At 38.7% G+C, this 144,179-nt stretch overlaps 2 protein-coding genes across 2 annotated transcripts; one reads left to right on the plus strand and one right to left on the minus strand.

The window, feature by feature from the left end:
* Nucleotides 1-4,431: 4,431 nt before the first annotated feature.
* On the plus strand, nucleotides 4,432-27,947 carry MSH6 (mutS homolog 6). Its single transcript, XM_080813520.1, has 10 exons — nucleotides 4,432-4,768; nucleotides 15,703-15,902; nucleotides 18,921-19,090; nucleotides 20,517-23,064; nucleotides 24,785-25,050; nucleotides 26,073-26,190; nucleotides 26,535-26,624; nucleotides 27,198-27,352; nucleotides 27,458-27,657; nucleotides 27,777-27,947. The coding sequence occupies exons 1-10, from the start codon at nucleotides 4,515-4,517 to the stop codon at nucleotides 27,856-27,858; spliced, it is 4,083 nt and encodes a 1,360-aa protein (XP_080669646.1). The 5' UTR covers nucleotides 4,432-4,514; the 3' UTR covers nucleotides 27,859-27,947.
* FBXO11 (F-box protein 11) lies at nucleotides 27,915-114,283 on the minus strand. Its single transcript, XM_080813521.1, has 23 exons — nucleotides 114,048-114,283; nucleotides 55,335-55,462; nucleotides 55,119-55,200; nucleotides 54,568-54,712; nucleotides 53,126-53,255; nucleotides 52,345-52,428; nucleotides 52,134-52,266; nucleotides 49,506-49,612; nucleotides 49,304-49,415; nucleotides 49,110-49,216; nucleotides 48,889-49,026; nucleotides 38,236-38,453; nucleotides 37,203-37,288; nucleotides 35,926-36,020; nucleotides 34,789-34,911; nucleotides 34,612-34,697; nucleotides 33,773-33,849; nucleotides 33,539-33,682; nucleotides 31,160-31,270; nucleotides 30,422-30,529; nucleotides 30,001-30,109; nucleotides 29,317-29,415; nucleotides 27,915-29,230 (listed from the first exon to the last, which is right to left on the minus strand). The coding sequence occupies exons 1-23, from the start codon at nucleotides 114,265-114,267 to the stop codon at nucleotides 29,101-29,103; spliced, it is 2,772 nt and encodes a 923-aa protein (XP_080669647.1). The 5' UTR covers nucleotides 114,268-114,283; the 3' UTR covers nucleotides 27,915-29,100.
* Between the last annotated feature and the right edge of the window lie 29,896 nt (nucleotides 114,284-144,179).

Consider the following 144,179-nt stretch of genomic DNA (forward strand, 5'->3'; position numbering starts at 1 on the left):
CGGGTCCCTGCTCAGTGGGGAGTCTGCTTCTCCCTCTGCCCCTCCTCCACCTTGTGATCAAGAGAACACTGGCTTGCTCTCTCAAATAAATAAATAAAATCTAAAAAAAAAAAAAAAAGCAGCAGCTTCCGAGAAATGAAGCTGTCATAAATTCGTACTCCTGGGGAGTTTCAAGACCATGAAAAAGAACACTTGTACCTGCATAAACAATTACCACAAACTTTTTTGTATCCTGTTTGTTTTTGTAAAAACCCATTTCTTTCCTTTTTTTTTTCGAAAAAAAAATTTTTTTAAAGATTTTATTTATTTGACAGAGAGTGAGAGGGAGAGTACAAGCAGGAGGAGAAGCTGCAGAGAGAGAGGGAGAAGCAGGCTCCCCAATGCGGGACTGGATTCCATGACCCCAGGATCATGACCTGAGCTGAAGGCCGTCACCTAACCAATTGAGACACTCAGGCGCCCTTGAAGTTTAATTTTTTTTAAGGAGTCTACACCAACATGGGGCTTGAATTTACAACCATGAGATCATGAATCGCAAGCTCTACGGACTGAGCCAGCGGGGCACCGCCCCTCCCCCATTTGTCTTTCCTAAAGAAACCATTTGTTCTTCTTCCTCTCTTTTCCTCCCCTGAGTTAGACATATAAACCCAAAACGCTAACCGCTTCTCTGTTACTTATCACTGAGCACTCCCCCGTGTATTCAGACTGTGCGCAAAATATAAACGTCAGTTTCTTTTCTCTTGCTCATCTGCCTTTTGTCAGTTAAATTCACAGATTCCCAAGTAGTGAACCTGAGAGGGTAGAGAAAATGTTGTTTTTCCTCCCCAGTAATATTGCCACAAGCAATCTAACATGATTGAATGCTCAAACTGTGAACTACCTGAAGTTAGTAGTTTTGCATGGTGTCCGACAGATGTTGCTGAGTTTCCCTTGAAAATTTAAAATGCCCCTTTGCCCCTGTGAATTTGCTCTTGTCGGGGCACCTCGGTGGTTCAGTGGGTTAAGCCTCTGCCTTCGGCTCCAGTTCTCGGGGATGCCTTGCTGCCCGGTTTGGGAACCATGGTCCTAGCCTAAATCCCTACCAAAAAGGATGTAACCTAATCTACAAGTCCGCTGGGACCCGGCTTGTTTTCCCCATTAGTCTCCACCTCCTCCGGACGTGCCTATCCCATTCACATCCCTTATGCCAACACCAGTAACAGAGCACACAGTAAGGACTCGGCTGGAGGAGGTGCGAGGTGCGTGAGCTTGTGGAGCACAGGTGCAGAGCACACATGATTAACTCTTGAGGGACATCTCACCCTGCCCCCCTCATGAGTTATCCCACAGTAAATATATCCACAACTTTGGATATAAATACCACTAATTTCTCATGCTCTTCTGGCTCTTTTTCTCTTAGACTTTATGCAGACCACGCCCTCCCTATTTCCACACTTTCTTCTGTTGAGAACAATAGAGTTGAATTAGGTTACTGTTCATTAGACTGCACTGTATTATCAACACAGCAGTCTGCATCCCATCAGGACCCTGGTCTGCTCAAAATCTGCAATGGCTCCCCAGTTCAGAGTCAAAGCCAAAAGTTCCGGACTTGCCTTTCTGCCCTGACTTCACAGGGCAGCTGCTCCTCCCAGCATAATCTCTAGCCAATCCAGCCACAAACTCAGGGTGTTTTCTCTTCACTTAGGAGCTGTTCCCTTGGCCTGGAAGGTTCTTCTTGTCAGGCACGTGGAAATAGTTAGGACCACCCAAATGAGAACAAGCAAACACTATCTATTCAGTTTGCTATAGCAAGGGAGTCAATCACCACCATTTACATTTGGCAAAGATTCAAAGGCTGTAGGGGATGTTTTTTGGCTCCCTGGACTGGTTGCTGCAGATATGGTTGACTTCCTGAGCTGGGTGCTGCAGACTGAAAAACCAAACCACAACCTCTGCAGGAACCCATGACCTCTGCGGCAGTTGGCTCAACCGTCAGGACTTGGTGAATGACCAGTCAGCTTCTTTATTTTTTTGGTCACCTCTTCCAACTCAGGACTAATCAGAGCAAACTAAATATGCTTCCCAAATCAATCACGAAGGATGCTCTACTTCTAGTTAGCCCAACTCTAGCTTCGCCATGCCAACTACTTCCAATCAGTGCACACCTGAAGCCTTCCCCTTTGTTCACTATGAAGCTTTCCTACTCCTTAGCCTGGCCTAGAATTGCTGCCCAATGATGGTAGCTGACTCCCTTGCTGTAGCAAGCTCTGGGTAAGTAGCTCATTTCTGTTTGTTCTTATTTGGGTGTTCTTCATTTATATTTAGAAACAGTATGTACCTTCTGGAGATGGCTGGGTGATCTCACCTACCAAAAAATTGTGTCTGATGATTCTAAGATGTGTGACTTCTTACTTTTTAAACTCTTAATTTAGTTTGTGGGAGACCTCTAACTGTAGCCTCCAGAATTCAGCCCGAAGTTAGTATCGTGCTCAATAATAATGAAGAAACAAGTTCAGAGAAGTAAAATCGCTCAGTTACCTGGCTGGTAGGTTGGGATGGAGCCCAACTCTTGATCTAAGATCACTGGCACTTAACTTCTATCTCATAATTGGCTCATTCGCTCTGAGCCTCTTTTTCCTTTTGGTAAGGCAATAATAATGATAAGTTGAACCAAATGAAGTAAGATTTTCATACTTCAAAAGGGTTCAGTATTAGGGCGCCTGGGTGGCTCAGTGGTTAAGCCTCTGCCTTCGGCTCAGGTCATGATCTCAGGGTCCTGGGATAGAGCCCCACATCAGGCTCTCTGCTCAGCAGGGAACCTGCTTTCCCCTCTCTCTCTGCCTGCCTCTCTGCCTACTTGTGATTTCTCTGTCAAATAAATAAATAAAATCATTTTAAAAAGGGTTCAATATTGGCAATTTCATACAGTTCAACCTAATCCAAGGTTGTGAGGATTAAGTGAAATAACATGATGTTAAATTGAAGGCAGTGTAACATTTCTGTTAATAACACAAGACTGCAGAAACAGCTTCCCAGGATTAAAATCCCTACTCCATCACTTTCTAGCTGTTTGATTTGGGCACATTACTTGACCCAAGTGTACCTTAGTTTTTACAGCCATAGAGATATAACACAGGTCAACAATCCCTTACCTGCAACTCTGAAAAGCAAAAAGCTCTGAAAACCAAAAGTTTTGTGACAAACTCACTTGGTAGCAAATTTTGACCTGAGTTTACATGAGGCTATTGATAGTCCCTATTTATCCCACTTACTGCGAATAAACAGGTTTTGGTACAGAAATATTGATTGCAGGGTGTTGCCCCAGAATTTCTGGGAGTGTCGCATATTGTACCCATAAAGGGAAGAGAGCGCCTCTCAAAATATATTTGAAACAATGCTTTTTTTTTTTTTTTCTTGCCTAGCAAAGGAGAACTTGTGGCAGATCACTGCCTCCCTGAACAAAGCAAAGAGCTGATCTTAAATAGGCTTTTACCAAAGCACAGCTGTTGGTGATTGGGTCTGGTTTCCAGGATTCTAGATTCCAGTTGCCTATTCACAGTTTGGGATCAAGGCCAAAGAACTGCCAGTCTTCCTATTTTTTTTTTTTTTTTTGAACATGGAGAATAGGGATTTTAGTCACACCCTGTTCTCCTTCCAAATCTGAAAAACCCTGCATCCTGAGACACACCTGGTCGGCAAGGTTCAGATAAGGAACTGTGAACCTTAAGTACTTCCCTCACAGTTCTTGAGCAGATTTAATTAATCTGTAAAATAAATGGAAAGCTCTGTGAGCAGATTTAATTAATCTATGTAAAATAATTGGAAAGCTCTGTGTAGCTGGCAGGTTTTATTATAAACAGGTAAAGTGCTTGACACTTAGCATCCGTTTAGCAAGTGTGTCAAGTGCCTGCTAAGGGCAACGCTCTGAGAATACAAGGTGAACAGGGGACTTAATCCACTGCAGAATAAGCCTGAATCTCCCCCTCCACACCCGCCCCCCCCCCCGGAAGTGCTCTAAACCACAGGATTTTTCATGCAGGCGCGGGAAGGCGTTTCTCCGCAGGGGCTTCTTTGCAACCCCTGCAGCCGGGTCACTCTAGCACGCGGCGCGTTATCTCCGTACCGCGCGGCCCTTGCTCGCAGTCCCTGCCCCCTTCCCTTCCAGGGGCGTCCAGAGGCCGAGGCTCCGCGGCCGGCTTCCGGCCCGGGCGTTCCCGTTCTGCCCAGCCCGGGTGAGCCCCACGGAGCGCGCGCGCCAGGCCCCCCAGCGCCGCCTGCGGCCAGAGCCCCGCGCAGCCGGGCGCCCTGTCCCCTCCCCACGTCGCCCCAGGCCCGGGAGGGGGCGGGGCCGGGCGCGCACCGCCCGCGACGCAGTCCGCGCACGCCCGGGCGCCTGCCGATTGGCCGCCGGGGCCAGTGTTCCTCCAGCGCAGCGCACCTCCCCCTAGATTTCCCGCCAGCAGTCGCCGCGCGTTTTATTCCGTGCGTCTAGCCGCTCGGTCCGGCAGAGCGGTTGGTCCTCGCCGACCGTCGCTATGTCGCGACAGAGCACGCTGTACAGCTTCTTCCCCAAGTCGCCAGCGCTGAATAATGCTAATAAGTCCTCGGTCAGGGCTTCAGGTGAAGGCGGCGGCGCCGCCGCTGCCACCGGGGCCTCCCGTTCTCCTGGCGGGGATGCGGCCTGGAGCGAGGCCGGGCCTGGGCCCTTGGCAGGGTCCGCGTCGCCGCCGGAGGCGAGGAACGTCAATGGAGGGCTGCGAAGACCTGCCGCCTCTGCGGTCCCCGCCAGGTAGCGGGGGGCGGGGGGGAATCGGGTGGGGGCACAGCGGCTAGGCGAAGGGGGCCTGGGGAAGGGAGGCTCGCTTTGGAGGGCTTTGTGGGGGTTCGCAGCTAGGCCTTAAGCTCGGAGGACGTGGGGCTGCATACTTGGCTTTAAAAGGGTGCAGGGCCCGAGTTTGTAGCCTTGGCGTTAGGGGGCGTAGATTGTAAACAGGGTAGGAGGAAATGGGCTGCGGGAAGAAAGCGGGGGAAGAGATGCACAGATTCTGGAGGAAGAGGAGGGGTACCACCAGGTGGGAGGCCGGATTAGAGAGGGAGTGCAAACTGCTCGGGGTAGCGAGGAGAGAGGGGAGATGGGAGCGTTGGGGGTGGGGCAGGAAGAGAAAGGAGCTGTGCACGCTCGGTGCGGGGTGCGCACCCAGGGCGGGGGGGAAGGGGTGGTGCCTGTCTGCAGCGGGGGAGGGCTGGCGGGAAAGAGGAATGCCTTCGGGGAGGATGAACACTTGTACCCTCGAGGCTGTGGGGGCGCGGCGTGCAGTGAGAGGGGTTCGAGGAGGAGGTTCCTTGTTTAGAGCTGGGTTAGGGAATTGAGGGTCAGCAGAGGTTCGGGAAACACTTGAATGTTTGGCTGGGAGCCTCGGGCGCCTCGACCCTGGGAGCGGTGGGCCCTAGGCCAGCCTGTGTGGGCTGTGCAGGAGGTGGGAGTGGGGGTGGGCCGCAAGCTGAGTGCACCGGGGGTGTGTCACGCCGCGGACCGAGGAGTCTGATTGGTCCGCGTGAGGGTTGCAGAGGCGGGGCGGGGCAGGTGGGGGGAGCAGAAAGTGCTGGGGTCCGCCGGGTCATTCCATAGATAGGCCGAGCGTGCACCAAAACAAATGAAGAATTTAGAGGCTGTATTAATTTTGATACACGTGGAAGTATTGTGCGGAGTTGAAAAAGATGCTGTTTTATGATATAGTGTCTCTTTTGTTGACAATTGCAAGGGAGGATGGGGCCCCGCTATCTTTTCCGAGTCGAGAGTGAGATCTAAAGGCTGTGATCTGGCCCTGGGCAGGGATGGACGGACGCGATTGCGGGGAGGACTGCCGGGAGGTGTTCTCTCTCTCGGAGCCCTTCGGTGCTGTTCCACGGCTTGGCCGGCCTTTTGTCGGAGCAGCGGGCGACATTTTGAAAAGCTCGCATTTTCTGTATCCCAGGTATTGTATTAGACACAAAGGATAATGGTAGCCCTTTGAAAGGATGAAGAAACAGGTTTAGGAAAAGTGAACTCCCTTAAAGATCAGAGAGTTGGTTAGTGGTTCTGAGTAGGCTCTTTCGAATGTGTTTTATGTGTTCTACAGATTTTCCAAAGACCTAAGTGTCATTACGGTACTACTTTAAGTGACCCTTTCAGGCAGTGAATTTAACTATATAATTGTGTGAAGAGTAGTAGGATATGCCTCTGGCTTACAGATTATTTTGAGCTTTTTTTCTCTTTTTTTTGAGATTTTATTTATTTGACGGAGCACAAGCAGGGGAATCAGGAGGCAGAGGGAGAGGGAGAAGCAGGCTCCTTGTTGAGCAGGGAGCCCGACATGGGGCTCCAGACCCTGGGATCATGACCCCAGCGAAAGGCAGCCGAGTAACCAACCGACTGAGCCACCCAGGCACTCCTGCGCTCATTCTTTTTGAGAAACTGTAGATAGGAGAAGTAACTGAATGTTACTCTCTGTAAGGGAGATTTTAGTTTATAAAGGAAACCTCCATTTGTAAGGTTGTCTCTTGTTCTGATCCAGGAAAAGAAGGACGACTAAATCAGGAGAAACTAAGGGAGAGGGCTCTGACTTAAATCTACCTAACAGCCATAATTCTTGTTTGCTGTTCTTTCCTTGGTAGCTCCCATACCTGTCCACTCCCCCTCCCCCCGCATTTTTCTTTTGTCTTCAGCTGCAGATGGTATTTAAGATGGTGACTTGGGCTCTTTCTGTGAGTTAATCAGTTTTCCTTAGTCTCTCCTATGTATACGGGGGTATACATAAACTTTTTTTGGTTTTCTCTCATTAACCTTTTACTCCTAAGGGGGTCTCAGCCAAGAACTCAGAAGGCTGGAAAGAAAATATTTTTCCTCCCCTACATTTGCATCCTCCATAATAGTTTTTCATCATTCCTCATGGGACATGCAAGATGTGTTATAATGTTTATTTGAACGTGAACTGATTATTCCTGCATCCATGCTGCAAATGTACATCATGTACCTACTGTGCCAGGCACAGAATTAGGCATTATGGATCTTGGATCCACCCTTGTATTCAAGGACAAGCAAAAAGGCAATTCTTGGAGCAGAAGCAGAGTGTATAGGTTCTGTGTGCTTTGGTCAGGGGAAGGGGGGATATATATGTCAGGGTAGGTTTTTGGCTCTTCAGGATAAGACCCAAGAGGCAGGCAGGAATCAGCCAGACTACAGAGGGAGTAAGGGGGTGTTAGGAAGCTGGTTCAGGAAGAAGGTCCTGCAGATTGTGATAGAAGGAAGAGAAGAGATGGGACACTTGAAGAGGGTATGTCAGGATCCAGTGGAACAAACTGATGGGCCACCAAGACATTTGGACTTTTTTAAGCGTCACTTGAAAGCTTTAAAAAGAAGTTGAGCATCTTTTAATGTTGGACATGTACATTTCCTCTTGTACTTAAGTGTTCCAAGTCTTTTGCCTGTTTTTTTCCCGTAGTTCTTTGCCAGTGGTGTGTGATTCAAAGTCTTTTTCTACCTTGGGTCATCCTTTTTGCCAGCTTATGGCATCTTTTGAACAGAAATTAGTAATTGTAATGTCAAGTTTGTCAGTCTTTTTCTTTATGGCTTCAATAGATTTTATTTAAGAAATCCATAGGGGAGATTGAGGATTTAGAAAGCTCAGTGTCTGGGTGCCTGGCTGACTCAGTCTGTAGATGCTGTGACTTGATCTCGTGGTGGTGAGTTCAAACCCCACGTTGGGTGTAGAGATTACATTAAAAATAATAAATCTTAAAAAAAAAAATCTCTGGGGCACCTGGGTGGCTCAGTGGGTTGAAGCCTCTGCCTTCGGCTCAGGTCCTGATCCCGGGGTCCTGGGATCGAGCCCCGCATCGGGCTCTCTGCTCAGCGGGGACCCTGCTTCTCCCCTTCTCTCTGCCTGCCTCTCTGCCTACTTGTGGTCTCTGTCAAATAAATAAATAAAAAATCTTAAAAAAAAAAATCTCACTCTGACTTAAGTGTTTGGTGGGGAGACCTACTGGTAGTGGAGAGAGCATGAGGGTAGTGGCAGTGGGGGTAGGATTTAGAAGAGGAGTAGAGAGACCAAAGTGCTAGAGCAGACAGCTGTTGGTGATGATGTAGATAATGGGACATAAGAGCAAGGAGGGAGGCCAGATGACATCAGTTTCGAAGTAAATGGCTATAAGAGGAGTAGAAGGAGGGGCATGTGGGTGGCCCAGTTGGTTAAGCATCCCGCTTTTGATTTGGCTCAGGTCATGATCTTTGGGTGCTGGGGTTGAGCCTCACATGGGGCTCCACTTTCAGTGTGGAGTCTGAGGAGTCTGTTACTCCCTCCGACCCCGCCCACCAAGTGCACATGCTTGTGCTCTCAAAATAAACAGATCTTTAAAAAAGGAAAAAAAAAAGTAGCAGGATGTATGTGTACCTTTAGCCTGTTTCTCATACTTTATTTTTTCTGTAGGTTTCTTTTTTCCTTTTTTCCTGTAGTTTAAGATAATAATTGAGACAACTATAAGGCTTCTGACCACTTATGTCTGGCTTTTTATTATTATTACTACAAATCTTGGCTAGTTTATTTTTTTACAATCTTATTTCAGTGATAATTGTCTATCCTTGAAGTGTATGCTCTGTTCCCATTCACAAACAAGGAATGGTCAGACGTGGCAAATCTTTTTTCAGCACCTTTATTTAAAGGTAACTATCTGCACTGGTTGTAGGTGCTTTCCTAAGAATTTTCATACAGTCCAGCTTATTTATTTATTTATTTATAAAAAAGATTTTATTTGTTTGACAGAGATCACAATTAGGCAGAGAGGCAGGCAAAGAGAGAGGAAGGAAAGCAGGCTCCCTGATGAGCAGAGTCTGACGCGGGGCTCGATCCCAGGACCCCAAGATCATGACCTGAGCCGAAGGCAGAGGCTTTAACCCACTGAGCCACCCAGGCACCCCAGTTCAGCGTATTTATAGCAGTATGTTTTTCCAATTAATATCACACCTAATATAATAATAGTTATTTTAAAAGAAGAGAATTAAAAAAATTCAGGCTCTTTAAAAAGCATTCTGTGGACTCAGTGTCACAGACGTAACTTGTTTTAATTGACATAATTAAAGCAGGTATTAAAGATGTTCAAACTTGGGGTGCCTGGATGGCTCAGTACCCAGCTGCCTTAGACTCAGGTCATGATCCCAGGGTCCTGGGATGGAGCCCTATATAGCGGCTCCCTGCTCCCCCTTCCCATTTGTGCTTTCTTGTGTGTGCTCTCTCTCTCTCAAATAAATACATAAAATCTTTTTTAAAAAAAAGATTCTCAACTTGTCATAATTTGGTCTGTGGGAACCTCTTTTTAGCTGCTTTTTTAAAAAATTATTACTATTATTATTTTTAAGACTTTATTTATTTGACGGAGAGAAAGACAGTGAGAAAGGGGACACAAGCAGGGGGAGTGGGAGAGGGAGAAGCAAACTCCCCAGCTGAGCAGGGAGCCCATGCAGGACCAGATCCCAGGACCCTGGGATCATGACCTGAGCCAAAGGCAGACGCTTAACAACTGAGCCAACCCCGGTGCCCTTAAAAATTATTTTTTAAAAGATTTTTGTTTACTTATTTATTTGGCAGAGAGAGAGAGAGAGAGAGACATCGAGAGAGGGAACACAAGCAGGGGAGTGGAAGAGGGAGAAAAAGGCTCCCACCTGAGCAGGGAGCCCCATGTGGGGCTCCATCCCAAGACGCTGGGATTATGATGTGAGCCGAAGGCAGATGCTTAACAACTGAGCAATACCCAGGCGCCCCTTTTGAGCTGCTTTTATGGCTTAACATTGCCTTAGGGCTTTTGAAAACCTTCATTCTGATGATTTTTACATGCTCTAAGGCATGAAATTAAGCTGCTCCACAAAGAACCTGGTTTCTGGGTGCCTGAGTGGCTCAGCAGGTTAAGCATCTGCATTTGGTCCAGGTCATGATCTCGGGGTCCTGCGATTGAGTCCCGCACTGGGCTCCCTGGTCAGCAAGGAGTCTGCTTCTCCCTCTGCCCCTCACCCCTCTTGTGCTCTGGCTTGCTCTCTCAAATAAATAAAATCTTTAAGAAAAAAAAAAAAAGATCTAAAGAACCTGTTTTCTTTTAACTTCTTTGAGGTTTCTTTTCCAATGCTATTTAGAAAATAGTATTAGATGCCAGTTTGGATGGTAGTTTCATATGGTCACCCTAGACCCTAGTGCATAAATGATGAGCCATAGTTAATCCAAGCTGAAGGAAAAGGTGTATGGGCAGAAGTGTATTGGTAGGTGGGTAGGTATTGTGGGGGCCTTGGAATTAATTGTTCTGATTACTACTTTTTTCTCAGTACTGCATTTAGTTGTTTGAGCGTAGGGGAAGTCTCCTCTAATGGTTCACCTTGAGAGTTAGTTGCAAACACCAATAACTGATTTCTAAAGTTGGTTTGAGAGTGTTTTTATGTTATGACTCAATGTTTATATGCACAGGTTTTTGTTAGACAAGCCCAGTTTTTTTTTTTAATTGCTTACAGAAGCAAATTCTAGTAGTGCTTTTGTATCCACTGATTTTTTTTTTAAGTAGATAGCCTAAAAAGTTGATTATGAATTTGGGGGTACAACCAGTAACTGACATCAAGATAATGGACTAAGGCAAAAGCAAAATAATGTGACTTTAAAGCAAAATTTTAAAAAATCTGTTCAGTGTATGTTTGGCTTTACTGAGTCATTTCTTATTTTTAGTTGTATGAAGGCTTTATTATTGTTATTATTTTTAAAGTAAGGTCTACGGCCTACATGGGGCTTGAACTTGTGACTCTGAGATCAAGAGTCATATGCTGTACCCATTGAGCCAGCCTGGTGCCCTAGTTGTACGTCAGCTTTTTTTTTTTTTTTTTTTTTTCTTTAAATAATGTATTCTTTGTTTCAGGGGTACAGGTCTGCAATTCATCAGTCTTACACAATTCATAGCACTCACCATTAGCACATACCCTCCCCAATGTCCATCACCCTGTATGGTGGCTTTTACATTTGTTTTTCTGAGCTATCATCCCCCCCCCTTTTTTTCATTTATTATTTTTTAAATTAACATATAATGTATTATTAGCCCCAGGGGTACAGGTCTGGGAATCGCCAGGTTTACACATTCACAGCACTGCCCCCCCATTTTAAAACTGCCTTTGGAATCCCAAGAATATCAAGAATTTAAGATACATTAACATTTTGGGGAGTCCTGGGGGGCTCAGTCAGAAGAGTGGGTGCTACTGATCTCAGGGTTGTGAGTTTGAGCTTTCTGTTGGCTGTAGAGATTACCTAAACTTAACCTCAATAAACTTAAGAAGAATTATAAGATATATTAACATTTTAAAAACACTCGTAAAGTCGTAATTGGATCTTCTTTATAAGTACATTGTAAGATAATTCCAGTATTTTGGCATTTTAGCTTGGGCTTTAGGAAGCAGTGTATTTTACATCGTAATAAAATCTTTAGATGTGAGGTGACTTTTCGGCCTACATATTTTCAAATTGGATTTGCATAGGGCTAATGATCCTTGTTAATACAGTTACATGAAAAGAGAAAGATGTTAAGATTGTCAGAAAATATAGCCAAATATTAAAATACAGTGAAGTTAATATATTGGGTAAGGCCTTAAGTAGAGCCAGTGGAATAGCTGGATGTGATTGTATAGGATTATTAGGCTCTTATAAGGACCAGTGTATGACAGATTATAGCACATTCCAGCTGTGAACCTTAGGCTTGCATTGTATTTCCATGCTTTATTTAAAAAAAAAAAAAAAGGTGGTTTTTTTTTTTGTTTGTTTGTTTTTTAGAGAGCGTGAGAAAGTGAGCATGAGCAGGAAGAGAATCTCAAGCAGATTCCGTGCTAAATGCAGAGCCCAACTCTGGCCTCAGTCTCATGACCCTTGAGATCATGACCTGAGCTAAAATTGAGAGATGTTTAACCAACTGTACCACCTAGGTATCCCCTGTATATTTTAAAATACAGTATTTAGTGTTGGTAGGAAAACTTGAGTATTTGCATGGATTATATTTCCTTTTATGTTGGCATTCTTTGGAAACTATGCAACTACTAGAAATCAGAATTTTAAAATTACCTATAGAGAGTTGAAGTCTTCCCACAAAATTAAAAACTTTTTTAGCATCAACTTAAGAGAGATTTTATTTTACTTTTAAAGATTTTATTTATTTGAGAGAGAGTAGGAGCAGAGGGAGAGGGAGAAGCAGGCTCCCCACTGAGCAAGGAGCCCAATGTGGGATTCGATCCCAGGACCCTGAGATCATGACCTGAGCTGAAGGCAGACAGTGTCACCCAGGGGTACTTACACGGTATATTTTATTACCTGGTTAATGCTCATTTTGGTTGGAAGCCACAGTTTCCTGGACCAGAATTTTCAAAGTGTCAACTTTTAAAAAGCTTCAGAGGAACAGTGCTTATTACTAAATTTTTTAGTCTTTGCATTTTATAGTGTACTGCCATTGCTAACATCGGAAAAGTTAGGTTATGTGTAAGATTTTATAAGTATATGATTACATTTAGGGTAAAGTGATGTTGAAAAACAATTTGAATGGTTAACTTTACAGATAAGGAATTTACTTCGAAACTGATAATGATTGTAACTAGCTTTTACACATTTTTTCTCTAATGGATATATACATCTGCGTTGCAAAATAAATTTAAAGATACTAAATTTTTAATATCTTTGGTTCCTTGGAAAAGAATCTTCTAATCATTTATGAGACCTTTGAACACCACTGTATAGTTTGTTTTACAATTTGTACTACATTTGTACAAGTGGGAGTTTTAAGGTAACCATAGTCTTAGCTCAAGTTATTTCCTTTGGGAATAAAACTAGAATGAACTTCCTCATGTTAAAACAGTAATATTTTATCAAAAAATAAGATGTAAAGCTAAAAAAAATTCTCCCCATGTCTTCTAGGTCTCAGTCAGAAACTTGAGTTACTTTTAGCTAAGGACAGAAGGGGACTTTCAGGAGTCAGGCTTGGCCATCTCATTTTTGCTCAAGAATTTTAATCTAGGTAGGCGTTTGGGTGGCTCATTTGGTTAAGTGTCTGCCTTCAGCATCTGCCTCATTCAGCTCAGGTCGTGATCCCAGTGTCCTGGGATCAAGCCCTGCAGCTGGCTCCTTGCTCAGTGGAGAGTCTGCTTCACCCTCTGCCCTTCCCCGTTCATGTTTTCGCTTTCTCTCTCGCAAATAAATCTTAAAAAAATTTTTTGATCTAGTCATGTAGTTTCTCTGGGAGCCCCCAAAACAGCTGAGATTCCTGCAAGTGCTCTGTTGCCTCATACCAGGCAAAACAGAATTCCATCAGATTTGAGGCATCCTGTTCCTTGAACTTCAAATGTACCACTAAGATGTACATGCTTGTCAGTCTGGTATGCAGTAACTCCAGTCTTGAGAATTTGTAACTTTTGTAAGACATGTATGTTATAAAATAGCTGGTGCCCAGTTCAGCAATTAGTCCTTACCCTCCATAACTCCGTTCACAAAGGCAAGAAAAACCGTCCTCTTGAATTTTACAAACCAAGAGCTCTTTGTAAACCTCACTCATACTGGTTGGGCTCAGCACTTATCCACCTATATTTACTAAATTCAGTATATAGGGAAGAGACTGCCTCAGACTAGCCACACGGGGCTTAGGCTTTGCTATGTACACACCAAAATGTTACCTGAATCTCAGCCTTTTTAAGGGATTTAGTTGCCTTTAAGAAGGGCAGCCAGGGGACACCTGGGTGGCTCAGTCAGTTAAGCACCTGCCGTGGGCTCAGCTCATGATCCCAGGGATCAAGCCCCGAGTTGGGTTCCCTGCTCAGAGGGCAGTGTCCTTCTGCCCTGCTCAGTGCGCATTCTCTCTTTCTCATAAATAAAATCTTTAATAAAAAATAAAGGGCAGCCTGGCTTGACAGATAGGTATCCCTGCTGATCCCCTTTAGAAAAATTTGCTTCGATAATGCATTTTGAAGCCTAATGTCTCAAAACTATACAGCCAGAAATATGCTTCGTGAGGGGGACATGTTCATTGAAATAACACGTACTCACTCTGACCAGTCTTCTAAAAATGACGCTCAGGATTTGGACTCAGAACCGATCAAGTGTCTTTAGGGAGACAAGTTATTTCCCTCCTTTAGCAGCAGAAAGAGTACAGTTTTAGGGTAGTCGCAGGTACTTCAGAACAAAAAAAGCTTATAGTTTTCTGGTAACTCGGTATAGGCTTTTTGTGGTTAAGTGGCTACCTGGCCAAAGTTAAGAGAAAGACTGCTTGACAGTAGGGGGGCTTGTAGACCATTCTGCACAGCTCTGAGGTCTTTGTCTCCTGTTCGTGGGCTCATGGTAGAAACTGGAATTGATAAGAGCTTCCTATGTAAAGATGAACTACGTGGTGAGCTTGATGGCAATATTTAAGGATTTGTGCTTGTGCTGGTTGCTGTAGATTTCTGTTAAGACTGCACATGCTGCAAAGGCCCTTGAGAAAAGCCCCAGCTAGCCATGCTGTTGTTTTTGTCTCTTTTCTAACTGTCTAGCTTAGGGGGCTTCCATATTCACATTTTTGAAGAAAGGAATACTTTATGCTTAGGTCTGAATAAGGTCACCCCAGTGTACTAATGCAAGCTATTCTAAAATGTTCTTGTTTGTAGTCTATTTACTTCTGCAGTTATTCAGTGAAAACCTTTAAGCAAGTTCAGAAAATCTTGGTATATAGCACTTGAGCAGAATTTATTAGCTGTTGTGGAATCTCCATCACTGAGGGACTCTGCTGTAGTTTAATTTTTACTTTTTTGTTAAGTTTTATTTATTTAAGAGAGCATGTATGCATGAGTAGGGAGGGGCCGAGGGAAGAGGGCAGGCTCAGGCAGGCTCCACACCCAGTGCAGCCTCCAATGAGGGCCTCAATCGACTGAGCCACCGAGGTGCCCCTATCAAGTTTTAATTTTAATTCTGGTTAGCTAACATGCGGTGTTTCATTAGTTTCAGGTGTACATCTGCTGTAGTTTTTCAGCTAGATTCTTCTTCCTCTTCCTCTACCCTCTCCTTTCCCTTTCTCAAGAAACCTTCAGGACCAAATTATTTTTTGGCATTATTTTTTGGCAAGTCAGGCACTACCAATCCAACTTGACTTTTTTCATAAGATTTTTAGGGCTGGGGGTTGGTAGTGTGCTAGGTAGCTTGTGGAGTGTTAACTGGAAACAGGTTTCAAAGAGTCAAATGAGGTAATATTTATTGTAATTACCAAATCACATATCAATGTTTTATATTTTATTAATGCCCTGGGTCAGGTCCTCTTCCTGATACGTACCATATTGTGGTATACAGGTGTGATACATTATAATTTGGAGAGCATGTACAGTGAGTCTGTGCCTTTTTCTTTGCATCAGTATTCTGTCATAATTTGGCCATTGTTTATAAACTTTATTCTGAGAAGTAGTTTCTAATCTTAATACCAGAATTCATTATATTTGTATTTGTCTTAATATTTTAAATAAGCATTGTGATATTTGCTTATGTTTTTAAAAATGACTTGAACATCTGATTTTAAAAAATTCTAGAATTTGGGTGCTTGAATATTAATGCCAAAAGACTTCCAAGGAGTGTTAACAATGCCTTCCTTGGAATTGCTTATTTGTAGGTAATTGCCTGTAATGCAACTTAACCAAATATTAACCAAGTTATGTATTTCCTTTGGCAACAGTTCTTGTGACTTCTCACCAGGTGATTTGGTTTGGGCCAAGATGGAGGGTTACCCCTGGTGGCCCTGCCTGGTATACAACCACCCTTTTGATGGAACATTCATCCGTGAGAAAGGAAAGTCAGTCCGAGTTCATGTACAGTTTTTTGATGACAGCCCAACAAGGGGCTGGGTTAGCAGGAGGCTATTAAAGCCATATACAGGTAAGAGAGTCAACTCCTCAGTGTGTGTGAGAGTGAGTGTGTAAGAGAGCAAGCACACAGCACATGAGCACAAGTGTCTACGACTGCCGTACAGTGAAATTAAGTGTATTTTATGCCAATAAATTTCAAGAGTGGTAGGCTGAATGCTTCCATCATGGGAAAAAGATACAACTGGTCTTCAGCTGGTTGGTTGTGGAGTCGACTTTTTATTTCTTTATTTTCAGTTGACTTATGGCAGTATCATGCCCTTAAGGGGAAAATGTTTTCATGATTAGATCTCATTTGGACCATACTACCAAGTTCAGGCATGAAAAGGGTAAGTTAACAGTGCCCCCCATCTTCAGAGATCTAAGAGAAAGGCAATGCAGTCAGGATATATAGCAAATAGATTAGTGACATTGTCTAAGGCAGATGGAGATGCATATTTACCTGGCCTTTAAAACCCTCACTTATGAGCATATCTGTGTTGAGTTTCACATCATATTTCTGGACCCATAACGTTCTTTTTCCAGGCCCACCTTTTTAAAGTCCTAGACTGCAGCAGTCCCGCCTGTGTAGTGTCACTTGGGGCAGGTACACCCTGTCAGTTTGTTGAGTTATACCGTGTGTGCACATTGTGTTCACAGGGTTCAGTGCTTGTTTACACTTGCGCATGAATGAGTCCTTACTCATTATCCTCAGGTTCTCCAGGCTAGGGTGCTGCTGGACTCAGTGTTTAGGAATCACAATACGGGTCAATTTCCTAGGAATCTCCGGGAATTCTGACTTTTGGTCATAGCGCTCATCCTGCAGGGCCAGGAGGGCACACTGAAGAAAGTTAAGTCTGCGTGGAAATCTGACCTGCAGGATGGAAAGAGAATCTGGACATTTGGTTCTGTCTTCAGCACTAATTTGCTGTATAATCTTGGCCAACTAAGTAACTCAGATACTGTTTACTTATAAAGTGAGAGAGCTGAACCAGGTAACAGGGTCTTTTTCTAGGACTAATTTTGAGATTGTTGTTATTTTTTTAATGAGAGCATGCTAGTGAGTGTGGGTGGGGGAGGGGGAGAATCTCAAGCGCAGGGCTCCGTCTCCCCTGTGAGATCTTAACCTTAGCTGAAATCAAGAGTTAGATGCTTAACTGATTGAGCCACCCAGGCATCTCTAATTTTGAGATTCTAAACAAAGTTTTGGCAACATGACTTTAATTTAAAAATATCCCCCCAATTTTACATTTATATTGTCATTATTTTGTAAATCAACCCTGTTGTATATTGCCTTTGCCATTTAAATTTCCAAATCGTTGCAACAGCATGGATGAGGAAAAAGTAGGTTTTTAATTCTTTTTTTGGTGGTGGGGGGGGGTCTTAAAATTGTAAATGCAGTTTGCATTGGGTTTTTTGGGGAACCATGAGGTCATTAGATATGTGGGGGTGAGTGCAGCTGCAAACAGGCACTTGAAGTTAGGAGGCCACCCTCCAGTGGATTTTGAATGTTACAGTTTGTAGTATTGGTGCAGCTCTTTAGAAAAATGGGAAATTGCACCTTTATTTTAGCCAGTCCATTAAATTGCTAATGTAATGGCACTTTAGGATATCCTGTTAGTTTTAGCATACAGTAGAAAAAAGGAAATAATGTAATGTTTGGATCTGTTAAATTTAGACAAGTTCAGGTTTGTTTTCTAATTTGGTCAGAAGAAAACAAAGACCTTGCTAGTTAGGCCTCTTAGGAAAAAACTAAACAATTTTGTGCCATTAGACTTGTGATTATCTGCATCTAATCTTTGGTCAGAGGACAGGAGTGTCATTTAAAATTATAGCTCTTGGAGCACCTGGATGGCTCAGTCAGTTGAGCGACTCTTGGTTTTGGCTCAGGTCATGATCTTGGGGTCCTGAGATGGAGCCCCACATCCCACTCAGTGGGGAGTCTCTTTGAGATTCTTTCTCTCCTCACCCTCTGCCTCTCCCCTGACTCGTAGGCGTGCTCTCTCTCAAATAAGTAAATTTTTTTTTATAGTGAATTGGACCCTTCACTCAGGTTCCGATTCTTTTTTTTTTTTTTTTAAAGATTTTATTTATTTGACAGATATCAAAAGTAGGCAGAGAGGCAGGCAGAGAGAGAGGGGGAAGCAAGCTCCCCGCTGAGCAGGGATCCCGATGTGGGGCTCCATCCCAGTACCCCGGGATCATGACCTGAGCCGAAGGCAGAGGCTTAACCCACTGAACCACCCAGGCGCCCCTCAAATAAATAAAATCTTAAAAAAAGAAAATTTAAGGGGTGCCTGGGTGGCTCAGTCGTTAGGCATCTGCCTTTGGCTGTGGTCCTGGGATGGAGCCCCACATTGGGCTCTCTGCTCAGCAGGGAGCCTCCTTCTCCCTCGCACTCCCCCTGCTTGTGTTTGTTCTCTCCCTGTCTCTCTCTCTGTCAAATAAATAGTGTCTTGGGGGAAAAAAAAAATAAAGGAATAAAGGAAGAGTTTTACCTGAAAACAAAACAATTTGATTTAACCTAAACAACAACAACAAAAAATTCAGTTTGAACTAGGTTACCTTTCCAGAATGTTAGTATCCTTACCAGTAGGGTTTTGTTTTTAATATACCCTATTTAATTACCTTGGGGATAAACTTAGAATCATAGCTTCATTTAACTGACAGTGTAGTTTTTGCCTTCGAAGTAATTTTTTTGTACAAAGGGTCTCAAACCCCTTGAACATCTCATGCTTCATCTGAAGAGGTGTGCTTTATATTTAGGGCCACAGTCAGGAGAGATGCAGTAGCCCTGGGTGACCCAACAGTTAAGGCAACTTCAAGGAGGTCAGATGGGTAATTTAAGTTTCACTAGTAGTTTTCCCCTGGTAATTTCTTCTTTGTAGACTTTATTGATCTATTATCAATCAAAAGTAATGGAACATTAAAAACTATTCTTGATTCTTGTCCATTAACAACAGATGTTTTACATTGAGCCTATTCCCTAGCTAATGGTTCTTATTTATAAATAAGATTTGCTTAATAAGAAATATAAATCTAAATTTTTTAGGTTCAAAATCGAAGGAAGTGCAAAAAGGAGGTCATTTTTACAGTTCAAAGCCTGAAATACTCAGAGCAATGCAACGTGCAGATGAAGCCTTGAATAAAGACAAGATTGAGAGGCTTGAATTAGCAGTGTGTGATGAGCCCTCAGAACCAGAGGAAGAAGAAGAGATGGAGGTGGGCTACTGTTAAACAAGTCAGTTGCTAATTCTTTTGGGAAAGTGATGGAAAAGGGGGGGTATTAAAGTGATATTCTCTTGTTTTATTTATATGATTTGCATATACACACACACACACACACACACTTTAATACTCATACATATTTTCTTTTGTCTTTTTTTTGGTGAGAGAGTGTGAGCATGAGGAGGGGCATGGGGAATGGGGGAGAGAATCTTAAGCAGGCTCCATGCACAGCGGGGAGCCCGATGAGGGGTTTGATTTCACAAGTGAGATCATCACCTGAGCCAAAATCAGGAGTCTGGATGCTTAACCGACTGTGCACCCATGTACCCCAAATACTCATACACATAATTCTATACTTCTGTAGGACTGTAGGTTACTTTAGATTAGAATCTCAGCAGCCATTTTACTTGAGTTCTCAAGCTTCAAGCCTGGTGGAAGATAAGAGGTAGTACCGTTTTGGTAACAAGTTAACAAGACAGTAAGAACATGGTGATAAAATTGGTTAAGGTCTCTGGCAGTAAGCCTCTATATGAGGGTGTGGAAGCCCTGGAAATGGATTCCCTAATGCTCTCAATACTTTTTTTTTTATATTTTGGATAGGTAAGAGAGGTTAAATATCCTTGAAATACAACCTGGGTTTCAAACTTTAATAGTCACTATTTGAGTGAATTAGATGATTCTTCTCTAATTTAACAAATTAATGAACTGTGTGCTTAAGAGATTCATTTATGACTGAGCCTGATTTTATATTGTTATAGATAGGGAATAACAAACTAACGAGTATTTTAAGAGAAACGAAAGAAAGTGTTTTTAATCTTACTTTTGAGGCCAGGGGTCTTAACATTAATGAAAGGTTTAGAACTGGATGGTAATACGGAGATCACTGAACCTCATATAACTTCACATGTGTGGGAGATCCATGATAACTGAATTTTGCCTTGGCCAAGAAGCTACAGCTGGTTTGTGGAAGAGTAAGGACTAGAAACCCATACAGATTGCACTGCTTTCTTAAACTAAAGAATTTATAAAATGGCAAAGTTCATAATACGTCGTCCCTCTGGAAGAGATGACCCTGGAAGAAAGGTAATGGGGATTTAAAGTTATTTCCACAGCTCATTGTTAATGAGGGTATCACCTGTAGGTATTTGGGATGTATGGTCATGCTAATGGCTTCATCACTACTGTACAGGATAAAACTCAGGAGAGAATGACTTAACCCTATAGTATGATGCTACTGAAATTGATAGTTGTGTGTGTGTGTGTGTGTGTTTAATTCTTGGAGAAAGAAAGCAGTTTCTCATTTCTGGAGCTGGGTTCTTCTCTTGATCAGGATACTGCAGCATATTGAGAGATACTCCACAGCAGTACTGTAATTTTCCAGATTTTTTTTTATTTAAATAACTCTTTCTTTGCCTCTCAGGTTGGTGCAACTTACTCATCAGATAAGAGTGAAGAAGAGGATCATGAAATTGAAAGTGAAGAGGAAGTACGGCCCAAGGTCCAAGGATCTAGGCGAAGCAGCCGCCAAATAAAGAAAAGAAGGGTCATATCAGACTCTGAGAGTGACATTGGTGGTTCTGACGTGGAATTCAAGCCAGATGCGAAGGAGGAAGGAAGTAGTGATGAAATAAGCAGTGGAGTTGGGGACAGTGACAGTGAAGGTCTGGATAGTCCTGTCAAAGTTGCTTCAAAGCGGAAGAAAATGGTGACTGGAAATGGCTCTCTCAAAAGGAAAAGTTCAAGGAAGGAAATGCCCTTAGCCACCAAACGATCAACTGGCATTTCATCAGAAACCAAGAGTGTTTTGAATGCTTTCTCTGCCCCTCAAAATTCTGAATCTCAAGCCCACGTTAGTGGAGGATGTGATGATAACAGTCGCCCCACTATCTGGTATCATGAAACCCTAGAGTGGCTTAAGGAGGACAAGAGAAGAGATCTACAGAGAAGGCGACCTGATCACCCTGATTTTGATGGATCCACACTCTATGTTCCTGAGGATTTCCTTAATTCCTGTACTCCTGGGATGAGGAAGTGGTGGCAGATTAAGTCTCAGAACTTTGATCTTGTTATATTTTATAAGGTGGGCAAGTTTTATGAACTATACCACATGGATGCTCTTATCGGAGTCAACGAACTAGGTCTGGTGTTCATGAAAGGCAACTGGGCTCATTCTGGTTTCCCTGAAATTGCCTTTGGCCGATATTCTGATTCTCTGGTTCAAAAGGGCTATAAAGTAGCACGAGTGGAACAGACAGAGACCCCGGAGATGATGGAGGCACGATGCCGTAAGATGGCACATATATCTAAGTATGACAGAGTGGTGAGGAGGGAGATCTGTAGAGTAATTACTAAGGGTACACAGACCTACAGTGTATTAGAAGGTGATCCCTCTGAGAACTACAGTAAGTATCTTCTTAGCCTCAAAGAAAAAGAGGAGGATTCTTCTGGCCACACTCGGGTATATGGAATATGCTTTGTTGATACCTCACTGGGAAAGTTTTTCATAGGTCAGTTTTCAGATGATCGCCATTGTTCCAGATTTAGGACTCTAGTGGCACACTATCCTCCAGTACAAGTCTTGTTTGAGAAGGGAAATCTCTCAACAGAAACTAAGATGATTCTAAAGGGTTCATTATCCTCCTCACTTCAGGAAGGTCTGATACCAGGCTCACAATTTTGGGACGCAGCCAAAACATTGAGAACGCTCCTTGAAGAAGGATATTTTAAGGAAAAGTTAAATGAGGACAGTGGGGTAATGTTACCCCAGGTGCTTAAAGGTATGACCTCAGAGTCTGATTCTCTTGGGTTGACACCAGGAGAGAAGAGTGAATTGGCCCTCTCTGCTCTAGGTGGTTGTGTCTTCTACCTCAAAAAATGCCTTATTGATCAAGAGCTTTTATCAATGGCAAATTTTGAAGAATACATTCCCTTGGATTCTGACATGGTCAGTGCTACAAGACGTGGTGCTGTTTTTGCTAAAGGCAATCAGCGAATGGTGCTAGATGCTGTGACATTAAGCAACTTGGAGATTTTCATGAATGGAACAAATGGTTCTACTGAAGGGACCCTACTAGAAAAGATTGATAGTTGCCATACTCCCTTTGGTAAGCGGCTTCTAAAGCAGTGGCTTTGTGCCCCACTCTGTAGCCCTTATGCTATCAACGATCGTCTAGATGCTATAGAAGACCTCATGGCTGTGCCTGACAAAATCTCTGATGTGGTAGACCTTCTGAAGAAGCTTCCAGACCTTGAAAGGCTGCTGAGTAAAATTCATAATGTTGGGTCTCCCCTGAAGAGCCAAAACCACCCAGACAGCAGGGCTATCATGTATGAAGAAACTACATACAGCAAAAAAAAGATTATTGATTTTCTTTCTGCTCTAGAAGGATTCAAAGTAATATGTAAAATTATAGAGATTATGGAAGAAGTCATTGACAACTTTAAGTCTAAACTCCTTAAGCAGGTCATTACTCTACAGACAAAAACTCCTCAGGGCCGTTTCCCAGATTTGACTATAGAACTGAACCGATGGGATACAGCCTTTGACCATGAGAAGGCTAGAAAGACTGGACTAATTACTCCCAAAGCAGGATTTGACTCTGATTATGACCAAGCTCTTGCTGACATAAGAGAAAATGAACAGAGCCTCTTGGAATACTTGGAGAAACAGCGCAGTCGAATTGGCTGTAGGACCATTGTCTACTGGGGGATTGGTAGGAACCGTTACCAGTTGGAAATTCCAGAGAATTTCATCACTCGTAATTTGCCAGAAGAGTATGAATTGAAATCTACCAAGAAGGGCTGTAAGCGATACTGGACCAAAACTATTGAGAAGAAGTTGGCTAATCTGATAAATGCTGAAGAACGGAGAGACATATCATTGAAGGACTGCATGCGGCGACTGTTCTATAACTTTGATAAAAATTATAAGGACTGGCAGTCTGCTGTTGAGTGCATCGCAGTATTGGGTAAGACTTTGAACAAGCTTATTCCTAAGGGTTTGGTTAGTCATGTCTTATGTCCCAGTTATGCATTAAGATTTAAATCCATTGGACATTTGCCATTGAGGTATATTTCCAAATACAAGATAGCAAGGTAATTATTTTGATGTGTATATACTTGTGCCCTCACTAGACAAAATGGCTTAGTTTGCCTGTAGCAATTCAAGTTCACTTTTTGGTCTTATTCAGTCTTGAATAATTTAAAGATTGATAGGTTTTTAGTTTTTTGTTTTTTAAAAAGCAGGGGATTTTGTTTTGTTTTTAATTCAGGGCTTGAACTCAGGGCCCTGAGATCAGGACCTAAGCAGAGGTAAGAAAGAGTACTATGTTCTGGATGCTCCACTGACTGAGCCACCCTGGCACTCCAGATTTTAGTATTCTTAGTATCATGATCCTGATTTTTTTTTTTAAAGACTTTATTTATTTATTTGACAGCACAGGGAGAGGGAGAAGCAGGCTCCCTGCCAAGTGGGGAACCAGATGTGGGGCTCAGGATCATGACCTGAGCTGAAGGTGGAAGCTTAACTACTGAGCCACTCAGGTGCCCCTGGTTTTTTTTGTTTTGTTTTTAATTTTTTTTTAAGCTTCTCATTTTTGTTAGAATAAGTTAAAATTGTATCTTGGCCCATCACCACTTCTTGTATTTTCAGTTCATCTCTTTACATGCATATATTTCAAGATTTTAATCTTTTTTCTCTTAGCCCAGATCATCACACTTACTTTCTTACAGCTGATTTCTAAGAGCCCTGATTTATATATTTATAAATTTGGCAACCTTTTCAGTTTCATAAATACTTTTTTCCCCTTAAATTTCCAACATACTTGGAGCCTTTGGTGTTTCACAGTTTAGGGTTTTTTCCCCCCGTGTTTTAAAAATACAGTAACTAGGGGCGCCTGGGTGGCTCAGTGGGTTAAGCCTTTGCCTTTGGCTCAGGTCATGGTCTCAGGGTCCTGGGATCGAGCCCCACATTGGGCTCTCTGCTCAGCAGGGAGCCTGCTTCCTTTTCTCTCTGCCTACTTGTGATCTCTCTCTCTCTCTGTTAAATAAATAAAATCTTAAAAAAAAATGCAGTAACTACCCAAATTTGTAAAAGAACTGATTTGATCTGAATACAACTGTTCAAAATTGAGTAGTATCCTTTGGTTTGTGCCACATTCATTTCTTAAGCCAATACAACTTTGAGCAGTTTGGTGGGTAATTTAAAGTGTCCCTCAGGACAGGTGTTCAAAATTGGTGAATTTTCCTCTAAAGATGCTTTTGTATCAGTGTGCCTGTTGTGTTAATATTCCACTTCTAAGAAGTGTTAGCTCCAGGATTAGGTCAAATAAAGGCGGTCAGTCTAGCATTTCCCCAGTATCTCTTAGCTGGGTAAGCTGTTAGGGGGTCTTGTTTTGAGGGGAGAGATTTTGGGATGAAAATGAGTTCTCATTTCACTACAAGTGCTCCCATGAAGACACATAGAAACATTTAGGCTGGTGGCTCATTTTCTGTTACTGAACGCATTAAAGCATTTTATGCGTTCTAGAGTGTCTGTTGTTAGAAAAAAACATGTATAAAAAGCAACTAGAACATACCATCCTCTGTTGGAAAAGTGTTTTTGAAAGACTTTTTATATTAGTTAGATCTTTGTGCTGCTTAAGCAGCTTCAAAAATGATGAAGCCTCACTTTTACCCTCTCTTTAACAGATGTCTTACTGTGCCTGGCTAACTATAGTCGAGGGGGTGATGGCCTTATGTGTCGTCCAGTAATTCTGTTGCCAGAAGAAGGCACTCCTCCCTTCTTAGAACTTAGAGGATCACGTCATCCCTGCATCACGAAGACTTTCTTTGGAGATGACTTTATACCTAATGACATTCTAATAGGCTGTGAGGAAGAGGAGGAAAATGGCAAAGCTTACTGTGTGCTTGTTACTGGACCTAACATGGGGGGCAAGTCTACGCTCATGAGACAGGTAAACTGAACCTTTAGGTCTTGTTATACAAAGTCATTTGTATACTTCGGGGATATATTACATATTTAGGCCACCCTTTTCCAAATAGCACATAAATTATATAGAATTCAGTCACCAGCATACTAGGAAGCAAAGGGAAAATGCTCTGTATTGTAAAATTGAGAATTGTGTTTACCTTTATCAAGTATCTGCTCATGTTAATGGGGAGCATACATTAAAAATCTGAGAGATTTCAGCTTATGACTTCTTCACAAACTGACTTGATTGGATTCCTTTCCTCTGAAGGTAGATGTATCCATAATGAATGAAAATGTTGGAGGTGTGTTACTCAGACTCATTTGTGGGAATCCTTATAAAAGAACCATGACAGACTTGTTCAAGTAGGAGAGCAAAAAGAATTCATGACCTCTAATAACCTTTGGAAACTGCTTTCAGGAAAGACAATAAATATATCTGTCTTTTTATACCAGGGGCTGGCCAGCCACTAAACTAAAAATGATTTACATTTTTTAAAGGGTTAGAAAGGAAAAAAATGTGACAGAGACGGCCCTTGACTAAAAATATTTGCCAACCCCCCTGCTCTCCTGTATTTATACTTAGGTTCGCCAAATTTGCTAACTAGCAAGAGGCAGTATATAGTCCAGTGGTCTTCAATCCCATTTTCATTTTTTAGTATCACTTGGGAGGGCTTGACAAAAAAAGTACAGATAGGGTTCCATTGTCCCAGATTGATACGTTTGGTCTGGAATTGGTTCTAGGCATCAGTAATTTTAAAGAGCTCCCAAGTGATTCTACTGTGTAGTCAGCCAATGGTGAGAATCACTAATGCAGTGGATTAAAATCTCACAGGCTTTGCGGTTTTAAGGTCAGTTAGGTTCTAAGCCCCTGGTTTTCTAGGCTTCACTTTACCTGCTTTGGATTGTGAACAGTTTTTAAGAGTGCCTGACTCCTACATAAATGATCTGTATCTATGTTTTTCTTTAATACCAATTAGTAAAGACCTTTTCCTCCTTCCTTCATAGGCTGGCCTATTAGCTGTAATGGCCCAGATGGGTTGTTACATACCTGCTGAAGTATGTAGGCTCACACCAATTGATAGAGTATTTACTAGACTTGGTGCCTCTGACAGAATAATGTCAGGTGAGTTTTCTTTTTTCACCCAAGGCTTTATTTATTGGCCTGTTCATTTCTACATTTTGTACGATAAATACGTCTGCCTTGAAATGTGTACCAGCCATTAAATTTGATGTTTGATATTTCTTGTTATGCAAAGTGGAGTACTTTCAGGCATTTGAAAATACTCTTTCTTCAAGCAAGAATTGCATTATCTCTTAACGAGATGTAACCTTTAGTAGTGGGTAGCTCATGATACGAACCAAAAAGATGAACACACTAGTTCAACATTCTAGTTCTATTTAGTAGTATGTTTTGTGTGTGTGTGTGTGTGTGTGTGTGTGTGTTGTGTTTTTTGTTTTTCTTTTTAGGTGAAAGTACGTTCTTTGTTGAATTGAGTGAAACTGCCAGCATACTTACACATGCAACAGCACATTCTCTGGTCCTTGTGGATGAATTGGGTAAGACATTCCAATTTCCATTTGAAGGCTATTTTTAAAATTAAAAAAAATTTTTTTAAACTCTAATTTTTCTTGAAGATGATTGGTTCTTTTTAAAAAGTCTGAAACCATTCACCTCTAGTGCCACAGACCTACCTCTAGTGCCATTCAGACCCATACGGGAAGATAACAGATAATGTTAAAAACAGTCTTTGATTACAAGGCTCTAAATTTTGTCTTAACATTTAATGAGAAACTAATAGGACATTTCTGAAGATCAGTGGTCCCTGAAGAGTACTTTTTAAAAAAAGAAATGCAGGGGTGTCTGGCTGGCTCAGTCAGTAGAATGTGTGACTCTTCACCTCAGTTTTAAGTTGGAGCCCCATGTAGGGTTGTAGAGATGAATTAAAAATTAAATCTTTAAAAACAGAATGTACCCTACTCCCAGGGCTGGTATGTGGATGTTTAGCTAAACAGGGTCTATTATTTGGATGCACTAATTGATGTTACTATTTTATCCTCCCCCCCCCCCGCTTTTTCATTCCTTTGTGGTATAAGGCAGATATATAATTTATGCATATTTTACCTTCATAGGGAGAGGTACTGCAACATTTGATGGAACAGCAATAGCAAATGCAGTTGTTAAAGAACTTGCTGAGAACATAAAGTGTCGTACATTGTTTTCTACCCACTACCATTCATTAGTAGAAGATTATTCTCAAAATGTTGCAGTGCGCCTGGGCCACATGGTATGTATAAACTGTTTTCAGAAGTTTAGATTTTTGAGGGAATCAAGGCAGGTATGCCCACTGCTAGCACGTGAACACAGCATAATAAAATATTTTCCTTTTTAGGCATGCATGGTAGAAAATGAATGTGAGGATCCCAGCCAGGAGACTATTACCTTCCTCTATAAATTCATTAAGGGAGCTTGTCCTAAAAGCTACGGTTTTAATGCAGCAAGGCTTGCTAATCTTCCAGAGGAGGTTATTCAAAAGGGACATAGAAAAGCAAGAGAATTTGAGAAGATGACTCAATCACTGCGATTATTTCGGTAATTATACTTGCATATAACTTTGCTATGGAACTGACTTTCACCATCCCCCTTTACGGTTTATTCATGCACTACGGAAAACATGAACTGATACCCCCCCTTTTTTTTTTAATTTTAAGGGAAGTTTGCCTGGCTAGTGAAAGGTCGACTCTAGATGCTGAAGCTATCCCTAAATTGCTGACTTTGATTAAGGAATTATAGACTACATTGGAAGCTCTGAGTTGGCTTTTGACAAAGGTGGTAAATTCAGACAACATTATGATCTAATAAACTTTATTTTTTAAAAATGACCATTTTTCCATTTTCTTTCTAGGAAATTAAACCCTTTTAATTCTTATCTACCTTCTACATAATGGTTATTGAATACTCCACAATATATTAAGTCTAGATGTTATGGTACATGCATACACTTTCAGGCTGTTTATACCCACTGTCACCAATACACATAAATGGGGGGGGGGGCTATGAAACTGTATAGGGCTGTATATATACTTGTCTCAGCTTAATGCAGGAAATTGTTTTTAATTTCCAGCGGTTTGTCTAAACTGTTCAAAAAAAAACTATGAACAGAGTTCAAATACAGGACTGTTTTGAAGAGACTTTCTAAAGTGTACTTTAAAACATAGTAGTTTTTACCTTTCACAAAACTGAGTTACAAGAATACTTTTTGTTTTACAGTGCATCCCTTCCTAGGAAGTCTCATTAAAACACTCACTTTTTCTAGGGGTGATTTTGAATGCTGCACAGGGAAGGGAAGGAAATAATAGTCTTAACTTTTCTTAAAGGATACCAGAAACATTGCTGGATATAATTTAAGATTAGTGTTTTCTCTTTCATAGAAAGAACGTACATACTGGGACATGAGTACAGTTACAGCAAGTCTAGGTGTGCTAACAAAACAGGGCACATTCAAGTACAAGAAGATTTGCTTGAAATTAAAAACTACATGAGATTAAAGCATTAAAATCATATTTCTCAATCTGAATACATGTTAAAAAAATCAAAAGAAACGCAGAAGTGCTAGCTCACATTTTTACCATATTACAAAAGCAATTGGTACCCATGTCCATAAAGGCAGCAACAAAGCTGCTTGTCTATTGAAGAGTACTACTGCAAATTGGACTGCATTCAATGCTAGTTGTAAAAACACCAGCTTTTTTTCAGAAGTTGGTATCTGTACAAAATTGCAGCTTATTTCTTCACTTCTGTCCCTTCAAAAGTCTTTACACAGTAATGCTAAAACACCCAGCTTTGAGATCCTGAGTCAATATATTGCCACTTTCTTTTTGGTAGCTTGAGCTTCATAGTGTCAACTGACCTCGTGTATCCATTTTTAATACAGTCTCTTCCTGTAGCATGGGCAAATATTTTAAATCTTCTTCCGAAAAAAATGTTTTAAGTTATGATGTTAGAATGGCAGGACTTTTTCTTTAGGGAAGGAATTCAGTTGTGCTGCAATGTATTAGATTCTATAGGTGGAGCAGAGTCATATAGTGTATCTGTATCATGTGTAGGCTCACCAGCTAATGTACAAGGATTAGACAGTGTTCCAGCACCACAGTCACAGAAAAACCTAAAGCAAAATGAAAACCCAAAAATTAGGAAAGTGAGGGGGGAGGGGAATAAGTGGGTAACAGAGCAAGCAAGTGTGCTACATACCTATCATGTCTAATAAATTCTACATCATGTCCCTGATGGCACTTCTTAATGCAGTTCACACATATGGCATTTCGATCTGTGGTGTTACAAGTATGACATCTAAAAAGCAAAAGCTTATGTTATTTTTCTTGAAATGTTACTTCCTCAAAATACTGCATTTTACCCTATGACCTATGGCTTACAAGAAAAGAGGACCAAACCAAAATTTTTGTAGCTCCAGACCAAGTTAATTTCTGCAAAAGAACTTCAACAAGTCCATCTCCTGGTGAGTGTCTTCCGAGAAAAACAACTGATTTGCAAATTGTAGAAACTTTCATTTAAAAAATACTTAATCTGGGGGCAGGGCATCAAGAACCACTCAGTGACTGGGGTACATGGGACACTTAATTAGAGCTTTACTTTGAAACTCCCAAGCAAAAGCATTGTGTTCCACCTTTCCAGTGATAGCAACAGTTGCTGTTGCTCTTCCATATTTGTGGTCTCAAGCAGACTGATCACAGAGAACTTACTATGGACAAATACAAAATTCTCAATTATATTCTCTTTCCTTGGTAATTTTCCAAATACCCAATTTTCTCTACCTTTAGCTTACTTTTAAGAGAAAAATGTAAACATATTATGTCTTGTCAGTTTAGAAAATCACTGTCTCCCCTTTTTCAAGACACAAGTAATTTAGAAATATACCTGTAGAAATCATGCATGGGATAGCTGGTATAACTTGATATTTTATATAAACATTGGCCTCTACTAACAGCCTTTTCTATGGCGTCTTGATTGTTCATTATTTTGTTATCTGTAATAAAAGAAAAAAGTAAGTAAAATTCTAGAGGACAAAGACTTAAGATAAAAAGAGAGATAATAGGATTATTCCAATAGTCACTTTTTAAAGACCTTCAGAGGAGGCTAACGAATTAAGTAAAAAAAGTCAGCTTAAAATAGAAAAATGGATTTTCCTGGTGTAAGATACTGTTTAGAACAAGTAAAAGCTTTCAAAATAGTTCTGAGTTGTAGTTAACTTGGCAGAGGGACAGCAATGGCTTCTGATACCATTATCTTTTAATGGCATATTTTGTGTATTTATAGGCAGAGCAGACTCCCAACATACCTTTCATTGTCACATTAACACCAGATGCTAAAAATAAGCCTCCAAACCGGTTGTTAAAAATCTGATTGCCTTCTAGTGTTGCAGTTGCATGATTTGTAATTTCAATACCTGAAGTAAAATTTACAAACAGTAGATGCATCATCACATTATAGTTTCTTAACATCTAAAGAATAAGATGCAAATGTCTGAGTCACTGAGAACAACATTTCTTTTCCACTGTTATCAGTCCACTATCCTTGCTAAAGAAAGGAATACTACTTACTACAGATGGTTCATAACTTACTACTTATTTTCATGGCAAGCAGATGATGATAATGCCTGCCCAGAAATATGTTTAGGTAGCCACTAGTTGTACATATGAAGAAAAAAAAAGTGTCATCTTCCCTGGCAAAAAGTTGAAATACATGCACAATACTTGGAAAGTTTGAGAGGCCAGAGGGCTTGAATTTATTTGTATTCCAAATGGTAGTACAAGCCTGCATTCTATCCCAATTAAGGTTTCTTAATTATTACTGAACGCAAGAGAGAGATTTCTTAAAAGTCTGGCTTAGAACATTACAATCCAGAACTTGGATTACGTGCTCTTATAAGCCATTGTTAACTGCAAAGCATTCAGCCACTTTTGCAACACACTTAGCACACCCCTTCAGTTATCAAGCAAAAGAGAATTAATATACTAAAGATCAAACATTTTAATGTACAGAAAACAAGCTACAGGTAACAAAAGAAAATACAAACCTGCAGCAAAGCCATCAAATATTCTGTTTTTCCTTAAGACTGGATGACTATTAGTGCTGATGAGAACACCTGCTTGAGCATTCCTGAAAATATCATTTTCTTCAAGGAGACCTATAATAAAATATTTCCTCAGATTAAGGCTAATGCACATAACAAATTTTCATAGTTTTGGTGGTATTCAGGTTTTCTTTTAGTTTCTTACTGTGTTTATAAAACTCAAAGGACTAATTTTTCAGCTGAAAAGTTTATTAGTAATTCAGAGGGGTTTAAGGTAGGATTTAATCAAGAACTGCTTAAAATGGCAGGTAACCATTCTAACAGATAAATGGAAATTCCATGGTACCAGGAACCATGTCTAGTTCACTCACAAATTCCTGGTGGCTAGCTAGCACCTATTTCTCACAAATACTGAAATAAAATTAGGTCCTTTTAAGTATTTTTAGAAACATTACAACCTCAATGCTTTCATGCAAACCCTGACTATTTCTGGTCATTATTCTTATAATCATTACTTGATAATTTCCTATATAGTCTCTCTTGTGCCTTTTTTCCCAGTTTCCTACAACTGTCATGTTCCTTCTCTGCTTAAAAACTATTTTCAGAATAAAGTTTAAAATTAAGTTGCCATTTAAACCTTTCAAGATATTCCCCTAACCTATTCCATTGTCTTACTACGTTACCTATGCTCTGAATATGATATGCATTGTTATCTCTAATGCCTTTGGTTTGTATTATTTCTTCATCCTGGAATGTCCTGCCTTCTTTCTTCCTAATGTCACTTCCTCTGGAAGATTTCAGTTTCCCTCCATCAAATTTATTCTCTCTTCTGAGAGTATAACATGACTTAAAACTGAGCTGAGGAATCAGACTTTTCAGGTCTTCAAATACAGATTCTACCACCTCCCTGTCTCAGTTTCCTTATCTAAACTGGCCATAATGGCACCTACATACAGGGTTTTAAGGAGGATTAAAATAATTAGTACATGTAAACATACACTGCATTAAGGAATTAGCTAATATTACTCCTATAAACCCTACTTATGTATAGTGAATTATTAGTTGTATATGAGCATCTCTCTGCTCTGAAAACATGAAGCTTTTGTTTCTGTAGACATTCAACCCACCTGTGATAGTTCAGTTTTGACCTCTAAACTGCTATTCCCCTGGAAAAGACTACTCCAACTTCCTACCTCTAATCTTTGCTTTTGCTAAGATCCAGTCTGAATTCCGTATACAAAGTTAGAATCTGGGCACTGCCCCTTCTCTAGCCTCAACTTTCAGTACCTCTTAGCGCCTTACTGATCAGAACCACGTGGTTTCCTTTAGATTTTTGGTTACAATGTGCCGTTAGACTCTAAACTTTCTGGGATGTAGTACTGTTTTATTCACCATTGTATCTTTAGCATCTCTATCAGTTGTTGGTACAGAGGTGTTCAATTAATAAATAAGTACAAAACAAATGGAAGTCTGAATTGTGCTTTCTACACTGGGAATGGCCTCCCCACCCGGCATTTACCAGTGAATGCTCATTTTTCAAGACAGCTTAAGAGTTATTTTAGTCTATGAACCTTTTTTCAACACCTTACAAATAAAACCATCCACTATATTGTGTTTCCTCATTATATCTTGTAAAGACTCCTATCAGATATGTCATCTTATTGGATTATTAGATTATGAGCTCTTTCAGAGTCTATGTCATTAATGGAATCACTGCTTGGCTGTAGTAGTAAATTTCATTGATTATGATGTAGTAGTAACTGGCTATTCCTTCCATATAAGATGTACAGTGCTGGGTTACTGACATTTCAGGAACGGTGATAAATTTGCATTTGACATTCTCCCCTAGTCTCTCTTTGAACAACATGCATTTGTGGATGTGGAACTTTTGCCTCAATGTAGAATGAGTTGACCTTCATGTATACAAAACCAGACACACCTTGGCTTCATTAATTCCACTCTCCAACAAACAGTTGCAAACAGGTACAAAGCAATACTTATTTACTATAGACATTTTCATATAGTTACAGGCCAATTAATTTCTAACTTAGTTCTGTAACTGGACCTTGATGTTTATTATAATCATATCACTATTCTAAATAAAAGAAAGTCCATAGGGAAAATATAAACAAATTCCACCTTAAAAATGCCTAACAACTAGCACACTCAAGATGGATACAAAAAGAAAAGAAAAATTGTATAAACACCTGTCTTCTTTACCTCCAGGCACTAATCTAATCTTCTCAAGACCTGATAAGAAAAAAGACTGAGATTCACTCATTTAAAGCTTATGTTAATTGGCAATGTCCCTGATCATTAAAGATATGGAGGAAGAATAATGAAAAATTGGGTTTTTTACTAATGCAAAATTAACAACAATACCTCGACCCCCATTAAATATACAGATGCCACCATCTCTTCCATCATGGATTTTATTTCTTCTTAGTGTAGGATTACTATCTGTCTTAATCCAGACTCCAGCCATTGCATTGTCAAATATTTCATTGTCTTCTATACAGCCTAGACCTACAAGTACAGAATTTTAGGTTATGTTATTTGGAAAGTATAGTTCTAAAGGCAATTAGCAATAAGGAAAAGATGAAAGGTTAAACATACCAGAATTATAAACAAGAATTCCACCATTTTGTCCTCCCCAGATTTTGTTGCGTCTAATTTTGGGGTTGCTTCCAGTCCTGTGGATACAATAGAAAATAATGCCATCTTACCTGCTTCTACTCCCATATCCCATGTTATGCTAGGTAACAGTGAAAAAATTTATATTAATCACAGTAAGAATAAGTATACAATGGAGTGTCTTTCCAGATGCTCTGAGAAATTTGCTTAATTCTATTTCCAAAAGAATACACTTAGCTATAGATTATATTATTACTATAGAGTCTCCTAATAAATAAACTAAACTGAGGAGGTTAGATTAAGTGACTACTATTCAGTCACTTTTAAGTGACTATTGTATACTCACCTCATATATAAAATGAAGGGTTGAATTATAAGTACTACTACAGTTTCTAAAACTGTTAAAATACAGGGAAGAGAGGTGTAAAAAACTAATACTCTTACAGAAATAGTGTAAAAAGAGAAGCTCACATTTACTGAGTGCCTACCACATGCCAGGTATAGCTCACAAGTATTTTTATATAGCTGCCTACTTTCCAAGTATGATGGAGTACACTGGCAACTATGACTGTTACAGTGGATGACAGAATAGTGGAAACGTGCTCCTATGGCAGGCATATGTGCCACTGGCTGCCATCAGCTGGTTCAAGAAAAGCTATATTCTGACAATTTAAGCCAAGCATGTGATAAGGGCATGACTATATATACAAAAGGAGGAATAAAAATTGAGCATCAAATAAACAAGGGAAGTTCTTTTACATACCCCACATACTCCCACCCAATTCCCTCCCAAAAGAAAGCCAAATGTGAAAAATGTTTACCTTATCTGAACCCCTGAATACATATGATTATAGATATCATTGTCCTCTAGCACTCCATGTCCATTGTCATAAAAATAAACACCAACCTAAAATTTAAAAAAAAAAAATTGTTTTCAAATGACAAAAAAAGTTTATAAAACAATCTATTTCCCATGTAAGAATCCAAAATAATTTTACCTGCTTTCCACTATGTATCCTGTTTCTTCTCAGTACTGGAGTGCTGCCGGTTGTCACCCAGACCCCAGCCAGAGTATTACTATAAACTTCATTCTCTTCTATTACGCCTTGTCCTTTCTCATGCTAAATAAAAATTACATTGATACAATATATATCTTTTAGAAACAAGTAGTTTATAGTATGTTCCCTTTAAAAAGTTATGATAAAAAAATTTCAATTTTTATTTTTTCACCTGGATGAGATAGTAACATTGCTTTTGTGTAGCCTCTACCTGAGTTTAAGCTCTGTAAGTTTTTATACTGTTCTTTATGTGATTTTGTACTTTTAAGCTTCTTATTTCATTCTAAGATATATAACAAACTGAAGGTCTCTCATTTAGTAAGCTAACAGCTATTTCAAATTACTGGTGAAATCATTCAAAATAAGGTCTCAGGTTACTAAAATACTTATTTTTATTTTGGGCAGAAGACTTAAGACTGAGATTTAGAACTGAAAATAAAAATTAAGAGTCATACCTGACATTACACAAGGACCTTTCTGAAATTTCCTACATTTTCTCACTTGAATCTAACAGTTCCAGATACACCATGGTAACAGAAGGTACAGGACCAATATGTGGTTTGAAAATTTTGTAAGATGCTCAATCATGTTTTAGTATAAATTCAAATGAAAAACTGACTTTTCAAAAATATTCAGAAATATTCAAGTCTAATATTATTAGTACTTTCAGTGATATTATGGATTTACTTACTACTTTTGGAAAATTTCAGACTCCCAGCATAGTCACACCAACAAACTCCAGGGTAAAAATAGAACTCAGCCAATCGATGGTTTTGAGAGGTCAGCCCATAATACCAATTATAATTAAAGACTTTAGTAAAAAAAGGTATATTCTCTATGCCTAAACTCAGTCAGTTGATTGAATTTTACAGAACACTACACATACTATTTAAGTGATTCATATACTGGCAGGGAGAACAAGAGTGTTATTTATTGTATAAATATTAAAGACAGTCATAAACTCATACCCTGTAAGCTAAATATGGGCTACTCAAGGCTAGATATAATTCTGTCCTCTTCCATCCTCTCTCTCTGGTTTTGAGGCATGACATTCTAGAACTATATTCATTGACTTACCACATAAATTCCACCATGTTGGCCATCATGAATTTTGTTATGTCGAACAATTGGACAACTATTTGTCCTGATCTGAATTCCTGCTAATGCATTGCCTATTTAAAAATAAAAGTTACAATGTCAACATATGGAGCCTCATGGAACACAGTAAGAGTTTTACATCATTACATGGTAGTCAAAATTTTTAGAATTTTAGGAAAAGCACGATTTTGTGAAATATGTCATATTCAGAAAGATATTTATGGTTTGAGAGCATTAAAAAACAAAACTAAGGGAACTAGGAGTATAAAAAGAAAAACTGTAGGCAGTATAGGCATAATAGTTTGGAGTAGACTCTGAAGCCAGGCTGCCAAGTAAGGAATCCCAGGAATTCTACCTTCCTGTGTGACTTTAAGTTATTTAACCTCATTGTATCTTTGTTTCCTGATCAGTAAGTGGGGATATTTAACAGTGTCTACTTCATAAGGTTTATGTAAATATTATCCAGGTAAGTAGCAGCAAAAGAGAAAGCCCAGGAACATATCTGTGTCTAGCACACACACATCTAATGGTCTACTGAATTTGTATCTCAAAAAGTTTTAATGAGGAGTAACTATTTTCCCATTATTTATTTATTTTTTTTAGATTTTACTTATTTATTTGAGAGCAAGAGCGTGAGTGAGAAGCAGACTCCCCACCGAGCACGAAGCTCACTGTGGGGCTTGATCCCGGGACTCAAGGATCATGACCTGAGCCAAAGGCAGAGCAACCCAGGACCCCCACCCCCACATTTACAATTAGTACCAAAGTGAAAAAAGAGTGAATCTAAGGAAACTGCATACTCCCGCAGTCTTATCTGTATTTTCATCACTGGTATCTAGTATAGTTCCTGGTACACACTGGGTACCCAGTAAATGTTAAGTGAATAATGACTAATAAGTAAATAAATATCACAAGTAATCTTTACTGAGAATTTAAAGAAATTGGATCACTTCTTCTTGGAGGGTTTCAAAGTGGTCCATTTTGCTAATGTCAGGAAGACAGGCCAAGTTCCAAAATTTTATAGAACAAAACATTCTTTTTTTTTTTTTTTTTTTAAAGATTTTATCTATTTACTTGACAGAGAGAGATCACAAGTAGGCAGAGAGGCAGGCAGAGGTGGGGGGGGAAGCAGGCTCCCTGCTGAGCAGAGAGCCCGATGCGGGACTCGATCCCAGGACCCCGAGATCATGACCCGAGCCGAAGGCAGCGGCTTAACCCACTGAGCCACCCAGGTGCCCAGAACAAAACATTCTTACCATAAATGTCATTTCCTTCAATAAGGCCTCGTCCATCACCAAAGATGTAAACTCCCCCTTGATTTCCATTAAATATTGAATTCCCCCTATAATTATGATAAATAATAAAAAATAAACCTCTATTCAGTAAAAGCTTATTTGTTTAACACAATCAACTTCAGGGCCACTCATACTCATGGTACCTTAAAAAATTATTTACCTTCTAGGGGTCACAGTTTCCTAATCTGTAAAACAAGGGACTCAGACTAGATGATTTCTAAGTTCCTTTGTTTTCTTTCTAAGACCTAACACTTAAAAGAGCCACCTAGTATTTGAGACAAAGTAATATTCCTAAAAATTCCCCTCAAAATAGCTGATACATTTAGAACTTTTTTTTAGCTGATCTAGACACATATGCTGAATATTAACAAGATGGAAATCTCATAATCTACTTTCATAAAGCCAGTGGAAAATAAAACTTGGCAATTAAAAATAATTCATTGTTACTGATTAAATTATAATAGTTCTGGTTCTATAGTCTTAGCCAATGCCTTTCAGACTGGATCTGTTTGTTTCCTTACTACAGCCAGAGGGAATGGTAGGAACTATTAAAGAAAAGTGATGGCCTGAAGTTCTGACTTTTTGTTATTTTTGATCTCTCTGTCCAAGAATCTTTGAGTTAATTACTTTCTTGAGTTATGCTATCTGCAGACTCTCAGTCAAAAAAAAGAGAAGACAAGGTCATTCAGGGTCCAAGAAAAGAACATGGCCCTATACACTCATTTATAATGCAGTTTGATAAACTTAAAATCATAATAACATTTGCAACTGTTCATAAAGGAATATTACGCATGACTTAGATCACTAAAAAATAAACAGAACACCCAAAAATAAATGCAACAGCTTTGCTCATTCAGATGCATAGACATTTACTAGGAAGATCTATTTTGCAGTGGTCAGGTATCTAAGAAAAACAGTTAAGAGTTAAAGCTTGACTTTTCATATAACATAAAAAGTAAAAAAGTAATTTCCATCCATAATTTTATATAATTACCTTATTGTTGGGTCACTATTTGAGGTAATCCATACACCTGCAAAGTTGTTTGCATAGATTTTATTCTCTATGAATTGTCCTCTTCCTTTTTCATGCACATATATTCCTCCAGTCTGCCCATGATGAATTTCACATCGAACTACTGTGGGGTTAGCATAGGCTTTTACTTCAAAGCCTGCTATTCTGTTTCTGTGTATGTTGCAACTTTCAAAGTAACCCTGAAAAATACAGAAATCAAACTGAAGGTAAGGCTACTTTCCAAAAAGAAATGACATTAAAAAAAACTTATCTTTTTACTGTATGCCTCAAAATTAAGTATCAGGAATGTTCAAGGTTAAAAATAAAACACAGATACACACTAAATTTCAAATGATAAATGAAGAATAAAAGAGATTTAAAATGTTTTGGTAAAACAGAGAACCACAATTCTTCTTAGTCTGAGTATATGCAAAGCCAGGGAAGAAAACGAGGGGAAGATTTATTTAATAAATGCAAATAAATACTATTACCCAATAAATGTACACATCCTTTAACAAAGATTTATTATTTAAAAAAAAAAAAAACTCTTAGAGATTTAAAAATGTCCCAAGAAAACAAATTCTAAAAAGGTGACCTAAGGACATAATCAGAGACTACAGAAAAAGACATAGAAAATAATGTTCACCTTAGCCCAATAACAGGGAATGGACTAACTTGTACTCATGCTCTACATGCTATCGTGTTAAATGAAAGGAACAGTATATACTTAAAGACAGTATATATTAAGTATGGTCTCAATTTTATTTCAAGAAAATACAACTTGAACAATAAAACAAAAATATGAAGGTGTGATTATCTGAGAAATATGGTAGATTGCTTTTGTATCTTTTATATTTCTATGAATTTCTTAAATTTTCTGTAATGGACAGACTTATTTTGTAATGATAATAAGTTACTGTAATACTGATATCCTAAATTCTCAGATTCAATCAAGACTAATTTTTTTTTTTTTTTTAAGATTGATTTATTTGACAGAGAGAGCGGAAGAGTGACCAAGAGGGGGCACAACCAGGGTTCAATCCCAGGACTCTGGGATCATGACCAGACCCAAAGGCAGACACACTCAGCTGACTGAACCACCCAGAAACCTCCAATCAAGACTAAATATTAAGAAAAAAAAAAAAAAAAAAAAAAGATATTCCCAAAATGGCACTTGTAAAAGCCACTTCAACTTCTGGTCTATTTCCCTTCAAAAACTGAGTATGTTCTCCTTTCTTTAAATTCCCTTTAAGTATTAAGTATTTTCTTATGGTACCTCTATGTAATACTTTGTACTGTTCCTGTTTATTTGTCATGTCCATTCCTCCCTGATCCTAAGCTTCTGTATAGAAAGTATTATATTAAGTTCTGTTGTATCTATACAAGACTTCACATATAGCAAAAGCAGGAATTCATTACTTTCTGCAAAATCTAGTGAAGGTTAAAAACAGGATATAATTGTGATACTCTAGTTTACTACATTTAACTCTTTAAGAAAACAGACCTCTGAGTAATATTCAAAAGTAGTTTCAGGTTTTGTTTTCCACAAAGAACAAATTATCTGTAACTTCTTCATATACGGATTACATTAAAAATAGCTACTCTGGGGTGCCTGGGTGGCTCAATCATCCAGGTGGTTTCAGTGGGTCATGATCTCAGGGTCCTGGGAGCTAGCCCCACAAAAGCTCCCTGTTCTGTAGGGAGCCTGCTTCTCCCTGTCCCTCTGCCTGTTGCTCCCCCCTCCTTGTGCTCTATCAAATCTTTTTGTTTGTTTTAAAAAATCGTACTTATTTATTAGGCAGAAAGAGACAAAGTAGAGAGGGAACAAGTGGGGGAGTGGGAGAGGAAGAATTAGGCTTCCCGTCGAGCAGGGAGCCTGATGTGGGGTTCCATCACAATATTTGTTTGTGGAGTAGTAAGTTTATTTAATTTTGGGGTGCAGTGAATCAGACCTATTTGGTTCTTGTTCAAGGCTGTAATCTCCAACTTAATCTTTTAAGGGTAATAAAATTATTTCAGCCTTCTCACACTACTTAATGGCTTCATTTCATAATCTGTTCAGAATGTGGCAAGGAAAGGTATGCTGCTTATTGGGTTTCCAAAATGATTTCAGTAACAGGCACTGTCACGTCTTGACTATATTGCAACTATCCTTTCCAAGTATACAACAGTGCAAGTATACTTTGCTATGTATTGACTAAAAATGATTCAAATGCAGGGATGCTCTATTTTCTCTAGATTTTGTATAGTTAAGAGAGTCAACTAGATCCACAAATTTACTAAGGCAAACAGCAGCCTCCTCTCCTCATTTTCTCTTATCCAAAGTCCCCCACTTTCAATTCTTCTGGCTGATTCTTTTTATCTACCTATTTTTTTTTTTTTAAAGATTTTATTTATTTATTTGACAGACAGAGATCACAAGTAGGCAGAGAGGCAGGCAGAGAGAGAGGAGGAAGCAGACTCCCTGCTGAGCAGAGAGCCCGATGCGGGGCTCGATCCCAGGACCCCGGGATCATGACCTGAGCCGAAAGCAGAGGCTTAAGCCACTGAGCCACCCAGGCACCCCTCTACCTCTATATTTTTAAGTAAAGATTTGTATTGTTGGGCACCTGGGTGGCTCAGTGGGTTAAGCCGCTGCCTTCAGCTCAGGTCATGATCTCGGGGTCCTGGGATCGAGTCCCGCATCGGGCTCTCTGCTCAGCAGGGAGCCTGCTTCCCCCTCTCTCTCTCTGCCTGCCTCTCTGTCTACTTGTGATCTCTTTCTGTCAAATAAATAAATAAAATCTTTAAAAAAAAAAAGATTTGTATTGTTTTATCTTGAGTTTGCAGTTTTAGGTGATGTCTATTCATTTTCTATTATGGAAGTAAGAATTTAGCTCTCTCTTTCTATCTCCTATCACACACATTCACACTGTATCCTTCCAATGTAGTGATAGCACAATTCTGGTTATATCAGTGTGCTATTCATAGCTGAGTCATAAAGTATAAGTATATATTCTTTGCTGTACAACTTTTTATTAAAGTTGGTAATTATGTTATTATTCTTCTTTGCTTAGGCCTCTACTGATAATTCTATCCTAAACTCGCTACCAGTTGTTTAAACAACTCAACATATTTATGTTCACATCAGGTTTACCAATTTATCTTCCTAAACATAAAGGTTTGTTTGTTTTAAAGATTTTACTATTTACTTGAGACAGAGAGAGAGATAAAGAAAGCGAATGTGAGAGAGAGCATGAGTGGGGAGAAGAGGGAGAAGCGGGCTTCCCACTGAGCACGGAGCCTGATGTGGGGCTCAATCCCAGGACTCTGAAATCATGACCTGAGCTGAAGGCAGATGCTTAACTGACTGAGCCACCCAGGTGCCCCATGAATATAAGGTTTTATAATTTGCTCTAATCTGTAATGGCTGGCTTGGTAATAGGCAACTAGCCATTTACCATGTTGTAATTTAAAGGTTAAAAATATTCCTTAATTCCATCAAAGTTTGGAACCTGTATCTTTTAAGATAACATTCAAGAAAAGAAAGCAATAAAACCATTTTTTTTCTTCATGCTCTTTAAAAAAGTAAACTCTACTCCCAACGTGGGGCTCAAACTCATGACCCTGAGATCAAGAGTCACACGCTCCACCGACTGAGCCAGCCAGGTGTCCCACTCTTCACGCTTTTAAAATGAGAAGCCCCTACGTCGCTAAACTGTCATTTTACCACACTCAGAACAGTCTTATAATTTTACAAGGAAACCGATTTCTTGTTATGGGTTTAAAGAGTTCAGTTAATGTAATTTTACTTGAAGATTTTTTTTTTTTTTAAAGATTTTATTTATTTATTTGTCAGAGAGAGAGAGGGAGAGAGAGAGCGAGCGAGCACAGGAAGAGGCAGAGGGAGAAGCAGGCTCCCTGCCAAGCAAGGAGCCTGATGTGGGACTTGATCCCAAGACGCTGGGATCATGACCTGAGCCGAAGGCAGCTGCTTAACCAACTGAGCCACCCAGGCGTCCCTTACTTTAAGATTTAAAAAAATATATATATTATTTATTTATTTGAGAGAGAGAGAAAGAGAGAGAGAGAGCGCGCGCATGAGTGCGCACACAAACGCGAGAGAGGGAACAAAAGCAGGGGGAGTGGGAGAAGGAGAAGCAGGCTTCCTGAGGAGTACGAAGCCCAGTGTGGGGATCGAACCTGGGATCATGACCTGAGCCGAAGGCAGATGCCTAACAACTGAGCCACCCAGGCGCCCCAAGGTAAGTTTTAATAGAATGTATTCATTTTAAGAGATGCTTTTAGTGTAAAATGTCATAGTAATTCAGAAATGTAAGCAGGATATAGACAGAATTCTACTTTGCCTTGTAAGATGCAAACCATGAAAATTCCAATGTATATTAACAAAACTCCAAAAGCAGGGATTTTTTAAAGATTTTATTTATTTGAGAGACAGTAGGGGGAAGGGACAGAGGAAAAGGGAGAGGAGCTCCCTACTGAGCAAGGAGCCCAATGCTGGGCTCAATCCCGGGACCCTAAGATTATGACCTGGGCCGAAGGAAGACACTTAGACTGAGCCACCCAGGAGCCATCTAGGCGTCCCAAGCCCCTATTTTAAATATAGAAGAAGCTCTTAGCAATTTGGTATCTTTTGATAGAGACAGAAATGATTTTTCTGGGGTCATCCAATAAAATGTTTTCCCCAAGTAACTGAAGGTTCTCATAAGCCCAGCTAATGATCTTCTCTAAGGGGATCAGATCTAGGGGCATGAACAGAACATGGAAAAGAAACATTCCCACAGTATTATTTTCAGAGAAATAACACAGCCACAAGAAGTAAATGTGAGCAAAAATGTACACTAATGTGCAATTTTTATCCTCTAAAACTTATGCTTCCTATTTAAGTGAGACTATCCAAAGCAAAGGAAAATGAAAGGAGAGAGAGACAGCGACATTTCAATGTAGATAATCTGTCATCTGTCAATCTGTCATGTGTTAAATTCATAAATTTAGAATGTCTCCAAAATTTTATAGCAATTTGCACTGCTATGGCATTCTAATTATATTTTACAAAAATAACACTCTGCAATAGATTCGATATTAAACAAAGATTTCTGGGAACCTGTGAACACTGATAGAAAAATTGTTTTTAGGAATGAGACTGGCATTGTCATTCTGTGAAAGAAAGAAAAAAAGAAAGAATCCCCATCTTTTAAAGATGCATGCTAAAATATTTACAGATGAGATGATGATGTCCAGGATTTGCTTCAAAATAATCTAGAGAGTAGAGAAGACAGTAAAGAGTGATTAAGTATAGATGAAATCAAACTGGCCATGAATTGATAGCTGTTGAAGATGGAGACTGGGTACATGGGGATTTATTCATTATACTATTCTCTTTTTTACGTATGTTAGAAAAATTCTGTAAAACAAAATACATTAAAAATTAGGGATTAGGGACGCCTGGGTGGCTCAGTTGGTTAAGCAGCTGCCTTCGGCTCGGGTCATGATCCCAGCGTCCTGGGATCGAGTCCCACATCGGGCTCCTTGCTCAGCATGGAGCCTGCTTCTCCCTCTGCCTGCCACTCTGTCTGCTTGTGCTCACTCTCGCTCCTCTCTCTCTCTCTCTCTCTGACAAATAAATAAATAAATAAATCTTAAAAAAAAAAAAAAAAAAAAATTAGGGATTAAAAACGACACTGTGGAAGAAAAAAACAAGACAAAACTATGGAGACACAGTAAGGGGCACAGATTTGAGGAAATCACATAAAACTTAAAGAACAAAGCAATACACAGCCAAGTTTCTTTCTTTTTTTTTTTTTTAAAGATTTTTTTTTTTTACTTATTTAACACAGAGAGATCACAAGTAGGCAGAGAGGCAGGCAGAGAGAGAGAGGGGAAAGCAGGCTCCCCGCTGAGCGGAGAGCCCCATGCGGGGCTTGATCCCAGGACCCCGAGATCATGACCTGAGGTGAAGGCAGAGGCTTAACCCACTAAGCCACCCAGGTGCCCCCACAGCCAAGTTTCTAAAGAACATATGGACGAGAAAACCAGCAAAACAACACAAGGTCAACAATAACAAAAACCTACATTATGGATACTGAAGTAGAAAAGCAAATCACCACCAGAAAGAAAAACAAAAAACAAAAAACAAAATAATCTCAGACAAAAACCAAAATGATCTCCTTGTCAGCCACATTTAATGCTAGAAATATAAACATGACTACAAAATGTAGAGGGGAAAAAAGTATAATCAAAATTATGTATATTGGGGCTCCTGGGTGGCTTAGTTGGTCAAAGCGACTGCCTTCAGCTCAGGTCACGATCCCGGAGTCCCGGTATCGAGTCCCACATGGGGCTCCCTGCTTGGCAGGGAGTCTGCTTCTCCTGCTGACCTTTCTCCACTCATGCTCTCTCTCTCATTCTCTCTCTCCCAAATAAATAAATAAAATCTTTTTAAAAAAATTATGTATATTGAGCCAAGTTAAAAAGTAATGGACAGCCATTCTCAAGTGGCAAGAATTCAAGCTACAATACTTGTAAACCATTCTTTTAAAAATAAGCAAATAATGAATGGCTAGATGAGAAAATTCAGCCATACAAAGAATGAATCAAAATAAAAAAATTCAGCAATGAAGGAATTATTATAAAAGGACTAAAGGTAATCAAATACAGAATAAATATTGACCAATAACTATAGGAATGTAAAAGTTATAAACCTTTACGTAAGACAAGTTAAGAACACAGGGGTGCCTAAGTGGTCCAGTTGTTAAGAGTCTGCCTTCGGCTCAGGTCATGATCCCAGGGTCCTGGGATTGAGCCCTGAATCAGGATCCCTGCTCAGCAGGAAGCCTGCTTCTCCCTCTTCCACTACCACTGCTTGTGTTCCATCTCTTGCTGTGTGTCTCTGTCAAATAAATAAATAAAATCTTAAAAAAAAAAAGTTAAGAATATAAGTGATGGGATGGAGACAGGCTGAAATATAAAGTGCTTAATTTCTCATTTTTCACAGGGGAAGTTCATACTTCAAAGTTAAACATGAAGCTAACAATGACAAATGCTAGTCATGCCCTAGTGATGTCCTAGAAGTGTCCTTTATACTTGTGCATGTAGAATTTTTACATAAACAATTCTTTAAAATAAAAGAGTACAAAATCTTTTATGATTCATTCTTATAAATTTAGAAATTTAAATTTTAAGTATGTCAACAGGAGAGAAAAAGGAACAAAAATTCAGAGAATAAATATGTATATTTAAAGAAAGTGGACAGTACAGAAACTAGTTTTAAATGTTTATTCTGATATTCTTTGAAATTCCACAGAAAACAAAGCAGAATTTTAAAAAGATTATCTTCAGTGATGTTATACTACCAATCATGGGCTGTCAACACAAAGAAGACAAGCCAAAAGAATACCTAAAATGGGAAGAACATTCTACCAAAGGATTTTAAAGGGTTGTGTCACAATACTAAAATAGATGATAGGCCCAAGACATTAGATTTGAATTTTCATCCTTCCCTTACAAATCTGTAATGGCTTTTAAATCTCTATTAATCCTTAATGGGGGTATATATATAATAGCATTGCCTAGAGTTGTTTAAAAACAACTTAAAAGATGTGTAAACCCAAATATATATCTATATATATATACTGTATCAGGAGTGTATGATGAGAAGTAAATTATTATGGTGAATTTCTAAGTGACCATCACCATAGGTCTTTTAAAAATGAGGACGCGTATTCAGATTAAAATTATCTTGGTACCTCAAATCTCTTTTGTCAATGAGACCAGAGGCATGCAAAAATATGAAACTCTGGGGGGTGCCTGGGTGGATCAGTAGGTTAAGTCTCGGCCTTTGGCTCAGATCATGATCTCAGGGTCCTGGGATTGAGTCCCACATCGCGCTCTGCTCAGTGGGGAGCCTGCTTCTTCCCCCACCACTGCCTGCCTCTCTGCCCACTTGTGATCTGTCAAATAAATAAATAAAATCTTTAAAAAATATATGATACTCTGGGGCAAAGCCTAAAGGCAACACAGGCAAAGAAATACTAGCATAGTATACTACCATTACAAAATAAGAGAGCCAATTAGGAACTATAGCTAATACAGGCCTCTAAGGGAAGGGAGATTTTCAAGATTCTTATGTTTTGACATCCTCTATACTTTTGCCTTCCAGACTATAATACCCATGCTCCCTACTTCTTGGGAAAAAAGAAGTACAATGTGCCATGAAATGTCAATTTCTTTATTTCAGCTGGAGGGGGCAAGTGGTCATCTCCACTCTGCTTTCTTTTTATTATATTTATTTATTTTCCCCCCACTCTGCTTTCTTATTGATAGGTCCAAGCTACAGCCTACTTTTTTTTATTTTTTAAAGATTTTATTTATTTGACAGAGATCACAAGTAGATGGAGAGGCAGGCAGAGAGAGAGGAGAAGCAGGCTCCCCGCTGAGCAGAGGGCCCAATGTGGAGCTCAATCCCAGGACCCTGGGATCATGACCCAAACCAAAGGGAGAGGCTTTAACCCACTGAGCCACCCAGGCGCCCCTACTTTTTTTTTTTTTTTTTAAAGATTTTATTTATTTATTGAGAGAGAGAGAGAGAGAGAGATCACAAGTAGGCAGAGAGACAGGCAGAGAGGGGAAGCAGGCTCCCTGCTGAGCAGAGAGCCCGATGTGGGACCAATCCCAGAACCCTGAGATCATGACCTGAGCTGAAGGCAGAGGCTTAACCCACTGAGCCACCCAGGCGCCCCCTACTTTATTTTTTTAAGAGTGAGAGACCACATGAGTGTGCGTAGGGGGTGGGGACTGGCAGAAGGAGAGGGAGAGAGAGAATTTTTTTTTTTTAGGATTTTATTTATTCATGAGAGACAGAGACAGAAACAGAGAGAGAGAGAAGCAGAGGAAGAGGGAGATGCAGAGTTACTGTGCAGCAGGGAGCCCGATGCAGAACTCGATCCCAGGATCCCCAGATCACAACCTGACAACTGAGCCACCCGGCACCGAAGAGAGAGAATCTTAAGCAGACTCTGTGCTAAGTGCAGAGCCTGATGTAGGCTCAATTTCATGACCCTGAGATCATGACCTGAGCAGAAACCAGGAGTTGGACGCTTAACCAAATAAAATGTAGGCATACCCCAAGCCTACGTTTTAAGTGAACTGTTCTTCTCAGGTTGCAATTACCCCAGAAATATGATGGCACTAGATGGCCTGAAACTATTTAGGTTTAATCAGAACCTCACAGAAGAGTACTCCCTCCTGGTCTAGTTCAGTTTTAAAAAAGGATTCTACATTAAGGTTTTAGGCACAAACAACAAAAACTAAAAAGTTTCCTTCATTAACTGACAATCTGTATATGTGAATCCAACCCCTGTTGCCTGATTCATACAACAGCAATAAAACTTCACCACAAGGAGGTTTCAGAAAAGTTAAAAAAAAAAAAAAAAAAAAAGGAATTAAAAAACAAAAACAAAAACAAAACAAAAGAAAACAAAAACCCAAAAAAACCCCAAACTTCAGCACAATCCTGTTTGGCCACCATACCATCACCTCCTCACCCATCTCTAACTCCTTAACAAAAAATGTTGCCAAAGTTGTGATAGGACTTGAAAATTGCCTCAATGAAAATTAGCTATTAAATGAAAAGAATACCTGAATAGACACTAAAGTACATTATTTTGAAATAGTGGCCTAAAAGAGCTAAAAAAGTTGCATCTCTGAAACTTGTGTAAAATGACACAATAGTACTTAAAATATAGTATCATCCATAAACATGCCTAATTAATCACTGTGTTAAGAGTTTCAGAACTAATATTACCATTGTATCTCTTATTAAAATTCTGCCAAAAAAAATTTAAGAGGAATAAAATGGAAGTCAAACTTATAATGAAACCATTAATTCTCAAACTGTAGCCTACAAAACAACCTGCATTCAACTCACTTATGGTGCTTATTAAAGATGCACACCCTGGTCCCCATTATATTATATTACATTATATTTACTCAATCTGGGTGACTTTTTTATACCTAAAAGATTTCATTCATTTATTTGACAGAGAAAAAAGAGAAAAGAGAAGCACAAGCAGGGGGAGCAGCAGGCACAGGGAGAGGGAGAAGTAGGCTCCCTGCTGAGCAGAGAGAGAGCCTCACATGGGGCTCCATCCCATCACCTAAGATGAAGGCAGATACTTAACTGACTGAGCCACTCAGGTACCCCTATCTGGGTGACTTTTATGCACAATGACATTTGAGAACTACTGGATTAGATCTCACTGCTGTCAAAGATTACACCAATTCCCTAAGGACTCCATCTTCTCTACATGCACATAATATTAGATTCATGAATTTATAGAATATTGCATATTCATTTTAAAATGTGCTGAAATTTCTTTTAAACCTATATTCTTCAATTCACCTAGTTTGGTGATGAGAAAATCCAGCAACTTATTTGAAATTTAACTGATAAGGAGCACTTGGCTGGCTTAAGTGGTAGAACATGTGACTCCTGATCTCTGGATTTTGAGTTGGAGCCCCCCAACAGGTATTCAGAGATTACTTAAAAATAATTATCTTTTAATAAAAAAGGACAAAAGAAAAAAGAAATTAAACTGATATTAAGTCAGTTTTTCTATTAAGAATAAATTTTCTTACCATGCCATGATCAAATGTGAACACACCAACATCACGTCCATGATGGATATGATTCCGTCTAATAATTGGGTTTCCATGATTTTTAACCCAAATCCCAGCTAAAGCATTATTGGAAATTTCATTATCCTCATATATTCCCTACAACAATGAATCAGAAGTAGGTATTAGCAGAACTTAAAAAAAACTTTTAGAAAGAAAAAACCCATAAAAGTTAAAAATACCTGTGCATGATCTGTTATATAAAGTCCAACATTTTCACAGTCACTGATGTTACAGTGTTTGATAGTGGGACATGCTCCTTGACCACTAACACATACTGCAGAGCCAACTGTAAGAAAAATTATTTATTTAAAAACCTACTGGGCAACAACACAATGAATCATTTTATAATAAAACGTAAGGGAAACACACTAACCTGTACATGTACTTCGGATAATACAGTGATCAATAATAGGGCTACAGTTTACCGTAATCTCTAAGCAGTGGTGTGCATTATGGTGTTGAGCAGATTTGTCGTCAGGATTAAACTGAAAAGTAGAAATTTTGTTTGAAATTCTGTATGAACCACTGCCTTAAATAATCTGAACATATATATTCTAACTCTTAAAATTCCTTACCCTTATTGTCATATATCCAACATAAGCATCCTCAGAACCTTCCATAAAGACGAAGGTTGAATCTCTAGTGTTTTCAATAATAACTTTATCTGCTACTTTTCCAGGTGCTGTGGGGAAGATATTTTTTTTAAAACATATTATCTTTATTTTTTTAAAATCACATTATTATTATTATTATCAGATGAAATTCAAATAAAATTAAATTTTGGGGGGAAGATTTTATTTATTTGACAGAGAGAGAGTGAGCGAGCGCGAGAGAGATGGAACACGAACAGGAGTGGGGTAGGGAGAAGCAGACTCCCGGCTGAGCAGGGAGCTGGATGTGGGGCTTGATCCCAGAACCCTGGGATCATGACCTGAGCCCAAGGGAGCCGCTTAATGACTGAGCCACCCAAGCACCCCTAAAATTCAATTTTTTAATCAGTAAAAATACTCTGTCATAAAACTAATGATACATGGGGTGCCTGGATGGCTCAGTGGGTTAAAGCCTCTGCATTCTGCTCAGGTCATGATCCCAGGGTATGGGATCAAGCCCCGCATCAGGTGCTCTGCTCAGCAGGGAGCCTGTTTCCTCCTCTCTCTCTCTCTCTGCTTCTCTGCCTACTTGTGATCTGTCAAATAAATAAAATCTTAAAAAAAAAAAAAACTAATAATACAGAAGCTTTTTTATTGTTTTTAAGGCTGGGTACTTTTTTGAGGGGGGATTATTTTCATTTTTTAAGAAAAATTTCAACAGAAGTATAGTTGACATATTAGCTTTAGGTGTAGATAGCAACTTGACAACTGTATACATTACAAAATGCTCACTATGGTTAAGTCTCTGTCACCATTCAAATTTACTTTATTATTTTTTTTTAAAGATTTATTTACTTAAGAGAGAAAGAAAGAGAGCACGTGCAAGTGGGGAGGGGGCAGAGAGAAGAAGAGAATCCTCAAGCAGACTCCCCTCTGGGCTCAGAGCCCCAAGGATCCTGAGGATCATGGCCTGAGCCAAAATCAAGAGTCAGACACCCAACCAAGTGAAGCACCCGGGCACCCTGTTATTATATTACTGATTATATTCCCCATGCTATACTTTTCATCCTGTGACATTTATCTTATAACTGCAAGTTTGCACTTCTTAATCCCCTTCACCTTTTTCGCCTATCTGCCCACCCATCTCCCTCCTGCAAACCACCTATATGTTCTGTATGAGTCTGTTTCTTTTTCATCATTGTTTGATTTTTAGATTCAACATATAAGTGAAATCACTTGCTATTTCTTTCTCTGCCTTGTTTTATTTAGCATGATATGGAGAGGGAGCTTTTAAAAAAATACTAGTACTGAGTAGAATAATGATCATTTTATGAGGTAACTATGTTTCACTGGCTTCACTACAGGCAGTCATATTTAATGTGGGTATTCTTTGACTACCATTATACTCAAATTCATGTGTAACAATATATATTTTTTAAGATTTTATTTATTTATTTGACATAGAGACAGCACAAGTAGGCAGAGCAGCAGGCAGAGAGAGAGGGGGAAGCAGGCTCCCCGCTGAGCAGAGAGCCTGATGTGGGGCTCGATCTGGGATCACGACCCGAGCCAAAGGCAGAGGCTTAACCCACTGAGCCACCCAGGCACCCCAAAAATACTTCTAATAATGTTTAAACTTCTAATAATATTTTTTATCAAACACAATGACATACTAAAAAATGGATTCTTATGGAAACAAAATCACTTCCAGCAGCACCAGAAAAAGAGCTCAGGAAGAGGAAAGGAGAAGGGGATGATGAGTGGGTAGAGAAAGAGAGAAATGTCCTAATTTAAACTTATTTTCAATACTGGCCTTGATTTGGAAATTTGATACTACAAATCACTAAGCAAGATTTTCTATAACCTCTTTCCCTTTTCTCTGTGGTGGAAATGGGGGAGGGAAGCAGAAGGGGCAGTAAATGCAAATTTTAATAGCAAGTAATAATTACTAGCTATCTTAAAACGGTCCACGTACTGTGTCCTTAAAAAAATCAATACAAATCTTGAAATGACTGATCAGTGCTCAACAACTATTTCATTACATTTATTCTTAGAAACTTGACTATAAAAATAGCTTTTGAGCCACTATGAAAAAATTTACCAAGGACATCTGTTTCATTAAAAACAGCAATAGAAACAGTAACCATATTTATTTTCAAATGAAAGATAAAACAAGTAACTTTCTTTCCTTACTGAATAACTAAGGCATTGGACAAACTATAGACATCAATATACACATCTTAAAAAAAAAAGAAAAAGAAAAAGAAACTGAGGTGTCTGGGTGCTTCAGTCAGGCGTCCAACTCTTGATTTTGGCTCAGGTCATGATCTTAGGGTTGTGAGATCGAGCCCCTACTTCAGATTCTCTCTCTCCCTCTACCCACCCCCCCAACCATCTCTCTCTCTCTCAAAACAAAAAGAAAAGATACATTTGTAATTTCTGAATCCTCACCCTTTTTTTTGAACCCTCATGTTTTCATTGCAAGAGGTAATATTCCTATTCTTTCTTAACCATAAAGCTATTATCAATGTTCACCTGGATTTTAAGTCCATTTAAAAAACCCAACATGTAAAAAATACATTAAAATTTTAATGATAATGCATTTCAGTATACCTGCACCAATCATGGTGATTGGAGATTCAATATATATCCATTCATCAGTGTATATTCCAGAATGAACAAAGATAAGTCCATCAAAATGAGCTTCTTGTACCCCACCAAGGGCATCTTCAATTGTATCATAATACTAGAAAAAAATAAAATTGTCAGTACAGAACTGAAAGATTACCATTTTAAGTCTTATAAAAATATAAATCAAACATACCAACATATTTTCTCTTCCTTTATATCTTGCAGGATTACTGTAGAAATGTTCAGCAAATCCTGGCTTTACATGTGCACCTTTATACTAAAATGTCAAAAAAAAACAAAAAACAAAACAAAAAAACCAGAAACAAACATTGACTACTAATGTAAACATATTCTAAATACTGTATATTTTTTATTAAATATTGAAAACAATTATCAATTATTCTAATTTTCTGTTGCACAGTGCAATTTAAAATCTGAAATAGTTGATGACTTAATATCCAGTAAGAAAGGACAAAATTTGTTAATCTCAGCACTACTGATATTTTGGGACAGTAATTCTTTGTTGTGGGGGCTGTTCTGTGCATCACTGTAAGATGTTTAGCAGCATCCCTGGCCTCTACCCACTAGATACCAGTAGAATCCTCTTCTCCAGTTGTGACAACCAAAAATGTCTCCAGACATTGCCAAATGTCCCCTGTGGAGCAAAATCACCCCCAGTTGAGAACTACTCATAAAGGACCATATAAAAATTAAAACAACTACTGAACACTAATAATTTAAGCAAAGGTTCAAACAGACCCATAAAAAGTGTAACTGTTCTCAGGCTACTGATGCTTACTGCCACTGCTTAAATTATTAATAAATACATTAGTAGTGAAAGAGCTGTTGAACATTTTGTTGACTGGTAAGTATTTACACTGGCTTGAAACCTATTCTTGAGTTTAAATTAATTTTTTTTAAAAGAAACTTTTATTTATGAATATAAATCAGTATTTTCTATTTATACTTCATACCAACTGCTGGAAACTCTCTTTCCAGGGATTTGGGTGTTCATATTCTTCTGGATTAATCTGGTAGAATTTGCCAGGTTCAGGATGCATCATAGGACGAGTATATTCAAAAACTTCCATGTATAATCGTTTCCTGTAGGAGGAAAGGAATGAAAGATTTCTTCATAAAAAGTACTTTAAACAACTAAAAAAATTATCTGATGCTTCAAAAACATGTAAGAATCTAAAAAGCCAAAACTTTAACTGTAAAATAGTTTTTTGCTAAAAACAATGTAAATACATATAATAATAAATAGTCCATTTCCCAAAATAAAGTGTCAATTCCTCAAAATTTATTTAGGGGGGAAAAAAGGCCACCCATACTGTGAAAGGCTCATACGGTTATTATTAAAAGGATGGCTTTCAACCGAATACTCTGAACTCTTTGTATATATATATTTTTAAAGATTTTGCTTATTTATTTGAGAGAGACAGAGCATGAGAGGGGAAAAGGTCAGAGGGAGAAGCAGACTCTCCGTGAAGCTGGGAGCCCGATGGAGAACTCGATCCCAGGACTCCAGGATCATGACCTGAGCTGAAGGCAGCTGCTTAACCAACTGAGCCACCCAGGCACCCAACTCTTCATGTATCTTCAGCTCATTTACATCCTATTATCAAAAACCATTAAATCTCAGAAATGTAGTCATTGGAACTATTATCACTTCCTGTACAAAACAGTGTTTCCTTCCAGTCTTGTTATCTATAGATAGTTTCATTTATTGGAGTTGTGATTATATAACATCTAAAATGTTGTATTCTGCTCTTTTCAAAAACTTTTTTAGAACACAGCATTTTCCCATGTTACTAACAACTCTGTAAAAATCACTGTTAAATGCCTTTATTACCACCCTTCAAGTAGAAATTACATTGTTAGTACATTCCCTTATTGCTGGGCATTTAGATTATTTCTAATTTCCCCCTACTAATAACCATGCTATTATAAAAAATTTGTACATAAGGCAAAAAAATTTCCAGAAGTGGAGTAATGTGGGTCAAATGGCATGCATATTTTAAGGTTCATGAATACAACTGTCAAGCTATTTTCCAGAAGTGATGTATCAAAATCTACTTTCACAGTAAACTATCAGATTGAATTAATTACCTGTTTTAAATTAGACATAGTTCTGTTTCTAAAAAGCTTAAATTTAAATGAAAAACATTTCCCACAACCACTCAGTTGCTAGTCAACTGATAAGTAGCACAGAAAGTACTTCATTTATTATTTTATAAATGCTGCTTGGACCAACCACCTACATTGTGATAAATAGGTAACTTGGAATTTATAAGCATTCTAATTTTATTCCAACTATAACTACCAACTCGCATTTCAACTTCCCTACCATCTTTTAGCATTTGGGTTGGCAAATAATGTATCTCAAGATAATAAGAAATAAAATTTCACTTACCACAAAATTGGATCATTAGCAAGCTCACTGAAGCGTTTACACACACAAGCTGCTCTACAAAGATCCTGTTCCAGCAAGTAAGAGAAGATTTTTAGAACCACTTCATCTGGTAGTTTCTCCTGAAGATACTGTTCAGCGGGTGCTGCTGTAAAGAGATTAGCGAACAGAATATAACAATCTATTTGTTGTGCTAGCAACAAGTTTCTCACTCTTTAAAGAACATAATTTTCATTTTATCTAATGATAGATTTTTTATGACAATCATTTTATAAACATTTTGCTTTGATAAATAACACACACATTAACCTTCTTCTGTCCTAACTTAAGTATTCTTTCTTTTAGCTGTTATGTACCATTTCAGAATCTGGTTAATTAAATAAAATGTACTTTTAAGCAATAAAGTCAAAAGAGTGAGAGGTCAGGGTTCTCATGCTTATTCTATAATATCATCTTCTCAATTCCAAATGCACCATTAAAATATATTTAATTTTTTGGTATCCAACAAAATTAAAAAGATTTAACCCAACCCTTAGTGTTCTCAAAGGAAATACCTGACAGATCTTGTGATTTTCCAGATACTCTTGCGCGTTTTGCACGATGACCAAAGTTTTCTGTAGTTGAAGTTGAGGCACCCTTCAAAAACAAAATGAAAACTAATTAAGCAAATATTTTTACCATACATAAGCATTATATAAAAAAAAATGGTGACATTTCCCTTTCTAACAATTCTCTCATTACTAAAAGAAAAGCAGTTACTTTTAATTTACCTCCATACTGCTCTTTGTAGGACACGCTGTTCTTTTTGGCAAAAGAGTTTTTCTACGAAGTTGGTATGGACTATTTTGTGCACCAGGACCTGATTCTTCAGCAACCATATCTGCAGGTACATCATCATCTGTTATAAACAAAAGCAACACGAAAAATGACACCCATTTAAAAAAAAAAACAAAACTCTTAGATGCAATATGCTTTTAAGAAACTTCATAAATGTTTTAGGGGGAGAGGAGGTAGATACCACCTTTTTTTTTTTAACCTGAGAGATGGGAAGAGATAACAAGAGATAATGACGGGGTGGGGGGGGTGGGGGGGGTGGGCAGTGGCAGGCAGAGGGAGAAAACTGGCTCCCTACTCAGCAGGGAGCCCAATGTGGGGCTTGATCCCAGAACTCTGGGATCATGACCTGAGCTGAAGGTAGATGCTTAACCAACTGAATCACCCAGGTGCCCTTAGATACAATGTTTATATGTAATCCCAGCTAACTGGGGTGCACCCATGGCTCAGTCGGTAAGCGGCTGCCTTCCACTCAGGTCATGACCCCAGGGTCCTGGGATCAAGCCCTGCAGCTTTCTATTCAGCTCCCTACTCAGTGGTGAGCCTGCTTCTCCCTTTCCTTCTTCCCCTGCTTGTACTCTCTCTCTGTCAAATAAATAATATCCCAGCCAACTGGATAAACATCTCAAAGAAATGCCGGACTTCATTTCTTACTTCACAATAAATTTCAAAGTAGGACATATATATACATTTATTTTTTAAAAAACTTATTTATTTGAGAGTGAGTGAGCAGGGGGAGGGGCAGAGGGAGAGAGAATCCTGAAGGAGACTCGGAGTACAGAGCCCAAGACAGGGCTGGATCCTAGGACCCCAAGATTACAACCTGAGCTGAAATCAAAAGCCAGCTGCTGAAACCAAAAGTCAGCTGCTGAAATCAAAAGTTAGCCGCCCAAATGACTGAGCCACCCAGGTGCCCCAGAACATATATTTAAATACAAAAAAGTCAAATCAATAAAAGAAAATGAAAATTATTTTTTATAGTGTTAAAGTGGAGAAGACGTATAACACAAATTTTGGAAGGCATTTAAAAAAAGGTGAGGAGAATGTTCACTTGATGACAGGAATGGAAGACTTCCTACCACAATGGTTACAGTCCAAGTGGGGGGTGGAAAAGGTAGTCTTGCAAAAGGTGTCAGAATCAAAGCAGGGTGAGGAGAGTGTCCACAGAGAGGGACAGCTCAGTGCAGGGTATCAGACATCAAGCAGGACGAAAAGGGTATCTATGCAGACAGTGCACAGACTCAAACTGTGGCAAAAAGTGCTGGAGCTCAAGAAGAGTAAGACAGAAGTCTGTGGGGTGTGGGTAGGTGGGAGAGCGGCCTAAAATGGAGAGTCAGAGCAAGAGTAGGGAGAGAAGGACATCACAAAGAAGAAGGGATGGTGGAACTAGAAGACTGGTTGCATACAATAGAGGGATTCATCAAATAATTAAACAGAGTAATGGAAGTCTGCATCACTTCTGGCTTATATAACCTAAATGTAAAGATATATAACCTAAATCTAGTTTGAAGAAACTTCAGACAAACTTAAATTTATTCTAATTTGTTTTAATAACCTTCAAAACTGTCAAAGTCTTGAAAGTCAAGCAAAGTCTAAGGAACTGATCCAGGATAAAGAACATAGAAAAGGTAAAGCAACTAAATGCAACATATGGTTCTGAACTAGATCCTTTTGCTAAAAGGTTGCTCTTAGGACAATCAGTGAAACTTGAATGGGGGTCATAGGATTAGAAGGCAGTAATGTGTCAATGTTAATTTTCTGATTTTAACAGCTGTAGTACAGTGATTTAGGAGAGTTTCTTTTTTTTTTTTTTTTTTTTTGGTAGGAAACACACGCTAAAGCATTAGAAGGTAGGCTGGGACAAGAAACTGGCCAATTCTGAAAGGCAATCTAAGGGAAAAAAACCTTCCTTGTACTGTACTTTTACTCGTCTTCTAAGTATAAATAGTTAAAAAAAAAATAATAGATTTGAGTAATATAAAAAAAGTTTTAAAATTCTCTTAGAAAATGAACACTGTAAACATAATTAAAGGAGCAACATAATAAGGAAAAAATATTTGCAATACATGTCACAGAAGACTAATTTCCTTATTATATCTGCATGCCTATAAATTGGTATGGAAAAGATGAATAATTCAATAGAGAATTAGGCCAAGGATAAGAAAAGAAAACTCAGAATCAAGTTTAAATGCTAATAAAAACTACAATGAGATTTTTTATGTAGCAGGCTATCAAAGATCAAAAAGTATGATCACATTCTAGTATCATCAAAGGATAATATGAGGGGAAAAAAGTTTCTAATTGCTTTAAGGACAGCAATTTGGAAGAGCCATTATTACTTAGCATTTCCATTTCTGGGAATTGATTCTGTAACTATATTCACGCATGTGGGCAAAGTACTACGTACCAGGATATTTACTATAGTACTGTTTATAATATTGCAGGGTAATAATCAAAATGTTCATTAGTAACTATTAAATAAACTCAATAGACTATTATGTGGTCTAGACAAATAGACAAAATATAAAGCAGTTCTATACAGACTAATAAGGAACTGCTGCTAATATATAGTATTAAAAACCCAAAATATACAGCACAATGTGTTTAGTGTGTGTTTTGAAGCTACATAAATATGCTTACAAATACATATATTTACTAAAATATGTAAACTCCATGATGGCAGGAAGCTAACTTGAAGAGGCTCCTACTGGCCAAAGATGGGATAATTTGAGCATCCATAAGAATAAATGAAAAAATGTATTTAAATCCATGAGTAATGACACTTTAAAAAAAATTTAAAAAACAGGAAGTAAACATTTATTCTTCCTCTCTTATATAAATTGAACCACGAGGTAATCAAGTATTAGCTGAGACGAAGTTTCTCTAGAGAAACATTTCACTAATAAATGAAGAAATAATAAAAATCTGCAATCTTAAAAGTTAATGGATTTAACCACAGAAAATCAATAGCTCCTAGTATCACAAAAAGAAAACAACCAGACATAACTGATCTCCTGATGAAAGAACACAACAGCACTCACCAAGTTTTGCCAAAATACCTAATCTGAAAATGATCAAACCTGTAAGAAACTCTAAATGGTCAAACTGTTAACAGTTTCAACAAATAAACTGCATGGGAAAAACAGTGGGGAAGAAATAAGCAAATCTAAAGCATACTGCTTAAGAACGTACACTCTGGTATTAAAATTATAAAGAAAAAGCCAAAAAAATAATAAAACTGCTTTTTTGTGGGAGAAAGAAAAGGATTATAATTGGAACGGGCAATCAAAAGGGTATTGCAGTGGCCAGCAAAGTTCTATTCCTTGACCTGTTGGTATTAAAATACCAATTTTAGTAATAATTCAATGCCTTAATAATGATTCGATAACCTCTTTGTCTGTTTTATTAGGAGTTTCTCTACCTGGCTGTATTTTACAATAACAAAGATGTTTTTTAAAAGGTGGGGTTTAAAGCAGTGTAATATTAAAAAAGAGAGTTTTTTTCCCAATAGCAGACTTTGGGCAAATTAATATTTTTAAGCCTAACTTCTCTCATCTACTAAAGACAACAGTATCTTGTAATTCACAGGGCTGCTGAAGGGATTTAAATAGAGTAACACATACAAAACACTGAGCAGTGTGCCTGGCTCATTTGAGTGTTCAATAAATGTTTTTGCTATTATTTCATTTAAATATTATTCTACTAATAGCACTTTCAAATGAAACTTGGAAAACCAAGCAAGTTTTCTATGAACTGTACTGTACCCAATGTGATATGCCTATTTGTGGTGTCATCCCTTAGTATGTGGTTAATTTCTGTTTCGTGTGTGCTTGAATGGAACATCTACGTTCTATTTTTTAAAGTTTAAATGCATCTAAAAGATCAAGTCTGTTAATTGTGTTGTTCACAAAATTTATGTGTTTACTTTTGTTGGGGATGATTGTAGTGATGATCTGATTTACTAGCTTCTGAATAAAATGTGCGAAAATCTCTCACTATATCTGTAGATAGTCTTTTATTTGTAGTATGTAAAATTTTGCTCTGTATACCTTATTACTTCCTCCTGGTGAATTATTTCATCATTATGCGATGGTTCTCTTTATCCTTAATAATGCTTTGCCTTAAAAATCTATTTGTCCCTGAGGGCTGCCTGGATGGCTCAGTCAGTTGGTTAAGTGTCCAACTCTTGGTTTCAGCTCAGGTCATGATATAGTGCTGTGAGACTGAGCCCCAAGCTGGGCTCCACACTGCATGTGGAGCCTGCCTGAGATTCTCTATCTCCCTCTGCTCCTGCTCTCTAATAAATAAAATAAAATAAAATAAAATAAATCTATTTTTGCCTGATAGTATTTTCCTAACAGCTTTTTGTTGTGTTTTATGTCAGCCTAGTATTTTTCAATCTTGTATTTTCAACTTTTTGCTTTTAGATTACATTTTAGATTTAGTTCTTAACCATTGTTGCTAGATTTTCTTTCCTTTTTTAAAAAAAAGATCTTGGGGACTCCAAGCGTCTGCCTTCGGCTCAGGTCATGATCCCAGGGTCCTAGGTCCTAGGTCCTAGTCCAGCGCAGGACTCAGTCCTGCACTGGACTACTTGCTCAATGGGGAGAGCCTGCTTCTCCCTCTGCCTGCCGTTCCCCCTCTTGTGCCCTCTCTGTCAAATAGATAAATAAATAAAATCTTTTAAAAAATAAATAAAATCTTTTAAAAAAATAAAATTATTTGACAGAGATCACAAGTAGGCAGAGAGGCAGGCAGAAGGGTAGGGGGAGGCAGGCTTCTGAAAGTTGATTTTTCTTTTTACAAGTCTTATTGTTTCTTTTTTAAATAGGCCTATTACATCATCATGCCTCATCTCCCTTTTTAAAATTCTTTTAAAATTTTACACAAGCTTACTTTATATTCTTTTTTAGATTATCACTGGTCACTTAAATTTTTGCTTAAGGTTTCAGGTTCTAGGCCATATGCCTGGGTTTTAGTGCTAGCTCTATTTTGAAAAGAACCAAGACCACATATCTCCTATCCCCATATATGCACTAAAACTCCGCCCTATATCCCTTAGGAGATATATCCCAGGACCAAAAGATCTCTGCGCTATTTTATATAGCATCACCAACTCCCACTTACTGCTTTGATTTGACTTCTCTCATTTCTGGTTTCCTTCTCTTCTTTCCTTCTTTAGAGCTTAGCTATGTATTTACAGTTTTGCTCTTGTTTTGTGTTACATTTCCATATGTTTGTAGTGTGTATGCATGTGGGGATGATTTATCTCTATCAGCCTGGTTTATAATGTTGCTGGCAGTTTCTGTAACACTCAGAAGTATATTCTCAAAACTTTTCATCCTTTACAACGCTCTCTCCACCCCACTCCCATTCCTACTTAAAATCTATAGATCTTATTATTAGAGATACCTACCTCACTCACCCACCCCAGAATCCTTTCCTTCTCACCATCAACACAACAAATATTAAAGACTGAAAAGGAAGGAATTAAGAGGTACTAATGGAAAGAAAAGGTGTTAGTTAACTCAGCTGCAACATGAAGTTCACACCAAACAAATACACGAAACTACATAACTTGAATTGTGTAATGCCACCATAACCTCAACTTCCCATTTGTAAACACTGTCCTGTACTGAAGCACTCAAAGCTCAGTTCTAGAAGAACTGTATTAAATTCTTACTTGTGCTGAGGTAAAGAATCTATGCTAAATTTCTATACAGTTCTCATAAGTTACTACTGACTGTTCTGAGAGTAAGTTACAGTGCTAGAAGGTATTTAAAAAGGGGGTTATTCTGAAAAGATCACTTGGCCACTATTATAATAAGAAGCAAAGGAGAAGGATTTAAGAAAAAATCTAGTCATTAGTGTTCTTTTCATTTTCTGAATTCCGTAGAATTGTATAATAATTTGTAATATTGTATGTCATAGCTGCCTTATCTTGTTACTTACTTTTTTGGTTTATGCTATATTTCTAACAAAAATATAAGCCCTGAGGGCAAGGCCCCTTTTTTTATTTTTTAAGATTTATTTATTTGAGAGACAGAGAGCAAAGGAGGGGCAGAGGGAGAAGGAGAGAATCTCCAAAAGACTTTCTGCTGAACAGAGTTCTGGCATAGGGCTCGACATGCGGATCAATCCCAGGACCCTGGTATCATGACCTGAGCCAAAATCAAGAGTTGAACACTTAACCAACTGAGCCACTCAGGTGCACCAAAGCCTCTTGTTTATATTCTTCCGCAGTGTCTACTTTGTTGTCCATTAAGTACTCAATAAATGTGGATTCACATCTAAGGAGAATATTTTAGCTTTATTTAATTCAAGGAATTTTTCCTAGGAACCATCACTAGTGGCAAACTATGATGACCTTACATACTACTTTACAGAAAACAAAAACCTGGACAGGAACTGCTTCATTTCGTTCTACCTCCAACTCCATAAGCTCATTTACATGCACATCCATTATTTTTTGTTTCCTCCTGTAATTATGGAGAAGCATTCCCCATGATAGATTTGGCACACATGAAGCAAGCAAACAAAACTGTTAAATAAATAAATAAGACAATGAATAAAATGAATGGTTAATGTTAACTGTCAAACTACCTCTAATCCAAGAATCAAGAAATCATAACGTATAGTCATGGGTTTGTTCCAACAACAAAGTGTAAAAGTCAGTCCTCAAAATAACATTTTGTTAATTTTTTTTAACTTTTAGTTTCACCTTTACATCTAATATTAGAATGCCAATATTTAGATGCCAAGCTGTAATCTAAGACTAATAAAAAATAATTCTCAATACTAAAAATGCTCAATTTCAACCATAACTTAAGAAAATTTAATTTTCAGTTAGGAAATACTCAGCCAGCGATATCTAAGTAGAAAGATATCTAAGTAGATTACATACATGTGATCCATGTATGTAATTTTTAAGTTATTTATTTTTTTAGTAATCTCTATATCCAATGCAGGGCTGGAACTCATGACCCAGGTATCAAGTGTCACAGGTGCTCGGGGACACCTGGGTGGCTCAGTCAGTTAAGCATGTGCCTTTGGCTTAGGTCATGATCTCAGGATCCTGGAACAAGGACATCACATCAGGCTCCTTGCTGAGCATGGAGCCTGCTTCTCCGTCTGCCCTTACTCCTGCTTGTGCTCTATCTGACAAATAAATAAACAAAATCTTTAAAAAACAAACAAACAATAAAATGCTCTTTGAAATCTATCTATCTAGTCACATGCTCTTCTAACTGAGCCAGCCAGGCACCCACACATATGTAATTTTTAATTTATTTTTTAATATTCTAGTAGCTATATTTTAAAAAATCAGAGACAAACATACACTTTTATTAAGACCTTATCAGTGCTCTAGGGCACCTTGGCTGGCTCAGTCAGTAGACCACGCGACACTTGATCTCAGGGTTGTGTGTGTGAGCCCCACTATAGGTATAGAGTTACTCAAAAATAAAATCTTAAACGACAACAACAAAAAACCCTTTTCAGTCCTCTAAAAGACAGTACCATGCAATTTAAAGGGATGCTATACACATACACACACACATTTCCATTTTGTAATTTTTTTTAGGTTTTACTGTAAACCCTATACAAATACACCAGAGTCTTCACTATTAATAGGAGCTAAGGGTTAAGTAAAGCTGTCTAGAAAATAAGCACACTTCTTTAACTAAAAAATAATCTTTGAACTCTAGGACACTAAATATGACCAAAATTTTGTAGTAGGATTCATTTCAACAAAAGAACAGACTTAATATACATTCTGAAGCTAGAAGAACACCTTAATTTTTATATACTTAACTTTCTTAAAGGCTTACAAAAAACTACTACTATGTACTACTGCACATACTACTGCTTGGCTGGGGTTCAAAGTCCTTTAGGTTATATAGTAACCTGAAGTTAGAGTTTATGGAATTTAATTTATATTAGTTTTTTTCTCCACAAATATTATACATATTCCACATTACTTACCCATAGCCACAGATGAGATTGGAAACTTAAAGCAAATCTGCGCTAGTAACTGTGTGTTTAGAAACAGCTCCCAGCCTCACGTTGTAAAGAACCACACTTGACGACTGTTTCTAACACAGTTGGGAACTACCACAGCTTTTTCCAACTACTAAAAAAGATCCACTGAATAAACAGAAATGAAGACAAATTTCATTTTAAATGTTTTTTAAATGTTTTACTTAAATTTTTTTCTTCAATATTTTAAGGTAGGGAATCCAGAAATAAAGTCATAATAAAACACTGCTTTTTAAAAGCATGACTTGCTATAATCAGGTGTTTCTAATTATATACTTAGAAACTTTAAAAAATATAATTATTCAAAATACTATTACATACTTATATTAATGTATTCAGTTATTATTTACACACATACATACACTTCTGCTAAACTTCCACTACAATATCAACCATAGGGATTATCTAAGACTGGTCAAAGAAAATATATTTATACACTGACCACTGAATAATAATCTTTAGAAGTCACTTCCTTGATATTATAAAAACTTACTGAAAACCCAAACAGGACTTCATTTTGAAAGAAAAAATTTAGACCAACTCATTCTAAACTGACTGACAGGGGTGCCTGAGTGGCTCAGTAGGTTCCTGTCCAATTCTTGATTTCGGCTCAGGTCATGATCTCAGGGTGGTAAAATCCAGCCCCGAGTGAAACCCCACTTCGGGCTCTGTGCACTCAGTGGGGAGTCTGCTTGAGATTCTCTCCCTCTGCCCCTCCCCCTGCTCGTGCTCTCTCTCAAATAAAAAATAAATCTTAAAAAAATTAAAATAAACTGCCTGATATAAAGTGTGTTCAACAAATATTTGCTGAATAAATGAAGACTAAATGAATGAATGTGCCACACATGATATGAGTTACTGCTGAAAGAGAGCAACCATTAATTCTTTGAATGTTTAGTAGAATTCACCAGTGGAGTAGTCTGATCCTGGACTTTTTTGTTGGTTGGGAGTTTTCTGATTAGTGATTCAACCTCCTTACTAGTAATTCATCTGTTCAGATTTTCTACTTCATCATGATTTAGTATTGATTCAGGCTGCATATTTCTAGGAATTTATCCATTTCTTCTAGGTTGTCCAATTTGATGGCAAGTAACTATTTTAATCTCTTCCAATCCTAACAACAACAACAAATCTCTCCTAATCCTTTTTATTTCTGTGCTATCAGTTGTAACATTTCCTATTTCTGATTTTATTTGAGCCTTACTCCTTCTTGGTGAGGCTGGCTAAAGGTCTGTCAATTTTATCTTTTTTTTTTTTTCAAGATTTTATTTATTTATTTGATAGAGACAGAGAGAACACAAGCAGGGAGGAGGGGCAAAGAGAGAAGCAGGCTCCCTGCTGAGCAGGAAGCCTGATGCGGGAGCCTTGATCCCAGGACTCTGGGATCATGACCTGAGCCAAAGACAGACACCTAACTGACTGAGCCACCCAGGCGTCCCTGTCAATTTTACCTTTTCAAAGAACCAGTTCTTAGTTTTCTTAATCTTTTCTGTTGTCTTTTTTGTCTCTATTTTATTAATTTCTGCTCTAATCTTTGTTATTTCCTCCCTTGTACTAACTTTGGACTTCATTTGTTGCTTTTTCACTTCCTTGAGGTATAAAGTTAGGTTGTTTCAGACTTCTCTTGTCTAAAGAGGCAGGCATTTATTGCCACAAACTTTTCTCCTTGAACTGCTCTTGCTGTATCCCGTAAATCTGTCATATTTCCATTTTCATTTGTTTCAAGGCATTTTTTAAAATTTCTACTTTGATCCACTGGTTGTTCAGCAGCATACTGTTTAATATCCACAAATTCATGAATTCTCCAGTCTTTTTGTAAAAACCATTTTCTAGTTTCATACTACTGTGGTTGGAAAAGATGCCTGATATGATTTCACTCCTCTATTAAGATTTGTTTTGTGGGGGCACCTGGGTGGCTCAGTGGGTTCAGCTTCTGCCTTCGGCTCAGGTCATGATCTCAGGGTCCTGGGATCGAGCCCCACATTGGGCTCCCTGCTCAGCAGGGAGCCTGCTTCCCCCTCTCTCTCTGCATGCTGCTCTACCAACTTGTGATTGATCTCTCTCTCTCTCTCTCTGTCAAATAAATAAATAAATAAATAATTTTTAAAAAAAGGAAAAAAAAAAAAGATTTGTTTTGTGACCATAGGAGACTCTTAATCTCACAAAACAAACTGAGGGTTGCTGGGGGGAGGTGGGTAAGAGAGGGTGGTTGGGTTATGGACATTGGGGAGGGTCTGGGCTACGGTGAGTGCTGTGAAGTGTGTAAACCTGGTGATTCACAGACCTGTACCCCGGGGCTAATAATACATTATATGTTAATAAAAAATAAAAAATTTAAAAAAAGAGAAAAAAAATTTGCTTTAGTAAAAATGGCAAGAAACTTTGTACAATAAACAAACACCTAATATTTATTCCAAAAAAAAAAAAAAAAAAGATTTGTTTTGTGGCCTGACATATCTACTTTGGAAAAGTAGTCTCTTACAAGGCAGCATACTCACAGGTCTTCTTCCTTTTATGATGGGTTCTTATTGTTTTGTTCTACCAAACATTCAAAGAAGAACTGAGTCTTTCTCAAGCTCTTTCAAAAACAGAAGAGGAGAAAACTTCCAAACTCATTTTACATTACCCTGATAGCAAACACTACTCTGATAGCAAAAACAGATAAGGATGCCACAAGAAAAGAAAATTATAGGCCAATATCCCTGATGAACTTAAATGTAAAAATCCTCAACAAAATATCAGGAAACTGAATTCCATAATACATTAAGGGATCATACACCCTGATCAAGTGGGATTTTTCCAGGCATGCAGGATGGCTCAACAGCTGCACGTCAGTCGATGAGATATACCACATTAACAAAATAAAGGATAAAAATTAGATGATCAACTCAACAGAAGAAAGCATGTGAAAAATTCAACATCCATGCATGATAAAAACTCTCAACAGTGTGGGTATAGAGGAAACATACCTCAACAGAGTAAAGGCCATATACGACAAGCCCACAGCTAACATACTCAAGGGTGAAAAGCTAAAAGCTCTTCCTCTAAAACCAGGAAAAAGACCAGTAGCTCACTCTTTCTACTTTTATTCAACATAGTTTTGGAAATCCTAGCCATTAGGCAGGACAAATAAAGGCATCCAAATTGGAAAGGAAGAAGTAAAGCTGTCAGTATTTACAGATGACATTATGTTATATATAGAAGACTCTAAAGCCATAAAAAAACTGTTAGAATAAATTCAGTAAAGTTGCAGGATACAAAATCAATACACAAAAAGCTGCTGCATACATGAAGAATGAACTATTACAAAATTAAAACAAGAAAAAAGAAGAAACATCTTGGGGTTGTGGGATCAAGTGCTGTCAGACTCTGTGTTCAGCGTGGAGCCTGCTTGAGACTCTCTCCCTCTTCCTCTCCCCCTTCCACTCGTGCTTTCTCTCTAAAATAAATAAATCTTAAAAAGAGAATTTTTTAAAAAGTCCAATTTACAAAAGCACCAAAAAGAATTAAATACCCAGGAATAAATTTAATGAAGGAGGTAAGAGACCTGCATATTGAAAACTGTAGGACATTAGTTTAAAAAAAAGGGGTGCCTGGGTGGCTCAGTGGGTTAAGCTTCTGCCTTCGGCTCAGGTCATGATCCCAGGATCCTGGGATCGAGCCCCACATTGGGCTCTCTGTTCGGCGGGGAGCCTGCTTCTTCTTCCCTCTCTCTCTCTCTCTCTGCCGGACTCTCTGCCTACTTGTGATCTTGGTCTGTCAAATAAATAAAATAAAATTATAAAAAAAAAAAAAACTGAGGAAGACACAAATAAATGGAAAGATAGTCTGTGCTCATGGATTGGAAAAATTAACATTGTTAAAAGTGTCCACACTACCCAAAGCAATATATAGATTCAGTACAATCCCTCTCATAATCCCAATGGCATTTTTCATGGAAATAGAACAAACAACTCTAAAATTTTTATGGAGGCATAAAACCCCCTGCTGGATTTTTTTTTTTTAAAAGATTTTATTTATTTATTTTACAGAAAGAGAGTCACAAGTAGGCAGAGAGGCAGGCAGAGACGGGTGGGGTGGGGTGGGGAGGGGGGAAGCAGGCTCCCTGCTGAGCAGAGACCCTGATGTGGGCCTGAATCCAGGACCCTGAGATCTTGACCTGAGCCAAAGGCAGAGGCTTAACCCACTGAGCCACCCAGGTGTCCCACTGCCTGATTCTTGAGAGAGGAGAACAAAGCTGAAGGTATCATACTCCCTGATTTCGAACTTTATTACAAAGATAAAGTAATTAAAACAGTATTGTATTGGAATAAAAAGACACAAAGATCAACAGAAAGCTCAGAAATAAACCCACACATATAAGGTCAATTAATTTATGACAAAGGAGCCTAGAATATAAAATGGGGAAAGGACAGGTTCTTCAATAAATGATGGAAGAACTAGACAGCTTGTATGCAAAAGAATGAAACTGGACTATGATAATCTTACACTGGACACAAAAATAAACTCAAATGGATTAAAAACTTGAAACCATTGGAACTCCTAGAAGAAAACATAGGTCGTAAACTCCTTGACAGAGGTCTTGGCAATGATTTTTGAATCTGACACCAAAAGCAAAAATAAACAAGTGGGACTGCCTCAACCTAAAAAGCTTCTACACAGCAAAGGGAGCTATCAACAAAATGAAAAGTCAACCTACTGAATGGAATAAAATCTGCAAATCATGTATCTGATAAAGGGCTAATAGTACAAAACATAAAAGAACTCCTACAACTGAACAGCAAAACAAAAACGAAGCCCAAATAATTCCAATTCAAAAATGGAATTTTTGAATTAAATATTGATTAAATATTGATTAAAACAGACATTTTCCCAAACACATATTAAGGGCAACAGGTACATGAAAAGATGTTAACATTATTAATAATTAGGACATGCAAATAAAAGCCACATGAGGGGAGCACCTGGGTGGCTCAGTCAGTTAAGTGTCTGATCCCTGATTTCAGCTCAGATCATGATCTCAGGGCCATGAGATTGAGCCCCCTATCAGACTCTGCACTCAGCAGGGAACCTGCCTGAGATTCTCTCCCTCTACCTCTCTTCTTTCTTCCCTGCTTGCTTGATCTCTCTAAAATAAAGAAATAAATCTTAAAAAAATAAAAACACACAATGAGGTATCACTCATAACTGTTACAATGGCTATTATCAAAAAGACTAGAAACAACAAGTGTTGGTGAGGATGTAGAGAAAAGGGACTCCTCGTGCACTTTTGGTGGGAATGTAAACTGGTACAGCCACTACAGAACACAGTACAGAGGCTCCTGAAAAAACTAAGAGTAGAACTACTACATGATCCAACAATTCCACTTCTGGGTATTATCTGAAGAAAAGAAAAAACACTAACAAAGAAGATAGACATACTCCCCCCACCCAATGTTCACTGCAGCATTATTTATAATAGCCAATATATGGAAACAACCTAAGTGTTCACTGATTGAAGAATAGATAAAGAAATTGTGGTATATACACACGATGGAATATTATTCAGTCATAAAAAAGAATGAAGTCTTGCCATTTGACAACATGGATAAATCCTGGGGGCATTAATGCTAAGTGAAATAAGTCAGATGAAGAAAGAACCACCACTGTATGATTTCTCTTACATGTGCAATCTAAAAAAAACAAAACTAAAACAAAAACAAAAAACTCCAAAACATAAAAACAAAAAAAACTTCCAAAAGCCAAACTCATAAATACAGAGAACAGATTGATAGTTGCTAGAAGGCATGGCACAAGTGGGTGGTAGGAGAAATGGATAAACTGTTTTTCATTTTTAATGTCTAAATAAGTTAAAAAATAAATACAATTTTAATTGGAACAAAAAAAAGAATGTGGGGGGGGGGCACCTAGGTGGCACAGTCAAGTGTCTGCCTTTGGCTCAGCTCATGATCTCAGAGTCCTGGGATCGAATGCCATGTCGGGCTCCCTGCTCAGTGGGGAGTCTGCTTCTCCCTCTGCCTCTGCTGCTCTCCATGCTTGTGCTTGCTCTGTTGCTCTCTCTCAAATAAATAAATAAAATATATTAAAAAAAAGAAAAAGAAAAAAGAAAGATGGGGAAAGGGGGGAGAGGAAGGAAAGAAGAAGAAGAAAGGAAATGGACCTGAAGAAAGTAGCTCCAAAGTTGTTGACAACTGTAAAAAGGGGGAAAAAAAAGAAAAAAAGAAAAGAAACAGAGCAGCCAACAGAATATTTTATTTGCCCTCCAGGAATTTAGGAGACAGACAACTAAACAGGCAATAACACAGTATGTCACATGCTGTAAAATAGGGATAAGCAGAAAGTACTATGGAAATATGCAAGAATATCTAACCAATATTAGATGATATTGGGATATTAATGAAGACTTTTTGAAGAAAGTCCAAGCTGAGATGAGTAACAACTGGGAGTTAGTCAAGCAGAAAGAATAGTGTCTGTCAAGACCTAAAAATGCCCACCCCCAGTATGGTTTCAAGGAACTACACGTCACTCCATATGGCTGTATCATGTAGCAGGGGCCAGATTATGAAGGGTGCAATAAACACCTCAAAGAATTTAGATTTTATTTTGAATGAGAAGGATAGCCACTGAATGTTCTTCAGCAGAACAGTGGAAGTTCTGATTTGTTTTAGAAAAATTACCTCAACAGTGTAAAAACAATTAGAAATGGATGGCACTGATGGTGGGAGACCAGTTTAAGAGGCTATGGTGGTAATACAACTGAGAGAGATAAACATGGCTTGAACTATGGTAATAAAAAGGGAAGAAGTGAATAGATTTGAGATATACATATAAGGTAAATTCATAAAACTTGATGACTGAATGGGTATGAGTGAGGTGAGGACATAGCCAGGAATAATACTGATCTGAGCAATCCAATGGATGTACCAAGGTACCAATGGTGTCATGTACCAAGGCAGGATCTCTGTGGGCAAGCCACCAATGGGGAGGAGGAGAAAAAAGATGAGATCAGGTTTGGGTTTTGAGTTTTGAGGTACTGTCGGTCACTCAAGTGGAAATTCTCAACAAACTCAAGATCCAGTGAGTAATTCAGAGACAGAGAATTTTATCTCTCTGCAAATATACTACAGGAGAGGTGGAGAGTCACTAAGTATAGATTACCTATCATTATTAACATACTATGATGTAATAGAGGTGCTTCATGACAATGTGCTATCCAATCCTTGAGGAAAAGCTACATAATGCAGGGACAGTTATCTACTGATGTAAAAATTATCAACACCATATATAAAAAATATCTGTGGGCCCAGAACTGGCAAGAATTCATAATTCTAGCTTGATGAAAAATAAAAGAAAACCTCCAACTGACAACTACTAAATCAAGGCTTAACATCCTTTGAGAATAGCTTAGCTTTATTTTCATTCTTTCCTGTTGCATATCACATTCTGTTTTCCTAAGACATTTTCTCCCACTGCTCTCAGGAAAAGAGAAGTATAGAATAATAGCCCCACCCCAAAAATGAAACATTTACATTTTTTTCTTCTATTTTTGTATTTTTACCTCTAGTTTTATACTTTCCATATTTCCTAATTGAAAAAAAAAGCATAAAGTAATGCAATCATTTTTCTATTTTATCAAACAGGAAAAAAGTCCTTATAAAGTTAGTAACTTTCATAAATTTTAAGTAGCTTTAAGTTCATTTGGACAATATTATTCAAAACTAGCATTACATCTAGAGTAGAAGCTGATAGGACCAGGGAATCAAGTGCATCATTAATTTAAGGTCAGAATGACCATACCTCAAATCAACATTTAAGACAAACCTAATTAATTAGAGGCTAATCTAGGATTCATGTAAGTCAGCAATTTAAAAAAAAAAAAACTTTTCTTCTAATGAATCTAAAGATCTGCCAGAGTAACTTGATCCTGTAGGAAGCCAGACATACAAATAACTGAAGCACTATAATAAGCACCATTTAAAGGAACACACAAGGTTTTAGAAAAATATAAAATAGGGCACAGTGATCATATGCATATGACCATATGCACACAGCTTAAAAGAAAACAATTTAGCTTGTCCCTATTTTTATTTTCACATTAAATTTAGAAATGTTCAGAAATGCTTTTATTAATTTAGTTTTACAGAGAAAGAATAGCCAAGACCAGGGGAGTAAAATATGAAGTTCAAAATAAGAATAAGACTGGGGTGCCTGGGTGGCTCAGTCATTAAGCATCTGCCTTCGGCTTGGGTCATGATCCCAGGGTACTGGGATTGAGCCCCACACTGGGCTCCCTGCTCCGTGGGAAGCCTGCTTCTCCCTCTCCTTCTGCTGCTCCTCCTGCTTGTGTTCCCTCTCTTGCTGTGTCTTTCTCTGTCAAATAAATAAATAAAATCTTTAAAAAAAATAAAAGTAAGAGTAAGACTACTATAGTCTAACAAGCATTAAATATTTAACCTGTGTTGTTAACTCACAAAAGAAACTATTTTTCTGAAAGAAAGAAAATGGACCTCATGGAGAGGTAGGAAGGCTGAGCATCATCAGTTCTCTTTCTTTCACAGTTCAAAGTTAGACCATAATTTCTGGAACTGTAAGATTTCTAGAAATGTTTTACAGATCAAGAGATTACCTGACAGTAAAGATATAATGATACTATTTTATTGAGAAAGCCCATTAAGTTCAGTGAACTGCCAAAGGTTAGAAAGTAAGTGGTAGCAAAGTAAGTTTTAGATCAATGGACTCCAAGTACAATGTTAGTTTAGTTATGTAATATGGACGTCTCAAAAGTTTATAATACAAATGATGACAATAATAGTATAACTGGACTAACAGGGGTAGTAGTAGTAGCAATTCCACTACTGCTACTAGTGTACCTAACACTGAACACTTACATGTGGCAAGCACTACTGTTCCCAATGTTTTATATATGTACAGGCACACCTCGGAGATGTACAGGTTTGGCTCCAGACCACTGCAGTTAAGTGAGTATCACAATAAAGCGAGTCAAATGAATTTCTGGTTTCCTAGTGCACGTAAAAGTTATGTTTATACTATATTATAGTCTATTAAGCATTATGTCTAAAAAAAATACATACCTTAATTTAAAAAATCTTATTGCTAAAAATTGCTAACAATTATCTGAGCTTTCAGCAAATCCTAATCACTGATCACAGATCATTACTACAAAAATGATAATGATGAAGTTTGACATGTATCAAGAGTTACCAAAACATTACACAGACAGAAATGAGCAAATGCTGTTACAAAAAAAAATAGCCCTGACAGACTTGGATCAGTGCATTGTGTTGCCACAAACCATCAATTTGCAAAAAGCGCAATATCTGTGATACACAATAAAGTAAAGGGCAATAGAACAAGGTATTCCTGTATTTAGTCACTGAATCACTGTATCAACTCTATGAGGAACATATTCGTAGTTTGTAAATAAGGAAACTAGGCAAGGAGAGGTTAAGTATCTTGCCCCAAATCACAATATTTAGTAGAGGCAGAATTCGAACCCAGTCTAGCTCAAGAGCCCCATACTCATAACCACTGTATTATCTAAATATAAATTAGTCTTGCTAAATACTACCGGATGCAGAAGTATTTAGCATACAGAACACTATGAAATAAAACATATTCTTTTAAAAATGTTTATAAATTTTTAAAAAGTCATATTTTCACATCTTATTTTATTAAAAGCATTAACAAGTTAACATTTTAACACCAGAACATATATATTAGACCCTTTATTTTCATGATGGGCATCTCCTTAGATCTTGTTGTATCGTAAGTATCAGTAATATTTGGATATAACATATCCAAATGATTAGGGATACAGGTTGTAAAAAAAACTGGTTCTTGGTTAGAATCTTGGCTTAGTAGCTAGCTGTGCAATCTTGGGATGGGTTCCTTAATCTGTCTGATTCTCAGTGCAACCATAAAATAGAAATAAAAGTGCCTACCTTATAAAATGTTGTGAACATCAATACAATACCTTGCAGAGATATTCAATGTTAGTTATTTTTATAAATGAGATGGTGCTGAAAGTTAGTAAGGCGCACTCAAAATATTCTAGCTACAGGCCTTTTTTATACTATACGATCTTCAAAAAAAAAAAAACTATGACATAGAAATAATGATTACTAGTACAAAATACTATACTACCTATGACAGGTGTTCAGAGTAGTTCTTTAATAGCAGAAAATACAGTGTGAAGTCAGGGTGCCTGGGTCGCTCAGTTAAGTGGCTGACTCTTGATTTCGGCTCAGGTCAGGATTTCAGGGTTGGTCCTGTGATGGAGCCCCAGATCAGGATCCACTCTTAGGGCACCTGGATGGCTCAGTTGTCAAGTGTATGCCTTCCACTCAGGTCATGATCCCAGGGTCCTGGGATTGAGCCCTGCATCAGGCTCACTGCTCAGCAGGAAGTCTGCTTCTCCCTCTCCCACTCCCTCTTCCTCTTCTTCTGTTCCCTCTCTCACTGTGTCTCTCCCTCTGTCAAATAAATAAATAAAATCTTAAAAAAAAAAAGATCCACCCTTAGTGGAGATTCAGTTTGGGATTCTCTGGCTACCTCTGCCCCTCCTCCGGCTCATGCACATGGGTGCATGCTTTCTCTCTCTCTCTCAAATAAATAAATCGATCTTAAAAAGAGAAAAAAAGAAAATACAGTGTGAAATCGACAAATGCCATGGGCTGACTAGAGAAAAAAATGAATAGTGTCTCCTTTAAGGTAACAACAGTCATTTTGGGAGGCTATAAAACTATTCCTACAATTCTGCCACAACTGAAGTTATTCTCCACACTAATTTTTTTCTAATTATAAAAATATGTCCTTAGAAAATCTGAAGAAAAACACTAAAGGAAAAAAAGTTACTGAAAATCCCATCACGCAGAGTTTATTCCCATTAATATTTTAGGATTCTTCCAGTTATTTTTCTCTATACAAATCATAAAATTTAATTGAAATACTGTACATACTGCTTTGTACCTTTTCATTGCATCATGAATACAAAATATGTTTATGATATAGGTCATGAAATTTCCTGAAACATGATTTTCAATGGTTATAGAACATAAAGGTTCCATTATTTATTTAATTAGTCCCTTGTTATATTTAACCAGTTCCCTCTTATTAAAGTTTCCACTTTTTTTCCCTGGCCATTTTTGTGAATTGTTTCAAGATAAAAATTTATCCAGTCTTCTGTTCTATACTGTCCCTCCAACAACATCAACAACACAACCAACACCCCCAGCCAACAACACTAATAAAGTGTAGCTAACATTTTATCAATGTGGCAGGTAGTGTGATCATTATTTTACATATATTATCTCTATACTCCTATAAAGAATACCTACTGACTATTAGTCCAACTTAGTCTATTCTGTTTATATATGTATTTATATCTATATGTGCCTTTACTCATTGTGGTCTTCCTGCTTACAATAACTCTTTTCTCTCTACTTACATTAGGTTATAGTTCAGTGTTCTGGCAAGTCCCGTGTTTTCTATCTATAAAGCCTTTCCCAACATTCCCATCTCATATTGCTTTAATTGCAACTTATAAAAAGTCAAATCAAGTGTTGAGCATTAGAAAGAAAACTAGTTAGAACCCTTTGGGCAAACGAATTAACTTCTGTATACCTAAATTCTTTGCCTGCAAACTAAGAGGGATGGGCTTAGATCAGCAGTCCTCAAATTTCAGCACAGGTAAGAATAATGTGGAGATCTTATTAAAGCACAATTAATTTAACCTTATTAAAGCTGAGGTCCACTCCCAGTGTTTCTGAATCAGAAATGGGAGAAGAGGTGTAAGAATCTACACAGCCAACAAGTTCCAAGGGATGTTGCTACTGAGAATCAGTGGGGCCACAAAAAGACAAGTCCTGAATGCCAAGAGTAAAGGGAATGCTCTTTATTCTGGGTAAAAAAAAAAAAAAAAAAAAGGAAAATTTTCAGAAAGGGTTGTGACATTTAATAAGCCTTTTGATAAGAGGTGGCTTAGGCAGCATTGTGCATATGAGAAACCAGGATAAAAAGACTCCTTCAATAATGTCAATAAACCAGAAAACCCTGGATTAAGGTGGTAGTAGTAAAGAAGAGGAAAAAACAAAAAAAACTCCCCCAAATCACCACTCAGTTACTCTTCTCTGCTAAAGTTTTTGCCATTATCCAATGGAAAGCTGTACGTATAATACTGCTATTATTTAGAAACACAACATGAAATCAGGAATCATTTTCTGCCACAGTAAAATCACTATATTATCAATGGGGATTTAATGTTCAAGACACTTTCTTAATACATGTCAACTTTAAATGCTGTTTTTTTTTTAAGATTTTATTTATTTATTTAACAGCCAGAGAGAGAGGAGGAAGCAGACTCCCTGCTGAGCAGAGAGCCCAATGCCAGTCGATCCCAGGACCCTGGGATCATGACCTGAGCTGAAGGCAGAGGCTTTAACCACTGAGCCACCCAGGCGCTCCAACTTGAAACTTTTTTAAAAAAAGATTTTATGTGACAGAGAGAGAGAGAGGGAAGAGAGAGGGAGCATGGGTGTGCACAACTAGAGGAAGTGGCAGGGAGAAGGAGAGGGAGAAGCAGGCTCCCCGCTGAGCAGGGAGACTGATGTGAGGCTCCATCCCAGGATCCTGAGATCATGACCTGAGCTGAAGGTAGAAGCTTAACCAACTGAGCCACCCAGGAGCTCCAATTTCAAACTTTAAAAAAAAAAAAAAAAGCTTTAATTAATTTATTTTAGAGAGAGGGAGGGAGGGAGAGTGAACGCATGCGTTAGAGCAGGGGGAGGCGCAGCAGGAGAGGGAGAGGGTCTCAAGCTGACTGTGCTCAGAGCTCCACACAGGGCTCAATCTCAGTGTGCTGAGATCATGATCTGAACTGAAACCAAAAATGGGACGTTCAATTGAGCAACCCAGGTGCCCCATCAACTTTAAACTTTTAAAAATAAAGAACTGGGGGAAAATGGCAGAGTAGGTAGACTCATTTTATCTCCAAAACTCCTCAACATTATTAGTAAGGAAACAAAGATATAAAGCACTACAACAGAGGCAACAGGATAAAGCCTTCAGTACACAAGAGATTTCAATGGACTTCTAGAAGACACAAACAAACAAGTACTGACTACATAAGCAAAGCAGAGGAAGCTATTGCCTACAAAAAGCATGTTAGAGGCTACAACAGAAAGCTGTCAACTTCTCTCAAAACCTCAGAGAAGCTCTAACTCTGAAAAATCCACGTACAGTAAAGGACAATCATGATATGTGGATCTGATAGCAATGACATTCATTATAGATCAATAAAAGGGAGTCTTCTCATCAAATCACCAAACAAGAGCGTAGAATAAAGAAATTTCCAGACATTCCAAGACTTACAAAGTTAGTCTCCTGTATAACCTTTCTTAGGAAGTTACTTGATATATTTCAACAAAACTTAGGAGTAAATACAGAAAGAAGATACAGGATCCATAAATTAATGAAGTCATCATAGAAAACCAACAAAGGGAAAAAATTCCAAGATAAAGGATGTGAAATAGGTCCAAAGAAACTACAGACTGGAGTAAGGCTCCAAAAAGCTGCAGGAAATATAATTTTCTAATTTCATAGGATAAATTAATAGGTTAGAGAGTAAGAAGCTTAGAACTTGAAGACATGATAAAGGCAACAAGTGAAATATAAGAAAGAATCCACTGGAACAGTCAGGAATGGTCTCTTTTGAGAGGCCTGGGAATAACAGTATTAAGCAGAGGTAAAAAAGAAACTAGTACATATTTGGCGCTACAGAGGACGTATCTCCATATTCATAGGAAAATGAACACTCATTTTTCCACATCTAGAATCAACCTATGTACAGATCACTGAAAAATACCTTACTAGCAATATGATAAGTATGTTCTCAGTGCAGACTGGGATTGAGAATTACAATGCAGAGCTAAAACAGCTTAGTGGTGAAAGTCAAGAACCATGAGTATCCATCCTCATCTTAGAGAAGAGGGAGTCTACAAATATCATTCTTAGTTGAGGAAATGTAAAATTAAGCTTTAAGTATGTGTTTTAAAGTTATATTGGGTTGAGGTGGGTGGCAGAAATGCTGTAAGTAAACTAAAACAGCAGAAATCAACGATGTTTAAATTTGACAGAGAACAGTAGAAAAAGATTTGATCAGCCATTAGCCCCTGGGTGGCTCAGTCAGTTGGGCTTTGGCCTTTGGCTCAGGTCATGATCTCAGGGTCCTGGTATAGAGCCCCAAGTTGGACTTCCTGCTCAGCAGGGAGTCTGCTTCTCCCTCTCCATCTGCCTCTCCCCCAGCTCGTGTTCTCTCTCGCTCACCCTCGCTCTCTCTCAAATAAATAAATAAATAAATAAAATCTTTAAAAAAAGACCTGATCAGCCAAAATAGACATCATGCTACTTATGCACAGAAACTCATCAACTTTACTCAGAGTTCACTGTTCAGGATTCATTTATCTTTACTCTGCACACAGTTTTTCAAATTAAGGCATCAAATTTCTAAGTCTTCATAGCCAGTATTGCATAAAGATTTGTTACCCAAGGACTACATAGACAGTATATAAATTCCCCCAGTCATCAGAGAACATGCCACTTCTTTGGAGAGAAAAGACATACACAGCAATTAATGAACAAACTCCCTCTCTCCCTCTCAATTTGCCAGAGTACCAGATCATGTCTGATGATTAGAGACCATGAATATAAAATGCTATTTCTGTAGTGCAAATTATTTATATAGAAGAAAGTACAGACAAGCAGTAAAAATAAAAGTAAATGCAACTCAGAATCACAAGGACAGATTTCATGGAATGGACAGAAGTTGGGCTTGAGGATAAAATACGGGCAGAATATTGAAGATGAAAAACTGGGTCTTCAGAAAAGGACACTTAAAAAAAAAAAAAGGTAAGAAGTCCAGTGTGGCTGTCTTACTCAGTTTTCACAGGAAGACAAAGGAAGCTAGAAAAGTCTTCAGGAACCCAGAGGCATTGAATGAATGAATATGGAAGAGTGGCAGAGGTAAGAGCACATAATTTTTTTTAATTTTCATTTTTATTTAAATTCAATTAACTAACATGTATTATTAGTTTCAGAGATTGAGGTCAGTGATTCATCAGTCTTATATAATACCCAGTGCTCATTACATCATATGACCTCCTAAATGTCCATCACCCATTTACCCCATTCCCTCACCACCTGCCCCCTCTAGCAAACCTCAATTTGTCTCCTATGATTAAGAGTCTCTTATGGTTTGTCTCCCCCTCTGACAAATATTTTTCAATAAGCTTATTTCCAAAATTACCAAGGAAATAGCCTCAGCACCAGAAATATAGGAATCACCAGGCAACTCAAGCAGATTAAAAAAAAAAAAAAAACCTCCATTATTTTTGTGCTTTATATGGGTAAACAGAAAATATGTATATTTAAATCTACCTACCAGTTTTACCAAAATAGACGATATATTAAAGAACAGCAGATGGCGCCAAAATATTATTATTATTATTTTTACACTACTGCTTTGAGTCACATAAACCATTAACTAGAACCAAAGGGAAAAAACTTCATATTAGAACTGAAGACTATTTTTTATTATTATTTATTAATTATTATTATTCATTATTTTTAGAACTTCATATTAGAACTGAAGACTATTTTTTTTTCCTAAAGATTTTATTTATTTATTTGACAGAGAGAGAGCACAAGTTAGGCAGAGAGGCAGGCAGAGAGAGAGGAAGCAGGCTCCCTGCCGAGCAGAGAGCCCGATGTAGGACTCGATCCCAGGACCCTGACCTGAGCCGAAGGCAGAGGCTTAACCCACTGAGCCACCCAGGCGCCCCTGAAGACTATTTTTAAAAATTTACAAACTATCCAGATTTTCATGTGGTCTCCAATGGACTGATGTCAATAACAATGTTCTAGAGCATGACTACTTAATGAAAAACAGAAGACTGCGTCAAACGCAAAAACCTGAATTGGAAGTATTTTGGGTTTTACTAAAACTTTAACCATACTTCAGGACACCTGGGTGGCTCAGCTGGTTGAGCGACTGCCTGCAGCTCAGGTTGATCCCAGAGTCCCAGGAGTCCCACATCAAGCTCCCAGCTCTGCAGGGAGTCTGCTTCTCCCTCTGACCTTCTTCCTTCTCATGCTTGCTCGCGTGCACGCTCGCTCGCTCTCTCTCTCTCAAATAAATAAATAATCTTAAAAAAAAAAAAAAAGTTTAACCATACTTCTTACAAAGGAATTATGGAATAAACAATGGCACTAACAACAGATTAGTAATATGGGTAGTTTAAAGCTCCTCTTCATGGAAATGTACTTCCCTAAAAAAAAAAAAAGATTTTATTTATTTATTTGACACAGAGAGGGAGCACAAGATGGGAAGTAGCAGGCAGGAGGAGAGGGAGAAGTAGGCTCCCCACAGAGTGGGGGGAGCCCGATGTGGGACCTGATCCCAGGACCCTGGGATCATGACCTGAGCCCAAGACAGATGCCTAATGACTAGCCACCCAGACGCCCCTGGACATATTTAACAGTAAGGGTAAACAGGCACTGATCAGGAGTTTAAGGAAACTTTTCTGAGAATAAAGTACATGAGTATTAGAACGATGCTGCTCAAAGTCTTTATTGCTTCTGCCTCTTAGCATTAAGATAAATGAGATTGTTGGGCAGCTTTATTCCAAAAAGTTAACATACTTACTTTCATCATTGTGGTCTGAGCGGTTAACTCATTTGTCAGAGAGCACACAGCCAAAGGATCTTTAACAACAGTCCCCACATTAGAATTGTATATTCCCGGCACCTGGGTGGCTCAGCTGCTTGAGCGAATGTCTTCAGCATAGGCCTCCCTGCTCAGCCGGGGTCTACTTCTCCCTCTGACCTTCCCCCCTCTCATGCTCATTCTCTCTCATTCTCTTTTTAAGGGCGTCTGGGTGGCTCAGCGGGTTAAAGCCTCTGCCTTCGGCTCAGGTCATGATCCCAGGGTCCTAGGATCGAGCCCCGCATCGGGCTCCCTGCTCAGCAGGGAGCCTGCTTCCACCACTCTGTCTGCCTCTCTGCCTACTTGTGATCTCTGTCTCTGTCGAATAAATAAATAAAATCTTTAAAAAAAAATCTTTTTAAAATTGTGTATTTCAGTTAATACATTTAAATGACAATTATGAATATGCATTTTCCACCCTAATCCCCAATTAACAATTACTTTAACCTAGAGCCTAACTAAGGCTAACCAAACTCTGACTCTTCAACAGAAACAAGATAAATTATACCAAACTATCCTTCGTTCCACTGGAAAATGGAAAAAATGATTAGGTTTTTTTCCCTCCCTTATTATTTTTTGAACTAGGAAGTGTAGCAGTGCTCAGAATTAGTTAGGTACTAAATCACCTGTAGCAATTATAAAAACAAATATATCCACAACTCACTCACTGTGAAGTGGACACTGACTGACTTCATAATATCCCTTCCACCACAAAAGTCTGGTTATTTATGGTAATTCCATACTCCTCAAGGATGAGCAGGCCTAAGCCAATTTGGCCCAGTGAGATACAAGAAGTAGCTTGCTTTTTTGGCTTCTGGATAAGAGAGGTCCTTCTCTTTTCTTATAGTAGATAAATAAATGCTGCATTTTTTATGGCAGACAGCCATCCTAGGTCCTTGAGAACTTGAGACAAAGCCTGTCATTTGAGGTAAATTTTCTCATTGTTAAGCCAGTTTGAATGAGATTTACGTTACATTCAAAAGCATTTTGAATTCTGAAAAAGCCCTACTGTTCATGATATACAACCAAGGCTGAAAGGCACAGGGTTATAGAAGTAACAATCAGAAATTCAAAAGGAATTAAACAAAGTGGAGTCATGTCAAGAACTGGGAAGAAAAGGCAACATAACAACCCAAGCCTATCTATAGTGATTATCATAGCACTAGGTCTACCAATACCATTTAATAACTAACACAAATCTATAGCAGTGAGTCCAAAGACTTACATTAACTTCAAATACAATGTTTCCCCCCACCCCCCCCCCGCCTTCAAATCTACTTCAATATAGAAAATAAAACCAATCACTCTTGGCAAACTAGCTCAAAATGAAACTGTTTGAAGTTTAAAATGCTACAGATTTGTCAGTACCACAGGAAAGCTAATGAGCTAATTATTAAATGACAATTCTTTTTATACATTTCTTTTTTGGTCAAGAATAATCACTAGCTGATTTTATAGGTGTTCTGCTTTAAGGCTAATAAAGAACAGAATTACATGAGAATATACCTTCATTTCCACAATTTTTTTTTTTAAGATTTTATCTCTTTATTTGAGAAAGAACAAACAGGCAGAGGGGCAGAGGGAGAGGGAGAAGCAGACTCCCTGTTGAGCAGGAAGCCTGATGACAGATCCTAATTTATGTAGTACCCAAATTTCAATTTTATTTCAAAAGTTTCACAGTTTTCATTAGAGCTAGTATTTTGGGGTTGTGGTACAAAATTTTCAAAGCTACTGGCTGACTCTGAAGAAATATACCATGTTTTATTGGAGCATGAAGATGAACCTAAAGCTGGGTGTATGATTTTTTTTTCTTATATATGTACAAAGAAAACATTTGGGTACTCTTTATTTTAACCTATTTAAAGTTTTCCTAATCTGTAAATGAATATAAGAACTAGTACAGTTTACTATCATATATATTTATGAATCACAGTGTTTGGTACTTAATAGGCACTCAATAAATACCTATGAATAAACAATTTGAAACAAAAACTGATTACATCATTGTGAGAGAAACTGCTAATTACCCCAAATCTAGTCACCTTGTCTATAACAGACCCTAGATTTTTAGTGGAGGAGATGACCATCTAGAACACAGCCCGTTATTTCTCAGCCTCCCTTACTGCAGAGCTGGCCATCTGACTTATTTTAGCCAATGTGACATGAGCAGACGTGTCCTATCCAACTCTTGAGATATGTTCTAAAAAGAAGGAAGAGGGATGACCTTCACACTTTCTGTTTCCCACTAGGTAGAATGCTGGAACATAAGCAGGTATTCTGAAGCATGAATATCATGTGTTTAAGGACAGTGCTGTAAATAAAACAGAAGCCTAGGTCCATAATGTCGTGGTGGAGTCTTCATACGAATCATCAGACTTTAATCACAATAGCGAGGAATAAACTTCTATCTTTTTAGACAACTGTTGCCTTGGGTTTCCTGTCACTCTGACAAATTTAATTTTAATTAACAGTCATACAAAGTACAACATTCTCTACATTTGTACAAAAATCTTAAATACATTTAAGATATTGGTGGAGGCCGCCTGAGGGCTCAGTTAGGCATCTGCCTTCAGCTCAGGTCATGATCCCCGGGTCCTGGGATCCAGGCCTGCATCCGGCTCCCTGCTCAGTGGGGAGTCTGCTTCTTCCTCTGCCTTCCCCATGTTCGTGTTCTCGCTCTCTCTCTCAAAAAAAATTTTAAATAAATAAAATCTTAAAAAAAAAAAAAAAAGACATTAGTGGAAAGAACATAGACTTATTAGAGTCAACAAAACTTGTTTAAATCCCAGCTCTGTTACTTAGCCATATGATCTTGGGCACATTACCTCACTTAAGTCTCAGTCTCCACAACTGTAAAATGGCAAAAAAAAAAAATTTACCTCTTAGAATTACCGTGAGGATTAAATATAATGAAGAAAGAAATGAGGAAGCAAAAAGAATACAAATGTCAGCAGAGTGCTAAGAAAAATATTAGCTGGGAGAGGGATTACCTGGGATTTCTCAAATGGTATTTTAAGAGCTAAAAATAATGTAAAAGTAGATAATCCAAATATGTTCTTTATGTCATCTTTTATAATATATAACCCCCATAAACAATCGGTGTTGTATTACATGGTATCTAAGGGTTCTTCCAGCTCTAAAATTACATCACAAAATTATGTTGTATCACAAATATCTATAACCTAATTTTGCAAGTTTGCTTAAAAATTTTCAGCTCCACGCTACTCTGGAGAAAAAAATACACACACACACACACACTCCTCTTTGATAACAAGCAGGATTAACCATGATAGGCCTTGATCATCTTCAGACCATTTTTATGTACACAACACAGTGCTGAGTACGCAAAATGTTTTGTGATCTCTGGCATCTTTAGTGTGTACTTTCAAAGTTGCAGTTTCTAAGACTTAAGGCCTTTGATGACACAACTGATAAATAAGAGTTATCGTAAAGACTAACAATTTTCTAATAGCTTGCAGGTTATAGATTTTGTTTAGCATAGCTACCTTTAATTGCTTTAATTAGTAAGTTAATTACATTCTTTCTTCACTTTATTGCTATAATGTAGGCATCAGTCAGAAAGGCTAACTGCAGTAATGAACAACTCCAAAACTCTCTGGCTTAAAAGAACAAATTTAGGGGTACTTGGGTGGCTTAGCTGGTTAAGCGACCAACTCTTGATTTTTGCTCAGGTCATGATCTCAGGATTGTGAGGTCAGAGAGCCCTGAGTCAGGCTCTTTGCTAGGCATGGAGCCTGCTTTAGATTCTCTCTCTCCCTCTGACCTTGCCCTGCTCCCCCATGCCCCTGCTTGCCTGCTCACATGCATGTAGCTCTCTCAAAAAAACAAAAACAAAAACAAAAAACAAAAAAACCCAACCAGATTTATTTCTTCCTCACTGTATGTCTATCACTGGCTGGTGGAGAGCTCTGCTCTGTATAATCATTCTCTTCTGGATCTCAGGCTATGGAGTAGCTATTCTCTGAAACACTGTTAGTGGCAGCAGCAGAAGGAAAGAGAGATCATACTGGCAATTAAATGATTGGCCTGGAAATGACACATTCATTTCCATTCACAACTCTTTGGCCAGAACTGTTGACATGGCCCAGTGACAGAAGGTTAGGAAATGCCAGATGGAAGAGAGCCAAAAATATTTAGTAACCGGTATAAATAACTACCCCAAGTGCCCAGCCTAATGACACAGAAAGAGGTTAAACAAATGTTTTTTAGTGAAACAGATTTGAAAAATTATTACTTCAAATAGTCCTATCATCACTAAACAAAATTAGGACCGTAACAAACCTCACTGAAGTCACAAACTACCAGAGTCTAGGAGAATCCACAGCAAATGCTTTAAGAAAGAATTTTTTAAAATAAAGAACTGACAACAATGTCTATATATCTGTATCTATATAAACAGATATACACATAAACATATTCTCCTAAAGACACACTACAGTTCAGGGAAAGAGAGATGGCAATGCTAGCCCAAATTCGAGGTTTTTAAGATATTTAATTTATCCTAAACAGTTTTAGCTTCCCACGCCATAATCAGAAGCAACAGAACTTTTAAAAAGGTTCTGTACAGGGATGTCTGGGTGGCTCAGTTGGTCAAGCATCTGCCTTTGGCTCAGGTCATGATCCCAGGGTCCTGAGATTGAGTCCCGCATCGGGCTCCTTGCTCAGCAGGGAGCCTGCTTCTTCCTTGGCCTGCCACTCTCCCTGCTTGAGCTCTCTCTGACAAATAAATAAACAAAATCTTTATAAGAAAAAAAAAGGTCCTGTACATGGTCAAGTTAGCAAACATCACAAACTTAAATGTTATGTAGGTCACAGGTAAAGAAAATGAGTGAAGTTCAATATTAAGAAATGGTGGGGGAATGCAGACAATTGGAGTGTTTATGGTTTATCCACACCAGCGCTAAACCCTGGCCAACTGCTGCCATGTTAGAATTCAACCCAGTGATATCAGATGATACAAAATGTTAAAGAAACCTAGGAATTAAGATTATGTGAAATTTCACATTTAAAATGCTGGATAACAATTGAATTTATTTTTTAGGAGCACTGTGCAAAACAAATAAAACATTCTGTTGGTCAGATCAGTTTGCTGGCTACAAATCTGAAACCTCTGGGCTAGGCAAAGTCAAAGCCCTTTTGTGCACACATCTTTTGTGAAGCTGCCCAATTCCTGACTGTTGTCTCAGGGGCATCTGAGCCAAAAAAATAAGACCTTATTTTATTGGGAGGATCTTGAAGTAAACTAGCAGTCTGTCAAAAGAGACCTAAAATACCTTATACAATTCTGTTTTTGAACTTTTTAAAATACATAAATATAAAAATTACTATAAGCATTTTTAGCAGAAGCTCCTAGTTAAAGTAGTATTTTAATGAAGTCAAGGCATGAGAATTTAGTTCTTTTGCAGGGATTAAACAAAGAGAACCAACAGACTTATACCCAAAGATCATCTTCCAAATCCAACTAAAGAGTTTTAAATTTTTCTGAAGTACTGTCCTTCATATATATAGCGCTATACTATGGAACACCAACAGACATGACTTTGGTTGTTTTGGGAGTAAAAATTTGTTGTAAAGCAATAGATATTCCACAGTGCATCCTAATAATGACTGACAGGGAACCATTTATGAAATTGCTTATCTGGATCTCTATGACTTTTGCTCATTTAGCACTGTTCAAATTAAACTTAACTCCCAGCTCATTACAACTTTAGTGTTATGCTGAAGAAACTGTGCTACAATAATTAATAAGCCTATGGAAACAGCTTTTCTCCCTTTAGTCCTTTTATGAGAGATAAAAGTTCTATGTAGAAAAAAATTATATATATGGACATTCTTTGAATTTCAAGTTTTTACTAAGAAACAACTTCCATATATATTTACTCCATATATTTTATTTTAAATCATATAATTGATTATATTAGACTATAAATATGCTATATACTGTAAATGTTTATATTCTGCTGTTATCACTCATAGGCAGATTTCAAATTTTTAAACTTCAACTGATAAAGACTGAGTTATCACAAGACAGATCTTGCTAGCCAATCACTCAATTTTAGCAGGTGTCATCTTATTTTCCATAAGGAATATCTGATTATTTTACAGCGTTCAGAGAAAGGTAAATGGCAAACAGATACAGAACAAAGATGCAAAAAAGAGAAGACCAAGGGGGGGGGGGCGCCTAAGTGGCTCAGCTGGTTAAGCAGTTAAGTGTCTGCCTTCCCCTAAGGTCATGATCCCAGGGTCTTAGGATCCAGCCCTGCATTAGGTTCCCTGCTCAGGGGGGAGTCTGCTTCTCCCTCCCCCAAGACCCTCTCCTCTCCTCCTGCCCTCACTTGCTCTAATGAATAAATTAAAACACTTCCCCAAAAAAAGAGGGTTTATATTTAATGTGTGAAAGGTTATCAGTAATAATTATCACTGTTCCTTTTATTTGATTTATATGTCTTCATAGCATTTATCATATCACCTAATATTACTTATCATTTATCTTATATTAGACTGTAAACTCCATCCAAACAGGACTCTGGTTTGTACACGGCTAAACCATTAATGCCTAGTTCTCGGTAATACGGCAGATGCTCGATATCTGCTCAACGAATATACGGACTACTTTTTCCTTCTTTAACTTACTGAAAGTGACAACTTATACATTAAGAGGTTTTCCAGGGGCACCTAGGTGGCTCAGTTGGTTAAGTGGCTGCCTTTAGCTCAGGTTATGATCCCAGGGTCCTGGAATCCAGCCCTGTGTCAGAGCCTGCTTCTCCCTCTCCCTCTGCTTGCTGCTCTGCCTGTTTGTGCTCTGTCAAAGAGATAAAAAATATTTAAAAATATTTAAAAAAAAAAGAGGTTTAGTATTAAATCAATTTTGCATTTGCAAGTGTGGGATTAACCCCACTTGATTATGATGTTTTCCTTCATTAACATAAGCTGGGTTTAATTGGCTCATGTTTTAAGTTTTTGCATCCCTATTCATAAGATTAAGTTACTAAATTATATCCTTTCTTGTACTGTCATTGGCTACTTTAGGTATCAAATATTTTTGTATTATTTCACTACTGTATTATACTAGTATAAATGCTCTACGAATACTTGAATGATTAGTCTTATAAAATGGAGAACTGTTTTTTTTCTCTTTTCTGTAACTAAAATTTTGAGGTTTGGTTTACCTCTGGTAAGGAAGCTGGTACATGTAAATTTGTTCTTTGTTTTCTACTGAGTGTTATTGGTGATTAATTTATTAGTGTTATGTATTTCTAAGGTTAATTTTGGCAAATTACATTTTTCTAAAAAACTATGCCATCTAAGATTCAAATTTATTGACAAAGTATTCATGGAGTTACCTTAGGATTCATAAAATTCTTTTTCTATCATCTACTGTTCCTTTTTTTTTAAGATTTTATTTACTTATTTGAGAGAGTGGGAGGAGGGTGAGGGGAAGGGCAGGAGAGGGAAAAGCAGACTTCCTGATGAGTAGGGAGCCCAATGAAGAATGCAGGGCTCAACCCTAGGACCCTGAGATTACCACCTGAGGTGAAGGCAGACATTTAACCAAATGAGCCACCCAGGTGCCCTTATTGTCTACTGGTATTTTTACTGATATTATTATTTGTCTTTCATTTCATTAATTTCTACTTTATTTTTATTGTTTGTGTTTGGCTTTATTCTTTTGTTATTTTGCTATTCCAAGGGTTGAAGACTTAATTAGACTTAATTATTTTATATCCAATCTTTTAAAATATCACTCTTTTAAGCCAACAAATGTCTCTTCATGTTAGTTACAATCTGTAAGTTCTGACATGTAGTGTTTCTGTATCAGAGTTCTAGTACTCTATAATGTCTAATGTATTTTCTCTTATCTCATTAAGTACTACAGTTAGTTCTCAGAAGTTGTTTAAACATAATTTTTAACCTCATCATTGTTGCTGATTTCTCATTTAATTACAATAAGGTACAAGAACATGCTCTAAATGACACTGATTCTATGAAAACTGATGAAATTTCCACTGTGACTTAATACAGATTGAACTTTTGTAACTTAAATTTTATATACCTGAAAATAAGGTATATGTTCTACTCATGAGCATGAGCTTGCATATATACAGGGTTCCATCTCTATTCAATAAAGCTTGTCAGTTTTAATTTTCTGTATCCTAAGTCTGTGAGCTATGTCTATGTAGACTTGTCTACTTTTCTGTATTTTGGGCTTTATAAGTTCTTCATGTATGTCAAAACTATTACACTTTATTCTATATTTCACACTTTTTTTTTTTTTAAAGATTTTATTTATTTATTTGACAGACAGAGATCACAGGTAGGCAGAGAGAGGAAGGGAAGCAGGCTCCCCGCTGAGCAGAGGGCTCGATCCCAGGACCCTGGGATCATGACCTGAGCCAAAGCCAGAGGCCTTAACCCATTGAGCCACCCAGGCGCCCCTATATTTCACACTTTTTGAGTGTGCCTAAATAATGAATTCTAAGGCAGAAATAATTTTTTTCTTCATAAATGTGAAGACATATGCTCAAGTGTCTTTCAGTTTTGTTTCTGAGAAGTCCAATGATATTCTCCTATGTGATATTCACCAGTATGTGACTCCTCTCTCCCAGAAGCTTTTAAGTTTTTCTCTTTATTCCTGGATGTCCTGAAATTTCATCATGATATACCACAATGCGGGCCTTGTATCATTCCCTCTCATAAATGTGTGGTAGACCCTTCTAATTTACAAATTCCAGTCCTTTATTTTTGAGAAATTTTCTTGAAATACGTGTTTGAATTTCTTCCTCTCATTTTCTTTTTCTTCCTAATATTTTAGAGGTGGGTGTCCTAGACTAACAATTCTACTTTACTCTTCTACTATTTCTCTTTTTCTTGCCCATATTCCGTATTTTTGGTCTTTTGATCCTAGTTTCTGGGAGACTTAATTTGCATATTTAAAATTCTTGTATGGGTTTTGCTTATTTTCATTTTCCATTTTCATTCCCCTGCTTATACAAAGACAACTATTCTGAAATGTTTAACACTAATCTTTATCACAAAACAAGCATTAGTTTGTATATATTGTGTGATGAGCATTCTTGATTACTTTTCCCTTTCATAAGATACCACACTGATAACACATTGATCACACTTTAGAGAGCAAGAAGTGGCAACTACCAGACTTAATTCTAAGACTTTACACACCTGGAGATGGGAAATAAATCTGGTAAAGTTCAGGGGCCTTTAACTTCTATGAAATTTCTATGGGTCTAGTGATGTGAGGCATGTTGAGATATCCTTTCTAAGGTGAATGATAAGCTCTTGCATCTGACCTCCTACAATTAAAAGGCAAACAAAGGGGCCTAGTGGGCCTCTTCTGATTTTGGAGGCACATTCCTTCCTCATTTGGGTGTGTTACTCTGGCCCGTTTACTCAGTGACCCGAAAAGGTGCTAGTTTTGAGTGGGGCTTAGAGCAGAAGGCGGCTCTGCAATAGGTCCAAAATGCCATGTAAGCTGCTCTGACTCGCACAACGTGATCCAGGAGATGTAAGAGTGCAGGAAGTGTCGATGGCAGACAAGGATGATGTTTGGGACCTTTTGGAAGTTCCTGTAGGAGGAAAATGGCAGCGCAGGACTTCAGGTATTTGGAGTGAAGCCCTGCCATCCCCTGCAGATAACTCCTCTCCTTTTAAGAAACAGCTTTTGGCCTGCTACTGGGCCTTAGCCGAGACAAAACACTTAATCATGGGTCACATCAAGTTCCCACGTGACCTGAGCTGCTCATCACCACCTGGGTGTTATCTGACCCATAGCGTCATCAAGTTGAGCCTGCAATGCAGCACTCCATCATCAAATGGAGTTCCTGAACACATCCTGACGGTACAAGGAAGTTCCATGAAGATGCAGCCCAAGTGCCCACAGTTCCTACCCCTGCCACACTACCTGCTCTCTCCCAGCCTGCACCTAGAGCTTTGGGGAGTTCCCTCCCATCAGCTGACAGAGAAAGAACTCAAGATTAGTTTACAGATGGTTCTGCATGATATGGGGTGCCTGAAGGCAGACAGCTGCAACACTACAGCTTCTTTCTGGGGTATCCCTGAAAAACAATGGTAAAGGGAAATCTTCCTCGGGGGCAGAACTTAGCGCAGGGCGCCAGGTTGCTCATTTTGCTTGAAAGGAAAAATGGCCAGACATGTGATTAAATACCAATTCACAGGCTGCGGTCCATGGTTTGGCTAGATGGTCAGTGACTTGGAAGGAACACAATTGGAAAACCGGTGACCAGTGAGTCTGGGAAAGAGGTATGTGCATAGACCTCACTGAATGGGTGAAAACATTAAGATCTTTGTGTCTCAAGTCAAAGCCCACCAAAGGGTAACTTCAGCAGAAAAACAGCTGAATAATCAAGTGGACAACATGACTTGTTCTGTGGATACCAGTCAGTCTCTTTTCTCAGCCATCTCTTTTCCCATGGCCCCCAACGGGCTCATGAACAAAGTGGCTGGGGTGATAAGGATGGGAGGTTCCACATGGACTCAGGACCTGGGATTTTGACACAACCAAGGCAGGCCTGGTTACAGCCACTGCTACGTTCCCAATCTGCCAGCACCAGAGACCAACACTGAATCTCTTATATGGCACGATTCCCTGGGGTGATCAGCCTGGTAGCAGGTTGATTACACTGGCACCTGCTTTCATCATGTAAGGTGCAGCATTTGTTCTTAATTGAAATAGATACTTATTCTGGATATGGATTTGCCTTCCCTGAATGCAAAGCTTCTACCTAAACTTATCTGTGGACTTACAGAATGCTTTATGCATGCTCATGGTTATAGCACTGCTTCTGATCAAGGGAATTAACTCCATCCAAACAAAGTACAGCAATGGGCCCATGCTGGTAGAATCCACTGGTCTCACCATGTGCCCTGGCATTCCGAAGCAAATGGCCTGATAGAATGATGAAATGGCCTTTTGAAGACTCAGTTACAGTACCAGCCTGATGGCAATTATCTTGCAGGACTGGGGCCAGATTCTCCAGGAATACCACTATTTGATACATGGTGACATTTGTCTCATAGACAGGATGCACATTCCAGGAATCGAGGGGTAGAAATGGAAGTGGCACCACTATTACTCCTAGTGACCCACCTACAAAATTTTTGCTTTCTGTCTCCATGACCTTATGTTCTACTAGTGGTCTAGAGGTCTTAGTTCCAAATGAAGGAATGCTTCCATTCCATATCCACAAGACCTAACAATGATCCCACTGAACTAACTGGAGGTTAAAACTGCCACCTGGACATTCTGGACACTTCATGCTCCTGAATAAGCCAGTCAAAGAAGTGGGGTACTATGTTTGGATGGATGGACCAAGGGAAATCTGGATTGCCACTCCACAATGAAGGTAAAAAGAGTATGTCTGCAGTATAGGAGACCCTCAAGGGCATCTCTCCATGTTACTATGCCCTGTAATTAAAATCAATGGACAACTACAGCCCACTTCAGGCAAGACTACTAATGGCTCAGACCTTTCAAGAATGAAGGTTTGGGTCACTGTACCAAGAACTATGACCAGCTGAGTTTCTTGCTAAAGGAAAAAGTAATATAAAATGGGTACTGGACAAAAGGAGTCATGAATGTAAGCTGTAACTGTGGAACCAGTTACAGAAATGAGGACTGTAACTGTCATAAATATTTCTTCCTTATATGTTTCTGTGCCTGTGTACGTTTGTATATATAAAGTATCTTTTTCTTCCCTCTTTTATTTCCTTATCATTTAATATAAGATACATATCCTAATACTTTATATTTATCATAATTTATAAAGTACATATAAAAATAACATCACAATATTTAAGTTATGGGATATCAAAGAGAAGAGTTAAACATCAAGGACTCTGCATCCTTTCTGAAAGATTTGGAATGTTTTGGGTTGTACACAGGATATTTGTATGTTGGGTAGAAGTATGGCCTTGTTATTATCTATGTGGACTCTAAGTATGGTTTAAGGAGGGATCTATGGGTGTCAGTTTGACAAGGGGTGGGCTTGTGATGTTTAATTTTACGTGTCAACTTGGAGGATGCTTTGGACAAGTTTAATACTAAACTGGTGAACTCTGAGTAAGCAGATTGCCCTCCATAATGTGGGTTGGCCTCAATCAGCTGAAGGTTTGATTAGAACAAAAAGAGCTTCACCAAGCGAGAGGAAATCTTCTAGCAGACTGTCTTTGGACTCATGTGCACCATCAGCTATCCTGGGTCTCCACTCTGCCGGCCCACACTGCAGATTTTGACTTTCTAGCCTCTATAATCATGTGAACCAGTTCCTCATAATCTCTCTCAATCTCTCAGTATCTCTCTCTCAACCTATTTATATATAGAGATTTATTATCTCCATCCTATTGGTCTGTTTCTCTGAAGAACTCTAACACACTGATTTTTCATTTTTATAAATGTTACTGTTACTACCACATCATTCTCTTTCTTGCATTTCCTGCTATATACTATGTGCATGTGTACATTTAATTTGTTGCTTCTAACTGTTGCATATTAGTCCATGTGTGTATGAATTGTATCCCTCAAGGATATGCTGAAGTCCTAAACACTGGTAGGCGGTGACCCAATAAATGCGACCTTATTTGGAAATAGTCTGTAGATGTAATCAGGTTAAAATGAGGTCATTAGGGTGGGCTCTAATCCATTATAACTGATGTCCTTGTAAAAGCAAAACACTATGTGAAGAGACATAGAAAGAATGCCATATGACAACTGAGGCAAAGACTAGATTGATACAGGGGTAATCCAAGGGTTAAGAGCCACCACCATGACCTAGGAACAGGCAAGGAAGGATTCTACCCAGAGTCTCAGAGGGAACATGGCCCTGCTCACACCCTGATTTTGGACTTCTAGCCTTCAGAACTATGAGAGAATAAATTTCTGTTGTTTTAAGCCACCCAGTTTGTGATACTTGGTTAGGGCAGCTCTAGGACACTAATACAATGTGCATTCACAAATTTTACCCATCTACACTCAGACTAGTATGAGACAACCAGACTGCCTCCAACTTCTGCTGCTACAAACAATACTGCAGTAAACATCCATGTACATATCCCCTATGAAATTCTTACAAAGACCTTGAGAGACAAATCTAGAAATGAAATTACTAGGCTATAGGGTGTTCATATTCTTAAGCACCGCTAGACTGAGCTCTGGAAAGGTTATAGTGTCTATACTACTATTAACATTTAGCATTATCCAGTGTAGTAGTTTTAGAAAGTCCACAAATTCTTTTGATACTTCTGTCTTCATGAGTGAAGCCTTATTCTCTTCCCCTAAATACTGCCAGACTTAGTAGTGACTTGCCTCTAATGACTAGAAATTTCTCTCAAAGAGGTCGTAAAAAGCATAGTGGCTTTCTGTTTGGTCCCTTTCAGATCACTTGCTCTGGGGGAAGCCAGATGCCATGTGTCTTAGTCAGTTTAGGCTGCTATAACAAAATAAACTGAGTGACTTATCAACAACAGAAATTTATTTTGCACAGTTCTGTAAGCAGGAAGTCCGAGATCATAACATGAGCATGGTTAGGTTCTGGTGAAGGCCCTTTTCCAGGCTACAAATGACTGATCTCTTCTAGTATTCTAACATGGTGGGAAAAGGCTAGCTATTCAAGAGGGCTCTACTCTTAAGACCTAATCAGCTTCCAAAGGCCCCACCTCCAAATACAATCACATTGGGGATTAGATTCTAACATATAAGCTTTCAACAAACTTTGGGGGAGACATAAGATTTACAAAAATATAAAACAATGCTACTCTATTATTTGTTTTGAAAAGGTTATTTTTCGGGTGCCTGGGTGGCTCAGCTGGTTAAACGCCTGCCTTTGTCTCAGGTCAAGAACCCAGGGTTCTGGGATCAGGTCCCACATGGGGGTCCCTGCTCAGCAGGGATTTTCTCTATGAATTTTTTCTCTTAAGAATTTTCTGCAGTGATGAGAATGTTCTATGCTTTGTAGCCCAATATGGTAGTCACAGTGAAATGCTACATTCCTTCTATATAACCACTTCATGGTTAATGTGACTGAGGAACTGAATTTTAAATTCTAAGAATTTTAATTAATTTAAATACAGTCACATGTGACAAGTGGCTACCATATTGAACAGCCCAGGTCTACAGCGTTACTCCTCACCTTGTGCTTATCTTCCTATCTGTATGTTTTTCATCCTCTTTTATGCCTTTTTTGAAGGATGCAATAGGTACAATAAAAAACACTTGAAAAATTACTATTTCACTATTATATCTTCCTTCTAGTGGATTCCATCATTCTTGCTTTTTATTTATTTACACAGCAGGAAATAATTGGTGGTAATGATAAAACTCTTAGAAATAGCAAAGTAGGGGCACCTGGGTGGCTCAGTGGGTTAGGCCTCTGCCTTCAGCTCAGGTCATGACCCCAGGGTCCTGGGATCGAACCCGCATAGGGCTCTGCTCAGTGGGGAGCCTGCTTCCTCCTCTCTCTCTCTGCCTGCCTCTCTGCCTACTTGTGATCTGTCAAATAAATAAATAAAATCTTAAAAAAAAAAAAAGAAATAGCAAAGTATTTCAAGGTACACAAAAAGATCACTGAGATTCCGTAATGTACCCTAGATTTACAAAAAGGGCCTGATGGATTCATGCAACATAGAATGATTTTTTAAAAGATTTTATTTATTTGACAGAGAGCACAAGTAAGGGAAGCATCAGACGTAGGGAGAGGAAGAAGCAGGCTCCCCACTGAGTAGGGAGCCAGATGTGTGGCTCAATTTCAGGAACCCTGGGACCATGACCTCAGCCTAAGGCAGACACTTAACCAACTGAGCCACTCAGGGTCCCCCATAGAATAATTTTTTAAAAACTAAATTCTTTCTGCTCTTTGGAAGATCGCTAAGATAAAAGTAATAAAATACCAATGCTTTTAAGAGGTTGGAGTGCTCAAAAAAGAGTATAAAAAATTAAAATTAGTCCAATTGATCTTGATGACATACTAAGGGGTAAGCTTTCTTCATTCTCTAGAGTTCTGCTGTCCTATAGTCATAGATTTTATTTCTATTCTTTTCATGGTTACCCTTAAGGTAAAAGAAATAAAAGCAGCAGCAGCAAACATGTACTGAGTGCTTTCAAGTATTGAGTAGTGTTCTAATGGCTTTATGTGCATTGCACTTAATCCTCCCCATAACACTATGAGGATTATTGTCATCCCATTTATAGATAAGAAAATTTAGGCACAGTAAGTTGTAGTAACCTTAATGTCACACAGCTAGTAAGGGATAAGCTAGGATTTCATCCAGATAGTCTGACTGCAGTGACACAAAAATAGCTATTTTTATAATATGCCTTAGAATTCCCAGTATTTCTGTACTTCTTGTGAAAAAATAATTCTAGCACTTTTAAGATTTTATTTTTAAATAATCTCTATATCCAACCTGGGGCTTGAACTCAACCCCAAAATCAAGAGTTGTATCCTTTATCAACTCAGCCAGCCAGGTGCCCTGAATTGTAGCACTCTTGACCAGTGTAATCCCCTTTCCTCCAACTTTCTTGTAATTGTCTAGTATTTTGGTTCTATCTTTAAAAATATTACACATACCTACAATCAATAGTCTTGATTTATTAACATATTTTTCCAATTCTTTACTCATGATGTGTTTATCCAATTCCTCCCTCTCTCTAGTTTACTATTCTTCCTGCTCAAGTATATCCTTTGGTTCTTGCACCAAGTTTTTACAGGTGATGAACTCTTTAATTTTTGTGTATATACTCATTCTGGGCCTCATTCTTGCTGAACTGATAGTTTAAATGGGTATAAAAATCAAGTTACACAGCTATATTGCCTCTACATTTTGAGGAAAGGGCATTTTACTAACTTCTGCAAATTATTGTGCTGGTAAATACACCAACAGTATAACTGATACTTTGGTGTAGGCACTCTGGTTTTTTTCATTTTAAAGAACTTCATTATATTCTAAAATTTCACTATGGAGCATTGAGAAGTTGACTCTTTTTTATATTTATCCTGCTAAATAATTGTTCAGTAATGTGCAATATCAATATGGAAACTTCTGTTTTACTTCAATTTAATTCCTCATATGTAAAAGGGGTACATTATCTACATGATGGGGGCTACCGTAAAAATAAAACATGAATTTACTGTCTACCTAGAATAATCAATAAATGATTGCTGTTAATATCACAACCACTAAATAGTAGTTATTATTACCAAAATTCCTTGTGTCTTCCCATGGATATAAAGCTACCTAATTGCTACTTAAGTGCTTTCAAAAATATTTTCTTATCACGCTTAATATATAAATTACATATCACTTATGTATCAGAAGTCCATACACTGATATCAGATATCTATTAATATGGAAAATAGGTTCTGGTGAGTTTTCAGAAATTTCACTGCCAACTGTATTATTATTATTATTATTAAAAGGTTTTATTTATTTATTTGACAGAGATCACAACTAGGCAGAGAGGCAGGCAGAGAAAGAGAGGAGGAAGCAGGCTCCCCGCTGAGCAGAGAGCCAGATTCGGGGCTCAATCCCAGGACCCTGAAATCATGATCTGAGCCGAAGGCAGAGGCTTTAACCCACTGAGCCACCCAGGTGCCCCTGCCAACTGTATTATAAAAAAAAAACATTCAGGACATTGAAGAAGATTACACAGGATATTATCAAATATTTACTGATAATCCTCCATATAGTAAGCATAAATGGATCCTTATGCTAATGTAAATTTATTACATAAATGTAAATGACAGTAAGCACCTGAGCCTGAGTTATGGGTAGCTACCACAAAAGCATGGGAACACAAAAACAGGTGATTAAATACTGAATGAACCACTGAGTTTAAAAATTTGCAACAGGGCAAAAACAAAAAAAAGAGCTGCAAAATATGGTTCATTCAAGAACAATTTGTAGATTAGCCTGTCAAAAGAAGACTCGTACAAAAAAAAAAAAGGGCAGGCGAAGTATAGACTTTGAATTTGGACTAAAGAATTTAGATTATTCTACAAGTGGTAAAGCCTTGAAGATAGGAGAGTGCCTAACTCAACTTTAACTTCCTTCTGGAAAAGAAACACCAAGACAAAGGGAACTGTGAGATGAACAGTGTACGATGACGGAGTTAAAATTCTGTCCTGGTATCTCTTCCATGTTCTCTGTCTGGCCCATTTCCTCTTACTAAGAATATCCTTTTTTTCCCTTTTCTTTATCTGTGACATACTCATTCTTCAAGATCTAGTTTAAGCATTCACTTTCTCTGGCAAGTCTTTTCAAACCATTTCAGCTCTCAGACTAGTTTCCCCTCCACTCTTAAGTATTTCATGTATACGTTTATTCAGTAACGTTTAACCTCATACATTACTAGTGGGATTGTTTTAAAAAAATCTGGCAACATTTTCAGACTTTAAAATGCAACTATTCCTTTAACACAATAACTCACGTCTATGAAACCGAAATTGTGACATAAATATGTTAAGATATCTGTACGAAGATGTTTACTTCAATACAATAGTAGCAAAAATTAAGAACTTGAATATTAATCAATAGATACATATTTAACATAAATCATGGTCCATTCATGTAATGAACTATTCTGCAACTATAAAAAATAAATAAGGTAATTTTAGATTTATATTGACACAGAAAAATGCCCAGGATATTATCTATGCAAAACCCAAAACTTAATTTACAAATTAATACATATACTGTGGTTTCTTTTTAATAAAGTATGTGTATTTATATACACATACATTAAGAAAAACTCAACAGTAAACACACAGTTAAGAGTTACCTCTGGGGAGTGGTAGGTCAGGGGAAGAGAACAGAACAGACTTTTCCTTTAAATTTTATATTAATTAAATTCTATATTTAATTAATTACATTAATTAAATATATTTTTATATTTAAATATATATTTAATTAATTCACTCAACAATCACTTAAAGATTTCTAGAGTGCCAGGCGCTCATGATTTATACCATTCACTTGGCACTTACATATTAAACATTTAGAGAAAATATTTTATGTTTCTGTTTACTGCACTGAAACACCCTGAAGGCAAGCTTTTACTTTCCCACAGTAACAACCATAATAAATTACAATTAACTAACTGTTTACAGATTTACAGATTCACACAAATATGTAAAAGTATTTAAAAACGGAATGAATAGAGATGCCTGGGTGGCTCAGTTGATTAAGCAACTGCCTTCGGCTCAGGTCCTGATCTCAGGGTCCTGGGATAGGGCCCTGTATCAGGCTCCCTGCTCTGTGGGGAGTCTGCTTCTCTCTCTCCTTCTGGCCCTCCCCCAACTTGTGCATGCACACGCTCTCTCTCAAATAAAATATTTTTTTTTAAAAAGATAAAAATGGAATGAATAAATTCATATCTAATTTATGACAGTTGCTGCTTCTGAGAGGACAGAAGTGAGAATGGAATAGAATGAAATGTACTTTTTAAGAAAGAAGATTCAGCTCAATAAGCAATATTTTATGTATAATTTTTCATAGAAACTCATGATACTAATCATTTGTAGGTTAAGAAAGTGCAAATTTTTTCCAGTCGATTATTACTTGCCTTAACCTTTACTAGCACCCTTCACTGCACAGAACTTTTCACTTATGTAGCCTATTTATTTATTTATTTATTTATTATATGAGAGCAAGAGAATGAAAGGGCGAGCATGAGAGGGGAAGGTCAGAGAAGCAGTCCCCTGCTGAGCAGGAGGGCGATGTGGATGTGGGAGTTGATCCTGCAACTCCAGGATCATGACCTAAGCTGAAGGCAGTTGCTCAACCAACTGAGTCACTCAGGCACCCCATGTAGTCAATTTCTTGATGTTTCCTTAATGACTGATTTTTTGGGGCACTGCTGAGGAAAAAGTACTTTCTTCTAATTTCTTCTATGATTTTCTAAAAATATTGAGCTCTTACTTGGAGGACATTATCCTAAGTGAAATAAGTCACTTAGAGTTGGACAAATACTGTCTGATTTCACTTACATGAGATATCTAAAATACCAAACTCATAAAAGTAGAGTATAGGATAGTGGTTTCTAAGGGCTAGGGAGGAAAAGAAAATAAGGAGTTGCTGTTCAATGGGTATAATGTTTCAGTTATGCAAGATGAGTAAGTTCTTCAGATCAGATAACAACATCTTGCCGACAGTTAACAATATTATGTTGTACACTTGAAACTGTGTTAAAAGGGTTTTTTACTCTAATAACAAAATTTTTTAATTGGGAAAAAAGCTCTTTAATCATTTTAAGATTTTATTTATTTATTGGACAGACAGAGATCACAAGTAGGCAGAGAGGCAGGCAGAGAGAGAGAGAGAGAGGAGGAAGCAGGCTCCCTGCTGAGCAGAGAGCCCGATGTGGGACTCGATCCCAGGACCCTGGGATCATGACCTGAGCCGAAAGCAGAGGCTTTAACCCACTGAGCCACCCAGGTTCCCTCTTTAATCATTTTAAATGTATTTTTGGTATTGTACAAAGTAGGAAATTAACTGAATGCTTCTCCAAATGAATAATCAATAGTCTCAATATCATTTATTGATCAATAAATAATTTCCTTATTGATCTGAAACACCACCATTATCATAAATGGGCACTAGAATTCAACAGTGGAAAAGAACTTTGCCCTGGGAATCTTTACATGACTCTATCATCGATATGGTTCACCTTATACTGAATAATCGCTCTTTTCTCTTTTTTTTACCAGTACAGACTTAAAATATTAAGTTAATCTGTAACAAGCTATTAAAATTTACTTGTGTATCTTTTTTAAGTTACTGAATACAAGTATTCTAAAAAATTAATTTTTGTTTAGTTCAACTAAGGAGTTACAGAAAACTAGTAAGCCTCAATAGACTTAACAAACCACTAAACTGAAAAATGAACAGAATGAAAGTAAAATTCTGAAACAAGAACAGGTAACACCACCATCATTGACGGGGAGTCAGGAGACCAGGGCTCTAATTCCAACCTGATTCCACCCTGAACAAGTAAATAAACCTAAAGAATTGCAACCACAGCTCTATATCCAATATTCAATAATTTCTAACTTAACATCTCTAAGATAATTAGAATATCTAATCCTCATAGCTGACACCAAAAAAAGCAAGGAATACAGTCTTCTTTAGCGACCTACTTTAAAGATTATTTATTTATTTATTTGACACAGAGATAGAGAGCACAAGTAGACAGAGCAGCAGGCAGAGAGAGAGGAGAAGCAGGCTCTCCGCAGAGCAGGGAGCCAGATGTGGGCCTCCATTCCAGGACCCTTGGGATCACGACCTGAGCCTAAGGCAGCCGCCTAACCGACTGAGCCACCCAGGTGCCCCTAGTGACCTACTTTAGATGTTTATCAAATGTTCTTTACACCAGTGTAAAACATCAATCTAAAAATTTAAATTTGTTTTCCTTAGCTATCTTCTGAGCATACAGAAAAATAAAACTGAGCAACATCCTTTAGAATTACCTTCAACCAGGGCACCTGGGTGGCTCAGTTGGTTAAGCTTCTGCCTTCTGGACTCTATGACCTGGAGTCCTGGGATCAAGCCTGCTTCTCCCTCACCCTCTCCCCCTGCCTGCTGCTCCCCCTTGCCTGTATGTGTGTGAAATAAATAAATAAAATCTTTTAGAAAAATTACTTAGAACCACGTGAAATGTTTAGCCATCCTTTAGCTTATCCCTCTTTAGATTAACACTTAAATTTTTCTAATAGACATATTTTTCAACCACTTCAACATTTTACAAGTCCTACTATTATAAAATGGTATCATGTTTACACACACATAAACACACTTTAGGATGATTCATTCAATTGTAGTCCATATTGTTTTCTGCTTTACTTAGTTCTAGTTCAACATTTCTAAGTGACTACTCACTTTTTTGTTGTTTCTATAAAGATGAAGGTACTTTTTTTCCTTAGACCATTCCGAGTAATTTGATTTCTATTCTTGGCTTTTCAGGTACTTTTTAAAGTACACAGCCCATTTTTTTTTTTTTAAAGACTTTTTTTTATTTATTTGACAGACAGGGATCACAAGAAGGCAGAGGCAGGCAGAGAGAGAGAAGGAAGCGGGCTCCCTGCTGAGGGGAGCCCGATGTGGGGCTGAGGCTTGATCCCAGGACCCTGGGATCATGACCTGAGCGAAGGCAGAGGCTTTAACCCACTGAGCCACCCAGGCGCCCCACACACAGCCCATTTTTTAAAATTATCTATGAACTTAACATGCTTAATAACTTAAATTAGTAATTATATGAACAAATCTTGGTCCAGAAAAGGAAGCTGGAGAGAAACAGAACTATTTACTAAATGCCTATCTGCAAAATGGTTAGCAGTATTTTTGTAACTGGTAGCTTCCACATTATACAACTTTTAAAAATTTCCCAACTATCACAACACTAATACGACTACTTCATAAAATAAAAGCTGTATTTAAATCCACCTATGCTGCTCTTGTTCCTTCTTCAGCTACCAAAGTCACTGTATCAGGAGAATACTCTAAGTTCATTTGTAATCAGCTCTTCATAAAACTATGTTGATTACTATCTAGAACCTACACTTAATGACCGATTTGCCCTAAGCCGTGTATCGGTAGCCCCCCGCCCTTTTTAAAAAGATTTATTTTAGAAAGAAAGCATGTGGGGTGTGGGAGAGAAAAGCAGACCATCCACTGACTGCAGAGCCTGATGCCGGGATTGATTTCATGACTCTGAGATCGTGACCTGAGCCAAAATCAAAAGTCAGATACTTACCTGAGACTGTGCCACCCAGGTGTCCCTAGTGGCACCGACTTTTACTTTTTCTTTTTTTTAAAGAATTTATTTATGTATTTGAGAGAGACTGAGCATGCAAGAGAGCATAAGCTGAGGTGGGGGAGAGACAGGGTAGCAGCAAACTCCCAGACGAGCAGGGAGCCTGAGACACAGCTTGACCCCAGGACCCTGGGACCAAGACCTGAGCCAAAGAATGCTTAACTGAATGAGCCACCCAGGCATTCTACAGCCCCTTTAAAAACAAAACAGAACAGTTCACCTATTTCAATGAAGGTTTTTAGTGTATTTTCTAATAAGAAAAAGTCTTCTCTTAAGGCTTACAAGTAGTCTATAAGATGGTCAGAAGACTGGTCAAGTGTGAGGTAAGTTAATTCCAAATCTAGTAACTAATTTTAGTTGCTGCAAAGACCCGTATTTTTTTGAAAGCCACTGCCAGTTCTTATTTATTCTCAAACACACCGGGTTCCACAATCCAAAACTTCTAAGAATATAGTATCTTAGAAAGGGAAGGTTGGTTTGTTGTTCTTTTTTAACTGATAATGGTGAAATAATTTCCCTTAGCAATCTGTTTCAAATTAATAAACTGACAGTAATTAATTCTTTCAGGGCTAACTCCAGTTTTGTGAGAAGAAATTATCTTCCACATAAAATCATCAAACAGACAGGAGTCCATACCACCAGGGTACAAAAGAACTTGCCACCGTTTATGACCAGTATTAAGTTTTGCTTTTCTTTCTAATACCCACTTTGTGTGCACACTAAATTTCCATCATTCAGCCACAAAAGTAATTAAAATATTGTTTCTATGTATTTGTATTTACATAACCTACAGTCACAAACTTATCCTAGAAAGACAGAAGCACTGGCTCGAAGTCTCAAGTAACAAATTTGTTTTTAATTCTGAATTCTGACTTTATAATCAGTTATCTTCATCTCCAATAAATGATATAAATACACAATTATTATCCTAAAGTTGCTGTGGATATAAAAGCTAAAAATGTCCATAAATTAATAAGCACTTAAAACACAAAGCATGGAGAATTAAGCTCTTATTCAAGTTTAAAATGATCTGTGAGGACTTTATCATCAGACCAACTACTATAAGTTCACATCACAATCACAACTATTAAAATCTTTTTAAAAACACAAACCTCTTTCCTTCCAGAGTCCATATATAGTATTTAAAAACCAAAGAAATGTAGAAAAAGTAACAAAAATCACCTTAACTCCACCACTCCAAGACACTACTGCTAACATTTTACCAAAAATTTTCTGACACTTCAAAAAAATCAAAAGTGCATATTCCAAGTTTCAGAGCGTGTACTGTATGTGTTCTCAATGCATGTCTATAATTGGTTTGTAACATTTTTCTAGCCATCTAAAATCAGAATTAACTTTACAAACCCTAGGCAAGCTTACTATACCCAACTCTCTCAGCTTAAGTTTTTCAGCTTTAAAGATTTCAGCTAAGAGGTTCTCAAATCAAACGACTCAGAAATAGAAGACAGGCTCCCTGTGAGACACTGCAGTAGAGACTATGACAGCATCAGAAAAAAATCCGTAAAGGGACCCTGAGAGTTACAACTACTTGTATGTGAGGCTATAGATGATATAAAGAACTTAAAGTGTTGTTTTATCTCTGCAACTGAAGATCTTAGATTCTGGCAACATACAATCTAATTTAGACCTGTCTGCTTTCAGTTTCTGGATATAAGGGCAAAACAATGAATGCAATGAAGAAGGAAGACACCATGAAAACAAGATGAATGACCCCAAATCTGTAGGTAATTTCCTTCAGTAGGCTCATGTTTCTTTCTTAATCATTTACATAAGCATGCTAAAACTTAGCTTAAACTTTGGGCTGCAACTTTTTTTTTAAAGTAAGCTCTATGCACAATGTGGGGCTTGAACCCACAACCCTGATATCAGGAGTTGGATGTTCTACCAACTAAGCCAGCCAGGAACCCCCTGCAACAATTTTCTAATTGTGGCACAAAGGTAATTCGATAAATGCTTAAAGGGTAGAACACGTGTCAGACCGCAGGAGGTCATAACAAACATTCATCTTAATAGCATTTCACAGAAGACTCTCCAACAGATTCGGGTCTTGGAAAAAGTGGACAGGTAAAGTTACAAACAAAACTCTGGTGTGGTGTATGTACATATAAGAGTATACGTGTGTGTGTGTGTGTGTGTGCGCGCGCGCGCGCGCGCGTGCACGTGCCCGCATCCTTAAAAATATTTATCGGAGGACAAAACGATATCAACATGTTTATTTTCAATTCATTTTGATTTTGAATGTTATTTAAATCTAGTATCTAATTCAACTATAAGTTCCATAAAAGAACCATGTCTGTATAATAATACCTAATAAATTCAGACCTCAATGATTTATACTATTAATTTAAATGATACAGAAAGTTTTAGAGCATCTCAGAAGTCACCTCATCCAAAATCCCCTACTTTAGAAATGGGATTAAGAAACCATTCTAGAAAAAAAAAAAAGGCCACTTTTTTGGTCGTTTTTGCTTTTTTAAAAAAAATCTTTGGTTTTATTAAGTTCAGGTTAGTTAACATAGAGTGTATTATTAATTTCAGGGTAGAATTTAATGATTCATCAGTTGCGTATAATACCCAGTGCTCATTACATCAAACACCCTCCTTAATGCCCACCACCCCATTACCCCATTCCCCAGCAACCCTGAGTTTGTTCTCTATAGTTAAGAGTTTCTTTAAAAACAAGCCGCTTGGATGAAAAAGCTCAGGCTCCTTCTCCCCAAACTTAACAGTAACATTTACTCAATGTCCCTACGTTATGTAAAAAAGGAAAGAAGGGATGGGAGGGCGGGAGGGAAGGAAAGAAGGAAGGAAGAAAGGAGTCTCCTCCACACTGCTTGTTGTGGACAAGAAAGAACAACTGTTAGCACTAACACTGAACTGCCAGACACAAAATAATAAGATCTCACTCTTTTTAGTACCTAAGGCTACCATACCATCAGTTTCAAGCAAGTGATTCCTTAAAAAGAGACCCTATTTCAGTCACTGATGGCCTGTCATTCTGGGGATATTTGTATGGTGGGGAATATGAGCTTATGAGCCAGTAACTAGCACTTCTGCACACTTGAGGAGGGAGCCCTTTTACACCTTCTTCTTATACATCAGGAACTGATAGATCTGGCCAAGGACTAGAAAAACAACTTGAAAACAAAATATGCCCCAATATTTCTGTAAATGTTTTATAATTTCATATTTAAAATTTTATGTTTATAATCAAGATATACAGAAAAAATAAAAAGTGAAACAATTAACCAAATAAAAGCAAAATATTTTCACTGGAGTTAAAAGGATAAGCTTAATAGTAGTAAGAAAGAGGATTCCAAACTGAAATGGAGAAAAAAAGTATTTACGACACTAGCAGAAAATAATGATGTTTGGAATGAAGGCTTAGTAAATCATAAATTAAAGTCCAAAGTATCTTTGAAAATTCCTATATTTAAAAAGACTTCCTTCCTCCTCAACTTGGGGAAAATTATAGTATATTATTATAGTATATTATATTAGTATATCAGTATAGTATATTAAATTGATGAGTAAACTTCCTAATGCTGGACTTACAGCATACATACTAAAAGACTTAAGAAAAACACTAGTATCTGAAATAAAATCTACTGTTTCAGCAACATTAATTATGAGATGCCATATTCATATCTGTCTTAAAGCTATTTTACCTCCCATGTAAATGGAAGCTCTGCCTCTGGGAAAAGGTTAACTAATGGTATAATGCTGAGGTATAAAACTTACCAGGAATATGTACATGTGTTCACCGAAAGATATACACAAAATGCTCATAGCAGCACTATTTCTGAGAGCCAAAGATGAAAACTCTTATGTCTATTAATTGCACACTGAATAAATTGTAGTGTACTCATACAATGTAGTATTATACAGCAACAAGAATGAACAAACTATCGATACAAGCAACAACATGGATGAAACAAATATTGAGTGAAAACGCCAGACACACAGGAATACATACTGGGTGATTACATTTATATAAAATTCAACAGACAAAACTAATCCAAGCAGTTAGAAAGACAGGGTTGGGAATAATGAGTGGGAAGACCCGGAGCGGGGGAATGCTGGGATGGGATGGGATGAATACCACTTCTGGGATTCTGGTAGTGTTTATTTCTTGATTTAGGTATTGTTGGCTGCACAGAGGTGTTTACTTTGTGTAAAGTCATCCAGCTATACACCAATGATTCGAGCACTTGTATACTTTCATTAAAACCTTAATTTTAAAAAATCTAATAAAAATATTTTAACAATTTAAATAATTATATATAGTATATGTATATATGTAATTATATATAGAATGACCACTGCTAATTTAAATGACATATACATACTGCCACTCCTACCTGCTCTAATTCTTTTTCTTCTCTCCATCCCCATACCAACCCAAAATTAAGTCTTTTGTGAAAATACAAAGTGAAACTTTTAAGAAAAATTTTAGGGTCAGAAGCAGATGAGGAAAAACAACAAATGTGTAAGGTGAGTGATTCTTCCAAGACTCTTCCATCCTCTTCCTCCCCTACATGCTTATTTTGTCTGTGAGGAAGCAAGTACTCCTACCCAAAAGGTCTTTGTCCAAATCACTTATTTCTATCTCTTTTACTGGGTCTAAAATACCAAAATTTGACTAAGTGATCAGTTTCTTAAAAACGCAAATGCATTTCAAAGGATTATGAAGTTATCAGTCATTTACACACAACTGTTCATTAGATCTGTGGCTACTTTTAACAGAAAAATGAGTGATTTCACAATTTCTTTCACCATTCACTTTGCCAATAACATTCAATTTGAAAACACAGTGTACTCACCCACCCCCATTTCTTTCAAACACCTCTTCTCTATCCTTTCTCTCTACCATGATACAAACCTGGAATGATTTCTACTTTCCATCTGCTAAATTCTATACCACTTCTAATTTTCCTTAAGGCCTTCCCCCCCACCACCAAGGATGTATGATTATGTGGGAAGAGACAATTACTAATGACATATATATACCAACCCTGTGCAACTCAAAATAGAACAGGTGAATAAAAAAGAGTTATATATTCTTCCTCTTCCCCACCTGCTTCCTCCTGAGTGTCAGATTCTCATAAAGCCATGTGGTCTCATACATACTATGTTATACACTGTAGATGTAAAATACAAAATCAATACTTGAGTGTAAAAAAGAGTTCTCATATCTAAACTCAAGCCAGCAAACCAGCAAAGGCTAAACTGATTTAAGTCCATTATCAATACACGGTACTAAAGAAATCAATGCCAAAGATCGAACCCCTACTATAGCCAGTTAATTCCACTCTGAGGAAAAACTTACAAAAGTCAAAAGATTTTGACACAACCTAACTTGACCATGTGGTACATGAGTGTTGATGCACACTAGAAGAAAACAGTGAAGCTAAGACTTTTACTGTTACCAGAAAAATAATTTTAAAGCACAGGATATTACCCATTTCTATCACTCAATTTCAAAGCTTTGAGAAAAATGTAGGCTCTCTTCACAAAAAAGATGAATGTATCTCTTCTCTCAAAATATGTGCAAGTAATACATAATGTTTTTAAAGGTTTAGCCACCAGTTGAGAGAACAGCATTTAAGCATTTTTTTCTTTTTTTTCTGAACATATGATTTTTCCATTCATTTGAAGGGCTAAACATTTGACAACTGGACCTTTAGAAATTGGGGAGAGTAAGCAAGTAACATACAGAACTTAAATTTGCTTTACTATACTATTATATTTGTTTTTTTTTTAAATAAAAAAATACACAATTAATGTACTCATTTTTAAAGTATTTTTGATATCTCCTTAAACTAAAATAAATTATTTAAGAGAAGTTAGTTGGTTTCATTTCTCTATTTTCTAAGGATTAAGTTTACACACATTTCTTGTGTTAACCTAACATATATAAAAGGCTCAGGCTATGTATCTAAAGACAGCAAGCTTTGGTGACAAGAGAATATTTAGTCCACAAACCTGTCAAAATTACTACTGAAGTAGCATTTAACTCGTATTTTGTTCCTTCCTGAAATAGTCTAGGCTATTACCATGAGCTAAAATGACTTAACACCTTTTATTCATAACTACCAGTTATTCAAGGGAAATCTACCCCTTTTTGTATAATGAACACTTAGTGATCTCAACAAGCTGGAAAAACATGCTGGCCAATCAGGGCAATCTCTTCTGGGGACAGATCTACATTAGAGGTAAAATTATGATTAGAAGGTTACCTAGAAAATGTGAAAGCAGATATTTAACAATCAATGGCATCAGACTATGGTACCAGCCTTCAATAAGAATAGAGGGGATAAGATAGGGGACAGATGTACTTCAAAGGCTACGTTATTCCCTCCCCTAAGTGTGAAGACATTCTGCCAAACACAGAATTGTTATCTCCTCCTTTATGGGAAGACTCAGTGATGTATTTCAACTCTGAAATTTTTCTCTATTTACTATGAACATTCAGTGCTGATTAATGTCTATCTTACAGAACTGCTAAAAGGGTTAAATGATACAGCGTATAAGAAAGTATCTGACAGACTACTACATAAGCAGAAAGAGACCTATGTTTGTTATTATTTTTCTCAATGCTCATTTCTTCTGTTTCCTTAGTCTTTCCTTAAAGAATATTTCAATTCATTAGGTATTAAATTAATGACATAATTATAAGCCAGTTTCCTTGAGGTTATCCAAAGTCACCTAGATTGCATTTTGGGGTATACCAGAAATTAACGACTCATGCACATCTTATCACTTGGATTTAGTTTTATATACAACTGATTTCATTCCTTACTATTATTTTTAATATTTTTAAAAGCTGCCATTCATTGAGCATCTATCAAGTGCTAGATACTTAAATCTCTCAGCAATAATTATCCCATAAGGCAAGTATTATCATCCCCACCTTAAAGATAATGAAGTAAGGCTCCAAGAGTTTATACTGCTTGCCCTGTGTCAAATAGCCTCTTGATGGTGTAGCCAGGATTAGAACCCCCATTTAGCTAGCTGTAACTCTGAACTATATCACACTGTCCAACTGTCTCAACTCTTCTATTTTGCTTATCATTTTATTTTCAAAGGTTAACAACTACAATTTCGGGGTACCTGGTCAGCAACCTCTCATAAACTGGTATCTTCTGGAAGTGGAGAATGCAATTCAAAGGGCTGATTAAACTGGTAGTCTAAAATAAAATAATCTTTCAGAGACTAGTGGGACAAGATAGACACAAAATAAGAGTAATGTGTTAGTTAGGAATATGGGGCAGCTGGGTGGCTTAGTTGGTTGAGAATCTTTCGGCTCAGGCTGTGACCCAGAGGTCCTGGGATCAAGCCCTGCATCAGGATCCCTGCTCAGTGGGGAGCCTCCTTCTGCCATGCCCCTCCACCCACTTGTGCTCTCTAATAAATAAATAAATCTTAAAATCTTAAAAAAAAAAAAAGGAATAAATTGGAGGACAATAAAAAACCTCAAGTTAAAATAATTCATTATTGTAAATTGTTTAAATTCAAAATTAAGATAAAGCGGGGGGGGGGGGACCCTGAGAAAATACTCACTAGCCTTGAATTCTGCCAAATTTAAGTTCAGAGGTCCTAACAGGTCATTATCTACTGGTAGTTCTTGCCTTACCTGGTAGGTCTCCAAATTGGCTGACCTGTCCATGGGTCTGCCAGAACTTCCAGTAAAGAAAGAGAAAAGCAGTATAGTGACAACCCATAGGCCTCATCAGCAGAACTTTAACACTGGCATTGTCACCACCTCATTCCTACCCCCCAAATAATTTGTAAGCTTTGAGAAAAAAGGCTCTCCTCTACCCCACCCCAAACATTAAAAAACAAAACAAAACAAAACCCTGGGTGACATCTTCCTTTCATGGATGTAAATATTTTGAAGCTTTAGCCACAAGAAGGGAGAGCAGTGCCCCACAGTACTTAATCCCTAAAAGAGGAAAAATTATGTCCCTTGTCCAGAACTCTTCTATCAAAAAAGGTTACAGAAGTTCCTTATTCTTGTATTCTGTAAGTTCCTTATTCTGAAGAACCTGAAGGTAAAATATCATGAGACAGAATAAGCCCACAAAAAGTATGATTAGCATGCAAGACTAGAATGCTAAGGAGTATTCTGGCTGCTGCATATTATAAATACGTAGCTCCATCAGGAATATTTCATGTAATACTATATGTATTCAATTACTTCAGTAAGTTTAGTTAAAACAAAACCCTGTAATTCCAGGGTCATAGGTGAGATTTTTATTCCACAAATATGAAATTAAAAAGATGTGATTACTATTTTACTCTGATTATTTCAGACTAGAAATTAATAGCAATATCCATTAATATATTGTATTCATTAAATTCCTTTAACTATAAATGATTACATAAAATTTCAGAACTTCAAAAGAATCTTATGAATTTTCCTGCCAGAAAAAAACTACACCTATTTTCAAAAACTTCCATATCAAGATTTTCAGTTGTCAAATTTCATCTTTTATTAAAACATAATAAATGAGAAACTAATAACAATGATTGATTCCAGGTAGGAGAATTTGGTATGGGAGGCAGGTGTAGGCAAAAAACTCTGCAATTTTAAATTATGTGCATTTATTACCTATTCAAACCAATCAATTTTAACTATGAGCTAAAAGTGCTCAGAATACACAGCACTTCTGCAGGTTTGTAAGCTTTCCTCATACTTCTCCTAGAAAAAGACCACCAATGAGAAATCAAAATAAATTCATCAGAACAAGTTGCAAAAGCTAAATCCTTTTAGAACTTTTAGAAGAAAATAAATATTAAAAAACTGACCCCACACTACTTCCAGATTCACCGAGTCTGAAATGTATTATCAAAGAGTACCTATGTGCAAAACAAATTATTTTCTACCAAAGTGGTATGTGAAATCCTAAACTCTGGAACTTAACTAAAAGACCAAAATATATTCCATCTTAAGACAGTAGGCTATTTCAGATAACGTGAGTGAAGACAGCATTACATTAAACACCCAGATCAATTACTTCCCAACATGGGTTATATGTAGTTCTTCCCCATGGAAGGTTTTGGAAAGTCCTCGTAAGAATTCACTCTATTAGACCGTTTCTTTCTACTTCAAACACTGGCCATTAAATATATACAAGAAAGTGTGTGTGTGTGTGTGTGTGTAAGGACATTATCAGGGAAGTTTTTAGACCAATTAACTTGTGGATGAATAAGCAACTAAAAATCAGCCCTGAAAATTTTTGCTTGGGGGGGGGAACTATCTTGTAACTATTCTATTACCATTAAAAAGCCAAAAATCTATTCTTTATCTTAAATATATAGAGTGAGTTAACTTGTCTTAAAAACAGTAAGTGCTGACTTCAATTCCCAAAGAGGAAACCTTTCTGATCCACCATTATGTAACTCTATCCAAACTCTAATATAAAAGTTACATATCTATTAAGGGTTAGTTTAAAAAAAAAAAAAAAGTAAAACACACATACACGTTAGCTATAGTTCCTTAATTACCTTGTCAAAATTATGAAACCCAGCATATTCTTAAACAACAGAACCTCTCCTATCCAAACCAGAAATAGAGACACTCCACATGCTCCATAAAACTTTTTAAAATAAAGAGTATTCCTTTGGCTAACTTCTGATCGTTATGTGAACTGTACATTTTAAAAAAATAATCATACCGCCAATTTTTGAAGAATTACACATTTCACATAATCTGGCAAAAACTTTATTAGTCTTTTAATTTAGCTTAATGTTTTATTCATTTTAAAGCCATTTATTTGCCCTCTAAAAGACCCACAGCATTTTCCCTGAAGGCTAATCAGCAAGGTCTTGTCCCCTCTGTGCCAAAAGAGAATCTCCAGAACAGTTTCTACTAGCTGCAGCAAAGCAACAATTCTACAGTGCATCTGATTTACTATTTCATTAGGTACATATTGAAATCCTGATTTCGTGAACATCTTTGTCAGTCAGCTTACGCACATGAATGAAAAGAAAACTGACACTCTGGCATGCCAATACCAACAACCAAGCCACTTTACTTCAAAAGGAAACAGACTTTAGCAACTAATAATTCACACAAATGAAAAGTATCCAAGATAAAAGTACCTCAACTAAGTTTGAAATTACACACATCGTGAAAAGGAGATTCAGAATAAATATTTTAAAATATGTAATGAGACTAAATTAAGTTTGGTCAAACAGATTTGATTCAGCCCTAATGGTATGAACAAATCAGTACATCTTGAAAACACTTACTTACTGCTAGCAATTAAATCCTTACTATGCTAGGTATTCAATCTAGTGTCACTTGTTTTCTCAAAAAATTTTGTGAGACAACATATAGTAGAAGGAGACTTGAGTATTATTTGAATGGAACACAGGAAAACCCTGTGATGATGAAACTATAAATATTTTTAATTTACAAAATTTACAAAAAAACAGTAAATGTATCGAAGAATCATTAAAACATATCTGCCAATGTTACACAAGACCTCTAACTGGCTTGAAACATCACATTCTTTCAAGCAACATATAACAAACTGCTTTCTCAAGGACTATCTGTAACAGTGACTAGTGAAAACCCTTTGAACTATTTCTCAGATTATCATCTCTCTTCCATTTAAGTATTTTCCTCAAGTACAACACTGAAACAGTTTTTAAGCAAAGAATGTGTAATTTTTAAAAAGGCATTTAATTTCAATTCCCTGAATCAAAGGAGGTGTGACAACCAATGCATGTAAAATTAACCTTAATCCGCCAACGAAAACATGCAAAATGTCTCCTAACAATTCCCCTCCTCCTTAAAACAACCGTACACATAAATATGGTACTGACCTCCACCCCCCCAGAGCAGCTAATTAATTGAGAATAGTTACGTTTGGAGACCAAGGTGCAACACCCTACCCCATAAACCTCCCAAAATAACCACATCATCAAAGTAGAACTGAACATTATTTTTGCTAAACCAAGAATCCAACCCCCGGGAGCCTCAGCCCTTAGACAATGGTGGTTACCAGACAGAGCTGCACAGTTGGGTCCAAATGACACATTTCACTAGGCCTTGGACACAGCACACACTCACACTCTCCCAAGGGGCCAGTTCGAAGGCAGGGGCGTTCAAACCCCACTAGGAGACGGAGGGTAGCACAGTGGCGTAGGGGTTCGCTAAGGGAGGACAGGCGAGAGGGGTGGTCGATAGAGCGGCAGGGTAACTGCACTGCACGCGAGGGAGGGGGCTGGAAATGGCCGATGGATTCTATATTTATTTATTTAAAGGTCTTGATTTAACGGGTCCTTCCCAGGGGTTCTGTAACTAAAGCCAAACTGCGCAGCAAACACTGTGGGGTTGGGAGAGTAGTCGCTGCTGCCCCTACCCCGTGACTAGGAAGGGGGGTGGGGGAAACAAGTTCCCCGGCCAACACCACAGACCACTCGGATTCTCCCCCTCCCCCTCCTCCACAGGAAGGGGGAGGCTAACAGAGAAAAGGGGGAAAACAAGTTCCCCAGCCAGCCCCACCGCCCGATCACTCCCAGTTGTCCCCCCCCCGCCTTCTGTTAGGAAGAGGGGGGCTAAACGTGGAAGGCAGTAGAAAAGGGGGAAATCCCACCCTTTGCCTCCCCCCACCCTGGCCACCAACAGACTCCTGCAGGGTCCGTGAAACAGGCGAGAAGCCAAAGGATGGGTGGGGGTAGAGGGTGCCGAGCCCCCGCAACCAAACAAAGCGCGGCCTGAGCTAGAGCCCGGGCGAGTAGGGAAGCCGCGGCTTTTCCTGCCCGCCCGGGCCCGGGCCGGGCTGACACTGCGGCAGCCGCGGACCCGCCTCCGCTCAGCCTCCGTCCCCCAGCCCGGGGGCGCACAGGCCTCCCCCGCCCGCCCCGGCCTCCCTCCCCGCGGGTCCCGGCCGGCCGGCGCCCGAGCCGGCTGGCGGCGGGGAGGGAGCGCGGCCTTACCCCGCTCGCCGGCGTTGTTCCGCTCCTGGGGCAGCGGCGGAGGCGGCGGTGGCGGCGGCGGAGGCTGCTGCTGCTGCGGCGGCGGCGGAGGCTGCTGCTGCGGCTGCTGCTGGGGCGGCTGCGGCGGCGGCTGCTGCGGGGGCTGCTGCTGCTGTTGCTGCACCGGGCGCGGCCGCGACACTCGCCTGGGTCTCCGGTTGGCGGCTCGGACGGAGTTCATTTGCCGGGCTGAGGTGGCGGCGTTGGCGGAGGGACACACACACACACACACAGACGCACAGCGAGCTCCGGAGCAGAAGTAGGGGGTGGGGAGGGGGAGGAAGGAAAGGGGGCGAGGGGAAGGGGAGATGGGAAGGGCGGAGGGGGCGAGCGAGACCCCGAGTCAAGAGAAAGGCCTGCGGAGACGGACAGAGACCGAGCGAGGCCGGGCGGGCGGGCCTGACGCACGGGGAAGGCCGAGGCCGCCGGGCGGGGCGGCCGCGAGGGACGGAGACAGAAAGACGGGCAGAGCGAGAGAAAGAAAGAAAGGGCGTCCGCCCGCCTGGGGATCCCGGGGCGAAGCGCGGCGTCGGCGGGTGAGGAGACAGACTCCGGTCCCGCCGACTCCCGAGCGGCGTCTCCGGCGGCGGGGGGAGTGGGCGGGCGGGCGAGGAAGGGAGAAGGAGGAGAAGAGAGGGAGAGAAGGGAGGGAGGGAGCAGGGGGCGCCGGCTTTTTTTTTTTTCCCCCTCTTCCTACCCCCACACCCCCTGAAAGAGATTTCTGTGAGGAATTTTTTCTCTCTTTCTTCGGCCTCTTCTCTCTCCTCCCCCCCTTCTCTCCTAGGCGAAGGGGAAATGAGTGTGAAGGGAGGAGATAGAGGGAAAAAGAGGCGTCGTCGTTCCTCCTCCTTAAAGGAACCTTTCCTCCTCCTCCTCTTCCTCCTCAACCCCGTCGCCGCTGCTTCTGCTGCTGCTCCGTGGCAGGAGGAGCCATTGACATCGCCGGAGCCTCCACTCGCCCAGTGGGTCCCTCCCCGCCGCGGGGCTGGCCAGGGGCGCGGGGGAGGGCCGCGGGGCGGCGGGGGGAGGGGTGAATGGGCGGGGAAGCAGAGGGGCGGGGATTCCAGCCAAGCAGCCAATGGAGAGCTCCCATACAACCTTCAGGCCAATGGGGCCTCCGCTCTTATGGCGAAGACCCTTCCTTCAACGCCCTGTTTCCTCTCTCGGGTTTCCTCCCTCCCTCGCCAAGGAGGGGGAAGGAGAGATGGGGGAGTGTGGTGGGGCGGGTGATAATGGGGAGGTATCAGGGCATATAATAGAGCTGGGGGTGGGCGAAGAGAGCGCTAGTGCGTAGCGACGATTCTAGGAGAGGAGGTTCTCGGAGGAAAGGGCGGGGGCTGCTGATGTAATGGGGAGAAGTGATTAATCCTTTGGTTCGCCTTTTCAGTCCTCCCCCCCCTTCACCCGATTTTTAACCAGAGAAAAAAGTGGAGCCAGGGAACCGATCCTTGGTAACTCGCGTTTTCTGTGGTAGGTAGGTTCAAAATGTGAGCTGTAGGGAGCGCTAGAGATTCTGTGCCCTTTAGCCCAGCTGAGGGTATTTGCAAACCTTGGAGATCCAATTCACTGAGCTTTCAGCTTGTAACCGAAGTTTGGAGTACTTTCCTAATCGTAGCCTAAGAGGAGTCACCTAAGTCTTGAAAACATTTTGAATAGACCTTTGGTCAATTTCTTTTTTGAAAACGTGGCCTATAGATAATGTTCAGGAAAATAATACGTGAGAAAAGGAGGGAAGTAAATGTGCTGAGATTATGATTGTTTATGTGATTTAAAAAAAATTTTTTTTAGGTCCCGCAAACTCAAAGGGAAAGAAGAACCCCAAGAGGAATTATCTTTTGTAGCTGGTCCCCTCAGCATAATCTGTCCCCAAGGAAAACGCGTTTTTATTCCCTAGCTTTTGTTGTGAAGACGGAAAAAGTACCCTTTCTCAATTCGCTCGGCTCTCCCTTTTGTTTACCATTTTATGTATATGGTAAAACTGTCAATTTACCTGGTTCTCTGGTTTTCAGAACTTTGAATGATTTCTCTCTTATTTGGGTTGGACCAGTTGCTCTCTAGGTTTGACATAGATAATTAAGCGGTTTACGAAGTAATGATGAAGTAAGGCTGAGAGGCAGAGAAGTGTGTACTGGGGAAGGAGGGGAGTGAGCGGCCAGGAGGAGCCTTTATTGTGCAGGGTGTTTGAATCCCTGATTTGATTATGTGACTCTACGCAGGCTACCTTTCTAGATAATGAGGGCTCCTCACCTTTTAATAAGAACTTATTTTGGATGACAATCCTGTTTTCGATTTTTAGTTTTGAGATGATCTCTCTTTGGTCCTGAAAATGTTGAAACTTAGATCTAAGTTTCCTTCAAAAAATATCTGAGAAAGAGGTTTGTTAGAAAACAACTGAAGAACTCCATATTTTTATGGTTGTTAGCTAGGTGCCAATGGGTAAAATTTTAGATTTGGTTCAGATAAAAGGTGGGAAGGAAAATTACTTGCTATTATACATATAGATGGATCCATAATTCTGATTTTTCTACAAATTTACTTTTTTATTCAACACTTATTGGTTCCTTCTTTTCCATCTGCATGACTATGTAAGGTGCTATGGGAAATACCAAAAATAAACATAAAAGGCAAAAATCTTGGGCATAAAGCATTTGTAATTTGGCATGGCAGAGGTGAAGATTTACTTATATTAATTCAGATGTACAAAGAAGATGTAACTTGTTTATTTTCTGTAATGTTTAACCTTTTCAAGTCCCCACATTATCTCTGTCTTTTTTAAACATAGATATTGAATCTTTGAGATTTACCCACCTCCCTCTCATTTCAAGATACATATGGAGGTTGAGGGTTGCTGTTTAAGGTGAATAGATTTCATATCTTTGGCATCCTAGATTTTTAAGTTTATTATGACAGTTCTGTGGCATGTAGCAATAAGATGCCTTGTTCTAACAAAACCAGTATATTATGACAATTTTCTGCTAGGTGGAAGTAAAGTGTCTTGAGAAAGGAGTGTCTTTTTCTAACTTATTCAGTGACTAGTTGGTTGGTAGCAGCCCTGAGGGATGGGAAGGCTTACATGGCATCAGGGAAGCCACGCTTGCCACTCCTTCTGTTATCCACAGCATGTATGGCATGTCGGCTATGGTCTGAAAGGAGAACTGATAGCCTCAAGAGGTAAAACTGGCCATTTCTGGTTTTTGTTTTCGGTGTTTTTTTTGGGATATCATACTAGTTCCTTTACTGAGGTACTTACACGAGCCATTTGCTGTATGTACCACAGCCTCAGTATTGACTGACCCCGGGTCTCTGCAGGCTCATTGATTCTCACAGTGCCACTCTGTCTTCTCATGAAGTTATATGGGCACTTCCGGATTCCCTAAATACCACATGTAGGCCTTGATGAGCCAGGAGCCTTGCTTTGGGCTTATCTGTGCAGCCATCTCCCTCCACCAATGTTGCATGATTCATCCTATGTCATATTGAACAAGCCATCAAGCTTAAAGCTGAGTTTCTAGAGGACTCAGACTCTCACAGGCATGCTCAGAGAACCAAACCACTATCCCTGATTTCCTTGCATTTCCCTAAATCTATGTGAACTATACACCTCCAATTGTAGTTTCCACCCTAAGAAGGGGTGGAAGGTAAGCACACTGGGTCTGATTACCAATTCCTTGTACCCCTTTCTTCCTTCCATCATCCCTCAGGACTACAAGAGATGAATTTTTCTCCTTCTTGTATGTCAGGGGCTTTCCTTATGTACCATATCCTGTTCATTCTTGTAATGGCATCTGCTCTGCTCACCCTTCCTCAGAGCCATGATGGCTGATAGACTGCAAGAGAGAAACTAGTTTTACAATAATGGAACACCTTTTGGGAGATAACAAAAAATATTATCCTATCCCCATATCTTGTCATTCCTACATATTTTTAGTCTGTCTTATGGGATTAAATGTTCAGATCTTTGTTAAAAGTGTTCAAAGCCATCTTAAAATTGTGGAACTTGGAAGTTGTTAGAATGGGCATTGGAGATCATTTAATTCTCATTCCTGTATTGGACAGATTGGGAAACTAAAGTTCAAAGAGGTAAGGTGACAAAACCAAATCCCATAACTACTTAGTGGCAAAGTTACCATCTGCCAGTTCAGTACGCATTCCATTCTCAGGTGTTTATAGACTCAATTCTAACATGAAAACCCCAAGTACAGATAGTGTTATCCATTGCCTGGTCCACCTGTGTTAGTAAATAATCCTGTCAATTAGCTATTATAGAAATTATGTGTGACAGAAAACAGGAGAAAAACGTAAAGGGGTTTTTATTTGGGATGGGTGTCTCCCAAAATGAGTGCAGTAGACACTTAGCATAATTTCAGAGGACTAAATTCCCTCAGGGTTTGCTCTCTCTTCAATAACATTTGTGTTTGTTTTTCTCAACTAATTACTGGTGCTTAACAGGTTAGTGTACTTAGAATTATTTGTTTATAAAACCTATCACAATAGGAGTATGGGGAAAAAAGCCCTTTAATCATTTTAATACCCAGCAGGTGATATTTACTGTGATTTTTAAATGGCAATTTTTACCATGTCAAAGATTCAGCCTCCCTTTCCTCTGTCATTCCATCATCTAGTCCCAAGCCATCAGCACTCAGTGAGTTACATAAGACACCTCAGAGCTCTCACTCCTTTTATGTCATTTAGGAAATTAGTTTGATCTGAATATGGTTTTCCTGAAGGAATAACCAGCTGTTTAAAATATCCTTGTTAGAGTATGAATGACTTATCTCACTAAGCTGCAGAAATTCATTCTTTAGTACATGCTCAGATATTATTTTATCAGTTAGGCGGTGAAAATTAACTTGGAACTAAGGATTTAAATTTAATGTATATGGGGGAAAACCTGGTAAGCAGGCAGTCCAATGATACTTGTAATAGAGGTTATCTATAAAGAGTTACAGATTTGAACTTTAATACCCTTCCCTGTGGAATAATAGAGATCTAGCACTCTTAAAAAATTAATTATGTGCAAGATTTAGGATGGGCTGTGACAGGCAGTTGTAAATCTTTATTTTTGCTTTTTAAAAGCAGAACCCAATTTCCAAGCATTGAGAGAAGATGAGGCTAAATGATAGAAGTGAGTTTCATTATGGAAGAACTGGTAGGTGACCAATGTGGGGGCGGATATCAGAGCAGAAGACTAACAGGGACTCTGCCACTCACTAGTTGTCTAGCTTTGGGAAAATTACTTATCCTCTCTGTGTTTTAGTTTCTGCATCTGAAAAACGAGGGTAATAATAGTCCTTCATGGGATTATTGTGAGGACTGAGTAAATCAATACCTGTAGTATGCTGAGAATCATGCTTGGTGCATAGTGGGGGCTCAGTAAACTGTCAGCCACTGTCGCTATTGCCATCGGTGTTGGTGTTATTTGAGGCCTTACTTGATGACTTTCAAAACTACACAGACATGGGTCACCTGGGTGGCACCGTCGCTTAAGCGTCCAACTTTTGGTTTCTGCTCAGGTCATGATCTCGGCGTTGTGAGATGGAGCCCCGCATGGGGCTCTGTACTTAGCAGGGAGTCTGCTTCAGATTCTCTCTCTCCCTCTCCCCATGCCCTTCCCTTTGCAGGATTTCTCCACTCAGGCAGTATTTGAACTGAGCATATTATGGCAAATGCAGAATGCTCCAGCATTTTTTCACTATGGGAGCTTCTCAAGTGAAAGTCTAAGGACTAGGTCAGGAAACGAATGCATATGCCTAGCAAGAAAAAGAAAGGAGACAGCAGCTGGGGGTTTATCTGTGTTAGTGGAAGAGTTGGCTGTGTTTAAGTAACAGGTTAAAATTTAAAAATTCACTTGGGCCTCCTTGAAAAGGATCAGAATGATAGACATGGGACAGGAACAGAGAAATAAGTGGAAGAAATTAATACACGAAGTAGTGGGAGTTACTTAAGGACTAGAGAATCTGAAAGCTGGAGGAAGTGGGGTTTAGGGGAGGAGCAGATGTCAGGACATATAAGACCCCTCTGTGATCTTGAGATGATCGCTTTTGGAAGCGTCAATAGAAGCTTCAGATTCAGGAATCTGTGGAGAGTGATAATCCAGCTAAGATACATTTCAGGAGAGCAGATTTTGCTAGCAAGATTAATAGACCTAAAGAGTTCTAAAGCAGGAAAACAGTGGGCAGCAACTGGGTCATAAAGTTTAAAAAGTCTTGGGCCTGGAGCGGACAAATGCAAAGATCAGCTGCAGGGCTCTAAGCATGCACTACAGAATCACCTATTATAAATGTGGGGTGCTGTGTTCACACATGGAGAAGGAAGCTATATCACTTGATGGAGACCAGGCTCCTCCATTTGACATGTCTTTCAGGCTAGGAACACCAGACTCAAAAAGGAAATGGAAATAGAAGTGTTCAAAACATTGAAAGAGAAGGAAGGAAGATTTGAGTGTGATCTAGACATTAGAGATGCTGCCACTGAAAACCTCCTCATGTCTCTTTGTACCTACTTGGGCCCTATGTCCCTTCTCGAACGAATCTCTGGCAAGGATGAGGATTACTTATAGGCTAATCAAGTTCGGCCTGATAGCCTCAGATGTGGTCAGTCAGATGGACGAAATGGGAGTCTGTAGAAAAAAATGTAGGTTTTTGAGGAAAAGAAGGAAGATGTTGTATGGGAAGTCAACTATGTCATTAAAAGCAACTACATTCTTTGTCAGAGTTAACCTCTTGTTTGGAAGTTTATCACAACTGAATTTAAATTCACATGTAGCATTTGGAAAACTGACATGTTTTAATAGGCATCCCTGCGAGGTGGAAACCAAAAAGCTGTTCTCTTTTCATCCTTAGTTTCCCACGCATTATGCCCCTTCCCCCAGGTAACACTAAGTCTGCTGCAGGTTCTGATAGGCAACAATGAGGGGCTATCTGTTCACGGGGTCCTAGGAACATCATCTTTTTATTTTTTATTTTTTATTTATTTTTTTAATTTCAGCATTCCAGAATTCATTGTTTATGCACCACACCCAGTGCTCCATGCAATACATGCCCTCCACAATACCCACCACCAGGCTCACCCAACCTCCCACCCCCTGCCCCTCCAAAACCCTCAGATTGTTTTTCAGAGTCCACAGTCTCCAATGGTTCGTCTCCCCCTCTGATTTCCCCCAACTCCCTTCTCCTCTCCATTTCCCCATGTTTAGGAACATCATCTTGTTTGCAAACTGCTATCGCTGCAAAATTCACATTTGCTTCTACGTTTGTGGGACTCGAGAGATTTGGGTGGGTTACTGCATTTTGGGAGTGCTGAAGGTGCTACACCTCCAGGAAGAAGGCTCAGGGTACAGTGGCTGCTGAAGGAACCCAAACTCCAAGGCACTTAAAGGAGAATCTTCTGACAGGAACTGAAAGGCTCAGGAAACTAGGGAGAAGAGTACTTGGACTTTTAAAGTCTTTGGAGTTCAATTTAGGGTAGAAAGAGGAATTCATTTTGTACTTGAATTTCTCTGTTATTGTTATTGTCATTGCTCTGTTTTCAATCATTCTTTGTTGTTTTATTTGGACTTTTGAAAGAAATCTTCTCTGTTGACCAGTTTTGGACAGTATGACTAGGTATGATTTCAGATGGGAAATACACTAGGGAGTGAATATTTGGCCAAGAATGCAGTGCGGCCTTGAAGTTAAATTGATTAATGATCTGTTATGACCCATTACAGAAACTCTTAGGGGGACCAGCTTAACTGTGCATCTCAGTGGTCCCAGGAAGTTATAGTGAGGAACAGTGGTAATGACCGAGGGAGCTGCTGATCTTTCTTAGTTGGACAATCTTGGCTGAGCAAACGTTTGCTTATTAAGTGCAGTTGTTAAAGAGAAAATAAACAATGGGATATGTGGGGGGTTGTTCAGCTTTTCTGCCAGAGCTCACAAAACCAGAAACTTCAATCCAACTTTTGCCTTTATTTACCTTCTTGTTAGAGCTTCCACATGGAAGAAGTGATTCATCTGGTCAGAGACTCTGGGGACACCTCACTAGAGGGAAGGATCATGACACTGAAAGACACTTTCCTTTCTTACGAGCCCTAGTGCCTTATTTCTTACCCAGAGGAGCAGCAGACTGCTTTGTACCTATTGTCTCCAGGCAAGTGAGGCTAGGATGGTAGGCTATCTCTGGTAACGAGGCCTCATTGTTCCCCTCTCCCCTTCCTGTTCTCAGCTCCATAGGTCTGGCAGGCCAACATCATCCTGGCATCTGGTCAGGTAGGGGGACTTGTGCTCAGCTACTTACACCTCTTTCTATAAGTCTTATTCTTTTTTTTTTTTTTAGATTTTTTTTTTAATCTATTTCGCAGAGGGAGAGAGAGATCACAAGTAGGCAGAGAGGCAGGCAGGGGGGGGGGGGAGCAGGCTCCCCGTCGAGCAGAGAGCCTGATGTGGGGCTCGATCCCAGGACTCTGGGATCATGACCTGAGCTGAAGGCAGAGGCTTAACCCACTGAGCCACCGAGGTGCCCCTCTATAAGTCTTATTCTTAACCCTCATTCCTACTCTTCTTTCTTCTGGCATATTTGAGGGGGTTACGGGAGTTAGATTTGGGGTTGGAAAAGCAAGAGGCCTCACTTAGACCTCCTGGCCTCTGCCAGCCTTGATGTAAGTTTTAAGTTTGGGCATTGGCTTGCTTACTCATAAGATGGCCCTGGAGTTCTAACCAGGGCATAGACACAGGTGTGCATGTTCCCTCAGGTAAGTTGATCAGTAAAAGAGGTGGGGGTAGCATTTGAATTTGGAATTCTACTCCCAATTTTTAACACTGTTTTGGGGGACAGATGGTTATTTTCTACATGTTAAAGCCATGACTGTGTCTTACAAGATGTTGCCTAGCTCAGAAATTCCCAAAAGAAAAATGAAAAAAAAAAGAACAAGAACTTCAGAAAAGTTAGAACTGTTTTTGTGACATATAAACTGGAAAAAAACACAAGACCATGTAAATATATTTTGAGCAAGATTTTGTAGTTATAATTTACCCCTATGCTTGGTGAGTAACTATTGCTGTTCAAGTTATAAATGAATGAAAAATGTGAAATGAAAGACAATTCCAAATAAGTGGAAATATTGCTATATTCAATGCATGTAATAAATTCTTTATTTTAACCATAAAGAGCTATACATTTTATATTAATAGAAAATGAATTTCTCTCTGCCCTCAGCTATTTAAAGAATATTGGTTTGAAAGTGTGCCAGATGACTCCTTTCCCCAGGGCTCCCATATGACTCGAGCCAATCCTTTCTCAGCCTTTCACTCTATCATTTATCTAACGTTGCTTTGTTTGTGCCACCTACTACACAGCCCTCAGATCCATGGGTCCTTTTGAAAAGACAGGCTATTGCAAGGAGTGGTGGGGGTGGAGAGGACAAGGGTAAAAACTAGAAAGACAAGGAGACTCACTCCACACCTATTAGAATGGCCAAAATCCCCTGATGCTGACCACACCAAATGCTGGTGAGGTGAGGAGCAACAGAAACTCTTGTATAGGGACACCTCAGTGACTCAGTCAGTTAAGTGTCTGCCTTCGACTCAGATCATGACCGTAGGGTCTGGGGATCGAATCCCGCATGGGGCTCCCTGCTCCGTGGGGAGTCTGCTTCTCCCTCTGCCTATCTCTCCTCCTGCTTGTGTGCTCAGGCTTGCTCTCTCTTTACCTCTCTGACAAATAAATAAAGTCTTAAAAAAAAAAAAAGAAAGAAAGAAATTCTTGTATATTGCTGGTGGGAGTGCAAAATGGTACAGTAACTTCAGAAAACAGTTTGGTGGTTTCTCACATAATGAAACATACTCTTGGGATGCCCTGGGTGGCTCAGTCAGTTAAGTATCTGCCTTTGGCTCAGGTCGTGATCCCAAGGTCCTGGGATCTAGTTTTGCATCATGCTCCTTGCTTCTTCCACTGCCTGCCCCTCCCCCTGCTTGTGCTCGCTTGCTCTCTCTCTCTCTAGGACAAATAACAAAAATCTTAAAACAATGACTACAAAAAAACCCCACAAAACATACTATTACCATAAGATGCAGTAATCACACCCTTGGTATTTACTCAAAGGAGTTGAAAACTTATGTCTACACAAAAACCTGCACACAGATGTTTATAGTAGCTTTTTTCATAATTGCCAAAACTTGGAAGCAACCAAATGTCTTTTTTTTAATTTAATTTTTTAAAAAAGATTTTATTTATTTATTTGAGAGAGAGAGAGTGTGAGAGAGAGAATGAGCATGAGAAGTGGGAGGGTTAGAGGGAGAAGCAGACTTCCTGCCAAGCAGGGAGCCAGATATGGGACTTGATCCCAGGACTCCAGGATCATGACCTGAGCCGAAGGCAGTCGCTTAACCAGCTGAGCCACCCAGGTGTCCCCCAAATGTCTTTCTCTAGGTGAATGGATAAATGAACTGTGGTACATCAAGACAATGGAATATTATTCAACACTAAAGAGAAATGAGCTATCAAGCCATGAAAAGACATAAGGGAACCTTAACTACATATTACTAAGTGAAAGAAGTCAATCTGGAAAGGCTATGTACTGTAAGAGTCCAAATGGCATTCAGGAAATGGAAAAACTATGGAGACAGTACTGGGGTTAGGGAGGAAGATGGGTATGATAGGCAGAGCACAGAATATTTTTTGGACAATAAAACTACTCTATGTGGTACTATAATGATGGATTCATGTCATTATCAATTTTGTCTAAACCTATAGAATGTACAACACCAAGAGTGAACCCTAATGTAAACTATGGACTTTGGGTGATTATAACATGTCATTCACCATAGGTTCATCAATTGTAACAAATGTACCACTACTCTGGTTGGGGAGGCTATGCATGTGTATGGCAGGGGGTATATGAGTATATGGTATATATATCCTATTTTCTTCTCAATTTTCCTGTGAACCTAAAACTTCTCTAAAAAAGTCCCTTATAAGCACACACAAACTTTTAAAGAAAAAATCGGTTTTCTGTTTTATTTTCCAAAACACTATTGCCATACAGACTGCCCATACATATGATGGACATTCACTCCCTAAATGCTGATTTAGAGGGAAAAGAGTGATAAGCCTCATACATGTGTCAACCATGTCAAATGACCTTGGCTTTATGAAGGTCCTGCCCCTGTCCTATTTCTATTCAGTACGCAGTGAATCAATAAGGTCAGCACTTAAACTTATATATAAAATAATTGTTGAGAAAATGTTAGTATTTTGTTTAATACACAACTGGAGAAGAGGCTTTGGTGTGGAGGCCCAGGTTTTGGGGCAGTGGGGAGTCTTACCCAATCCATTCTCATAACTTCCCCTCCCCCACTTCAAGAGAGCCTCTGACACTGCAAAAATTTACACTTACGGAAATTGAAAATTAAGGAACTGATCTTTTTGAATAAGTAAAACCCTCCAAGCTACTACTTACCTAAGATCACGAATGAAAGGAGTCAGACTTTTGAAAACAAACAGATCAACAGATTAAACACCCTTGAGTTCTAATGACCCTAGTTTAAAACCCTTAGTTAAAAAGTAAACAATTAAGAGATACTCATCAAAGGTGGATAGCTTTTAGCATAGAAGCTTGTAATTTTTTTTTTTTTTTTTTTAAGGAAACACTACTTGGAATCCATCTTGTCCTAACAAGAAGGTAATAGAGCTCTCCAGTCATTATAGACCTCATTTAAGGGACCAGGCCCCACCATAGGATGTGTCTCCCTTTTGATATAAATCAGCTTCATTATGTGACTTATTTTAATGAATGCTTAACATAGAATTGAGGGTATTTTTTGTTCTAGAATATAGTTTGTTATTAGTCTTCAGGTCAAAATCCTTTGAGAAATATGTGGGAAGGGCAAGAATTTTTCACCTACAAACTAGGGTTGGGTGAGCAAATACAACCAGATATTCTTGAAGTGTCCACTGATGAGACAGACCCCTTTCAGCCTTACTTCTTGAGCCTAAATGCTTGTCCCTATTCCCTTCATTTCCACCTCTAGTGTTCAACCTTTGACCATTTGGTTTCTGATCACCTTACCGTATATCCTGTTTGTTGAATCTGCACCTCCCAAGATTCTAATCTGGAACCTGGGCTGATAATTTGACCAAGACTTCCTGTTCCCTTGCTTGATAATTTAATTTGGCACTATAATGAAGTAGGAAAAAACCTAGGCTTTGTAGTCACACAGCCCTGGGTTTACATCCTGACTATACCACTAACTGTGGTCTGATTTGGGAAATGCACCTCTTTGGAGGATCAATTTCCTTTTTAGTAAAATGAGGATATTAATACCCACCTCAAAATATGAATATGATTCTGATCGAAAGTAGAGAGTGGTAATGGTTATACTTTGTGTTCACTGAATTCTACACTTAAAAAAGGTTAAAATGGGAAATTTTGTTATGTGTTCTTTACAATTGTTTAAAAAAAAAGAAAGAAAGAAAAAATACGGTTGTAAAGATTAGCCTATAAAACACACATTGCAATGACTGGCACCTAGTAGGCTCACAACAAATAGTAACTGTATGGCCTAGACTATTTTATGTTGCAAGTGCCAAAAAGGCACAACTCAAACTGGTTTAAACAAGGGAATGTTGATGAAACCAGAAAGTCCCGAGGTAGGGTGGGCTTTTTTGGATCAGTTTATTTCACTAAGGATTGTTTAAGTCTTTAGTCACTAAGAGTTCAGTCTCTTTCCATCTTTCCACTCTGCCTTCTGCATCACCAGCTTTATCCTAAAAACCAGCAACTCTCACGATCATAAGATGGCTGGCTACCCACAGCTCCAAAGAGTACATGTTCCTCACCCACATCTAGAGAGAATGACTTGGTCCTAGCAGCCTAGCAAGTATCCTGATATTCACTTGCTTAAGTCTCTGCCCTGGAAGCAAAAGTTCTGCATGGGATGATGGAATGTAATGGCTATTTTACACTAACCAGGCAGTGGGTCAGCTTCCCCCGAAGCACATGGGCTTTATGGGGCAAGGGGGCATTTCTCAAAAGGGAATCACGAGACTGTGGAGGACAGAAGACAGAGCTGAGACACTAAGGAGTCAATCAACAAAAGTCCATTTTTGTAGCTATTATCATTATTATTGGCTTTCTTGGCCCTTAGCCCTTGGCTCTTGGCTATTTCTTTGAAAATCATTAAAAAAAAAAAAAAACAACTAAGATCTTATTTTGAGTAAGTGTGTTCTTTCTAGTGAAGAAAGATCAATAAGTATAAAGGTAAGTTTAATGTTACTGGCTATTAGGCATCTGGAACACCAGCCAAACAAGCAGCAAAATGCATTGAATAAAGAGGTTTATCAGGAATGAATGTCAGAGATGGAGAGCAAGGTGGAAGCTAGAAAGATGGTAACTTGCCAAAGTGCCAACCCCAGAGGGTGAGATTAGTTACTGGCCAGGTTAGAAACCACCACTTGGGTCAGGACAAAGGGGTGTTCCCCAAAGCAGAGTTGACAGAAGAAAAATCTAATTAAAACCTGATTTTTACTGTTCTGCCTGTGCCTTTGCAGCCACCACCTGCCTATCTATAAGACTCCTCTCTTTTGAACCAGCCCCCATCTAATGACTCACTGATCTCTGCCAATTTTATTTCTGTCCCTTCTGCCAAGAAGGCTCTTCCGCATTCCTTTGCTGCATTTCGTCTGGCTAATTTCTACTCATTGGTTAAGACTTTAAACTCTATCTTTTCTTCCCAGAAAGGCCTTCCAGAGTACCACTGCTGCCTCACCTCCCACCCTCAAGACACACACCACAGGCTGACTTAGATAATCCTGTTTGGTACTCCCTACTTGTAACCAATACCCGGTGGCTTAATGATTTGTTTACTGGTCTGGTCCCAACCCCTGAGAACTCTCCCCATACCACATTAAAGCTTCTGAAGAGTAGGGACTTTATCTTAGTCATCTTGGGTTCCATGATGTCCAGCACAGTGGCTGGCACAGAGTAGGAGTTTAATGAATGAAAGAGGCAATACCTTCAGTTGCCATCTGACATCTTCTTACCAGGACTTAAAAAATAGAAGGACACATTAAAAACCAAAGTGTTCTCTCTACCTAGATAGGAGTTGGGGATGGGGAATATGGAACCACAGAGATGTTTTGTAGCAGTTTTTACCCACTTAGACTTTGAAAGTCGTGAAGGCAGAATCAAAATTTTCAAGAAAATCCACAATACCTCTTTTCTTTTTCTATTCTCTGTCTTCAAACACTGTTCCCATTCCCAAACTGTTAAAAGATATTTATTTTTCCAATTTAGTCACATAGTGTTCACAATTTTTAAGTTTTTTTCCCCAGAGAATAAGCATGCGATTATTACATGAAAGTGACCATTATAATAGTTCAGACTCCTAAACACTAGTTATTGGCATTTACAGAGTGAAGTAAGCCACCTGAACAAAATACCAGGTACTCAGTAATCTTACTGAAATACCTCACTCTGGTTACAAAGAGCTCATATGACCTTTATGTAAGGAATTTGTTTACTGTTTAATTTACGTTTCCATTTTGAAACAGATTCATCCATTATAGGAAAGGAGCCAATTATTGGGTAAACACGGTAACACCTAATGACTATACCCTCTGGTATTTAGTCTCAAAACATTCTGCATTTCTTAGCATACAGAATTAAAAATATTTTAACATTACACTAAAATGAGATTAAATATAATTTTTTATGTTCCAGGAGATAGAACTCTCAGCCCCGTTTCTCAAGCACCGTAGCCGAAAGGTCTTGTGCTTTGCCTGGTGGTTGGGTTAATAAGAACCTAAGGGAAGAAGTTACAGAACTGAGGGCTCACCTTGATAACTCCTTGTTGGCTTCTGGTTATTTAGGGTTATCTGGAGGCAGAATCAGTCACAGGCAAGTTTCCTAATGTATGTAATGTAACGTAGTGTGTCTTTACACACAATTCCTGCATGACCCATAACTGCTTTCAAGCCTCTTCTCCTTACTCTTCCTTCCTGCCAGGGTTCTCACGCTCTCATGCCTTTCTGACAAGAGCAGAGGGCCACCATGCTGTTCCAACATAATGACCCATCTGTACACCTTTCTCTGACTCCCTTCATTGCCTAAGGCCTCCCATTAGAGTTATAATAGCTTTCTTATTCTAAAGTACACTTCAAAAAAAATAATTTTAGTGCTTTCTCAATTCTAAGACAGACTCTTCCATCCGCCCCCCAACATGCACATTTTGGTGTTTTTAAGATTAGAATCAGTTTTACAGTCTTTTTCTTTTATCTCCTAAAAAAGTGGTTACTACATTTTTGGTCAATCCTATAATCAAAAGTGTCTTAGAATTGGAGAACTGTGGTATGAACACACTTCACTGGAGATAACAAGTGTTGTTTTTTTTGTTGTTGTTGTTGTTTTTAGTCTGATACTGCAGTATGTGGAGACTGGAGCTGTCACACAGCTAATTCAGGCAGAAAGGGGACTTTTGAGTAGAAATATATGAATAATTTAGACAAAACAAACTAATTGTTAGTTGGTCATCTGGATTAATTGTTGTCCGGATAATTATCTTAACCCCCCTCTCCTCTTTACATTGCCTCGTTTGGGAATTAGAAGCTAAGAAAATATGAAGCTAAATGTCTCTATCATATAAAAGATAAGGATCATAAACTTTCCCTCTGCACAAGTCCTCCTAAAGCCATTTGTATTGAAAAAGAGGCTAGGGTTATGAACAGAACTCTCCAGAACTTTTCCATAGGGATGACCAGTTACCTCAAACTAAGATCTTCCCTGAAATGACTGTAACTTGATCTCATCTATTCTTGCTAAGGAGGCAAGACTGTTGTGGAGGGGGCAGACTGTCAACATACCATGAACACACATGGTTCCTGCCTTGGGTGGAACATTTAGAGATATCTGAGCCCCATTGATGATATCGAGCAAAAATACACAGTATTTTCCTAAAATATATAGAGGAAGACAATTATAAGTTGAAAAAAGAAAGCATTTTTTAGGTATTCCCTGCCAAACCATCTTAGTTGTTAAAATAAAGAATAAAATGGAAATTCTGAGCGCATGCTTCTCCCTAACATCTGCAGTACCCAGGACAAGAGTGCAAGTAGAGGGCTATATACAATAGGTCCAGATCATTAAGTTGTATATCAAAGTTTAAAAAAAAAAATTAAATAAATGTGTTCTATCCACCTTTCTTGACAAATATACCTTTATTATGACAAAAATTTTTTTAACATATAAAGCAATGGTTTTTATATGAGTGGTTTTATATTGAGCTAAACAGCAAAAATCACTGGACTTTATTATTACACATTTGGGTGTTGTGTTGATGGGCTTGTGATGCTTGGATGAGTAATAAGATAAAGATGTATATAAGTCATAAATTACCACATATTTATTTTGTGCTTTTTTCCAGGAAAACCCTAATTATAATGGTATATCCACATAATTTGAGTTTGTTGACACCAGTAACAAAATGTTTTCTAAATCAGTGTACTTTTTAGCTTTTTGTTTAACTTTTTATTATGGAAATTTAAAAGCATTTCCATATAAACATTTACAAATGTAAATATATTGTACCTGTCATCCGGCCTCAATAATTATTCACTTAGTCAGTCTTGCCTCATCTATATTCCCCAACTCTTTAGATCCAATTATTTTGAAGCAAATCCCAGATATCCTACCATTTTAAACATGAATATATCAATATGCATCTCTAGATGAAAGGACCTCTTAAAAAATTCACCTTAAGGGGCTCCTGGGTGGCTCAGTGGATTAAGCCTCTGCCTTCAGTTCAGGTCGTGATCTCAGGGTCCTAGAATCCAGCCCCACATCGGACTTTCTGCTCAGTGGGGAGCCTGCTCCCCCACCCCTTGCCTGACTCTCTGCCTACTTGTGCTCTCTCTCTGTGTCAAATAAATAAATAAAATCTTTTTAAAAAATTCACCTTAATACTATTTTCATATGAGGAAAGTAATTCTTTAATATTAGATGTTTTAAAAATTTGCTTTGAGGGGTGCCTGGGTGGTTCAGTCAGTTAAGCACCTGCCTCCAGCATGGGTCATGATCCCAGGCTCCTGGGATTGAGCCACACATTGGGCTCCCTGCCCCATGGGGAGCCTGCTTCTCCCTCTGCCTCCGTCTGTCACTCCCCCTGCTTGTGCTCTCTTTCTCTCTGTCAAATAATACATAAATAAATTTTTTTTAAAAATTTGCATTGATAGAATTGTAAAAGTTTAGTTTTGCTGAGTCAATAGCAACTAGAATTGTCAATAAAATTTCTAAATCAATACTCATATTTGGAAATGAACTGCAAATTTTACATATCATGTTCAAACATTTTAATGGGGTTGCTCTAATGATCATTATCACAGAAAACACAATAAAATTTTAATTTTATCATAAAAATTCTATCACCTGTACTTTTTTCCACCAGCCTATACACACTATCTATATCCATACAGTGTTAAATCTTCTTTCAACTCTTTCCATGCTGAGATATAAAGAAAAGCAAAAAGAAAAATATGTGGTTCAATTTGTTCAAATCTCTCTTCATAGGGGACCATACCTCTGCCTATAATATAATATATATATATGACATATAAATGTTATATATACCTATAAAAGAAAATAGAGCATATCTCTCCAGATGTAGGTATGTAATATATAGATACATAGTTGTATACAAATAATTCAATAATTATATAAACCTGTTTATTTCCTTCTTCCAATTTTCTGTCATTTTATTGGAATATCATTTTTGTTGTGCTAGTCGCATTTAGCATATTTATATTTAGAAAAATCATTTTCTCTAAAAATTTAAAAAGTATTTTAAATTATTTAAAAAGTGAAATAGGCAAGCTTAGATGTATGTCTTATATAAGTTTCTGCTAACATCATTAATAGCAAGCAATAGCCCATACCAAATAACTGTTGTTAGCACAAAATAAAAAATATTTTCCACCACAGACCACAATTCCTTATTTATTTGAGAATCTTCTATTGTTTTAGTTAACTATCCTAGTGCAGCTCACCATCTTGTCTAAATTAAATCTTACTTCTCTAAGAGCATTTAAATGGCATCTCCATTGTGAACCAGAATGTCTGTGAGGTCAGATTTGATATGTGTTTGATCAAGATGATCCCATTTGGGGCAGATCCAGAGAGTACTGTATGTAATCTTTGAATCACTCCAAAGAACATTGTTGCTATTGTCAGAGTTGAGGCCATACAAGGAACATGCTGAGAGATATTTGATAGAGTTGAATGTGTTTGTGTTTGTTTGTGTTTGTGAAGTACAGGGCTCAGGACAAAGGCTCCTCTTGCCTGAGTCTCAGAGTGGCATTGCAGACCAATGACATATGTGTGTATTAATGATACCTTATAATATGCACGTACTACATTATTTGAAGTGCTTCCACATTTATGATTTCTTTTGAACTTCACAATAACCTATGAACTAGATAGAGCAATTAGGGATGAGAAACAGAGGTCTAGGGAGGTTAAGTGATTTATCTAAAATTACACATCTTTTTTTTTATTTATTTTATTTTATTTTATTTTTTTAATTTTTTTTTTTTAGTTATTTATTGGACAGACAGAGATCGCAAGTAGGCAGAGAGACAGGCAGAGAGAGAGAGAGGAGTAAACAGGCTCCCTGCTGAGCAGAGAGCCCTATGCGGGGCTCGATCCCAGGACCCTGGGATCATGACCTGAGCCGAAGGCAGAGGCTTTAACCCACTGAGCCACCCAGGCGCCCCTCTAAAATTACACATCTAATTAGTGGTAGAGCTAAGAGTAGCTAAGAGTAGAACCTCGGTCTCCATCTACAAGTTTTCCTCTTGTTACATCGTGCTGTCTCCTTAATGTTTCTAAAACAAAGAGACCTGACAGTTGGACAGGTTGCATCTCCACATTTTTCATTCCCTAACACCCTTTGGATTTTAGAAAGGAAAATAAATATGGGACAAGGCATGAAAAAAAAGTCACCTGCTTCTTCATATCCGTCCATGTGGGACCAATATATACTTATTGACCAATGTTACAGAAACTGGAGATTTATCTCCTTCCAGGCAAAGGTTCACTTGAGTAATACAAAATAAATCTTCTGAACAGTGATGATCATATTCCTTAACCTACTCATAAGGTCCTAAGTACAGCTCTGGAAACATAAACATTGGGAGCATCTTCTAAGAGGCAGGGATTTGGGGGAATGCAATATACATTTTTAGAGTAACATACAGCACCTGAAAGTATAAAGCATTAGTATGTAAATGCATATAATCCTCTTTCAATCATGCAAGCCAGATTTCTTGCAAATTCTCCTGTACGGTTTGCCCAGGATTGCCTTGGTGCCTCTGCCTTTTGCTCACATAGACCCAAGACTTCAAGTACTTACTAAAATCCTTTTGTTCTCTCCACTTTTTAGCACCTTTGAATTTAGGATGCTATTTTAGATGAACTAGAACATAGTGAACTGTTAAAGACAGTTAACTCTGGTGAGTTCTATATCGCTTGCACTCTCTATAAGAATGCATTGTTTTGATGGTGAAAACAATATTTAAAAAATTTTTAGATGCAAAATGCTCTGTGGTTTATATACCCTACCTATTAGTAATAAAATAATACCAAGAATGTAATAGCAGTAATTAACATTTCATAAGGTTTTATATTCATAATGGCTTTCATAAGCCCTTATGTGTTAGCAATAGACTTGATACTTCTGAGATACTCCTCACAGACGTTAGCTGTGAATTATCCACAATGGAAACATTCCTCAGAGCTCTGTGGTACTCACCATATTGTACTATAATTAACTGTTTACTTGATCATCCCTCACCTATCTGGAGTGAGAGCTCCTTGAAGGCAGGAACGGTGTCCATTCACTTCTGCGCTCCAGTGCCTAACAGAGAGCCAAATAAAAAGTTCATAAAATAAATGATTGAATGAAAGACTGGCAGGTACTCAGTATTTTTTTTAATGTTATTTCCACCTATGCAATTTAACAGTTTGCCTGTGAAGAGGGTGATTATTCTCTGCTAGGATATGTCTTGTTCATTTTTCCTTTGTGGATGGTGAATGGCAAGGCACAAACAGGAAATGTTATTTTTTAAAAAGTGTCTCTATTTTCTCCCCTCAGGCATATATAGCTTTAGCTTTTTGTTGTCAAATCTTTTAATCTACCTAATTATTGTATAAACAGGTAAAGAAAAACACTTTCCAACTTACTGCTATATTAAGTATCTTACTGAGATAGGTTGTGTGTAGGGGAAGTTTGAAGGTTTTTTTCTTACTACTTAAATCAAAAGAAAAAACTTTGCCACTGAAAATTTCTTTTTTAAAAAAAGATTTTTATTTACTTATTTGAGAGAGAGGGGGAGGCGAGCACAGAGAGAGAAGCAGACTCCCACTGAGCAGAGAGCCTGATGCTGGACTAGATCCCAGGCTCCTGAGATCATGACCTGAGCTGACAGCAGACATCCAACTGACTGAGTCACCCAGGTGCCCCACCCCCATACCATGAAAATTTCTCATCTGGTCTTTAAACTATGGTATCATGTCTATATTGAGAAACTTTGGGAGAGTGTTCCTAAAGTTCCATGGTGAAGGATTGAGCATATTTTTTATAGGTTCTGGTACATAAATTTGGCAATTCATGAAATGGGAGAAAATATTTGCAAACCATATATCTGACAACGGGTTAACATCCAGAATATATAAAGAATGCTTACAACTCAATAACAACAAAACAAAACAACCCAATTAAAAATGGGCAAAGGACTTGAATAGATACTTCTCCAAAGAAGATAAACAAATGGCCAATAGCTTATGAAAAGATGTTCAGCATCATGAATTATTGGGGAAATGCAAATCATAACCATAGTGAGATACTACTTCATAACCATTATGATGGCATATATATGTATGCATATATGTGTGTGTGTGTGTGTATAATATTATATATATAAAACAAGTGTTGTGAGGATGTGGGAGAAATTGGAACCCTTGTGTACTATGGGCAGAAATGTAAAATGGCACAGCGTTTTAGAAAACAGTAAGGAAGTTCCTCAAAAAATTAAACATGGAATTACCGTATGATCCAGGAATTCCACAACATGGTGTCTACCCAAAAGAACTGAAAGTGGGGACTCGGGGAACCTGGGTGGCTCAGTGGGTTAAGGCCTCTGCTTTCGGCTCGGGTCGTGATCCCAGGGTCCTGGGATCGAGTCCCGCATCGGGCTCTCTGCTGAGCAGGGAGCCTGCTTCCTCCTCTCTCTCTGCCTGCCTCTCTGCCTACCTGTGATCTCTGTCTGTCAAATAAAGAAATAAAATCTTTAAAAAAAAAGAAAGAAAGAAAGTGGGGACTCAAACAGGTACTTGTACACTAATGTTCATAGCAGCATTATTCATAGTAGCCAAAGTGGGTAAACAACCCAACTGTCTAGTAATGAACAGACAGATGAAATAGGACTTATATATACAATGGAATATTATCCAGTTTTACACAGAAAGGAAATTTTGATGTATGTTACAACTTGGATGAACCTTAAAAATGTTATACTAAGTAAAATAAGCCAGTCACAAACAGGACAAATATTGTGTGATCCACTTATATGAGGTAGTGAGAGTAGTCAGATTTGTAGAGGCAGAAAGTTAGAATGGTGGTTGCCAAGGACTGGGGAGAAGGAGGAATAGGGACTTAGTGTTGACTGGGTAGTGTTTCAGTTGGGGAGGATGGAAAAGTTCTGGAAACGGATGGCGGTGATGATTATACAGCAATGTGAATGTACTTAATCGCCACTGAACTGGACACCTAAATTGGTTAAAGTGGCAAAATTTATATGTATATTTTACCACAATTAAAAAAAGACTTGACATTTACTTCCCACTTGTTTAAAAGCACTTCTACATGCAGTATTTTATTTGTTCTTCACAACAACTCTGAGAAATAGGCAGGGCAGTTTTTATTATTCTCATTTTACAGATAATGAAACAAAAGCTCATTTGGTCAAGGGACACAATACTAGTAAGTGACAGTACCAGAATTAGGACCCACAACTCTAGTCCCTTCACAGAAGGGTTCCTGGACCCAGACAGTTGACACTAACATTGAATTCACTGGCAAATGCCCAACTTTCACTTGGAGTGTGCACGCAAAGCCTGATTCCAAAGAATGGTCTTGAAAGAACTTTCTGGAGAATGTGGGCAAAACAACAGGCGCAGAAATCATTAACAACAGGCACCTTTCCCCCATCACAACAATAATATTGTGAAGAGCAAGACAGAAATATGAGAACTGAAGCCACAGGCAGGAAATGTTCCACTACCATGTGTTAATTTATCATAGCTCTTGCTCCTTGCTAAACAATTTTTAAGGGACAATCCCTTGTTAGACTGGAATTTTTATTTTGTCAAATATTCCTGAAACTTCATTTGTAGGGCATAAGATGATCCTTGAGAATGTTTTTATTGTGGTTAAAGGACCTTTACTGTTGCCATGTAATATAATTTGATCTGTATCTGATAGCCTCTTTGAGAAACAGTGATGGTTTTTCAAAATACAGAGACATGAAGAATAACAACACTGACTTTTACTGTACAACTGCATGTTTGCATTGTTAATTCAGTCCTGTAAAATCTTTCCAGTAAATTAATTACAGCTAAGAATCAGAAGGGACCATAAAGCAAAAATGGCCGAGGAGTCACAGCCAGCTGTTCTTTAAAAATGGAACACTGATTTTTATTTTTAAGTATTCAACAAACAGTTCCTGAAGCACATCCTCAAGAATCGCAATCACATATTGTTGGTTGACTGTGAAGCTTTGTTTTGTTTACCGAAGAAGAAGATGTCTGTTCCATAATAGTAATACCTTTCTGGATGTTCAGGTTATTTTTTTTTTAAAGATTTATTTATGGGCAACTAGGTGGCTCAGTCAGTTAAAGGACTGCCTTTGGCTCAGGTCATGATCCCAGAGTCCCAGGATTGAGTCCCCACATTAGGCTTCCTGTTCAGTGGGAGTCTGCTTCTCCCTCTGACCCTCCACCCTCTTGTGCGCGCTCTCTCTCTAAATAAATAAATAAAATCATTTTAAAAAGATTTATTTATTTATTTCACGGGGAGAGGGGCAAATGGAGAAGGAGAGAGGAGGCAGATGCCCTCTGTGTGTGGAGCTGGATGCAGGGCTCCATCTCCTGACCCAGACATCACTACTGGGACATTGGGACCCTGGATATCACGACTACAGCCAAAACCAAGAGTCAGATGCTTAACCGACTGAGCCACCCAGGCGCCCCTGTTCAGGTTATTTTTATGGGAAGCTGACAGCTGAAATTTTGTGGCAGGCAAAAAGTTATAATTCTAGAAAGATAAAAAAATGCTTCAAAATTTTAATAGTGATTCAAATTAACTGAAAAAATCCAAAAGGTGATAAATTTGTTCTCCAGCTTTCAAATGAGTAAATATATTATTAGTTTCATTTTTTACAGAAGAGAAGAGTGAGGCCCAGTAAAGTTGGGGGTTTGGGCTAAATTCACCCAATTAGGAAGCAGAAGAACAAGAAAACTTCTGCTAGTAGGGATGCAGTTTAGAGGGGAGGACTGGTAGTCCATTTTACTACTCAGCCTACATTCTCTCTGGTGATTCTGAGAAGAATGGGACCACTTTAAAAACAAACACTGGTACACCATGTTTATCTCCAGTTTGATAAGCTTGCATAGAATTAAAAAAGCTCCTCTATCACAAAAATATGGTTCATTTGCTCTGAAGCATCTTTTGTATTAACAATTTAAGATTTTAACTCATGGACTGCAAGTGAGTCATGCCTGCAACCACAATGAATTTCCACATCTGTTTTGTAAAATTAAGGCACCATTACATCTTGTCATCCATGTGTGCATTTCTAGTAACAACACCAAGGATGTCTTGCTGATGCCTTTGGGGCCCCCTCTGGTCACCCCCAAGCTTACTTCAGCGAAGGCCTCATTCATACTCTTCCTTCTCTTGGTTTAGCTATTGCTAAATCTTGTGATTGTAGGTCTCAGTTTTGACTATAAATCTCACTTCCTTAAAGTTGCCTCCTAGTTCCCTTTCTATGACACATCAAATCAATAATGATATCTATTTATTGAGTGCATACCATGTACCAGTCACTTTATACCAATATTTCTAATCCATGACGTAAACTCGGACTACTTCTGCAATTTTATTTTCCACTGCTCCCTAATTGTGTGCTATATACTTCTAGCTTAGAAATTGGCAAACTATAGCTTGTGGACTAAATCTGGCCTGCTGCCTGTTTTTGCATGACTTGTGAGCTAAGGATGGTTTTTACATATTTAAGTGAGTGAAAAGAATCAAAAGATGACTAATACTTTGTGACATGTGAAAATTATGTTAAATTCAACTTCCACTGTCCATAAATAAATTTTCATTTGAACACAGCCACTCTCAATTCAATTCGGTATTGTCTATAGCTGCTCTCATGCTGTGACAGCAGAATGGAGTTGTTACAAGGGACAGTATGATCCACAGAGTCTAAAATATTTATCCAGCTCTTTACAGAAAAGTTTGTCAACTCCTGTTCTAGCTCAACCAAATTCATTTCTGTCCTTACCTTCTTGCCCTCACATGTCTTCCTCTATCTGGGATGCTTTTCTTTTCTTTCTTTCTTCCTCTTTGTTCTCTTCATATCCTCATTCTCTCAAGGTGATCTTATCCAAGCTCATGGTCTATGTGCTGGTGGTGCCCAAGTTTAAGTCTCCCTGTCCAAATTCTGCCTTGAACTCCGGACCTAAACATACAACTGGCTATTTGATCTCTCTGGTTGATATCATAAACATCTCAACCTAACATGTTCAAAGTTGAGTTCTAGCTCTGTCCCCCTAAACCAGCTCCTCTCAGTCTGCCCCATTTCAGTTGATGGCAATGCCACATTTGGAGTTGGTCATGCCAAAAACTTTGGTGCTTTTTTGATTCCTTTGTCTCACATTCAATCTATCAGCAAATTGTATGGGCTCTACCTACAAAATGTACCCAGAATTGACTGTATCTCACCATTCCCATTGCCATCACCCTGGTCCAAACCAGAATCTTTCACCTGGACCACTGCAATGACCTCCCAGCTCTTCTTGCTGCTTTTGCCCCCAAGAACATTTCATGCAGGGTCAGCTTCTCAGATCAAGCCCCTCCCTTGCTCTCAGATCCTTCCCATGACTTCCTGTCCAAAACCTGCCCCCCGCCACCTTCTCATCTGTTGCCTCTCAATCTCATTTCCCACTACCCTTTGCCCCACTCGCTCTACCTCAGTAGGGACACTGACCTTGCTCCTCCTCAAGTTCCTCTAAGCTCTTTTGTACTTCAGGGCCTGTGCACTTGCTGTTCCCTCTGCCATATTGTCCTGCGGAATCTCCATAGCCATTAAGACTTGGATATCTCACTCTTTAGATATTAAGCATCACCTTCTCAGTGAGAACTTCCATGGCCTTCTCATCTACAATTTCAAATCTGCGTTTATGGTTTAATTTTTCTTCCTTAGCTCTTTTCATTAGTTAGATAAAAACATCACGTATTTACTGGTCTTCATTATTGTCTACACGATAATGTCAGTTCATGGGGATAGGGATTTTCATCTCTTTCGTTCACTACTGTATTCCTATTAACCAATGCCTGAAACAAAGAGAGCATAGTAAGTATTTCTGACATGAGTGCATGAATGAAAACATCCAGCTCAAAGGCCGGTTTCAAGAACCAAACGTTGGGTGCTGGGTCCTTTTTCCTCTGGGCCAGTGAACATCTTTGATTGTACTTACTACACTGTAGAGCAATTACTTGTTTGACAAATCTGTTTCCTCTACTAAACTGAGCTTGATTCATTTTTGCATCCCAGTGCCTAGCACACCTCCTGGCATACATCAAATTCTCATTTAATGTTTCCTAAATGAATGAATAATTCTTTACTTTTCAAGAAGGTAGTTCTCAGAGATTTATTTATTTGTTTGTTTGTTTGTTTATTTTGAGGGGGTAGAGTGAGGGACAGAAGGAGAGGGACAGAGAATCTTAAGCAGGCTCCATACCCAGGGCAGAGCCTGACACAGGGCTCGATCTCATGACCCTGAGACCATGACCTCAGCCGAAATCAAGAGTTGGATGCTTAACCCACTGTGCTACTCAGGCACCCCAGAGATTTATTTAAATAGTGAATGATACTTAAATTGGAATAGGATTTAAAAAAAAAAAAACCCACAGCATTATTTAGGATCATGCTTGCTTTTGACTCTGAAACCACTGGAGGCAAGCTGTGGGTTTTAATGAGATGCAGAGCCATATTCTGTCACCGAGCATGATACCAGAGACTTCCAGGTTAAAAAATCAAGGTGCAGTTCCTTGCCTGGTGATGTCCTGGCTTACATCACTGCTTATGCCTTAAGACTATTGGTACATGGAGGAAATACTTTTATTTGTTTGTTTTCAGTCAAGACCTGTAAGACCTGCTAATTGGTAAAGTGGAAAGGATTAACGATCCCTAATCACTGTTAGAATGAAAAATGCCTTTATTGTTTTCCTGTCTCTAAATACCCTTTTTCCGTGTGTGTTCAGGAAACAGTCACAAGTCAGCTAAGTAAAAATCTTTCAGTTGTTCTTTAAAAACAAGCATTTACTGGGAGATCATTGACTCCAGTCTGGCTGCCACAGTCAGAGAGAGCTGTCCATGGGAGTGGGGGTGGTCTAGCCATGGATTTGCAGGAATGTTGGGCAAGCCCGGCAGACAGGGAGAGAGCCTAATCTCCGACACTGTGATATTCTAGTCTGGGGTCACTGGTAAAATGAGATTTGGGTTTATCATTTGGCATTCTCCTCCTGGTGATTTCGTGTTCATTTCCTTATTTGAGTCTCACACATACACCTGAGGTAGTGAAGGCATTAACTCTGAGAAAGTGAGAAAAGCGGTGAAAGTGAGGGCAAAAGGCAAACTGACTTTGCAGTCAGTGGCTGATCAGGATGAGAACTCAGGTTTTCATGCAGGGCTCCTTCCACCGGCCTTTAGCTCCAAACCATCTGCTCACCTCAAGACTTCTCTACATTGCATGTATATAGGGAAAGAACTAGAAATGTTTGAGGCAGCAGTGACATGGAGTGTCTGCTTTGTGCTCAGCACTGAGGTAGACACCAAGAAATAGAAAACACTGTCCTTGTCCTTAAAATAGTTCTAACCTAGCTGGAGGGAAAGAACACGTAAGTGAAACAAAATAACAATAATAATAAATGATATCATAGGGTGAAAAACATCAGGTTACAAAAACGTGTATGCTAGCAATACTTAAAAATTTTTATTCATTTTCATGTATTTCATTTGCTTAAAATATAACGTGTAGAGTGAGGACACTGCTCAGAAGCAGGGGCGGGTGGCTTCTTTACTTTTCTTAACTCATCTAATCTTCTCACACACTCCCACCCTTCCAATTAAAGTTATCTCAGTCTCCTCCAGATTAAATAGTCTCTCCAGGTTTAACAGCCTATTTTGATTTAAAGTGGTCTCTATCAGGTAAATATTCATCAATTCAAAGTCCAATTCCCTTCACAAGGCTCTTTCTCCTCCTCCCCTAGACGGGGGCTGTGCGGAGGTGATGGAGGAGTTGGGGGGCGCGGAGGTGGTGGAGGAGCTGGGGGGCGCAGGTCTGGTCAAGGCACACTGGCTGCTCCCCAACTAATGCTGGGGTAAGTTTTAGATTTCCCCCTGGAGGGGTCCCTTCTGGGTTACAGTGGAGCCAAGACCTGTTTGGGACTGCTACCCGTCTCATCTATCCAGCCACAACCCACTGTTCTGCTCTAGCTCTACCCTGACCCACGCTTGCGCAGGATCACCCTGAGGGGCAGTCTCCTAAGTTTCTTCGGGCCGGCAGGGCAAAGTCTCCTTGGTCTTCAGCTTGCGTACCCCTTGATTTGCCCAACACACTTTCTCTTCCAGGAATTCAGTCCAGAGAGTATGTTCAGAATACACCTGTCTACCTCCCCTTCTCCCAGGTCCTTCTTTCCACCCCATTATCTCAAACCCCATTATCCTCAAACCAAAGTCGTCACCCTCCCCCCAGTGCATGTCCCTCATCTTTGGAGTTTCCCTGCTCCTGGCTTTTAGTAGAACTCTGTTTCTCTTAGGTTGGTGAGAAATCAAAGCATTTTTAAAAAATTTTGCCTGTTCTCAACATTGGGCTTTTCAAAACTCTTCATGTCTAATCAAAAATCTTATTTTAGAAGTCAACTGAACATCGACTCTTCCACTCTTTGCATTCCTACTGTAAGAATCCAATGGTTAGGGCAAGAGGATGCTTGGTACAGAATGATGGGTGCTGACATACAAGGAAGTGCGCAAGAGTAAAACACATTAATACAGTTCTAAAATAATTTCCCTGTTACATATGTATAGAAAAATAATCTGGAAAAATGTACACCAAAATGTTAATAGTGACCTTCTCTGGGTGGTGCTTTTTTTCCAAGTTATTTTATTCTCTATGTCCTCCTGTATTTTCAGAATTTTTATGTAGGGGCGCCTGGGTGGCTCAGTGGGTTAAGGCCTCTGCCTTCAGCTCAGGTCATGATCTCAGGGTCCTGGGATCGAGCCCCTCATCGGGCTCTCTGCTCAGCAGGGAGCCTGCTTCCTCCTCTCTCTCTGCCTGCCTCTCTGCCTACTTGTGATCTCTGTCTGTCAAATGGATAGATAAAGTCTTTAAAAAAAAAAAAAGCACATGTATTGCTTTTCTAAACAGAAAAAGCAATAAAAAGATCTCTATTGGGGTGGGGGAGAGGATAAAAGCATAGAACTCCACACATGAGAAATATCTCAGGACTATGCCCCCAAACTAATTGCCAAATAAGGGATCGAGCCATAGTTGTGAAGAATTCTTTCTGAGCCACATCTTTTCTTTCCTCTTCTTTTAAAAATTAAGATATAATTAACATATCATAAAATCCACTTTTAAAGTGCACAGCTCATTCATTTTTAGTCTATTTGCGAAGTTTTACAAAAACCATCACCATGATTTAATTTCAAAACATTTTCATCACCACAAAAAGAAACCCCATCCCCATTAGCAGTCACTCTCTATCCCCCCTTCCTTAGCCTCTGGCAGCCACTAATCTATTTTCTGTTTCTATGAGGATAGGATTCAAATAGATTTGCCTATTCTCCACATTTCATGTAAATAGAATCATACAAAATGTGGCCTTTTATGTTTGGTTTCTTTCATTTAGCATAATGTTTTCAAGGTTCATCCATGATGAGTCATACTTTTCTTGATCTCCTTTTCTGAAAAGCTTTTCTCTCAGTGCTGCAATCATACTCATTCTGGTCCCCTGACCCTTGCTGTACAGTCCATGCAGTGCAAAAAAGTCAGACTACTTCTTGCTCCAAAGTTGCATTTCCTGCTCTATGGATAGGCTCTGTGGAATAGAAAATTAATCACTATTAACCACCAAAACCCCCCTATATTTGGCTTTGGAATACAGAGCCAAATAATATGGGGCTGGTGTGGGAGGAGGAGGGAAGCAGGGATAAGGTGAGGCCCAATAACTTAGCTTCCTTAGAATCTGAGGTTGATATTATTAAAAGCTTATAGGGGGGCACCTGGGTGGCTCAGTGGGTTAAGTCTCTGCCTTTGGCTCAGGTCATGATCTCAGGGTCATGGGATTGAGCCCCGAATCGCTCTCTGCTTAGCAGGGAGCCTGCTTCCTCCTCTCCCTCTCTGCCTACTTGTGATCTCTGTCAAATAAATAAATAAAAATCTTTAAAAAAAAGAAAGAAAAGAAGAGCTTATAGGGAGGGATGCCTGGGTGGCTTGGTTGGTTAGATGTCTGCAGCCTTCAGCTCAGGTCATGATCCTGGGGTCCTGGGATCAAGTTCTGCATTGGGCTCCTTGCTCGGTTGGGAGTCTGCTTCTCCCTCTGCCTGATGGTCTCCCTGCTTTGTGCTCTCTCTCTCTCACTCTGACAAATTAAAAAAACAAAACAACAAAAGCTTATCAGTAGAGGAGCCCTACAGTTTGGACTCTATATTTTATTGTAAATAATAGACTTTCTCAGGTGGATGGGCATTAACAATATTGGACAAAGAATATGTGTA

This window comes from Martes martes (genome assembly GCF_963455335.1).
Source record: "Martes martes genome assembly, chromosome: 9".
NCBI classification, from domain to species: Eukaryota; Metazoa; Chordata; class Mammalia; order Carnivora; family Mustelidae; genus Martes; species Martes martes.

Bases quoted from the DNA above. Each gene is read 5' to 3' on its own strand.
- FBXO11 (XM_080813521.1), bottom strand. From the start codon at position 114,267: ATGAACTCCGTCCGAGCCGCCAACCGGAGACCCAGGCGAGTGTCGCGG. The intron at 37,289-38,235 runs GTAATTATATAA...TCATAATTATAG, and splicing joins AATAGTGACCCAACAATAAG to GGGGAATTCAATATTTAATG. The intron at 29,231-29,316 runs GTATGTAGCACA...ATTTTGCTTTAG, and splicing joins GAATTTATTAGACATGATAG to GTTTTTCTGTGACTGTGGTG.
- MSH6 (XM_080813520.1), top strand. From the start codon at position 4,515: ATGTCGCGACAGAGCACGCTGTACAGCTTCTTCCCCAAGTCGCCAGCG. The intron at 4,769-15,702 runs GTAGCGGGGGGC...CTTTGGCAACAG, and splicing joins GCCTCTGCGGTCCCCGCCAG to TTCTTGTGACTTCTCACCAG. The intron at 19,091-20,516 runs GTGGGCTACTGT...TTTGCCTCTCAG, and splicing joins AGGAAGAAGAAGAGATGGAG to GTTGGTGCAACTTACTCATC.